General features: G+C 44.0%; 1 protein-coding gene across 4 annotated transcripts; it reads right to left on the bottom strand.

The window, feature by feature from the left end:
* Positions 1-31,277: 31,277 nt before the first annotated feature.
* LOC147622166 (protein ENHANCED DISEASE RESISTANCE 2-like) lies at positions 31,278-121,645 on the bottom strand. 4 transcript variants are annotated; one of them, XR_015269657.1, is made up of 23 exons: positions 120,715-121,645; positions 120,534-120,608; positions 105,320-105,373; positions 105,126-105,191; positions 104,872-104,978; positions 81,578-81,636; positions 81,314-81,412; positions 81,174-81,211; positions 66,971-67,071; positions 66,742-66,837; positions 66,594-66,658; positions 66,436-66,507; positions 65,984-66,145; positions 53,747-53,958; positions 53,614-53,659; positions 47,848-48,011; positions 47,664-47,765; positions 33,149-33,193; positions 32,918-33,061; positions 32,658-32,753; positions 32,433-32,561; positions 31,839-32,041; positions 31,339-31,732 (listed from the first exon to the last, which is right to left on the bottom strand). XR_015269657.1 is itself a non-coding variant. In XM_086823266.1 (22 exons), the coding sequence occupies exons 1-22, from the start codon at positions 120,961-120,963 to the stop codon at positions 31,931-31,933; spliced, it is 2,265 nt and encodes a 754-aa protein (XP_086679392.1). In that variant the 5' UTR covers positions 120,964-121,645; the 3' UTR covers positions 31,278-31,930. The 4 variants fall into 4 exon arrangements, 2 of the variants coding, with proteins under 2 accessions (XP_086679392.1, XP_086679391.1); XR_015269658.1 differs by having other exon boundaries at positions 32,460-32,561; XM_086823266.1 differs by having other exon boundaries at positions 31,278-32,041; positions 32,460-32,561.
* Positions 121,646-144,179: the final 22,534 nt, after the last annotated feature.

Here is a 144,179-nt window from a genome sequence, read left to right as displayed (position 1 = left end):
GCAAACAAATGAAAGACAGTGGCAATGGTTCCAAGTTTAAAAGAATTACGTGAGATTGAATCAATGTGTTCAAGATTTGTTGAGGGGAATCTTGAAATCAATTCATGGGCTAGAAGCAAGGAGATGATTCATTGTTTATAAATGAGAAGCTTTTGATAGAAGACCCGCACCAGAGCATATAGCTACACTTACAAAGGAGCATGAAGGGGCAATGTTAGACTTTGTTGATCAACTTCTTCCTGATGATCTAGACACAATAGGTGTTTAAAAAATATATTTAGTTCTCATTTTATTGGTAGGATAGTTTTTTCCATTGTGATATGTAAGTAAATGCTCTCGGAATATCATCAGTTAGATTTTTATGTATGGTACTTATTGTCTTAACTTAGTAGAAAAACTTCTATTTCGTTCTGTAAAATTCAAAGACACTATTATTGAGCTAATTTGACTACATCATAATTTGTTCATTGTTATAAAGTAAAATAATTCCATGCTCACATTAGATCAATTAGACCATGTGTTTACGATTTTTTTATTAACACCCCAAACAAAGATTTGGACACTTATTCAAATTTAATCCTTACATATGGTTGATCATTTGGTATGTCAATAAGGCTACATAAAGTGTATAGTCATATATAAGATTTGGACAATTGGCCACATCTATAGCATTTACATCCATGACATAGATTTGAACAAGTGACTAAATCTAGAAATTCACATCCACCTATAAGATTTGACCTCTAGCATTACCCACCCTTAACATAGATTTGGACAAGTAATTGAATCTAGCCAATAACACCCATGCACAAGTAAGTGAATCAGTGGCTTTTATAGTTCCATGCCTTTTCCCACTAGGCCGCCCGAGAGTAAGTGACCCGAGACGCCCAAAACATAGTTACAAGGCTTTTCTCTATGGATTGGCCAATTGACCAAGATCCTCTTGTCTGTCCTTTGAAGCTCAATACTTGGGAGCGTCTTTAGGGCATTTCCCTCATCAAATGATGAGATTTACAATATCTGTGCCAGCGCCCATTACATAAGTATGCGGATATAGTTGTCGTAGGAATGTGTTAACCAATATGTGGTTAACATACTTTCCTTCCTAATAAAAGATCCCTGTCCCCTCCGCGTAATGAATTTAGGGGTACTAGCAGCGGAAGTAGCACTTCTTGTGCGGGGCAGGGTCCCTCACTCGGGGCCTCGCCCACGGATATCCGGACAAGAGACTAATCCCTCAGTTCTTCCAAAATGAACCCGGAAAAACTTCCCTCGCCCGGAAAGCACGGGCAATTCCTCTAGGATATTTTTACTCTAACATAGTCAAGAGCCTTAACTAGCTAAACTGATCTGACCGAACTCGTAAGTATCATAGTCAGATCAAGGAAAAGACTTGCACTTGGATCATAGAAACCAACGCTTTTTTCCTCATTAAGCCGTTGATTCTTTTCCATAGAACAATTTTTATCCGAGATTTACTTCATCTATCGTACCATAACAGAATTGAGTCTCATTTTAGGGATCCATCAGTCCAGCCTAACCCCATCTAGTCCCATGGGTTAGCCAACTGCCCAAGTCAACTTCCCAACCACTGTAGTGATGGGATCCATTTAAGAATTTGGTTAGGTTTTGTCCCAGGTACCAGGGAAAAGAGTTCCCAGGCCCCCTAGCCGGATATTCATGCAAACTTAAAACTAGTCACACCACTTACACACCCAATATGAAATTGCCTTTTTCACAGATTCAGCTGTCTTTAAAACAATCATTTAATGAAACTATAGTATCACTGATCATAATCCTCCAAAATTAATCCTAATTTCCAATTTTTCCTTCATCTCGGTGTACTTATGGCATCATTGGCAACCAGAATGCTCACCACCTGTCCACTCAGGGGCCTTTTCAATAGTTCCTAGCTCATAGTACCCGGTAATATATTCACTTATAAAAATCAAAATGGAATCTCCGTCAGCAAGATCAACCAACAGATCCATATAAAAGAGCCATGGACTCATCCGTTGAGAACCAGCAAAGTCAATCAACCAGATCCATGCCCGAATTCAGAAAACAACTCTTACTCCTTGTTCCAATATCTTCCACGGCGTATGTGTGGGTATCTTCAGTGACTCCGAGCCCGAGCACCGTATGGTCAGCACCCTCTAGAATCCTTCGCAGGTCACCTAGCACTTAACTCTCATAGGCCGCTTCCTTAGTCCCTCATCCACCCTACCGGAAGCTCACCATTTAAATCAAACCGAGGTTGCTGAAGATCTCGGCCGACCTTGCTACGCGAGACGTCCTCCGTTGACCCTCCGTCAGCTGTTACAACTTTATTAGATAGGTCTCCCCACGACTTCATTCACAAGACGGTCAAACTGCTTCCCCAGCAAACAGTCATTTAAAAACAGGTCATAAATACAGTTTCTATAATGAACTCTCGTCTTTCCACATTGTTTCACATCAATCCTCATTTATTTCATATGTATTCCCATTCTCATCACATCATTTTCCATCTCATCACATCTTTTCTCATTTATCCCCATCAGATCTCATCCACTCGCATCTACCCATCTTCACATCTCATCACATCATATTCATTCACATCACATATCACATCTATCCCAATTTACATCACATCTCATTCACTCACATCCCGATTCACATGACATCACATCTCATTCATTCACATCTCGATTCACATCACATCACATCTATTCACATCATCACATTCATTTACATCACATCCATTTACATCCATCACATCACATTCATTCATATCCATCACATTCATTCATTCATATCCATGACATTCATTCATTCATATCCACCACATTCATTCTCATAACCATCCCATCACATGCATTCTATCCACATTATATCACATGCATTCTATCCACATTATATCACATCACTTCTATCCACATCATATCTCATTCATACACATCTCATCTCATTCATCCACATCTCATCTCATTCATCCACATCCATCCAATCGTTCACATGTATGACTACTCACATCTATCCATACATTCATATCTATCACTTCACATCCACATATATTCATGTCACATCACATTCTTTCACATACACATCCACATCCATTCTTCACATACACATTCACATGCATTCTTCACATACACATTCACATCCATTCTTCACATACACATTCACATCCATTTTCATCACATACACATCCACATCCATCCACATTCATTCATTCACACTTATCTGATTCACATCACATCTCATCATATCTATTCACATCACATTACATCCATCCATTCATTCACATCTATCTGATTCACATCGCATCTCATCACATCTATTCACATCGCATCTCATCACATCTATTCTCATCACATCTATTCACATCACATCTCATTTCTATGCAAGTTTTCAGTTTGATTTTCTTTTGAATACAAGGAGTATTTCTTGAATCGATATCCCCAAAACTTCTTGATCAGAATTCTGAATTTCATACCAGAATTCCTTGAATTCTATAACCTTGATCCAAAGATCAATTCGAAGGATCTCAAACTTAGTTTCAGATTTGGTGGGAGTTTTGAGTGTATTTTTCTAAACTGGTCACACCTTCTTTCCTCAAAACTGACGAAAGAGTTTGGTCTTGGTCATAGTAGTTTGATTCAAGGTTTGAGTCGGATAAGATTTTTCCTGATCTATCTTTCTCGAAAAGGTTTGATAATTCAGTTACTTTTTTCTGAATTTCTTTCTTTGAATATTCACTTAAATGATTTCTAAATTAGTTTACGAATTCCAATGAGGAATAGATTAATCATTTATCTGAATATTTCGATCTCGATAGATTTCTTGAATTCTCTTTTTACAATTCGTGTGAATATAAAACGATAGAAATTTCTCTCTTAGAGTATTTAAATATTCATTTATCAAATACTCATAGAATTTAAACATAGAATTTAAGGAAATTCTAATTTTGATATAAAAATTCTTTATGCATCTATTTATGCAAAAAATCAACTTCAATGGGAATAACTCTTTTATAAAAAAAAATCCTTTTATGCATCTATTTATGCATAAAATCAAATTTAATAGGAATAACACTTTTAAAATAAAAAGAATTTTTATGCATAAAAATTATTTTTTATAAAAATAAAGCTTTTATAATAAAAAAATTCCTTAATGCATCTTTCTATGCATAGAAATCAAATTTAATGAGAATAACACTTTTGTAATAAAAAATTTCCTTTATGCATCTCTCTATGCATAGAAATCAAATTTAATGAGAATAACACTTTTGTAATAAAAAAATTCCTTTATGCATCTCTCTATGCATAGAAATCAAATTTAATGAGAATAACACTTTTGTAATAAAAAAATTCCTTTATGCATCTCTCTATGCATAGAAATCAAATTTAATGAGAATAACACTTTTGTAATAAAAAAATTTCCTTTATGCATCTTTCTATGCATAGAAATCAAATTTAATGAGAATAACACTTTTGTAATAAAAAAAATTCCTTTATGCATCTTTCTATGCATAAAAATTAATTTTAATAATTAATATCAGTGATATCCATGCATATTCATAGGTGAGTATGTACATGGAGTAATTAGAATATTTCTTTTAGAATGCAAAAATGGTGGGAATTACTCTTTTGGAATAACATAAAAACAAACTTTTTTTTCCACAAAATTCTGGAAAATTTTACCATAACCTCCTTTATATGGCTAACCATTTCTCATTTTTATCATTCTTTATTTAACTTAAATTAACCCAAATTAGATTTATAGAACTCTAATCTACATAATTTTCTAAATTCAAGAGAGTAAACAATAAGAAGAGTTTAATTAATCCTTTAGTTAATCTTTCTAGGATTGAGAAAGGTTAGAATGTAAAGAGGAGAAGGGGGTGGCCTTTTTATCAAAGGCATAGAATTTGAATTTAATTCAACATCTGCAAAACATAAAAATTAAGAAAACCATAGATTCTTCATTCAACAATAAGTAAGAAAATTAGCTTACATGGAGCTTGTAAGCTCTCCTTTGGCTTGAGGGATTGAGGGTTCTACTCTTGTTTGAAGGAAGAGTGGCCACCAATTCACTTTAGAGTGGATTAGGCCAAAAACAATTGAATTATTAAAAAATTCAATGTAGATGGCTCAGGACAGGCAGAGTAATAGTGCATAAACACCATTAAGCTTTTACAAAGGGGGAGGCTTCTTTTTATAGGAAAAAGTGAGCCTCTAACCAAACAAACTGATTCTAGAATTTTCCAGATCAGTTTGGTCATTTTTTGACCTTTTTTGGGTTAGTTCAACTTACTTTTTGGATCTAGTTTTGAAATGGGAGAGAGGAGAGGTAAAAATATCTCATTTTATTGATTAAAAATTGGGTGTAATGATGAGAAAAAGGCGCCTACTTCATGAGGGGAGATCCCCACACTGAGGTGTCAAAATTCAGTTTTTTAACTCTTTTCTTTGGTCCTTAGTCCACTCTTCATCTTATGTGAGCATTTACTCATTCTTGGGAGGTTCTTACACCTGCACACCTCAAAAGGGAGGAATCTTACACCTAAATTCGATCGCGTCTTTGTGATCAGTGAGAGGTTGTCGACGCAGGTGGGGAAGGTCTCACTTGGTTGGTTCTCTTGTCTCTCTGAAAATGAGAGGGGGTAGGGGAGTTAGTAAGATGTAAGGAAGTTAGTGGAGTACTAGCGATTATCCTACTAGCCTGATGGGCTCTTATGAGTTTGCTTTCTTGGATGTGCCTAGTAGTACTCTTTATTTTATTTTTTATGTTTTTTTTATTTTTGTCGCCTTTGCGGTGAGACATCCTCATTAGAGGAGTCATATTACTTGACAGAGTAGACTAGCACGGAATACTTAATAACTAGTATCCAAGTGGTAGGCGGTATTATTAAGGAGGGGTTAGTAATACAATGGTGTTAGTAAGCAATTGGCGAGGGGGGAATTCTAGAGGGACAAGGAGGCAATGCACATGGAGACTGCTTACACTCCGAGATGTTGTATGTGAATGGCAATGTACATGAAGCTCTAGCATCGTTGTTAAGACACCAGAATAGGTATCTTGGCTCTTGTGGAGGTATCGGTTTTTGCAGTGTTTTCTCTTTTTCTTTTTGTGGGTTTTCTTCTCTTATGGAGCTATGGGATCCTATGTTGATAGGAGTGGTAGTTGATGGGGCAAGGATCCATAGGTGTTGATAGGAGTGGTAGTTGATGGGGCAAGGATCCATAGGTGTTGAGCAGCTGAAGATGTTATGGGTAGGAAGGACTAGGCATGAAGCACAATAATTGGGGTGAAACAAGGGGGATTAAGAAGATCCAAGCGATGGGTTGTACCATTGACCGGGTTTGCACCCACCATGGTCCCCCATCCAGAGATATACTTGGATGGCTATTTTGTCAATGATGAGGCTTTGTGCAGTGTGTGTGCATAGGACAAAGCCTAGTGAATAAGAATTGCAAGTGTTGTGCATGGGCGAGGGTAAAAGGTGTGCCTATGGTCCTAATCACCTAGAGACCTTTTTTTTGGAGCCTCACGTGGGTGAAGACTTACATGTGTTTATTAATCAGCACCCCTAAAGAGGGTTTTGTACTAAGAGGCCCATGTGGCTAGATTTGTAAAATTACCTTTGAGTTTATCTTTGAGTGGTTGGATAAACTCTACCATTTTTAGCATTGCCCCTTGGTTTGGTGATGAAGGTGAAGGGCGGGTTGGAGTGTCGTGGACGAGGCTCCGTGGGTTGAAAGGGCTAAGCGAATTGAGATTTTGAGTGCCCATGGGTTAGGAGTGGGCAAGTTCGTAGGTTTTTGTTGAGAAGGAGGGGACTTGCTTGCCCGTTGGTCGCCAAATCATCTTCCTCGATTGGACAAGTACTGGCTTGGTTGGTGTGGTTTGGGTGAACATCTGAGGGTTTTGCCATGGGAGCCAAATGATGGAGTTGTCATCATGGAAGCCTTAGGCTTCTAAGAGATCTGTGGGCACCCATTGTGCCGAGTGATGAAGGTCCATGGTTGTCAAGGCTTCTTGGTTTGTGGGGTCGATGAGGCTTTGAGGTAGGCATAGGTTGTCAACGCTGAGGATAGGATTTTGATGGTGACTTGGGGAGCCACAAGTGTGTATGGAAGCCTTGAGCTTTAAGCACATTGGTGGGCACCCAACGTTGTTGGCTTCGTTGTGCTTGGGGTTTCCAAACCGGTGTCCGTGGGGCCTTTTGTTGCAGCTTCCTAGGGAGTTGGTGTGGGGGATTAGCACAGGCAGTATGCTTGGGTAGCCAGAGGCGAGTGTTGCCTTCATAGTAACCTTATGTATGCAGGTGGTCGGGGACTTAACCAACATCGAAGCTGTGGCTTGGGGTTGGTTTTGTGGTTGGCTTTGTTTGATTTTTGCACTTGGGTGGTGGAGATAGCAATTTGGGGATCCATAGTTTTGTTTAGCCATCGTAGAATCCCCGAGCGGCAGGAAGAGTCTTGGGCACCCACCATTGATTGTCATGTGATAAAGATATGAGGTTGGGGTGCTTGCAGTGTGGGTGGTCGAGGATGTAGAGCTAAGAGGCAATGTCGACGAACGAGGCTTGATTGTCATTGTTAGATAGTGTCGACATTGGCCAATCAACCGACTTTGGTGAGGCATGGGGGGGTGTGGTCACAGGGGAGACTGCCGGTGATTAGGATGGGGTGTGAGGGGGAAGGGCAGTCAGGAGTGAGGGTGTGTGTATGATTTCCTCTTGGGAACACACAAGAGGACTGTGGTCTTTTTGCCATTGATTTCCATGGTGGCTATGTCTTCACGTCACTGATTTGGCAGTGAGTGGCATCAATCCACTCTTTTTCCCAATGGTAATCCGGCCTTGGAGTGCCCCTACATCAATGGCATGAAATCTGCACTCCAACTAGTTATTTTCTATAGAAATTTCAGGAATGAAATAGCCAACACTCATTGGATGCATTTCATGTGATATTTGAATGTAAGTGTTTTCTTTTATTAGTGTGTGTTTTTCTAGAGTTTTCACGCCTCCAAGAATAGGAGATTAGTATGGACCATAGGATATATGTGGGCTTGCCACCATTGTAGACCATGTCGGGAGTCCAATCCATATTCTTGGTGGGTTGAGTTCTAGTGGTAGTTCAGGGGCAGTAGAAGACTTACTAGTTATGGTTGGGGGTGTGAGAGTACCCTATGTGGAAGAAATTGGTGGGGGTAGCAGATTGGATTCGATGCACTCCCCATTCCAGAGGATCATTGTTACCTTGCCCTGGGGAAGCTTGATGGTGGTTGTGTTGTTAGCGGAGTTGATTGTGCTTGTAGCATTTTGGACCCAACTTCTTCCAAGGATGACTGCCTCTTTTGTCTTACTCTTTCCTGTTGGAACCACATAAAACTTACAAGCCAATGGGTTAGATACAGTATATACAATTTGTGTAAAGGACCCAAGGCTTTGTATGTCTTGTCCACTAGGCAAATGAATTTTGGCGTGGGTAGTTTTAAGAGATGGTTTGCTCAAAGAGATGGTTTGCTCAAAGAGACCCATGATTCCCATGGAAAAAGATTGTGGCTAGTTGTGGGAGACACCAAGGCACACTTTCGTTGCATGTTTTTGCCATAGGGAAAATCTATCCAGACCCTAAGGGTGGTTGTTTTAGGTTGTGGAGTGACACTTACACTCAGGGTATTAAGCGAGGCAATGACCTTATAGGGTTTATGAAGGGTCTAGTCATTTGGGAGCACAAATTGCGTGCCAAGTTTGCGATCGGGTAGGGTGTCAAGTGTAGCAAAGATTTTCAATAGCGAGTCATGGTCGACTTTGTCACTATTGACAGAAGCAACCATACATGGCACCTACGCGTCATTAAGGGCTTGATGATAAGCATCACAAACAAAGAGCTCGTTGCTCTTGGCGATGGTTATAGAGTCTTCAACAAAGGGAGTATTGCCCATGGGATGTGAGTGCCAGGTATATAAATTGACTTTGAGCATTTGAGACCCTTTGCGGAGGTAGACATGATGTGTGTCCCAGTCATGGATCAGTTGTGTTTGTCGCATGAAGGGTCCACCCAAGATGTTGTCATATGCGGTATTACAAAAGTCCATGACTACAAATGTGAGGTGGAATGTCATGTCATAGACTTTTACCTTGAGGTCATGCACTATGCCTAGGGGTCGTGCAGATTTCCCGTCCGCGAGCTTGATGACCAATGTGCTATGATCAAGGTGTGGTTGGCCCCAATTTTCCCAGCATGTTTGTGTGAGGATGCTTACGCCAGAGCACCTCTATCCAGGATGCCTTTAACCACATGTCCACCATTATATGAAATGGGCAAGGCTACATTTGTGACATCACCTTTGAAGTAGTGGCCCAATGCATTGACTCAAATTGTTGGCGCACCTTTGGGTTGTGGTTTGTGGATTATGGTGATGAAGTAAGTCTAGATGATGGGGCTCAGATGAATCTGAGTGAGCTCCCTCCTCCATAGAGGCCTGTAGTTTTCTTTCCATCCAATCCCAAAGATCATTCCATAAATTTGGACTACCTTTTAACAAGGTGCGCACTTAGGCACTGGTTCAAAATGGGTGACAGTTCAACTTGAGCATGGTATTACTCTAACAGTGCTTGGGCTGCCTCCTCCTAAAGACGTTGCTTCTCAAGGATGGCATTGGGATATGTGGCTAGCCGTTTTTTTCGTTTTGTGAGTTTTTGGGGGGCTGCATGGGGGAGTGGTAGTTTGGCACGATCATCGCTCTCCCGGAGGGGGATGATGTGGTCTTGGTGGAGCTAGTGCGGATGCTAACCTAATCGTCCCCTAGGCCAATGTGTTTAGAGCATTTTTTCTTTTGGGATGTGGCCTTATTTAGCTTGGTCTGCAACCGTGTGACAAAATGCAATGGGACTGTGGATATCTTCCCATGTTGAACGCTCAACATGTTGAGGGAGGGCATGCCTTCAAATGTGGAGTGAGAAACCAATTACAAAGGGAAATATTTAAAGTAATGGCCGATTCCACAACCATGACATTGTAGTGTCACTGGCAACCATTTATTTTGAGGGCATTCAGTCACTCTATGGGGTCCTTGGCAAAGGAAACACAGAAGAGGTGGTTTCCTTGTTTGCGAGTGCACCTATAGTGTGCATAAGTGGTTTAGGGTCCATGTGAGAGACTAGCAAAGGGAGATGATGTGTTAGGGGTGCCTTAGGGGGATGGCGGAGCACATGGGCTCCACATGTTTACAATGGACCTGGTTGGAATCTTTCCATGAGCAATAGGGTTTGCTTGGAGAGGCAATGGTTGGAATGGAAAGATTGGTACCTGAGAAGGTCGTGGTGGCACTATGTGTGAGTAGTTAGTTTGGGGTGGTACCACCGGTAAGGCTTGGGGCCCAGGAGGAGAGGAAGGTAATGTTACAAATGAGCTTTGAGTTGTCATTGGCGCGGTGGCCAATTGCATGGAATAGCTTTCTCGCATGTTGTCATCGAGAAAGATGGCCCATTTGCAAGCCTGATCAAAGGTTGAGGGGTCCTTGACCAACATGTGGTCGTGTAGCCTTGTGCAAACCCAAGAGGAAACGGTCTATTAAGTACTTGTCACTCAATTTTTCCCTCGCTTTGTAACGTGAATCAAGGTACATAATGTGTGCGATGTAGTCGCATAATGTTTCCTTGGTTTTTGTTCCAATTGGAACAGTTGGATGATAGGGCTCCATTTGGGCTCATAGGGTACAAAGCTAAGTATGAAGGCCTCTCTCGCTGCTTTGAAAACACCTTTGTGCCAAGGGTCTAAGGATTGGAACCATTGCATGGCCTTGCCTTCAAGGCTGAGTCCAAGGAGATGGACTTTGGTTGCATTGTCAAAAATTTCAAATACTTGACAGATTTGGTTAAAGACCTCTATGTAGAATATGGGGTCTTCAACGCTATGGAATTTCGGTAGAAGTTTGAAAATTTTTGCCCACATGGGTTGTGTATGTGATGTTTATGGGTGCAAGTGGTGTGACACTCCACTTCCTAGAGCTTTTTGCTATAAGCTCGGAATGTCAAGTTGTGGCACAAGGGGAGGTGGTGTAAGGGTGGGGGGTGGGAATAGATCCATGGATAGAGAAGAAGTTATGTGAGTGTGCTCAGGGCATCTATCCACGTCAGGGTGCATGTATGGAGGGGCCCAACTAAATGAGGGCTCTTCAAAAATCGTTTCGCCCTCATGGAAAAACATGTGTGGCATGGAGACCACATGTGAATGTTCAATTGGGGCCGGGGTGCCGCCGAATGGAATGGGGGACATTGGGGTCATGAAACCATGGCCGAAAGGCATCCATGGTGTGTGGGGAAGCTTAGAAAAGCTTCAACGGTGCACGCATGGTCCTGAAATAGGAGTTTTGGCTCTCTTTTGCCTCGTACGTGAATGCACCCTTAAGGTTAAAAATGGTCTTTTGCGGTGTTTTATGTGTGTAAAAATGACCCTAGTGAGTCGGGGAGGTAGACCATGAGCACCTCTAAAGATTTGGAAATTTTGATTTTTTTTTCAGGAATGGTACATCCGTACGCTTAGGTTGGTACAAGCGCTTAGGAAGGTATGGCTGTGGAAAATATTTTTTTTATATATGAATGGATGAGATATGATGTGGATAGATGAGATGTGATATGATGTGGACTTGGGTAGATGTGGACTTGGGAAGATGTGAATGGATGTGAAGTAATGTAAATAGATGTGAACGTGATGTGATGATATGTGGATGTGATGTGGATCTGAATGAATGTAGATGGATGTGATGTGATATGAATGGATGAGATGCAATCTGGATATGTTGTGATGTGATGTGATCGGGATAGATGTGGATAGATGTGATGAGATGTAATATGATGTGATTGGATGAGAATGGATGAAGGACGATGGGAATACATATGACTGGATGTGGAATAAGTAATGTGAATTGATGAAAAAAAGTGGAATAACAAGAAATGATGTGGAACAATGTGGAAAGATGAGAGTTCGTTAGAAACTATATTTATGAAACCTGTTTTTAAATGACTGTTTTATGTCAAGAATGCTGGGGAAGCATTTTGACCATCTTGTGAATGAGATTGTGGAGACCTAAGTGATAAAGTTGCAATAGCTGACGAAGAGTCAATGGAGGACGTCTTGCGTAGCAAGGTCGGCCGAGATCTTGACCAGCCTCGATTCGATTTAAATGGTGAGCTTCCAGTACGGTGGATGAGGGACCAAGGAAACGGCCTATGAATGAAGCGCTAGGTAACCCGCGAAGGAGCCTAGAGGGTGCTGACCATACGGTGCTCGGGCTCTGGGTTGCCAAAGATACCCATGCGTGCGTCGGGGAAGAAAATGGAATAAGGAGTTAGAGTTGTTTTCTGAATTCGGGCATGGATCTGGTTGATTGGCCTTGCTGGTCCTCAACAGATGAGTCCATGGCTCTTTTATATGGATTTGTTGGTGGTTGATCTTGCTGATCTTCAACGGAGGGTCCATCTGGGTTTTCTTATGTGATTATATTTCTCGGTACTATGAGCTATGAACTATTGAAAAGGCCCTTGAGTGAACAGGTGATGAGCGTTCTGGTTACCAACGATGCCATACGTACACCGATGAAGGAATGATTTGCAAATTGGAACTCAAGCTAGATATTTTGGAGGATTATGATCAGTGATACTATGGTTTCATTAAAAGATTGTTTTAAAGACAACTGAATCTGTGAAATAGGCAATTTCATATTAGGTGTGTAAGTGATGTGACTATCTTGAAGTTTGCTTGAAGCGCCGGCTAGGGGGCCTGGGAACTCTTTTCCCTGGTACTCCAGGCAAAACATAACCAAACTCCTAAATGGATCCTATCACTACAGTGGTTGGGCACTAACCCATGGGATTGGATGGGATTAGGTTAGACTGATGGATCCCTAAAATGAGACTCAATTCTGTTAAGTTACGATAGTTGAAGTAAATCCTGGATAACCCTTGTTCTATGGAAAAGAATCAACGGTTGTGCCTCTTGATGAGGAAAAAAGCATTGGACTCTATGATCCAAGTGCAAGTCTCTTCCTTGATCTGACCATGTAATTTACGGGTTCGATCAGATCAGTTTGGTTAGTTAAGGCTTTTGACTACGTTAGAATAAAATCATCCTGGAGGAATCGCCCGTGCTTTCTGGGTGAGGGAAGTTTTTCTGGGTTCGGTTTTGGAAGAACCGAGGGATTAGTCTCTTGTCCGGATATCCGTGGGGGCGAGGCCCCGAGTGAGAGGCTCTGCCCTACGCAAGAAGTGTTACTTCCGCTACTAGCACCCCTGAATTTGTTGCGCAGAGGTGGCAGGGATCTTTCAACGATTAGCAACTTGGCAAAATTTTCTCCTACAACAATCAATTGTTGTAGCTACATTGTAAACAACATCTAGTGTTGTCCTCTTTGAATTCCCTGTTATTCCCAACACTTTGGCCTGTCTCTTCACCATGTAGTATCTCCTCTTCTTAGTTGGAGCATCAACACATTCATCAATGAACCGGTCATCCATATCATTGGAATCCTCTTCAATGAGGAGCGCTAAACCATCCTCAAAAGGTCCGTTCCCAAAGCCATTAAGCTTAAGGAACAATTGAGATAGCTCTTAGAATAGAAGTTCATCCAGTCCAATGTATCTCCTTGGGCTATGTATAGGTTATGAGGGATTGAACTAGTTAATAATAAAAAATAAATATTTGATCCCAAGAACAGACAATCTTTTGGTCCGTCTTTATGGTGCTGAAATATTTCAAAGATTGATCTAAAATGTAGGTATTATTAAATCAGAATTAAGGAGCGATATATTCCAAAGATCATCTTCAATATAAGGTATGGACATTACGAATTCACATTACAAATTCACAATAATTCCCTTTGGTCTTACAAATGTTCCTACAAACTTTTAATAAAACTAATGTAAGAGATGTTTAAGGAGTATTTGGATGACTTTGTTCTTGTGTTCTTTGATGACATTCTATTAAGCATGTTTGTCAAGTTTTGGAGAAAGCATAGACTCTTTGCTAAAAAGAGTACATAAACTTTCTTTTTATTGATTGCACATTGAATATTTAGGATTCATTGTTTCAAAGGATGGATTCTCAGCTAGTTTAGCCAAAGTAAAAGCTATCATTGGTTGGACATAGCCTAAGTCTATGAAAGAAGTTTGAGGATTTCTTGGTTTGACAGTAGGTTAGTACCGCACATATTTATTCCAAAGATACATCAAGATTTCCCTAATAGCACTTTTCAATAAAGATATACCTTTTAAATGGACTCCAACATGTCAAAGTTCCTTTGAGATACTCAAAACTACCTTGGTAACTAACCCAATGCTGAAATCGCTAGAATTTGGCAAAACCCTTCAAGGTTATTACCAATGTAAGTGGGTTTGCAATTGGGGGGATTTTTATTCAACATGGTTGACTTGTTATGTATGAGTCTCAAAAGTTGAAGCCTCATGAGAGAAATTACATAGCTCATGACCTTAAGCTTCTAGATGTTACTCATGTATTGAAATTATGGAGGCACTACTTTCTTGGCTAGAGATTGACTCTGGTGATGACAAATTATAAAAGTCTGAAATGGATATTTACTCAAAATTTTCTCAACATGCATCAAAGAAGATAGATGTAGACTTTAGAAGGGATTGGCTTTGAGATAAAATGCAGGCCTAGGAAGGAGAATGTAGTTGCTGACAATCTTAGTCAAAAGGTTTCTTTGTTGACAATAACTATAATCTCCCAACCCTTTTCTTGCTGCGATGAAAGAGGAGATTAGGATAGATGAGTTCTTTGTCCCAATTATAGCTTTGTTAAAGTAGGAGAGCAAGACTCTGCAAGAGTTACAGAGAGTTCAAGAAAACAAGGTTGAAGACGATTGTTTGTATTTTAACCAATCACGTGTGTGTCCCTCAAAGGGGTGATTTCAGAAGGATCCTAGTCAAAGCTCATGATAACCTTATTGTTAGACATCCTGGATATGTAAAGATATTCATGGCAGTCAAGAGGGGCTACTTCTTTTAGCCTGGATTGAAAAGGGATATATTAAATCATGTATGAAAATGTCAAAAGATTAAAGATGAAAGAGTAAAAATGTCTGGAAAGTTGCATCCCCTCGACATTCCATAGATAACATGGGAATGCATAAGTATGGACTTTATTACTAGTCTATCATCAGTAAGTGCAAGCCATGATTCTATATTTGTAGTGGTTGATAGGCTGACTAAAGTTACATCTGATTCCAATGAAGAAGAACTTTATAGCATTGGATATAGCCAAGGTATATTTGCATGAAATATTTTGACTACACGGATTGCCCCACATAATCAATCAAGATGCCAAATTTGCCTCTAGATTTTGGACATCCTTTTCAAAGGCAGTTGGAACTTCCCTTGATTTAAGCATAGCTTATCAAGCCATTGTTGAGGGCACTCTTAGAGTCTTTTGTGGTCATGAGACAAAGAGATGGTTGAACTATATTCATTTGGTGGAATTTTCCTATAATGCTTCTCACCATTGAAGTATTGCTATGAGCCCCTTTAAGGCATTGTAATGGAAGCACAAAGTAAAGCCTCAATCACCACCAAAACTATAGCTTCAAGAATATAATATAATCACCATAGCTATAGCTTTGAGAATATAATAGAACTAGCACAAAATGACACTATGCTATTTTGAGGACATATAGCACCATCACCACTATAATAGCTATTTTGACGATATAAACACAAACCACATTGTAAGGAATCCCAATCCCAAGCCAAATAGGTCCTAAACCATCATCTCTTACACCACCCAATCACCTATATAGTACTCCACTTATAGTGCTGCTACATTAGCCCACTCAATACCAATGTGGTTCACATTCTAGTATTGATGCTAACATTGGTACCCCACACCATAGTACAAATCATTAATTATATTTATATTAGTAGCTTTATTCTCGAGATTGGTTGTACCAAGCATTGGACCAAGTCTTTAGGACATCTATCATCAGTAACCACAATAGGGTTACCTTATTGGCTATGCCACGTCACATAAATAGATTTATATCCCAATCAAACTGATCCAAGCCACAAACATTTGTATGAGTTGCATAGGCCGCCATAGACTATGGTTCAAAGTTCCAAGGGGATCCTAAATATGAAGGAATATGTGGAATGGCTAGCCCATGTGGAGGCCAAAAGTAGGCACCTAGAAGAAGGTGGGAAAGAAGCCAAGTGGGTGCTCACTTTAAAGGAGCTAGTGTTCAAATCTAGAAAATATTAGGGAGAACTTAATCAAGCTTATGGATAATGGAGATATAAAGCCTATAAAAAGGCACTCTATATAATGGATTATTATATGAGATTTTATGCTAAACCTCTTGCCTTATCATTATGGGTATAAGATCATTAACGTGCTATCCTTTTTATGGTTGCTAGCATGTACCAAATAGCAGATGTTGCTACCATATAAAAAAGAATATATGAGGTATGTACATTGTAATGCAAATATATATTCTTTTCTTTGATATTACAAATGGTAATCATGCATTTGACACATATTTAGTACTCATGCAAAGGAGTGCTACAATTTAGGATTTGACTGCTTGTACTCATGCAAAGGTGTGCTAAAATTTAGGATGTGACATGCATTCATTATTCGAATTTGAAATTAGTCTAAAGCAGCTTTTTGGCTGGTATTTGAGAATAGTTGTGGAGTCATAAAGACAGTGGGGGCCACAAGAAAGAAGAGGGGAGTGGTAGAGACAATGGTGGGGGGGGCCAATCCCAAGCCGAAGCAGCGTCAGCATGCAGGTTCTATTAAGGGAAAGAAGGCAGAGTATACTACCTCAAAGTACTCGCCCCAAGGAGTGCACAAGTTTGGAGTCTGCCTCTTTGACAACAACACCAAAGAGAGAAATAGGTGCAAGACCTCAGGCAAAGAAGCTCCCACTCAGACCCCTCCACCATGATGAAAAAGGGTGAAGTTGATCGACAACAAGAGCTCTCCATAGGAATCAAGCTGACACCCACAATCATTCAAGAGGTCTCCTTCAGGGAAGGGAAGGAGATCTTCGAGAGGCTTTGGTAAGATCTCTCTCTCTCTCTCTCTCTCTCTCTCTCTCTCTCTATGTATTCTCTCCTCTTCGTCCCTCTCTCTTCATCTCTTTTGCTAATTTCTTCTGTTGCATGTATGTAGGCAAAGTTCAATAGAGAATATGGCCTTGCCATGGAAGGTTCCAATCCTAAACTATTGAGGTGGGATAAATTGACTGACTCTAAGTGGCTCATCATTTTTAGACATGCCAAGGATTATAATTAGTTTCACATCAAATGTAGCAGTGTCTATAGTGATGCCTACGAGTAGCTAATGTTGTTTCATCACAAAGTCTACTAGAAGTGCCCACCCACAAACATGGAGATCACTGTAACATTTGCAAAGGGATATGTGAAGGAGTTTAGCCTTGCAGGCTATTGTAGAGAGTGGGTCGGCATGTCTTTCAACTGGGAAGAGTTTGCTATGTAGTATTTGCAAGAAAACCAAGAAAAGGGGTACTATGATAGCCATGCCAAGAAATGGAGGATGATGCGTAATGAGGACTTGCCAAAACCAAAAGAGGAGTTGTTTTAGGACTTGGGTGATGAGGAGTCTATACCATTTTGATGGCATGGATACCACCCCAGCAAAAGATTGCGAAAGCCACACCCCTCTCTCATCAAAAACCTCATGAGCTATTCAAGAAGAAGGGAGTAGGCCTTGGTCACTCCACAATGCCCTACCCATCATTTGTAGACCCTAACGACCTAGAGAGAATGAAGGTAATTGTCCTTCATGTGAAGGGGCTCTTGAGCAAGAGGACCTAAGAAGTGTGCAACAGGAGTTCGAGAGTGTAAAGATAGTAAAGGCCAGTAGTAGTGAGGGTAAGCCCAACTCTCTAGTATAGGACATAGAACTAGAGACTCTAAGAAAGAGGCTGAAAGAAGCATAGGAGGAATTACTATCACTACTAAAGAACATCAATGTTGTGTTAAAGAGGCAATTGGAGCTCGAGGTAGTTTTGATAACATGAAATCCACTCTTGAAACACTTGGGACTTTTGAGACAGAAGATCTGCACACCTGGACAAGGACATCAATGTTACCACGCTTCAAGTTACTACTAGTTAGAATAATAACAGCACCTTATCTTTAGTATAGGCACAACTAATGTTGTTTTCTCCTTTTGTTTTGTAGATTGAAGTGGAGGTGAAGGAAAGTGAAGTTCAGGCACATGAATGTAAGTTGTAACTAGTGTTATAGATGCAAAGCAAGATCCAATCATCAAACCCAGGTATTGCCACCTCCTTGTATTATTTGGCTATGGACACAACTGCACCATCTATAGAAGAACACATAGTGTAGAAAGAATTCATGGGCAACATCAGAGCAGAAGGGTTGTGCCTCGGTGAATGTGTTGGTTGTGGCTTGTCACTTGAGGTTGATCAGCTTGTTGCCATGGTCATGTTGCCTTGTAGGCACATGTATCACTTTCTATACTTTGTAACTGCATGCTTGCTAGGGGTTGGATGCATGGCTACAAGATGCAGGCAAACGATGCCCTCTAATTAGTTGTTTAAGGTTCTGGACAAAGGGTTCCAATCTCACCAAACTATGGTAAGTGTTTGCTAATTGTATGTTTCCAGTAGCACTCTGCTAGCTAGTGCTCCCACATGGTATCTAGCACTCTCTAATTTGAATATTAAGACTCTCTAGTATGCTAACTAGACATCTAGTATGTTAACTAGTACTGTAGTATGCTAGCTAGAACTGTTACCACTATAGTATGTTAACTTGCTTTTTTGTTTTTTTCTTCTATGCTTACTAGCTCTCTATTATGCCATCGATTTTGCTAATTAGCACCCCAAAATTCATAGCTGCATTATGCAAACTAGATTTGTGGTTCTTTGCCAACTAGAAGTTGGGTATGCTAACTAGCTTTATGCAAACTAGATTTGTGGTTCTTTGCTGACTAGAAGTTGGGTATGCTAACTAGTACTGTAGTATGCTAGCTAGAACTCTTACCAATATTGTATGCTAACTAGCTTTATTGTTTTATTTCTTCTATGCTAATTACCTACCGAGAATGCTAACTGGCACTCCATTATGTATAGCTACATTATGCTAACTAGTGTTGTAGTTTCTTTTTTTAATGCTAACTAGCATTGTAGTATGCTAGCTAGAACTTTTACCAATATAGTATGCTAAGTAGCTTTATTGTTTTATTTCTTCTAGGCTAACTAGCTCTAGATTATTCTAACTACCTATGAAGTATGCTAATAAGCACCCCATTATGCATACTTGTATTGTGCTAACTAGCATTGTAGTTTCGTTTTTCATGCTAACTAGATGTCTGGTATGCTAACTAGCACTATAGTATGCTAGCTAGAGCTCTTACCAATATAGTATGCTAACTAGCTTTATTGTTTTGGGAACCTACACATCGTGGTATCTTAATTCCCTAAATGTATACAATGAGCATAATAAAGCATTTATTTAGGTTGTAGATAATACGAGAACTCGAGCTCAGTGCTCATATGATTCTATCTACATATCAAACATCATATTAGCTCTCTTCTTGGATAGCACATTACTACCCACAACGTCTCTCTTGCCTCTTAATAGAGTTTTAGCTTTAGCTTTTCTATTATGGCCGCATGCTTAGTTCCTCAATGGTTTACTTGTTTTTCTTATACTCTAGTATGGCCACATGCTTAGTTCCTTGAGCGATGGTTTACTTATTTTTCTTATATTATAGAGTCTTGATCATGGCTAGAGAGTAGAGAGAGAGAGAGTTGCACACTTAAACCAAGTAGCTCTATTGGATATGCATGGTTGTGTTACAATAGCCCTCACCTCTCACTTTACATGTATGCACCCATGTGGCATGATCCTTTCCACTCTTTGAGTCAACTCACACACACTAAGTAATATCTAGTAGTTTAGGAGTGCTTTCTCACACACGTGCAAACCGAGCTTGCATGTCTCAACACCCCCTCTTAAGCGAGGTGTTCTCACTCACCCATCACCCATGCAATTTAGCATTTCCCCATGTGCAATGCATCTCTCAACTCTCCCCCTCAATGATACATTGGAGTTTCATTATGTGGCTAGACGCATCTAGACCTGCTCACATGTGACAACGTGTGTGTGTCATATCTACCCACCATAGACATGAAGTTTGTTCTTCCCCGGATGAATCCACCCTCGTCCTCTTTGAACCACCGTAATGTTCGGGAAAGGCACCAACCCATGCACACCACCACTTGTGAGAGCCGACGACTCTCACAACCATCTCAAAATCCATCGAGAATCACACATGTATCACTTTTGAGCTTCTAGGTGAGCTCATGAAGAGAACCCTCATACCATGATAAGTGAATCAAAACATTCCTTGCTTCGAGCACACATGCTTGGGTATGGTTACTCATCAGTATACGGCTGAATATTTTTTACAACTTCTTTTGGGCCGTAGCCGGGTAGGGACCATATGAACAGTGATTGTTCGAGTTTACATTTTTGTGTGTGAATATGTTTCAAGACTTCACCACAGTTTTCAACTATTCTTTTAAAGCATGTGAAAGAGGGCTTAATATATAAGGAAGGTGTGTGTGAATGCCTTCATAGCAATATTTTTTTTTCTTTGTCTTTTACAGTAGTTGTACTCGTCTTCTCCTCCGTGCTTGCTGCAACCGCGCTTCTACCATAGCCATAGCTTGACTATAATATTGTGCAGCTACAATGCTCCTTGCTCCTTTCATGGTGCCTTGCACCTTTTTTACAATTGCCATAGCTCCTGCTTGCATACTTGACAAGCTCCCCATGATGATGTGCTGCTGCAACTCCCATGGCCACCTCAACCACCACGTTATCTCTATTGCCTTATAGCTTCCATTGGCTGGCTTTGCTTTCTCTATTGCCTAACCTTGCTCAAAGTAAAACTTGATTCTACATTAATTTTCATGCTACATTCATAGTTGATGCTCAACCATCTGCTATGTTAATCTTTCTCTCTCTTGTGTGCTCTACACAAGCATCCATTTTTGGCTGTCTTGGCTACAACAATTTGACTATCATACAACTTTCTATTAATGTTTCTGCAACCATCATTATGGCTCATACTATGATGATGAGCATGTCATCATTGTTGCTTCATCTTCAGTCTTCTGTGCCATATTCTTCTAATGGCTTTGTGAGCTCTCCATTGAGCTTCACATGCAGCTCCTCATTGCTACGCCTCTTCATGAAGGGTTTGGCAGTGCTGGGTCTAAACCTCTAATTGCTTCAATAGTAGCCACCATTTGACTACTTCAAGATCCAGATTGAGCTTAGATGTGCATGCTTCCTCATCATCCATGCATTGTTTTCAAGGGTGCTTCTTTGGAAGGTTTCTCCGAGAAACCCAAGGTGAAATCTCCATTTTCAGCTCCATAAACATCTCTCTCTCAAATGCAAGGCGCTAATCATAATGACTATGCATAAAATTTAACTCTCCTTTTCCACTCTTTGAGTCAACTCACATGCACTAAGTAATATCTAGCACTTTAGGAGTGCTTTCTCACACACGTGCAAACCGAGCTTATATCTCTCAACAATGATGACTCAAGATCTAAGAAGACCCATTAATGGAGATTTTGTATCATCATTTGGCTAGGGTTCCTCTAACATGTTATCTATTCTATGGTCATTTTACAATATATGTCTGGAGAAGTTAGTCTCAATAAGAGTAGATAATAATGCATCTTTGGGTGTCATACTCCTTTACGGAAACACGATAATAATTAATCATCATTAGCTAACCTCTCCCAAAGACACTGAGAGTTTTTATGTTGTTTTAGTCGATAGACACAATCATTGACTCATGCACGTATTGCTTATGTTATGGAGTTGTGACACTAGGCTCCACTTATCAACCACTTTGTGTAAAACTTGGCATGACCGCGTTTTTAAATTGTGTTGGCTTCAAGGCCTATATAATTGGTAAGCCTTCCCATCTAACATTAGGGAAAAAGAATAAATATTTGTTAGATTATCTATGGGCCCACATGTCTCATAGGTAGCATTAAATATTCTTCTTTATTGAATCGACAAGTCTCCATCATCCGTAAATATTTCTCTATGGCCCCACATGTCTCATAGGTGGCCTTAAGTGTTTCTCTATGTTAAATCAGCGAGTCTTCATCACCTGTAAATATTTATATCAGTTTCACAATATGATGTGACTTCATCTGTATTGGCCTTGGTGCAGGAGATGTTCCCAATTCCCTTGCTACCCCCCTTCCTATTCAATAGCCATTCTTCATAGATTAACTAGGGTAGCTATGGCCATTAGTAGTCGAAGACCAATAGCCATTAGTAATCGAAGACCAATAGCCATTCTTCAATAGATCAACTCGGGTAGCTATGGCCATTAGCACGTTGAAGACCAATTATTTTGGGTCATTGACCGAGTCTTATCATATTAAACATCCCCTTCCTTATCCTCTGCCTCTTTCTAGATCAAGCATATATGGAGGTGTAGTCCCTAATTGGGCATAATAGGGGTCTTCTAATTATTCTTATACTTCCTCAATGGGAATTCTCACATGGTTTTGTGATAGCATTGTTTGCATGCATATAAGGGACTATGGGTCTGGTTATTGATGTGTTCCTTTGTGTTGTATAATTAATCTATAAGCCCTTTTATAATGTTAGGATTAGGCTCTACAGTGTCAAGTTTCCATCGCTATCTCCCAACATTGCCTAGAGAATTCTAAAATTAGATCTAAATACGCTCCTCTAAGGCTTGGGTGAGATCTTGGGATTCATCTTCTTGAATGATAATAAAAAACTTAGTTGATTCTAGATTTTATAGTCTCTCATTTGCTTCTCTAAATACGCTCCTCTAAGGCTTGGGTGAGATCTTGGGATTCATCTTCTTGAATGATAATCAAGAAGATGAATTCTAAAATTAGATCTAAATACGCTCCTCTTAAGGCTTGGGTGAGATCTTGGGATTCATCTTCTTGAATGATAATCAAAAACTTAATTGATTCTAGATTTTATAGTCTCTCATTGCTTCTTCACTCAACATTAGATCTCTTCACACATCTAAGACTTGCTTTCTCTGAGTTATCATTTGTATTCACAATTGGGCTACTTTGATTTCTTTGTCAAGTTTCATTTCCTCTACATTAGGAAAGAATATTTTTCTCTAGTCCTAAGAGCACTTGCATTATATCTCTTAACATGGGGAGTGAAATGTGGTTGTTTAGAGGTACTAGAGTAAGAGGTTATCCTTACACAAATACTATTGAGGGTAGTGTTGTTTGAATAACTATCCTTCCCTTAACACTTCTTAATCACATTCTCATTACCAACAATGAGCATATTTAGGAGATTCTTGTTCAGTCTATGGTTGTATGCCAAGTAGTCATTTGGCATAGTCCCTAATTCTATTGGATCTTATGGGAAAAGATATAATCCACTCCAAGAAAACACACTCTATTGGTGCTTAATAATGAGTGACCAGATCCACGATACTTGACTACCGATTCTTAACTAACAAGAGGATCCCCCCTATCTTGCTAATGCAATAATGGTGCAGATTGTTGTTAATCTAGCTATAGGAGTAAAAGTATCCAAAAATTCAAAAGTCTCCACCATAAAGTCAAGACCTTGAACTTGTGTGTAAAAGCATGTGAGGTAGCTTGGATTTAGAAGATACTCACACATATTGCGGATCCCATGGATAAGATAATTGTCTTATTGTGACAAAATGAGCAACACACAATTAGCAAAGTAACCTAGTGTATTATGCTAAGATGAAGCACATAGAGGTGAATTATCACTTTGGGAGAGATAAGGTTCTAGCAAAGTGATGTGGATTTGATGTATGTCAACACAAAGGAGGATTAGCCAGCTAACATCTTCACAAAGGAGGATTAGCCAGCTAACATCTTCACAAAGGCATTGGATATAGATAATCTCTGCAAGTTCAAGAGCTTACCTGGAGTGCAGGGTATGGAGTTAAGCTTGAGGAGGAGTGTTGAGATATCAAGCTCAACTAGTGTAGATATGGGTGACATGCCAAGTTGACATCTCTACACTTATGCCACTTGCATGGTTGCTGAGATTATGGAATATATGCTTTACAGGTTGCGTGATAGACACTTTGGTGTATTAGAGTTATGGCATAGTTATATGTAGTTGGTTTCACACAATAGTAGGAAGTACTTTCCCTTATAGTCTGTACTCTTATCTTTATGTTATGGTCATAGAAAAGACAAGAGAATATAAGAAACTTCATCTATTCATCTCTGTTGTGTGCTTGTTTACTCTTGTATGTCTGTGTTTGCTTGCAAGGAGCTCAAGATCACCCTCTTCCTCACATTCTTCTCAAATAATAATTCCAATATAAGTTTGATCTTGTTGTCATCCATGGAAATGCCTTTTTTGGACATAATGTGTCCAAGATCACCCCATGCTTTACCCAAAATTAAAATTTCAAGGGATTTATGGATATTTAATATAATCAATACCTTAGAAACACCTTTCTTAGTTAAGCCAAATGGTCTTTTCATCTTGAGTGAGCACCTAAGTATCTATGTAGACTTTTAGCCAATTTTGCAAATAATTCTTTAATGTAGTGCACATCAACTATTGCAAGGTGGTAGGTGCATTTGTTAATTCAAAGGGCTGACCCTATAGTCAAATGTTTCACCCACCATTGTTGTTGTAAATGCAATAATCTTATGCTGAACTTCGGGAGAAATAGACACTTGATTATATCATGAGAAACCATCTAAGAAGCTATAGGCTTTTTCTTCTCCGAGACCACTTTCCCTAAAGCATACTCTATATAGGGTAATAGATAATGGTATTTGCCTATTATAGTATTGGCATTCTTTAGGTCCACACATACCCTTAATTTTCCATTCTTTTTGGGCATAATGATGATGGGAGAAACCCAAGTCATAATGATGATGGGAGAAACCCAAGTCAGTATGCTTGATCTCATGGATGAATCTTGCAAGCAATGATTCTTATCAATTTACTCTTTTATAGTTACTAAATATTTTGGGGTTCATTTGGTAAACCCTTTGCTTGGTTGGCCTGGGATGCTTCTATGATCCCCTTCATATATGTGTACTACTTCTTAGCAAAGAGATCCTCATCTAGGGTCAAGTTATAGCTATGAAAACTTGTTTAGGATCATCAACACTTTTTGCTATGTTGATCTCTTTAACTTTAGCAGGCTTATCATACGATATGCATTCTTATCCCTCTTTGGAGCAATGTGCTCTTAGATGACACTTCTCATCAACTGTATATGACTTGAAAATGGTTAGGAACTAGTCTTAGATATGGTTCCTTCTCAAGAACTGGTCTTAGATCTGATTTATTGTCATCTTTCTCTTCTTTTTTAGCTAAGATCCTCTTAGCTTCCCTTAGCTTCAACCAAGGCTTTATTTCTTTTTCTTTTTTCAGACTTAGAATCGAGGCTCTGTCTTTTCCTCAAGTTTAGCTATTGATTGGCTACTATGTTTTTCAATTCTTCACCCTATTTCTCAAAGAATTTCACATGTACTTTTATGGCTTCAATATATCTTAACTACTAATGACCATTAGTTCATAGAGTGCCATCACACCTAGCTTTATGACGCTTTTGTTTCAACCACTTCTTGAGATACAAATCTTTTGGTCGCTCTCCTCATTGTTTGAGGTATTTTTACTAGATGAAACACTTTTAGAAACATAACCAAATGTTCTGACACCTAGCATGAATACCAAAGTCAAAGGGCCTAGGTCTGCTACATCCCTCTCTATGTATGCTTTGCTCCTAGATAACACACTTCAATGTTGGGGCCAACAATGCATCCAGTTCTCACTAAGCTCAGGAGGAGGGAGGGATGTGTACATCATATCCTTTTCCAAATCAATCTCTTATTTTACTATTGGTGCACACTAAGCTTAGGAGGAAGGAGGGATGCATACATCATATCCTTTTCCAAATTAGGAGGAGAAATGTGTACATCATATCCTTTCCCAAATCAGGAGGGATGTGTACATCATATCCTTTTCCAAATCAGTATCTTATTGGTGCACACTTGTATTGTTGAAGTAGTTTTGTTTGATTCATAATGCCAATCCATTGGGTGCTTTTTCCATGTTTTTGAGTTTAGATTTAGAACTTGGGTATCTTTTCTCAACAACGCCCAATCATGCACCAACTTGGCTTCCCTCATGAAAGGTCCGCCCAAAATAACATCATATGAATCTAGTTGGGCAAGAGGTTTATTACAGCAAACGTATGATTGTGATAGAACTTAAAGACTTTAATCCTCAAGTTTTGGAAAAATTCCATGGATCTTATTGATGTTCCTCTATTTGCGATTTTTACTATTAGTCCATATAGTGTATGTTTTCTCTATTTTCTAGCATTTCTTAGTGATAATATTAACTCTCACTCCATCTAGGATTGTAGTTTCTTAATGTCCATATGGTGGATTAGAATGGTGCCATTAGTCTCATTGCTTTTTCAAAGTACAGATCTCTTCGATATGTATAAATCTAGAACATTACCATTAACACTGCCATGCTCTTTCTTGGTTGGTGGAGTGGATATTCAGTATTATGCTAAAGTACATCTCTTTCTTGGTGAACTCTTGATTCAAAAGGAGTACCTTCTACATCTTCACAGCAACGCCCCGATTGGCATGATAAGAATGCCATAAAAGTGGTCATATCCCATAACCTCTTCATGTTCTATGGTGGAGTCTTCTATGTAATCCTCTGCAAAGAAGGATTTTCATCTTCTATGTAATCCTCTGCAAAGAAGGATGTTGGGGAAGGACCATAGTTTTAACCTTGCCTGCTTTCTTAACTCGCACTTAGAACATGTATAGGCCAAACGTTTTTGTTATTTATAGAGGAGCTTATGGTAGAGCTAGTATACTTGCCTTGAGAGTGGGCATTATGCCTCTTTTTTTTTCCTTTTTCTTAAAAAAAAAAGTTGGATGATTTTTATTACATGAGGGTTCCGCATACCCTTTTTTATTACATAAGGGTCCAGCAATCGTAGGTCAGTTGGTTAAAATGGATGGCTTGTAACCCGAGGTAATGGGTTCGATCCTCCACGACTGTCGACATTGCATGGTGCTACCTTGTACCTCATGAACCCATAGGTGTGTGTGTGTTTGGCATTGTGCCTCTTTAAGTTCCTTGACAATGGAAACATAGCATTGGGGCCCTCCTCACAGTTGAGTCACTAACTAATCATTTCCATTGAACAATGATCTAAAACACAGGTATTGGTGTGGCTCCTTACATAACATAAAAGTCTGGCATATATCTAGCATCTCCTCATAATAGTCATTATTTAACTTAAAGTCCAATGGATATTCACTTTCTTCTTCTAACAGTTCTTCGATCATAATCTAATTGATCTTCGATGATGTAAGCTTAGGTGGAGGTGGTTGCAGTGGTAAAACTGGTGTGGTAGTATATACGTATGTTGGGTACGCCTATACATACCCCTTTGATATCTTTGCACATTTGTAGTTGCATTAGCACAAACATGTAGTGCAGGAGGTAAAGCCAAATTTTTCCTTGGTGTAGGCAAAGCCAAAGGTTGCCTTCATGTAGCTCAATTGCCTTGGTATATAGGCAATGTTGGTGCACGTAAAGCCAAAGGTTTCTTTGGTGTGGCTCAATTCCTTGTAGGCAATTGAGCTATTGCTTTATGGATTAAGGGAACCTACACATCATGGTATCATGATTTCCTAAACGTAAAGCCAAAGGTCTTCTTCCTAAATGTATACAATGAGCATAATAAAGCATTTGTCTAGGTTGTAGATACGAGAACTCCATCTCAATGCTCGTATGATTTTATCTATATATCGAGCAACATATTAGCTCTCTTCTTGGGTAGCACATTACTACCCAATGTCTCTCTTACCTCTTAAAAGAGATTTAGCTTTAGCTTTTCTAGTATGGTCGCATGCTTAGTTCCTTGACGATTTACTAGTTTTTCTTGTATCCTAGAGTCATGATCACTCAAGATCTAAGAAGGTGCAACCATTGATGGGAGACTTTGTATCATCATCTAACTAAGGTCATTCCAACATGTTATCTTCAAATTCTATGGTCATTTTGTAAAATATGTCTAGAGAAGTTAGTCTCGAGATAAGAGTGGATAATAATGCATCTTTGGCTTTCATACTTCTTTATGGAAGCACGATAATAATTAATCATCATTAGCTAGCCTCTCCCAATGTTTACACTGAGAGTTCATATGTTTTAGTTAATAGATATAATCATTGACTCATGCTCTTATTGCTTATGATATAGAGATGTGACACTAGGCTCCACTTATCAACACTTTATGTAAAACTTGGTATGAACACATTTTTAAACCAAGTTGTCTTCAAGGTTCTGTATAATTGGTGAGCCTTTCCATCTAACATTAGGGAAAAAGAATAAATCTCTGTTAGATTATCTATGGGCCCACATGTCTCAATAGGTAGCCTCAAATATTTCTCTATGTTGAATTGGCAAGTCTCCATCACCCATAAATATTTCTCTATTGGCATACATGTCTCATTGTTAGCCTGAAATATTTCTCTATATTGAATCAACCGGCGAGTCTTCATCACCATAAATATTAATGTCAGGCTTGCAATATGATGGGACTTTGTTGTGTTAGCCTTGGTGCATATGTTCTCAATTCCCTAGCTACACCCTTCCTATTCATTAGCCATTCTCAATAGATTAACTGGGGTAGTTGTGCCCCATTGACAATGAGACAAAACAATTGTGTTGGGTCTTTGACCAAGTCTTACCGAATTAAAAACCCCCTTCTTTATCATTTACCCCTTTCAAGATCAAGCACATATGGAGGTGTAAGCCCCTAATTGGGCATATTAGGGGTGTGTTTTAATTATTCTTATACTTCCTCAATGGAAGTTCACATGATTTGTGATAGCAATATTCGCATGCATACAAGGGACTCCGGGTCTAGTTATTGATGTCTTCCTTTGTGTATAATTAGTCTATTAGCCACGTGTGTGTGTGTGTGTGTGTGCACATATCTGTGTATATATATGTTTAAGTATATAGATATATATCTGTGCGTGTGTGTTTATATATATATACACGTACGTACATATATATACATGTACATGTGTGTGTGTGTGTACACATGTATATACATATATTTAAGTACATATATATATATGTGTGTGTGTGTATGTGTGTGTGTGTTTATACATATGCATATACATATATACATGTACATGTGTGTGTGTGTGTACACATGTATATACATATATTTAAGTACATATATATATGTGTGTGTGTGTGTGTGTGTGTGTGTTTATACATATACATATACATATACATATATGCATATATGCATGTATGTATATGTATATATATATGAAAATGTATATGTATATGCATATGTATAAACACACACACCACACACACATTTATATATGTATTTGTATATAGATAAATCTCTACATATACATGCAAAATACATCACGATTATCCATAAAAGAATAGACCTAGGGCCATCCTTGTAGGCACAATGTACTTGAAAGTATGGCCATAATGCCATTCTAAAGCACATTGTTAAAATGGTCCTCCTAGGGCCATTCTCTACTTCTTTGTGTCAACTACTGGTGAATTTTACAATGGCACTAGGGACTTTCTACCATCTATGGATAATCTTGTTGTATTTTACATCCATGGTGTGCTTGAAAGAATGGCCCTAAGGCAATTCTACCATGTATATATATACAAATACATATATAAATGTGTGTGTGTGTGTGTGTGTGTGTGTGTGATAGAATGTTAATGAAGAAGTCAATTGGATGTACCACCTTCAAATTTTCAGCTTTTATGAGATTGCTTTTATGATAATTGGATGCACATGTAGTTAACAATTCATGTTATATCCAAGGGTGGAAGGAGATAAACAAGAACCAAGTACTTATGATAACATTGAAATTGATTATAATGGCAATGCCAATGAATCAACAATTGAATCAATTTCTTTGACATTGAGTTGATTGATTCATTATTACATAGTTGATCAAATTAAAATGTAGGCTAAAGCACAAGCGCTATCATGCCAAGAAAAATATTCTTTTGAGTAGCATAGTGACAGATGCACAATGGGTTCAAGAGCTTAATGTCAAGTTGTGGGAGGAGCTCTTTGACCTCCTAGTCCTCCAACAGTCAGTGCATCCAAGAGTCGTATATTTTAGTCAAGTATCATCAACATTTTGTTCGCACAAAGGCTAGAGATTATGTTCAAACTCTAGCCAGATATTATGATCTCAATTCACAAATCGATTGCAAGATAGCCACTTACTCCAATGTCAACTACTGCCTTGTGGAAACCCAGTAGGAATCTACAGCATGGTCCTTACTACTTTATCAAACTTGTTAGTTTGGATTCCCAGATGCATTTGCTTCAACTGTTGCTTTGATATCATCATTCAATATCATTGAAGGATGACAATATTTGAGCACCGGTGCAAACTACAAGTCTACTAAAGTAATCAGTTAGGTCAAACAAGCCGCTCTGCTCTACATGACAAACCTGTGTTCTGGGGTTTTAGCTTGATTCCTTTTTACACTTTTCATTTCGGGCTTGTTTAATGCTGTATAAGCTCGTGCATACATGCCATCGGTGCAAAAAGTAGACGCTTGAGTTGGTTTGTCTTCTGTAATATATTTTTGGTATTCCACCTTTATACACTCATGAACGTGGAATAGCTAGGACTAAATCTCAGATAAACGAACTGGCAATAGGGTGTGCTTTTCATCTAGACACCAACGATTCATCTTTTTGCATCTTGTAGACATTATAAGGTGTTCTTTATTTTCCTTGTAAATTGGTGGCCATGTTGTTTTTTCTTATATTTGTCATGATATTGTTCTCATTGTGAGTTTTTTGCCAACAGGTTTGCTGGCAATCTGCGGTTATGTGGGAATCGGGGCTTTTCTGTTTGTCCACCTTCAACATCACAACCCCCTTCATCAGTTAATGATTTAGTAGCCCCTTTCAATCCGATTACTGCAAAAGGTCGATAAACCATCTCTCTACAGCCCTCTTCTTCTTCAGTCACCATTTGCTCTAGTGTCTCAATCATTACTTTAGCTAGAGATTATATGATTCAAAGGAGCAGAGCATTTTTGTTGCTTTCAGAATCGTTCTCAAACATCCATTGCTCTGATACATGGTAGAGATGAAACCATGGATTCCAGTGATAAAAAGGCTACCAAAATCCCATTATGCGCTCGCTCAAGCAATAGTGGGTGTCTTGCTATGCCACCAAAAGATACAATGAATAAAAGTGACAAGAAAGGGTTTATTTTTTTTTCTTTTTTACAATTGGATAAGATCTCAGATCAGAACTAGACTCTATAATTCAGTAAGTGGTTTCCTCAGGACACTCTGCCCATTTAGCTTCTATACAGCAGGTGTGTACTTTTGCCTAAAGAGTATCCTGGCATCACTCAACCATGCTACAGGTTTGCTCTGGAATAAACTTGACTTTTCTCACCAAAGCACACTTTGATCCTCTCTATGAGTTTAACTTCCCAACCTACTACTCACCTGGATATGAGCCATGCAAATGCCAAGTTCTCTCCAGCATAGCTCATCAGCACCGGATCTCCACATGTACCCATTTGGCCCATAGAAGCACCAGCCCATATCCACTGCAAAGAGGGCATGATGCATGTGCATTATTGTCCAAATGAAGGAAGACAAAAAGGTAGGTAAGTCATTGCCTTGTTGTATGAGATGGTAAGGAAGCCAGCACACCCCTCTTCATGTCGCAGTTGACACATTGTAGTTGACACGTAGGTGGTAGAGAAAGCTTTCCAAAAGGTTGCAGAACCTTCATAGCTTTTTGGTCAGTCAACTGAATCTCTATCAAGGTAGGGAGAAACAGCTTTTGAGAGCTCAAGCCGTGATATGCGTACAGTACCAATCAACCTCTCAGGCAGCTCTTCCAATGAATTTCCCTGCAAAGATAGAAACACAAAATACTTAGAAATTCCCACCAAAGAAACCAGGTCAGTATCTAATAACAAACCGACTACCAGGGACAGTGAATGTAAAAATACTTAGAAATCCCCACCAAAGAAACCAGGTCAGTATCTAATAAGAAACCGACTGCCAGGGACAGTGAATGCAACCACTGTCAGCAGGGGCAGATGACCATCAGAGTTTTTCTCTTACAGAACCTGTACTTATGGGATTCTTTAAAGTACAGGTGCAGCCTAGAGAGCTATGCATGAACCCATCCTTAGAGGAATCCCGTAAATACAGGTGATGTAGCAACTTCCTGTATAAACCCAAGACATTTTACAGGCTACTGAGCTCGAATGTGCAAAAAAAAGGGCAAAGACTGACATTTATCAGTTTCTTATGACTGACCACCTGAACAAGGAAAGCCATGTCAACCACCAAGGATGTTACTACACCAAAAACAAGTCCAAGTACTCCATTTGCCACAGCAGATGAACCAATGTCGACATCCACCTGTCATACATATCAAACAGAAAATAGCACCTCTAGAAAATCTTACAACCCACAGCCCAACACACTCAGGAACAAGAGAGGAAATGCAAACAGGACCTCTAGATATTTCTTCCCCCGATAATAGTTGCAGTCCACAGCCTTTCCAAGTATGCAAGGTGTACTGCCCACACTCTGTCTCACTATCCAGGATCCCTGCAAATTCACCATAAATGAGAAGCTTCTATTGTGAACAAGTAGGTCAGCTCAACTGAACATTGTCATGGCAAGCAATCCTAGGAGAAATTTTGAGCTGGATCAGGGAATCAAAGTGACACTTAAATAATATTTTTCTTCAAAGAATACACTTGGATTCTTGCCTTGGGAACTGATGGAATAAGCTTCAACCTGTTGTTTCTAAAGCCATCATCAGCATCTACAAATCTCTGTAATAGTGATCCAGGAGGAATTGACCTTCTTGCCACGAAGTATAGAACCATGCTGTAATGTGTGGGTCCCGGTACCTATGGCCAAAACAAGGATTAAGGACCAGAAATTCCTGAACACAGCACAAAAAGAAACAGGAGGAGCATCGGAAAGTGTTTATATACCTGCAAATTAAATAGTAAGGTGAAGAAACCTTTTTCAGCAGCTATCTGAATCCGCAACCAGAAAAAAACTATGTAAGTAATGAAAGGCTATGATGATACTGATAGAGGTGAAGTTAAAAACACCTTGGTAGACCACACACTAGTGACGCACAATTACTGTGCTGAAAGATGCATAGGGCACCCCCTAAATCCTAAGCAAAGCATTCTGTGTGAATGAAAAGAGGAAGCTAACAAGTCTGCCTAGTGTTGCATAGCCTTCCCAAGACCTCGTCCCATGATGGAAGTTTGGGAGATCAAACTCATGAATTGCATTGTTTGGAAGGCGATCTTCTTTGCTGATGAGCTGTAGACCTCTAATACATTGTGTGAGTCTCAGAACATCTAGCCAAAACTAGGGAGCACATGGGAACCTGTGGCTGGTGTCTCTCAACGCATGCTCTAATTTGGTTACCTGCATCTCTTCCTTGTTGCCTTGCTCTCTAGCTCAACTTGTTCCATGCTTTGGAAAAATAATTTGAGGAGTATCTGGTGTTGACTCTTATCTATTACACTATTAGTCGGTTTTTCTGTCTCTATATCCCAGACAAAGAGTGCCACACAACTCATTTGGCGAATAGGGCCGGATAGGCAATGAAAACAGCCTCTAATCTCATAGTTTGCAAAAAACGATGTGCTACTTAGTCTCAACCTCATGCATGTCACATACTTCGCATATTTGCAGCTCTCAGTTCTCATATGTGGGATGGCACCTCTCATTAATCTCCCAGGATTATGAATTATGGATTATGGATTATGGATTATGGCTATGAAAGCTTTTCATAGATTTTGGATGGCCGCTACGTTGGGGTTCTCTTTGTAAGGGCTGTGGCATGGGTACTTAGCTTATTTTGAAGAAAACAACAATTTCATGCGTAAAACCTTGAGAAAATCTGAAAATAAGCAAAAGAGAGAGAGTAGAGAGAGAAGACACCACACTAGCGACGGTCCAAATAGCCTTGGGCCGAAACCCATCCCCCCCCCCGCCCCCCCCCCTCCTCCCTCTCCGAGTTATATTAGATAAAACCCCTTGGAGGAGTCTTCAGTACAAGTTCTTAGAGCTAGAGAGCTCTCTTGTCTTTTAAAATCTCTCAAAAATGAGAGAATAGCTGAATTTATAGTTCTTGCCCAAAAGCACTTGAGAAAAGCGCATTAAAACTCACTTATAGTCCAAAAAGCATCTTTTTAATAATAAAATCTCTTCTCTTTTTAGTATTTAAAAAGCTTTTAATCTTGTGCTTTCCAAAAGCTAGTCGCATCACTCCAAGCTTGTAAGGTGACTTTGCACTGCTATCCTGCCATGTGTCAATGCCACGTTACCATCGGCACATCATCAGTGCCACGCCACTTCTCTTTTTTTTCGTAGGTGTATTGCTTTTTTGCATATGAGCAACCTGTATTTTGATAATTCAGTGGAACTGGTGTAAAAACCAAGGAGCTGTTTGTGCATTCATTTGTTTATTTGATTTATGCTTGTAAGCATATTTGTATGTGTGCCAAGGGTCGGGGACGCCCGATTAAATCCAAGGATGAGCATGCGTGCACGTGTTTGTGTCTTCTGACATATAACGGGTGCATGTTAATCTTGACAGGAAGAGAATCATGCTAGGAAACTCTTGCTTGAGGGTGACTCTAGAGGTGCAAGGGGTGGGAGTATCTGCCGGAGAGGTCAAACCCAAGGTCACTCTATGTGAAGGGTGAAAACCGTGGAAAGATGCTCCCCAAAGCCACGCACAAGATAGGAGGAGGACATTCTGCATGAAGAACCATGTCTCAAGAGCCAGAGAGAGAAGAGCTAAGCCCACGAAAAAAAAACAGAGAAAAGCAAGACCTAACAGTTGAGGACAACTGTCTAATAAGTTAAGGGATGTCATCGAAGCATCAAAATGCAAGTTGTTGATACGCAAAAATGCAACGCACCAAAAATAAAAAAATAAAAAAAATTTGGGAAAAAAAAGGTGGCATGGTGTTGATGACATGGCGATGGTGATGTGGCAAGATAGCAACGTAAGGTCACCTTACAGGCTTGAAATGGCGCGACTAGCTTTTGGAAAGGTACTAAAAAGAGAAGAGCTTTTATTATTAAAAAGATGCTTTTTGGACTCTAAGTGAGTTTTAAAACGCTTTCTCAAGTGCTTTTTGGCAAGAATTGTAAATTCAACCATTCTCTCATTGTTGAGACATGTAAAAAGACAAGAGAGCTCTCTTGCTCTAAGAACTTATACTCAAGACTCCTCCAAGGAGTTTTATCTAATATAACTCAAAAAAGGGGAGGGGAGGGTGGGGGGGTGTCAACCCAAGGCTATTTCGACCCCTAGTGTGGTGGCTTCTCTCTCTAATCATCTGCAACCACTATCCAATCCAAGGCATTAGTGACATTATGCTCACAGCTATAGATGGTTCAGATCTATGCATTACAGATATATTGTATGTGCCTTGAATAAAGAAGAATTTGTTGTCAGTCTCCTCTTTTGCTAAAAGAGGATATGTTGTGGACTTTAAGGATGACAAATGCACGGTGCGGGATAGAGAAAAGGACTATGTTATAGTCACTTTTGGCACATTGTACCAGGGCTTGTATCATTTCGACTCATATGAGAAGAGAGGACATGCTTGGCCACTACTACTTTTGCCATGCAAGAGGCAAAATTATGGCATGCCAGGTTTGGACATGTAAATTTTGGAAGCTTGATGCTGCTACAATGGCATCAAATGGTGGAGTATATGCCACATATAGAGTTGCCACCTCCACATGTATGTGAAGGATAAATTTTGGGAAAGATGCATAGAAACGCCTTCCCCAAGGATGGATCAATAAGGGCTGTCCGGAAATTACAGCTCATACACAGTGATGTGTGTGGTCCCATGAGGACACCGTCACTTGGGAAGCATCTATACTTTGTAACATTCATTGATGACTATTGCATGGGTTTACCCTTTAACGGCAAAATCTGAGGTCTTTATGTGTTTTCAACATTTTGTTGCCAAAGCTGAAAATGAGACAGGTTGCAAAGTGCAAACCCTCTGCTTAGATCGAGGGGGGGGAATATATGTCAAATGCATTTAAGGCATATTTGGCAGAAAAGGACATAAAGCAATAGTATACTATGCCATACCACAACAAAATGTTGTGGCAGAGAGGAAAACCATGCCGATGGCCCAGATGACTATTGATGAACTCTCGGGCGGTCCTAGTGACCAGATGGCCTTGAGGATAGTCTGAGCAGTTTTCCTTGGGAGCCAGATAGTTGAGCATCGGTTTCTGATGAGACTAGACAAGACAATCCATGAAGAGGAGGATCATTACTTGTGCATTACATACTGATGTATGTTTGAATTTCTTTGACTTTGTGTGTTGTTTTTGGTGTATGGACAATGCTTGGATTTATGGCATGTGATAGTCCACTAGGCTCCAGGCTACTTGGCCAGTACCTGGAATACCCAATAGATGCGAATGATGTATACATGTTTGTTGACTAGCTTCCATCTAGTTTTTGCAGAAGTTAAGTATGTATTAATTTTATCTAACACAGGTTTCAGGCTCTAAAGAAGTACCATCAAGAACAAAGCCACTGGTCAATACGATAGAGTCGACTGGGTTTTTCTGGAGGGCACTATGCTTTGCCTGGGTTTTGAGACAGACTGGATTCGAGGGGTGGCGGCTCTATATTCCACAGCTCGTAGCCAGGTGTTGATGGTGGCAGGAGGACGGGGGCCGAGTTTTGAGCTGACCAGATCAGTCCGTCAGGGATGCCCTCTCGCTCCGTTCCTTTTTCTTTTCTTTGCAGAGGCTATGAGCATGTATCTGACAGCAGAGGAGGTTGGTTTGAGAGGACTCTAGCTTCTAGTCCGGGGTGAGGACTTGCTTGATTCTGAGTTTGCTGTAACACGGGATTGTTTTTGCATGGCCAGGAGTCCAATCTACAGAGGGCAGAGCAATCTCTACAGGTTTTTGGTGTGGCTTCGGGAGCATTGATCAATTGGTGCAAGACAGTGGCTTTTTGGATCAGTAGCGCCCCTGCTCCGGCATGGAGCCCAGACCCGGGTTTTAGATGGATTCGTCCTGGCACAGCAATGCGGTATCTGGGATGCCAGATTGGACTTGATTTGTCACCTGACAACAGATCGCCCCGCTTCTTCTGAGCATTCGGAAGAAGCTTTTATATTGGAGTACAGCTCGGCTTTCCTTGGCTGGGAGGGTGGTGGTGACAAATCAAGTGCTTTTAGCGACTATGTGGTATATCACGTCTTGTTGGATTTTCTCGAGCTCTTGCATCAGCCAGGTACAGAGGCTGATCAGGAACTTTCTTTGGTCTGGGCGGGATGGTCAGCCGGCCCGGGCTAAGGTTGCTTGGGCAGTTATTACTCTTCTGCTGGCCCAGGGGGGGCTTGGGCATTATAGATCCAGCTGATCAAAGTAGAGCCTTGTTGGGTAAGCTTATTGTTCGAGGGCTGCTTCCAAGCGCTGAGCCTTGGAAGGAGCTTCTTTTTCAGCGACTGCAAGCTAGAGCTCCCCCCGCAGGGGGCACTTGGGCACCAAAGATACGGTGGATCTTCACAGAGATGAGGAGGACAGGCCTCAGTAGAGGATGGGAGGATAGATTTGCCTTGAGTATCCTGCGAGCTTGGGAGTTGCTAAGACCGGGGCTTTCTCAAAGACCTCCCACTTGTGAGGAGGAGCGGGCCAGACAGCCGCTCATCTAGAGCCCCGCGGTACGCACAGAGCAGGGTCATATGCTTGGCTCTCGGCCTCGTCTAGCCTGGGGACCATTGGCGGCAGGCACAGCACGCAGTTTTGGAGATTGGCAGGCGGAGAGGCTGAGTCATTTGAGAGGGGGGCTGATTATGAGGGATGACATTCAGGAGGCTCTCACTGAGGAGTGGTTCACGCCTTTTGAGCCAGCGGCCCCACGGTGGATGGGAGCCTTTACACAGTTGGAGATCCTAATTGCTGTCAGAGCTTGCACTGACGATGGTAGATGCCATACTATGAGATACAGGATGAGAGCAGACTTCAGAGAGTGGAGGCGGGGTCGCCTTTGGTTGCAGAGTGCATCTTTCAGAGGATACGGGTAGTGGCCGCCGCTTCTCGGAAGTGGCATATTGATCCAGACCCTGCAGATGTGGACTCTGATTGGTGCATATGGGCATATGTTGTGCGTCCCTTGACCCGGCTCTAGTGGGACCCTGGCGAGTACGAGTGGCATGATCCTTATGCGTCCCCCGAGGCCACAGAGATCACCTTTTTTCAGTACACTGTTCGATTGGGGAGGCATATTTTGACTGCGAGGAGGACGGTCTCTCCAGCTGCATCGGAGCATTGGCGGCTACAGGGACTCTCACAGGAGTTCCTGGAGGATTTTTGGACCAGGCTCTGGGCTAGCAGACAGGCACGCAGGATCTCGCCTTTCCAGTGGCTGGTTGCCCACAGGGGCTCTGCAGTTGGCACCTGGCTTGTCTACAGTGGCCTTCCGCCGGCCTGCGTCCGATGCGGCCACCCATTGGCGACACAACAACATTGCCTATGGGACTGTCCACAGGCCCAACAGATTTGGCTGAGGATTCTGCGCATTTTGGCCCCCCTCTCTCCAGAGGAAATGTATACATGGGGAGCCGCTACTTGGTCGACTTCGTCAGGGCTAGCTCTGGGATACGAGACGGAGCAGGCCAGCCAGGCCATCAGATTCATTGGGGGCCAGCCTCGCCTTGTTCCTTCACCGGATTTCTCGACAGCCGACTGGACACAGGAGAGGGATTTATGATGGGAGCTCCTCAGCAGCCTCACCATATGGTTCACCTGGAGAGCCCGTTGTTTCAGGGCCTTTGAGGGGAGACTGGAGCCACCAACAGAGACTGTTCGGGCTATCTGGCAGGAGTTGAATCACACCCTGCAAGGCCAGTATGACCGCATCCGGGGCGACTCGGATCGAGCGATCTTGCGATGCCAGGCCTTCCACACCACTTGGCGCAGCGGCCCTTTCTATACTCTGGGTACCCCCCGCTGGCACTACAGGCCACCTGTTTGGATTTTCCCCCCTCCTATTGTATGATATAGCCTCTCAGTTATTTGTACTTTTCTGCACCTAGGGAGAGTCTCCCTAGCTGCCTTGATTGGATCTCTGCTCTGCCTTCTTATGAAAGCATGAGAGGGTTTGTAGCCCATTGGGCTTTTTTCTTTTTATAACTCATGAAAGGATCTTTTCATGGGGAAAAAAAAAAAGCCACTGGTCAAAGATAAGGCATAAAGATGTTGCCAAATGAGCAGATGGTACCACAAATATAGGGAAAGACCAGATACACAAGATAACCATATGGAACTAGTACTTGGAAGAGATGGAACGCTTGTATTCCACAGTTGAGGACAACTGTGGAATACAAGTGTTCCAAAAAGGGCTAGTACTTGGAACAAATGGAACACTTGTATTCCGCAGTTGAGGACAACAGCAATATAAGAGGGAGGGAATGTAACTATTTGGCCCTCCTTGCTCTTTTCACATGATGGAACACATGCTCGAACACTAGATAGGGTGATGAAAGCATGGGAACAAGGACCATGAAGTTGGCACAGGGAAAAGCACCAGTCTTGGTCAAAAAAGCAAGGAAAAGAAAAGAAAAAGTCAAACTGAGTTGACCGCGAGCCAAGGGTACCGTTGGAAAGAGGAGACTGAGCCGGATCAAAAAGCTAAAGGCCACTTTTCCAAAAAGCATCTCTAGGGCCAAAAGGAAGGCCTTGAAGTTAGAAAAGCAAAATTCAAGAACTTTGGCAAAAGATAAGTAATACTTTATTATTATTAAAATACCAAAGCAAAAAGAGAAAGCAAAGCAAAAAGTATTGCTTTTGGAAGAAAGCAAGGCCCTCCCCAAGTATAAAAGAACCTTGAGCCCCTCTTCTTGAGCAAAAAGCGTGTGGAGCAAGAGCAAGAAGGCCCTCGTCTTCATCACCCTCTCTTTCCGCCTAGTGGGGAGCTGCACATCCATCACCGTTGGCCTCTTCTCCTTGCACCGCTGCCAGACAGTCCATTTGTGCCACCCTTTCCGCCAAAGCTGCCATTGATCTGCCATTTGCATCGGCTGCGTCACCCTTCTCCACCGTTTCTCAGCCACCTACACCGGTTGTCTCAGCTCCTCTGTGCCACCTGCTTATACTGCTCCCCCTACTCTACTTGCAGCACTGCAGTAGCGTTGCCTACCACCACCAGCAGTGCCGCCTGTGCCCTCTCTTGATTCCCGACAGAAACCTAGCAAGCAGTCCATATATTTGCCTCCCGATACACAAGTTCGACTACCATCTATGGATTCATCTTGGTGTTTACTTTTTCGAGGAGCTTTTTGAGGTTTTACTACAGCTTGGGCATTGAGCTTGTTTTTACTGGACATCATCTAGACTTGGGATTTGACTCAAATTCTGGATACTGGTACTAGCCCGCTGACAGATTCTTGTGGGTCATCCCCGTGGTGTGCTCAGCATCAAAGATCTTGTGCCTCTACGTTGACTTCGATCCGTATTTCTACCTCGACATATTTGTTTGATTTTGTATTCACTGACTATATTGGTCCAAGCTTGAAAAGCCCGTGGATTGTTTCTGAATAAACTCCTGAAAGGGGTCGAGGCCTGTTCCCCGCTCAATGTGGTGTACTGTGCAAGTTCCCTATTCCCTTCTCTCTCTCCCCTCTCTCTCTATATATCTTTATCCCTTGGACACATGGTTGAATTTGTCACGGCACGCCCCGCTGGGCTTACAACTATGGACAACTGGTAGACCTGGACCATTTGGTAAGTGTTTGTAGGCTTGAACGTCAATGTGACATTGGATAATATTGCATGGAACTAAGTATACTTTGCAAAAACATCTATGCCAAGACTCATGAGTATGCTATGCATAAATCAGCCCCGAGAATGTTTGCCATTACGGAAAGGCCATCATTGAGTGGTGGCAAAGCTCTGAATCAATTCAGCTTATGGGAAAATATGGATTTTGCATACTATGTTTGCAAGTAATCGATGCAAAGCTTATGCATAAAGCTGATTGTACAGCCAGTGGTACAGGAATGTATATTAGGATATGGATATGTATGTTGCAAAGAACATATACTATTCAGGGCGGCAGGAAGGATATGATTAGTATACAGGCACACTTATAGTGTGCTCTAGATTAGTCAGGAGCCAAGACCTTGGCATTGCCTTTGCACAAGTGCAGACAGCCATTGCACATTTGCAAGATAAGTAAATGCGGGCTGCCGACAAGCATAGAAGAGAATTAAAGATCAAGGAGAATGATTAGGTATCGCTGAAATTTGAGAAAGCAAGACTCCGCAAGAGGCAAGGGAAAGAGGGAGCATGTCCTAAGCTCTCTACCAGATACTACGGCCCTTTTGAGGTGATCAAGAAGAACAATGAGGTTGCTTCCAGCTTAGCATTACCTGACCATTGGAGGATTCACAATGCTATTCATGTGAGTCTTATGTTGGGGAAGATCAAGCAGAGCCTGTCATGGGAGATTTGCTAGAAGTTGATGAGCTAGGAGATTCTCTAGCTTGAGCACATTGCCTTTCACAAGGAGAAATGAAATGAAATGAAATGTTATATTAACGTCTTCAAAAGGCCAAAGTGACCTATGAGACCAAAGTTACAACCATATGACATCTGATACACTATCTCGAGAGAGAGCTAGTGCGAGCTTTCCACAAGAGATACTGTCATGGCCCTGTGAAAATGGAACAGCACAAGTGTGGGCATGGTGGTTGCAGAGTCAGAATATTTTATGATTCACATGGGGGGTGCCCGGACAGAGTTTAAGATGTGTGGACATCCCTAGGTGTGAAGGGGGGAACTAGAACATTAAACCTTTAATGTTTATAAAAGTTGCCCCTAGGCCTCAGTGGCCCTAGGGAACTTTTAAAAGTTTGGGGCCCTAGGGATTATTTTGGGGAGTGGTTTCTCTCTCCTCTCTCTCTCTCTCTTCCCTTTTGGGAGTCGTGGAGCAAAAGTGGGTGCTCTAGCATGGAAAAGTGGAGAAGGAGGAGGCGGCTGCTGAATATACTGGTTGTTGCTGTTTTCTGTGAGCTGTGTGCTGTAACAGGCCGTACAGCAGCCGTACAGTGCTGTACGACTGCAGGTACTGCTGTGGACAGAGAGGCGCAGAGCTGTGGGACAGAGACAGGCGGCTGCGACTGCTGAATCCAGGCTGTACAGGCTGTACGACTGCAAATACAGCTCTGTATTTTCTGCAGGTACGCTGTACGGCCAGTTTTGGGGCAAGTACAGGTGCTGGACAATACTGTAGCAGACGGCGCAGGCGACCAGCAGCAAATCAGCAGCGACTACTTCTGGTTTTCTGCAAAAACAGCCCGTACCGTCAAGTACAAGCAAGTACAATCAAGTACAAGCAAGTACAGTCAAGTTCATACAAGTACAGTGCTGTTTTTCAGATCTGTACTTTCAAAGACAGCATAGAAGTGAACACAAGGAGGAGGGTACAGACAAGTACATGCACATATGTGAAGCAGGGTTGTGGATACAAGTGCCTGCGAGTACAGATTGGTACCGTTGCTTCCTCCAGTGCTGTTTCACGAGCTGAATTTGGTAAGCTCCGTTTCTGTTCATCTATCTCTCTTTCTACTGCTTGATGTCTGTTGCAGATATCAGTTATTTGGCCCCTTGTGAGAGGAGGGGTATGGCAGATTGACAAGGGTTGAGACAGAGTTTGGACAACATATGTATGTATGAGCTGAGATGTTATATCATGCACTTGAGTTATGCCAGATGTATGCTCATGGCTGCCCTGCTTAGTGGTCTTGGCTGATCCGAGGGAGGCACAGTGTGTTATTTGGAGACACAGATCTGTGTGCATAGATCCTTTGTGCTAAGAAGGATTTGTGGGCCGTCAGATTGGACATACAGGTGTAATCTCTTGGCTGATTTTTGTTGTACTCAGCCATTCATATTATTTTAATTGAATAAAGAAATACCGCAAGGGGCGCCAAGCTTTGGGGCCAACAGGTGTCGCTCTGTTTTCAGATTTGGGCACTCTAGCTCCAATCTGTTTTGTTTTCACATCTAGACTACAAGTGGACGGGTGACTGCTAGTCTACCGCACTCTGGTTTCTATCAGAGGCCGGTTTCAGATACCTTGTGTGTTGGGATTCAGAACTCAATAGCTATGAACACCCTCTTACACCTATGTAGCCAAAGGTCTTGAGCACCTTGTTGTGCTCATACTCCGGGTCATGTGTGCCCTTTTCTTATCTTTGAGCTCCCGACTTCCAACTCTAGATTGACAATTGTGCCAACCATAGAACTCGGAGCCAAAGAACTAGAGGCATCCTAGGAAATCTGTGTGGGAGTTTGGCTCACCACTGAAACTGTTGAGGCTGAGGTTGAGGTCTCGACAAGGGTTTTCTAAAATGCCCTGGAGGTATGGCCTTTTGTATGACAATAGAATCGTCCCTCCTTTTTATATTGGGTTTGCTAATCTTGGCTCAGCTTACCGCCAGTCTTGCCTACCTGAGCTTTCAGGTACAGAGCAAGTTTAGGCACGTTGGTCAAGTTCTTGGAGCCAAACACTCCTATGCTCTATCTTGGGGTAGAGCCCAATTGGTTTTAGCTGCCTTGGGCAATATGGCCTAGGAAGTCTTGGACTTTCCACTATTGTACTTCATTTTGACACTTTACGCAAGCGCAAGTGTCCATTTGAAGGTTGGCGGTTCAAACATATGCACATTCCATTGGATCTACATGTCTAAACCATAAAGAAACTACCCTCTCTTGTTCTTCTCAAATTTGCTCAATTATAAAGCCAAGTAAGTGATTTTGTTGGCAAACTAGAGAACCAGATGCGTGTTCTCGCACAATCCTCTGAACTCGTCCTCAAGCCGCTCAAGATAATGAGGTGGTAATAAACGCTTCTTATGGTTTGTGATGAACTGGTCCCATACATAGTTGGCAACTCCAAAATGGGAATTAGTCTACGCCCAATAAGTCCACCAAGAAATGGTCTCATCCTCAATGTAGCAACTAACTAACACTACCTTATAATATCCGACTTCCTACCCACAGCAAGATAAGCTTCAAATTGATGAATCCAAGAATACAAAGCGGTCGATCAAGTTTACCATTATCCTTACTCAAGTTCACCTTCTCGTGAACATGAGTTGAGAAAGTTGCTGATACCGCTCTTCGTCTAGAGCTACAAGGTATCGTTCGTGTTCCACGTGTCGTCTTTAGTCTTCTTGCTCGGCGGCGCGCGCTGCTGTTTCACGGTGAACAGTTTTCATCCGAAGCTCCATCTCTTGCATCTACAACTCGAGCAAAGAACGGGCCAGCTACGTTAATCCCTCATTGGAGATGTAGAGGTAGGAATTGGGTAGGGATCTGGGTGAGAACTAGCAAGAGGGGGGAAGTAATGGGGGAAGAAGAGGTCAGAAGAGGTAATCGCTTCTCCATGGCCGCAATCATAGCTTTCTGATCAAGCAATTGATCTCCCTGTTGCTTCATGAGTTGCATGAAATTCTAGAACATCCATGTCATCTAGTCCCCACTGAGAGAGCAACGCTCCCCGATGCCATTGTTGTAGAAGTGACAGTTTCTTCCTCGATCTCTTATTCTCTCTCATCGTCGGAAGTTGCCATAGTGGGAGTGGTCAAGGTTCTTCTTGACCGCAAGCAAACCATCCACTATGTGTGTGGGAGATGTTTTCGGTCATGTTCCGGAGGCTGAAAACCAACCATCCTTCGAGGGGACAGCCACCGGAATGGGGAGTGCTTTTGACGTCTTTAAACCCACCACACAAGTGGGCAATAAAAGATCCTTGGTTGAATCTCTTCCCCAAAAGGCAAAACTTGATACCACTGTAACATGCCGAAGCTTCGAGACAAGGATTATACTTTGATAAATAGCTTTCAGCACCTTTGTTCTTGACAATGTATAGCACAATGTAATGAGAATAAGAGTGGAAACAGAGAAGAGAGACACAGTGTGGGTCCCAAATACCCTTTGAAGTGCCCCCACCACATATGTATTGAATGAGTAAAATGACTGACTGTTGGCTGTGAATAGCCAGGACTGACATGACTCTAGAGACCTTCACTTGGCTGAGGTGACTCTCAGCCTGAAGATGACCCTTGATCTTCACCTTCCACCTTTCCCTTGGCTCTTATTACTCATTGTCTAGGCTCTTCAACCCTTGCCTCTTGCAGGAATATAAGATCATGTGAGGGACTAAAGGTCACTTATATATGAACACCCAGATGCTGGTCGCTTTCCAAATGATGTTGTCGGCCTCTTTTAATATGCTGACGACTTGCAGAAATTAGCATTAAATGCTATCGCTTTTCCTATGTGTGGCTGGTTGCATTTGCTGCTAGAGCTGATAGGCCTTCTGGGACTGGCCGACTGAGCAATGGCTGGCCTATTGCTGGCCGACTGGTGGCTTAGGCTCCCTAGGGCTGGTTGACTGGGCAGTGGGCTGGCCTATGGCTAGCCCCCACGCCCTTTTCAATCTCTTCAAGACCTACGTCTCCTAAACCTAGACCGGTGCCTGTGCATGCCCGTGCATCCGGTTGGAAGCCTAATAAGTGCCTGGTACACCTCTACATCATTCCAAAGGGTTACAAAGACGTGTGGGACATGCATTGACTTCATGTACAGAACATGTACACTTGACCATAACCATGTATGAAACTTCTACACCTGACCATGATGCTCTAAAGGAACATGAGAAAGTGGAAGCATACCATGCCCGCTTTTGGAAGGTGTATCGAAAGGTTTTGCATTCTTATCGGTCTCTCCGAAGTGGAGAAGAGGAGGAAGTTTGAAGCAGGTCTTCAACCTATCATACAAGACGGCTTGGAACTTCACTCCCATTCCACTTTCCAAGAGCTATTCGACGCAGCTTTGGCTGTAGAGAAGGTCTATGTCAAGCATCTCACCAAAAAGATCCAGGCATGCTTGGGAATGGACAAGAACAAAGCAGGTCCGAGCATGCGTAAATCTGGGCAACAGCATAAGAGAATTTCTGGGACGCACGAGAGCCTAAGAAGGCTGAAAGTGCAGGAGTGAAGAACCTGAGATCCAGCAAGAACAAGGACAAACTTGGGCTTACACGGCAAGAGAGGTTAGAGTATGTCAAAGAGGGCAAGTGCTTCACCTCTTGTATCTCACATCTAGATTAATAAAGCTATGAAGAAGGGTGTTTCATCGTACTCGATTTTTGCATGTGATACTATTGAACATGGTAATGTGCATATGGATTCTTTAGATGCTAGTGTTTTCTGCGTGAATTTGGTGATTGTTTTGCTTACCTGCTAATCTACCTCCAGCAAGTTTGGAAGATCATACGATTGATCTAATCCATGGTAGCTTGCCACCTAATTGACCACCTTATCGGGTTAGTGCGAGCTAGTAGGAGGAGATTATGGCACAAGTGAATGAGTTTCTTGAGAGGAGGTCGGAGACACCCAGCTCCTCTCCATTTTGCTCAACCATGCATTCCGCTTGACCAATGGCATACTAAAGGTTGACTTAACAGATCCGTTTTTTTAACAAGTATGGCTAGCTACCTAACTTACAAGTGTATTCATGCTTCAAGCTGTGGTTGCACATGTAAATGTATATCTGGCATCTAAGCTATAGCACCTTGAATTATTTTGCATAATAATCAAGAAGCGAAAAAAGAACAGGAAGGAACTCTAGCAATGACTAGTTGCTTTATGCATTAATGTTTTGATGCATAAATTTGTAAATATGCTTTTATAATTGCATGCCTAATTGTGGTCAAGAGCCATATGTAGAATAAATACTCTTTTGTCACCAATTTTTTTTGTATCATCTCTTTTTTTTTTTGCAAGCCCACGTCACAAGTCTGCATATTATTGTAAATCGGTGGCACTATGAACAGAAGATTACAAAATGGGGCAAGTGATGTTACTGTGCCAGCTCATGATCTCTGATGCTTTTAGCTCTCTAAAAAGTCGCCCCTGACCTGTGCTTAGTGAATTTTGCCAGCATCGGTTTTTAACTCCCTTGAAAAGCACTGGTGGTTAGCACTTTTTGATAATTTGCCCAATATTGATGACCAACACTTGAGGCTAGCATTCTTAAAAAATGCTAGCCACCACGCTCTGTGCACTTTAGAAAAGCACTAGTGTCTTTGCTAGCAATCTGTTGTACGGACTGCAAGGAGGGCTGGAGACAAAAATGCTGGGCTGCAATGCAATAAGCAGAGATTGATGAGGGGCGGAAAGAGGAGGTAGTATTGGAAAGGAGGGCACAGTGCTCCTAGGTGACAAACCAGGAACAAGGGTGAGAAACGAAGGGAGGCCTAAAGCGTAAGGAAAGGGGACTTAACTCCCTTCTGGCTATTCTGTTGCTGGTGCACAAGGCACAATGATGATTCTAGGCCATAAGATGACAAGATAAGAGTGGTTTTCAAAACGACCTTTTAAACACCACTCAAGAAAATCCTATGCCAGAAACTCTTACCTGGGCAGCACAACCTTTCCGTCGAGCAAGATGGTCCATGCGTTCAGCATCCTTAAACCAGTCAACTGACACTAATTGCATCAAAGACTCTCCCGCTGGAACCTGCAATCCAACCAGAACTTGTGGCAGCTGCAAGCATCAAGGAAAATTCTCAAAACCTAATATGTGATGATTTTCCCTTTACCTTTGAACGATCAAAAGGAAACTGCCTGCTGCGGACTCGGAAGCTGTTACCATTTGGAATGCTCCAGGAATTCCGAGCGTTCTCACGATCATCTCGAGCCACAGTGCTAGGAAAAGCTGACCAGTCTAATGGCTCTATCGTTTCCACCTCCGCAGAGCTTGTTGCTGCAACATGAATGAACCATTCACCTATTGCCCAGTCAATTCGCTAACCCATGAAAGCATTCCGAACACAGGCAAACTGCTGCTCAAAGCAACAGATGATACCAAAAACACTCTTACAAGCAACTCCCTGAATGTAGAAAAATGTGCCGTCAATATTTAAGTCAAGGGAAGTAAATGCAACTTGTTCAAAGTGAAATTTATCAAACGCCCTTTTAGGATGGCAACCAACTGTCTGAATAAAGCGTTTTGCAGCAGGCCATAGAATGGATGACATGTTTGAGCAGACTTATCGATACCCAACTGCAACACTTCATGCTCAGGTGTAGGCCACGACTTTGCAGCTGTGCAATTGAAGAAATTGGACTAACCACAAATACTTCAGGTTGTATGAGACCTTCGCCCATATAGAGGACCCTTAAGGTCATTAGAGCTATTAGCTAACAAATTGTGGAGGTTATGAAAGCTACGGACCAGGACAGCATGTTGCTAGTAATTCATAGCTACAACAAAGTTGCTCATTTCAAGAGTCAGGGAGGTCAGACCAATTTGACCAACATTAACAAGGGAAACAGCATATTCCACCACCCCCTCAAAAGTCCCTAGGGTGTCCTCTATTAGGGAATAATGGAAGCAAGCCATATCAAACGGTCTACAGCATACTTGAGTAAGATTCCGGGTAAAGATTCCTTTTGTCCTTTGATTGTTGGCACATGGTGGTCCTTGAGATCTATTCTAATGGCTCACCTTCATATCCATGCTGTCAGACAAAGGCGAACACCATGCAGAATAAACTTGAGAAAGAAAGAAAGAAAGAAAGAAAGAAAGAAAAGATATATTAACGTCTATGGAAGGCCAGATTGGCCTATGAGGCATATCTGTATACAACAAGTCCATGTCTTGAGTATCATGGAAAGAAAAACTGAAATGAAAAGCTAATCCTAGTCATATGCAGCAGTCACTGTCTAGCATGCTATAGATGTACAATCATGATAGGTGGTATACGACTAATTCCACCTGTGGAGTGTAGTACATCATACATGGGGCATGGGGTGAGGAGGACTCTGTACAACCAAGATAAAGAAAGCTCCCTCCTTAAGCACTTGAAGTCCATGAGTTTGTGCCCATAATTGCCCACTTTGTGAAGTACTATGACAATATGACAAGATAAAGGGTACTATGACACTGTAAGAGTTGATTAGTACTGTTCTAAGGGAGTTAATGCAAATTTGCTAGTATTTAGGCTTCCAAGAAGTAGGTGTTGGAAATTGAGGGAGAAATGGGTCTTTTTATAGCCAAGCAGCCCTCTTTCATGCATGGTTAAGGCTTTTCACAAGTGTAAGGCTTGGCCTACCATGCACTTTAGTATTAACCACATCTGTTGTGCCCTGGTGTAGCCTCTGGACTCTCTCCTCCATAGCTTAGTGGTATTGTGCCTGGATCTCGGCAGACTGGGCCTGATGGAGTAGTGGTGGTTTGCGTCTGGGTAGTCGCAGTCTCCTGGAAGCTCCGATCTCCAAGGCTCTCTGTAGTGTGGGCCCTCGTCGGGAGGTAGATGATACAAGGGGAGGGGGATGTGGCTCGCTGATAGGCCTAAAGAAGTTGGTGATCTGTGGCTGGGATCTCTGGCTCTGCACCTGTAGAAGCCTCTCTCTATGTCGGTGTAGCTCAAGGAGGAAAAGGCCTAAGCATCTCTGATCAGGATACTCCATTCACCCGGCTAAGTGGGCCAAAACCCTCTCTGAACAAGCAGTGGTATCTCCCTCTAATCTCATAATATACAGGTGTTTTTAGGCTTGACATCCCTATAACAATTACCATGAGAGAATCCTACCAAGGAGGATGCCTTGAGAGTCAGAGTCATGGCTTGTGGAGCCTTTCTTACGACCATTTCACTGTGGAATGCAAAAAGAACAAAAACTGCATCTCGCAAGCTTTGTGACAGGCAAGAGCTTGAGGTAGAAGAAAGGACTCCTTTGAACCATTTTCAATATGTGTGCATGCTACTTGAAAAGTACATACAATATAATAAAGGGGCTCTCAGAGGAGATACATAGTGGTTTCCCATTCTCCCTGGTTTCTACACACATGAATTAAGTGGATCTTTAGGAGCAGCACACACTCACAGTGACAATGGTAGTCATTTTTGCTTATTAGGTAGCATTCTTTTTGCAATGAGGGCTGCAACACCAGTTAGATTCTCTTCACACCAAAATAAGAGTCAACCTAGATAAACCCAAAATTAAACATTCTCTTCACACCAAAATAAGAGTCAACCTAGATAAACCCAAAATTAAACATTTGCACACGAGCCCCGAATGTAGATATTTCTTTATCATTGCTAAAAATGGTTTGTTTTGGACTAACAATCATCTAGTTATTTTTCAGTTTCTTGTGAGGTTTCTCGAATGAAAAGCAAGAAGTGGTTTTTTCCATTAACAGTTACAAATCTCCCAAAAAAAGGGTCCCGACAACTACCGCCCTCCAAAGCCTCCATCCCTTTATGATGACCACTACATGCTACAGCATTAACCTAGGTCCTGATCTAAAGGCGTACTGTCAAAATGCAACCCTGATGCAAATTGCAATAGTAAAAAAGATGGTCTTAATCCAAATACGGGTAGCATTGCAGCCACCCAGGGACAAAAAGAAAGGTTAGGCGAGTGTAGCTGGCCAAATCCTGCACAATTAGCGTCCAAAACAGCTGCCCCCACAAGATGCAGTCCCATTCACCTCATCATGACAAGCTGGAGCTCCCCTAGCCCCACCCCCACCCCCACCCCCACCCAGCAACCACCCCTCCCTCTCTCATTACACCAGTTCATGCCAGCCCTGCCCCTGGCCTTCACCCCCCCCTCCCCGGGCCCTGGGGGCTCCTATCTGCTCTGTGTGCTTCTTCACCCTGCCCCATCCTCTATTTGGGCATCCTTCCCTAGCCCTGTTTTCTGTTTGTTCTGCTCCGTCGGCCCATGTGGCTCTCGGCCGCCTCTATTGCAGCCCCTCCCCCACCTGCTAGCTCCTCCACAGGTCCCCCTCCTCTCATTAAGCTGTCGGTTTCACCTGTTCTTCCTCCATTTCTTCTTCCTGTTCTGCCTCCCCTCTTCCTTTTTCTTGGTTAGCTTGTGCTTTCAGGAAGTTGCCCCACCTCCCCCCCCCGAGGGAGGACTTCATGGCAGCCATTTCATGTACCCCGTCCGAGGCTGCCATCAACTCTCAACTTTCCAGCACAAAACTCCACCCTTGAAACCGAAACCCTAGTTAGCAAGTTCGTCAACAGAATGCCGACGTCAGGACAGTTGCAAAGCCTCCTGTCACGTGCACACTCTCCTGAGTGTGACATGGGCATGGTTCTATTCATTGGCCAGCTCAGGGGTCGAGTACCTGGCCAGATTCATGTGTTTGTAAGGGCTATTGTGCCAGATCATTGTAATGTTATCCAAGCGCCCAATGAGCAGCCTAGTGTGGACACAATTATTGGGTTATTGTGTGAACACACTTAGTTGGGAATTATTATTAGGGTTGGTAGAGTTGGTAGAGCCAACTTACCAACATTAGACACTATAAATAGGAATCTAGGCCTTAGTCATATTCATTCATTGACCAATCAGTCATCATCGAGTCATTCAGAACTCAAGAGTAGTGCTAACATCGAGTATCTCTATTCAACATTGTATATACTTCATCTTAGTAATACATGGTAGATTAGGGCATCTCTCTCTACTGTGTATTGGGCATGAAGAAGATGAAGTTTGTGCATGGGTTTAAGTCTTTGATTAGGCGTTAATCCCAATCAATCAATTCATAAACATGCTTCCACAAGCACCCATGTTGCACCACCTGCAAGCCATCCTAGTAGGCAAGTAGGGGCGTATCTAAATGTTTAGTTTCATGGCAATGGATCAGCCACCCTTCGACCCCCCAGGGAAGAACAGAAGGGGGGATCAAGGGCTTCAGGCTCTTCACAGTCAAGATGCTCGTCCAATGACCGCACTAGAACCAAGCAAACTTAATAGGCGGTACGCATCCATGCCCACCTTGAGAGCTTGTGGCCTCGTACCAACTAAAATGACTCCCCATCCAAACCCGCACCCAATTGCTCGTGCAATGAGGCGAGACCTGCAAGGGTCCACAACCTTTTCTCCTAGCCAAGCAGATTCAACTTGCCCTCATAGGGATCAACGTACCAAAATACAATTTGACAGGCGCTCCAGGAAGCTTCTCCCGAGACACATCATACTCTCTGGTCTCCCACTTTTGGCTCCTTGGGCAACCAAGGAGAGTAGTGCATCTCCATCGGCAGCCAGCTTCTTCCCCAGGCAGTGGACTCAGGTATCATTGTCCCGAGCGGCGCCATTTTGTGGATGGGTTTTTCAGCATCCTGGATTTGATGGTCTCAGCCCTCTACTCATTGGCCCAGATCCTCATTCAAGGGGCAAGGTGATCACTTCCCTCTGTGCGCTAGGGCTGTCCACTGGCCCCCCTCTTCCTCTTCATTGTAAAGGCCATGAGAAAATTTTTCTGCTCGCAAAATAATCTCCCTATCCTCACCTTAGAGGAACCGCAACTTACCTTTCTACTTCAGAATAAACTCTCTGGAGCTTCACTGTGGCAATCAATGTGTTTTGCCTCCTCTCCAGTGGCGCGCTCATCAACTGGCACAAGTTGATGAGCATGAACGCACTCCAACTTGACAACTAGTTGATGCCTTCCAAAGGATCCCTAGAGGCACCACAGCTCGATATCTTGGATGTCAGCTGGGCATTCACATCACTCCAGAGCAGCAGATTGCCTCCCTCCTGTTCATTCAGACAAATCTTCCTTATTGCAGCTTGGTGGCAAGCGTGTGCTAGTGGCCAACCAATGCTGATGAACTTGCTGTGCCATTGCTTAACCAGCTCAGCCACTATAGGTTCTCTTGGCCACCATGTGGTACATCGCTTCATGCTGGGTATTCTCACAATCATGCATTGGCCAGGTCCACTGCCGAGGAGGCCTAGCAAGTCATTGTCCACCCCTCAAAGTAGAACTAGGCATCATCAATCTCACGATACACGGCAGCACTTTGTTGGGCAAGCTTATTGTCCACAGCCCCTAGCCAAGGGAAGATCCCTGGAAGGATTTTCTTCTTGCCCGCAGTGACTAGCAAACCGGCATCAAATAGATCTTCTCCACGGCCCTATCTGCAAACTCACTACCTCTTTCAAGGATAAGTTTGCAGGCAGGCACCCTCTGACTCCATCTGTCAGTGGATTACATGGGGGAGTGCAAGTCCTTTTTTATTTCTTCCAAGAATAGATCCTTCTATTAGTCAAATGAAGACGAAGAAAATGAATAGATCCTTTTTTTCTTCTTCTAAGAATAGATCCTTGCACTCCCCCATGTTCCACATCCAGCGCTTAAAAGATCCCAAAATGAAGGAAGCCCATCTGAGGTGTTTCAAATTTCTGCTTCTGCCTGCTCATGACCTTGGACATTTGAAATAAGATCTTTATCACACAAAGGCATCCGTTGGGTAATTTAAGGCATACTTTGCAATCAAATAATGCAACATCATATTCACTTGCAAAATAAAACTCCACATAAGTGTGTCATGTCAAAGACCTACACAAAGGTGTGATGATGTTCTCCTTGACAAATGTCTCATCAAAAGCCTGAAAAAAAAAACCCAATCTTAGCACACTCCTGCTACATGATATAATTGCCAAGACATTAGAGCCTTACAAAAAGCATCTGTGCACCTCTTGATTAACCAATGGTCCATCATCCTCATCATCAGACTCGTCGTCCTCTCCTTGACCTTCAGCATCATGTAAAGAAGGGATAAACTGGATGGCTGGTTGTCTTTTTCTTCCTCTCTTGGCAGCTGCAAGCTGTGTATCCATCTTCATGATTCTGTTGAACTGAGGTACAAGATGGGTATCTTCACATTGAGCAAACCATTCACGCAGACCTGAACACCAATTTAGCAGCAGGAAGCAGTGTGTCAGCCATTTAACTAGGCAAATATCCTCTCTTGCACAAGATTGAATCTACACAAAACTTTACCATCAATATGAGCCAAAGTTTGTGTTGTACTAAGCATTTCTTAAAATCTATAGAAGGCTCGTATATAACTTCAATGACAAACTTGTGCCTGTGGATGGGACTCTTTCTAAATGAGCGACCACCATTTTCAGTCTCACAACCACAGACATCTACACTCGCCAAACCAGAGAGGACAGAAGCCTGCAGCTTTGAATCCAGAAAACATGGATCCAGCAGCCAATTTCAAACTAAGTTACTTTCTCATGCAAACAGGAAAGCACTTGATTTGAAAGCCATTACAATTGTCATGTCACTAGTTGGCCATTCTCTATGATTCTAGACCTATGGACGGGCTCCATAGTGTGGACATGACACCTCCTGGCAAGGCACTTCCATCTACGCCTAGGGTCATGTGGACTGGCACCTCATGGTAGGGGATTGATGTCTACACCAGGGGCTAGTAGGCTAGATATGAGAGGCTAGGGATTTTGGTCCACGCCCATGTCCAGATTGTCACCACTTCTCTGGCAGACGTCTGGAATGATGTCATGATTGAATACATGTGGAAGGGCTCCATGGAAGGATTGGTATCCTGGTGTGAGTTCCTGGCATGATTTATGAACTCATGGAAGGGTGGTAACCCTGGTGAGTGACTCTGGACTCATGGAAGGGTGGTTACCCTAGTGAGTACTTTTTGGTCCTGTGTGGACGACGCCTGTGAACGGGCTAGTTGGATGTACAAGATGAGATTTCATCCACTATGTTTATGCACCAGCATATGTATGTGAGTTACACATGCATGGATGACTTGTTTTTGATGCCTGGACATTGCTTGGTATTTTGCCTGTGAATGTCCACGGGCACCGAGGACGCCTGGACAACCCGTGGATACGCGTGTGCACACCTGTTTGGGACTCATGGTTTCCTTATGTGTTTTGCACGTGGTAAGTGTGCACACTTAACCCAATTTATTCATTATTTCATGTTACTAACGTTTATTGGGTGCAGGGTTCACATTCACTTAAAGTGTGGGTGGACACACTTATAATTTTATAGGTGAGTTCACATCAAGCTGGACTATTTTTAATGAACCAAGGCCAATTATGAGGGATGGGCACCCGGGCACTCCCAAATAGCTCCACGAGTTGCTATTCTGGGTGTGGGAGGGCCAAAGTGGGCAAGCCCTGACTTGTAGAGCACTCATCTGAAAAACGTGAGCTGTTAGGAGCTGTTTGGACAGGAAAAACAGCAAGTTTACTCATTTGCATGAGCTACAGGTGGAGTACATGCCAAGAGCAAGAGTCCCAGGGTTGGCTGGCTGCTATTTCTCTCTCTCTCTCTCTCTCTCTCTCTCTCTCTCTCTCTCTACAGGGCTGGCTGACTGCATCTGCAGGGCTGCAGGCTGTTAGATTTGTTTCCAGAAGCTGGCGCATGGCTGTTGGGACTGTTTTTGTGCTACTCTGCTGAGAACAGGGCTTGGACGGAGTGAAAAGAGACTCAACACGAGCTGGCCAACTGTTGTAAGGGCCATTATTGGCTGTTTTTACAGGTTTGCAGGAGGTTTCTTGCGACGAAACTTGAGCAAACATGTCCCTAGACAAGTATCAGGCCTGGGATGTGATCTAGTGGAACCTGTGGGTGGCCAGTGAGCCAAAACCATGGCTGCTTACTGTTTTGCAAGTTTGGGACAGCACTTTGTTACAGGGTTGAAACCGCTCTATCAAAGTATAGGAGTGGTTGGTTATCACTCTACCTTGGTTGGTGACCGAGGGTATTTCTACAGGAGCGGTTGGTGATCGCTTAACCTTGGTTGATGACCGAGGGTGTTGCAACAAGAGTGGTTGGTGACCACTCAACCTTGGTTGGTGACCAAGGAGTTGCAGGTAATGTGTTTACCTATGTTTTCACAGTTGGATAAATCTGGTGTTGGCTGGATGAGTGTGTACTCTCCGGGCACCCGCATTTTGTACATATAAATACTTCTGTTGGTAATAAAGATACCTTACGGGGGGGCCAGTCGGCTGGATGAGTGTGTACTCTCCGGGCACCCGCATTTTGTACATATAAATACTTCTGTTGGTAATAAAGATACCTTACGGGGGGGCCAGTCGGCTGGATGAGTGTGTACTCTCCGGGCACCCGCATTTTGTACATATAAATACTTCTGTTGGTAATAAAGATACCTTACGGGGGGGCTGGCCCAACTTCAGCCCGTAGTGCTGTGTCATGTGCAAGTTGGTTTATGTTTGCAGGATGTATATGCTCATGTAATGTTTCACAATGATGGTAACCATGTATATGCCAGGAATGATTGATGTATGTATGCTGTTTTGGTAGTGAATTGGTTCCGTATACACGTGCCCATTTGTGACAGTGGTATCAAAGCATTGGTTTCTTTCTTTGCTTGAGAAAGACGATTTTTGGGCATACGGAAAGCTTTTTGCTGAGCATACAGATTGTGAAACATGAGCATGCAAGCAAGGTCTGGTGAGCATTCAGATGCACAGCGGTCTGCTAAATCTGCATATTCTGACCAGGCCAATGTACTTTCAAAGCTAGAGGCTCTCAAGCGTCAAGTTAGACGCTATCGTGAGGAGACAGCTGAATTGCGGACTCTCAAGAATGACCCTTATGTGCAAAGGGTTTTGAATGAAAAGAAAAAGAAGGATTCAAGTGACGATGCAGCCCTTGAGGTCATAGCAACAAAGATGGGATATGAAGATCCTGGAGAGCTGGCCATATCTTATTTGAAAGGAAAAAAGGATGTATTGGGTGATGCAGGTACAAAAAGGACTCCCCATGTGGAAGCACATGCAGATTCCAGTACATTAGGAAATGTAGATCCTCGTCACCGTTATGCATCTTCACGCCGAGAGCGTTCTTCAAGTGAAGATTCTCACAACTCCAAGAGTGTCTTGAGTACGTGGGAAGAGATCCAGGCATGAGTCTCCTAAGCCTAGACATGAGGCTAGAGACAGGTCTCGTTCTAAAAAGAAAAGCCGAGAGTTCAAGTCAAGAGACAAAGATGTGAAGTTTGAGAACTTCTATGGCAAGATGGATACTACGAAGGCGCTTGCTTTTGTGAGACAGTTTGAAATTGCTTTTTGCAATGAAGATTTCTTTGAGAAGTCTAAACTCAGGCATGTGGGTATGCATCTCAAAGAGACAGCTAGTGATTGGTGGATGGCCAATCTTTTGGATGCAAGTGCTGCCTGCACATGGGATGACTTTAAAATTCAGTTTTATGCTCAATTATTGCCTCCAAACTATGCCAAGAATGTACGCAAAGAGTGGGATTGGTTGAAGCAGGATGAAGGGGAGATAGTGCAGACACATATAGCTAAGTACTGGAAGGTACTGCTGAAAGTTACTCCCTTTATGTCTCTTTCTAATGGGGAGAAGAAACGGAAGTTTGAATCAGGTTTGCACCCCATCAATCAAGAGAGCTTACAGGTGTACTCAAATCAAACTCTTCAGCAGTTGATAAACTCAGCACTCATAGCTGAAAATTTGCATATGAAGTGGGTTAACAGCCCTATAAAAGTGAGCAGAAAGATGCCTCAGATACAAAAGGAAACTCGTCTACGAAGCCGGGGGGGTAAACGCAATGATTTTGGGCTGTCAAAACAACAGAGGCTTGATTATGTACGTGATGGGAAATGTTTTGGTTGTGGCAAGGATCACATATTTACCAAATGCCCGCAGAATCCCAAGAATGCAGATTCTAATGCAGAAAAGCCTCATGTGAATGTTGTGCCCGATGTGCAGGGAAACACGGGGCAACCCCCAGATCATAGAACAATATGTAAAGCATGGGGACAGTTGAGGGATCAGCCCGCACTCTTTTTGTTTGATGATGCATCCACAGATAATTTCATTTCGGTACAAACGGCTACTGCCATAGGCTTGGATGTATCAGATTTTGGGACTGAAATGAATGCAGATGCCGCTTTTGAGGGTAAAGGAGTTGATGTAACGCCGATCATTGGCAAACTCCGAATTCATATACAGGGATATCTTGATCATGAGAGTTTCTTAGTTGCTCCTCTCACAAGATGTGATGTTTTGTTGGGGATGCCTTGGCATGCTCGTATGGAGCCCAAGAAGGACTATAAGTCCAAGAAAATCAGCTTTGTTCATAGAGGTAGAGAACTTGTTATAGAAGCTGGTACTCTAGATAGTACCATACCTATTGTAAGTCATGTTCAGGTTTCCAAAATAATGAAGAAGTCAGCTTGTTCTTACTTGGTTTTTGTATGAGAACAATCTGAACATGAGAATGTAAATGTAGATCATCTAACCCGAGAGCGCATAGACTTTTGCGTGGTTATGGTGATTGTTTCAGGGATGCACTACCAGGAGAGTTGCCACTTGAGCGTCCCGAGGATCATCATATTGATGTGATACCTGGGAGTACAGCCCCGAATAGACCTCCTTACAGGGTGAGTGCAAGTCAGCAAGAAGAGATTATGGCGCAGGTTAATGACTTACTTGAGAAACGGTTGATACGCCCTAGTTCATTTCCTTATTGCTCACCTGTGTTGCTGGTGCAAAAGAGATGGGAAAACTTCCTATCTATGTTTCATTTTCAAATTTTGCATACTCCTGGTAAGAAGAATGTAGTGGCCGATGCACTATCCCGAAGGCCTCAAGTAAGTGCTATTACAGTAGCCTATCATCAGGACTTATCAGATATGCGAAATTCTTATCATACAAATGATGATTTTCAGCATATATGGGCTGGTTTTCAGCAGGGTATAACAGCCCCGAATTACTCCATATGTGATGGGTATTTGATGTTTCATAATCGCTTATGTGTACATAAGGATTTGAGGCAGAAAGTAATGGATGAATGCCATGCACCACCTTATGCACGCTTTGGAGAGAGACTTTTTCTGGCCAGGAATGCGTAAAGACATAGATGACTATGTGTGCCAATGCATGGTTTGCCATAAAGTTAAGTTTGACAAGCATAAGACTCCGGGGTTGCTTCAACTGTTGCCAATTCCGAATCAGCCTTGGGAGAGTATTGCCATGGATTTTATCACACGTCTTCCTAAGTCGCAGCAAGGGAATGATGCCATCTGGACTATTGTGGATAGATTCAATAAGCAGGCACATTTTATTCCGGTAGGGAAGACCATAAAGCCAGAGTATATGGCAAAGATATTTATGGCACAGGTTCTCAAGCATCATGGTATGCCAAAAACGATTGTGGGGGATCGTGATCCTCGCACCACAAGTCTCTTTTGGCGAGCATTGTTTGATAACATGGGAATGCAGCTGAATTTCTCTTCTGCATATCATCCAGAGACAGATGGGCAGAGTGAGATTGCAAATTCAGCAATGCTTGATCTTTTGAAATGCTATGTGGCTGATCACAAATCAGATTGGGAGAAGTATTTGTCACTGGTAGAGTTTGCTTACAACAATACAGTGCATACTTCTATGGGCAAGGCGCCCTTTGAGATTGTTTATGGCAAGATTATTTTGCCACCTATCCTTCGCACGAAGGATGAGATATTTGCAATAGATGAGTATGTAAGGGATTTGGATATGGCCTTTGCATAGGTCCGGATAGCCATACAGAGATCCCAGGATAAGCATAAGAGAGCTGCAGATAAGCATAGAAAGCAATTGGACTTGAAGGATGAAGATTGGGTTTTATTGAAATTCCAAAAGGCTCGCCTTCGCAAGCAGACTGGGAAAGATGGTAACTATCCGAAGCTACCTTGCAGGTATTATGGACCATTTCAGATCTTAGAAAAGATCAATAAGGCAGCTTACAGGCTGGTGTTGCCAGATCATTGGCGGATTCATAATGCTTTCCATGTCAGTCTCTTGAAGAGATATATTGGTCCTGAGCCGGTGAAGCCGGTTATGGAAGATCAACCCGAGGTTGATGAGCTGGAAGAGGTATTGCAGCCTAAGCAGATTGTTTTTCACAAGGAACGGAAAGCTACTAGAGGCAGGCTTGTTTGTAAGTACCTTGTGAAGTTCAGGAACTATCCAGCACTTGATGCGAAGTGGATGGACGAGGCATATTTTAAAGATTATCTAGATCTTCTTGCGGCCTACTTGGAAGCTTTTCAGTTGCGAGCAACTGGTTAGAAGCCAAGGGGAATGTCTCTCTGGCAGACGTCTGGAATGATGTCATGATTGAATATGGAAGGATTGGTATCCTGGTGTGAGCTCCCGGCATGATTTATGAACTCATGGAAGGGTGGTAACCCTAGTGAGTGACTCTGGACTCATGGAAGGGTGGTTACCCTGGTAGGTACTTTTTGGTCCTATGTGGACGACGCCTGTGAGAACGGCGGGCTAGTTGGATGTACAAGATGAGATTTCATCCACTATGTTTGTGCACCAGCATATGTATGTGAGTTACACATCCATGGATGACTTGTTTTTGATGCCTGGACATTGCTTGGTATTTTTCCTGTGAGTGTCCATGGGCACCGGGGACGACTGGACAACCCGTGGATACGCATGTGCACACCTGTTTGGGACTCATATGGTTTCCTTATGGGTTTTGCAGGTGGTAAGTGTGCACACTTAACCCAATTTATTCATTATTTCATGTTACTAACGTTTATTGGGTGCAGGGTTCACATTCACTTAAAGTGTGGGCGGACACACTTATAATTTTATAAGTGAGTTCACATCAGGCTCGACTATTTTTAATGAACCAAGGCCGATTATGAGGGATGGGCACCCGGGCACTCCCAAATAGCTCCACGAGTTGCTATTCTAGGTGTGGGAGGGCCAAAGTGGGCAAGCCCTGACTTGTAGAGCACTCATCTGAAAAACGTGGGCTGTTAGGAGCTGTTTGGACAGGAAAAACAGCAAGTTTACTCATTTGGAAGATGTTAATAAAATCTTTCTTTCTTTCTTTCTTTCTCTCTCTGAGATGTGCGCCTGCTGAGAAGATTCAATTCCTACTGAGATGTGCGCCTGCTGAGATGACATGCTGACCTGCTGACCTGCGCGTTGCTGACCATTGGCTCTGTGCGCACCCATGATGATCTGCACGCTGCCGAGATGACCTGCTGAGATGTGCGCCTGCTGAGATGACCTGCGCGCCTCTGCCCGCCTCTTTGCTGTGATCCGCGCTTTTGCCACCACTGGCTCGCTCTCCGACTCTGGCTCGCTCCAACGGGCTCGCTCTCCGACGGGACTCGCTCGCTTCCAACTGACAGAGCGAAGCGCTGGACTCTCTCTCGCTCACCGACGGGCTGAAGCGCTGGACTCCCTTTTCTCTCACCGACGGACTGAAGCATTTGATGCTCTCTCTCTTCTGTATACTATCGGGTAGAACTGTAGACGGCTGGAGGACTATTGGCAGGCTGCACAGGTGCAAACGGTAAGGTGCAGGAGGTACAGTCGGGCAGAAGGTACAGTAAGGTGCATTGCCAGTTCTCAGTTGTGCACCGTTTTCCCACCCACCGTTGCTCAGGCCCCCAAGGCAGCAACTAGTAGGGGAAAACATGTCTCAACCCCTAGAGGGGGAACAGGATGGTGAGACAACCTTTCACACCCCCATGAAGGCACCAAATGCCTACCGCAGAAGACTGAGGGAAGGAATCATGTCCCCTGGCTCACGAAGGATTACAAAGATGGCCCGACGAGATGAGGCCCTTTATGAGGAGCTACAGCTAGCCTTGACGCACACGGAAATGAAAAAAGAGATGCAGAAATGGAAGGATGACATGCTCCGAGAGATTGGCACAACAGTTGCATCGTACGAAGGCACTTTGAAGACATGTATGGCTGACCGCAAAAAAGACATCACAGAAATGCAAAACACTTTGGAATCATGTAAGGCAAAAGTGGCTGCAGGTGAGAAGGAAATGCATTCATGGGCTGAAATTGCCAGTGCCACAAAGAAACAAATTGAGGAAGTCAACCCATGGATTGAAGTAGTAAAAAACAGAAAGATACACCAGTCAATAAAGTAGAGGTGATGAATGCTACATTGGAAGAGAAAGCCAAGAGGGGGGCACGTGCCTTACATGTACGTGTAGTTGGATGGGAAGATAAGGGAAATCCCCAAGAGGATGCAAAAGCTCTTGCAACAAAAATTGGAGCCACTGATGTACCCATTACCAGAGCATGGCGAGTAGGCAGAGATGAAACCAGGGCAAAGATATTGATCATCACGTTTGGTGACTTGGAGAAGAAGAAGGCCTTCCTCTCCAAAAGGATGGCCCTCAAGGGGGAAAAGATTTATTTGGATGAGGACCTTACACCGACACAGATAGCACACCGAAAGGAACACATGCCGCGTGTGCTTGAGGCAAGGAAAGAGGGGAAATGGGCAGTATACAGAGATGGCCAAGTCATCATTACAGAGAGGCGACCTGCTTGACGGTGCGCGGCCTATGAGACCTTGCGATTCACAGTGTGGAATTGCAACGGAGCCCTTAGAATAGATGCAGGATACTTTGAGGATACTTTCAGACACAGTGATATTGCTATGTATACGGAGACCCATCAGTGCACAAACAAGAGGCTTCCTGACGTCCGGGGTTATAGATGGGAATCAGTTTTTCGCCCTCAGCCACGCACAGTGGGAGGTACCAGAGGATCTGGAGGAGTGACAACACTTTACAGGGAGGAGCTTCGTGACAAAATACATGTGGTACATAGAGATGCAGATGCGAGGTACATGTGGGTCCGAATATGCAAAGGGGGGCTCCGCGAGCTATATGTGGCGGTATGCTACTTTCCCCCAGCCCACTCCAGGTTTGCACCATCAGGAGAGTCGCCCTATATACCACTATATGATGATATCATGAGCTTTGCCAGCATGGGAGACATATTACTATTGGGAGACTTTAATGCACGTACAGGCACAGAACAGACAGAGTTGTATGATACTCAAGGGTTTATGTAACGGGAGATCACAGCAGAGGATGTAGGGTTGTGGAGATCAGCACAGGATGAGGGGGAGATTACAGATTATGGCAGGCATTTTCTCACACTCGGGATTGCACATGGGTTGGTCATATACAATGGCTTATCGAGATGGCTCTCACACACTGGAACTCTAAAGGGGGAGCGAGCACAGTGGACTACTTGATGGGATCTCCTTCATTGATACCTGATGTGCGGGGTTTCACGATTTCCAGTATGCCCATTGGCATAGCAGCCGATCATGCATACCTGAGTTTCACAATAGCAGGTAGATCCCCGAGAGATGGGCCAACCACTCATCTACCTAGGTACCCGAGATATCAGTTTACACGTGAGACAGTTGGGGTTTATCGGGATGCAGTATCTGATGGCTTGTTCGCTTTAGACCCGCATAGCCCTTTGGACGAGATCACGAGAGGATTGGCAGGTGTTCTACATGCATCCGCCTCATATGCGTTTCCCTGCACTATGATCCCTTCCACCCACCCCCGCAGCACTGCCCCATAGAACAGCCCCACAGAACAGTTGGTATGATGATGAGTGTCGTGAGACACGAGCACAGCTACAGCGTGAGATTGCCCTTTGAGTCTCACACGCATAGACAGGCCAGGATGATCTTTCGACGCCTTGTGCGGAGGAAGAAACGAGCCTATCTGGCTAAGCTAGAGGAGGAGATCTACCAACTCTTCCTAGGGAAGGACAACAAGAGGGCATGGAAGATGTTTCAGGAGAGACAGCCTGGTAATCCGATTACTGCACCTGAGGCATGGCATACGTATGCTAGAGAGGTATATGATGCACCAGGACAGCCCCCCACCCCCCCTCCATTGGGAGCTAGACCGGCTAGCAGCACCTTTTTTACTAAAACCAAAAAATTCAGCAGTAAGAGCCTTCACAAATTCTCTTTACCTGCTCTACATCGCGTGCTTGACCATTAAGGTCTTCTATGGCTCGGCCTGGCACACACATGCTTGTGTAAAATGGAGCATAACTACTTGTGGCAAGACACTGGGGATTGGGGAGTGAGGTTCTTCACAACAAAAGCTACAGAATCAACCTCTACATGTTTGCAAATGTTTTCATTGCATGGATGTCATTGGAAATCTGGCATGTGATGCCCATGAAGCTTGTATCTTGAGAAATCCTTGATAATACAATCATATTACAAGGGGGGTCGGCCCTATTGCAGTGTCATTTCAATTTTAGCATTGCTACCTCATTTGGTTTTGTGCCATTTCATCTTCTTTAATAGTATTAATAGTCTAAGAGTGTGGCAAGATTGTGCCCAGCCCTGCTTGGGGCAATTACAATCAGACCACCCTATCACACAATAACGGCTTACATTGGGTGGCTCCACTCTGTATGAAACACCACCCAAGATGCTAGATCAGTCAAGGAACACCGAGAGCTTCCATGATGCAAAGATTAAAACACACATGCTGGAAACACAAGAAGGTACCATGCTTGTATGCCCAGCATACTAAGAGATCCAAGGAAAAAGGCATTGGACAACTCTAAACAGGCAGCAAGAGGAGAAGATGCTAGTAATCTAGGCCAATATAACACTATACGAACAGGTTTTTGGAAGATTGTGCACAGTCAACATACTTTTACACAAAATACGGTGTAATCGCAGTGACCACTCTGCCCTACTCCCTTTGCACTCTCAAAAAATAATCAGGCCGAATTTGTTGATTATTTTGGAGGGAATGGCTCTACACTGGCAGTTTTTTATGCAGATGATGTAGCAGTTCTATCACATTCCAATAGGGGCCCCACAAAAGTTTTAAGACCTCAGACTTGACCTTGGAAAGACCAAGGTTGTGATCTTCCACACTAGCCTAGGCCACTTGCAGCAAGAATCCTTTACATTTGATGGAGAGCTACTGGAAAGTGAAAGGACCATATGCATAGTTGGGAGATCTTTTCTCATGCGCAGATTTGCAACGACACCAGCTGCCACATAACGGCTGGCCAGAGGTTATGTATCATTATTCATTAGCCCGCCTTGATGGAAAGTGTTTTCAGCCCTTTTCTTACCAAGTCCAGATCGCTACAATTTGAGAAGCTTCTCCCAGTTCCAAATCTGGAGTGGGACTCCAACACTTCACTTCAATCTGCCAAGTTTTGAGTTCAAGCCATAGAGATTCGATCAAAGCAAGGCATTCCTTTTTTAATCCTCTTATAAGCCTAAGGAAATAACAATGCTGGATTTTTTATAAAGATAGGCTCATTATTATTGGGACAATGTAAAGTGACCAAAGGACACTGTGTTTATTTGATGGTGCTTGTACTACTAACTCGAAGGTTATGTAGCTGGTGGTTGTAATAAAGGAACACCTAACAATGATTACGTCCTTTCACACTAATCGATACCAGGACTGACCCATAAGTCACTTATCAAGGGCCATCCCTAGCTATAAGTCTAACCTCAACAATAAATCCAGCCACGTTATGACCTTTGGGGCCATAACATCTATGGTTGGGTAGGCAGCTAGCCAGCAATCCTGTCTATAGTCTTTGTGTACATGATAATGATTGAGGACTTCTCAACAATAAATCCAGCCACGTTATGACCTTTGGGGCCATAACATCTATGGTTGGGCAGGAAGCTAGCCAGCAATCCTGTCTATAGTCTTTGTGTACATGATAATGATTGAGTACTTCTCACAAATGAGGCCCTGGACTCCACACCAGTCTACTCCACAAGAGATGTAAAGGGAGCTGATGTGGACAAGGTTTGTGCCATCCCAGTAAAGCACTTGCAATTTGCTATTACACATTCCTTGAAGAGATTGAAAAATAAATGAAAATTGACATCCATAAATTTTTCTGCCTACTGCCACAGTTGGACAAGTAGAACTGTGAAGCATCAATGTTGCATGGGAATCCTGGTCTGAAGGCATACTCAAAAGTCTGCAATTAATCAAAGAAATTTACAGCAACATTTGAAGGCATGTATAAGTTTGACATTAAATTCTTATTTTTCGATAGATACATGGCATGAGGCATCAGTGGTGAAAACAAAACTTTACCGGCAACACTGTTCAGCATCTGTAACAAGCAATGGTGTTGATAAAAAGGCAAATAGCTAATGCCCCATCCCTGCAGATTGATTTGAATTTGATGCTCAACTCTGGCCCGATGCCCTCCAGAGCCCAGACAAGGTTTTAGGGGCGAAATCGTGAAGCCTCCACCTGTAAATACAACAGCAATGGCATTTTCTGAAGCCCTTTCCAGTACAAATGTCACAAATACACAGCTACAAAATGTAGGACTTTCCATTTGAGTCTTTTTTTTTCTTTTGTTGTGGGTTATATATTATATATTTAGGTATCCAGATTCAAACTCATGCCCCCTTAGAGGCGGTGCAGTGTGTGAGCCACTCAGGCAAGGGCCCACTGACAAAACTTCCGTTTTAGGTCTAACAAGTGATTAGACTGTTATATCTAACCTCAGAAACTTGATGAAATGAAAGTGCACATACTTTCAATGTGTGCACGCACACAGCCTGGCTGAGGAGGGCAATTAGAATGTTCTCTTGAGCAGAAAACAACAACTGCATGATAAAATGAAAGTGCATTAGATAAAGGGTTCGTTCCACTAGCTATGCACGGTTGAATCATGAGACTACTATATCCATACCATAGCTCCCATTCTCAATGTGCCGCCAGTATCGAACATAGCATAAATCACGGGGCCAAACTAACCTACAAGCCATAAAATACACCAGCTTGACAAAACTGAAGCATTATGAGAATAAAAGAGGAACCAGTGCATGTAAAGACATTACCAGCTACACCAACCCAGCTGCAAGCGGTGATACAAAATTGCAGTGTGACCATTCACTTCTTCCACCATCATGCCATTGTGAAATGTGCTGTCCCATCTGCCACTCAAAAATTCCCCCTCAAAAACTTCACATGATTAGATAAGAGAAGTAACTTCTAGGGCTTGGTTCGAATTAGTGGACCCTAAAAAAGAAAATATAGCTTGTCAAGATAAGACTTTACTTGACTTACTCATTTCGGGTCTCATCCATTCCCATGATCAAGGAAAAAATGTCCTCACATTTTGCCTCTACCACCCCAACTGCTTTCATTGCCCGAGTATAACCCTGCAACTGCAAAAATGGACTTGGTGAGCAAGCCTTTTTCCTTCATCTATACAATTGAAATGTTGTCTACATCTTCAAAAGACCCAAAGGGTCTATGAGACCAAACAAAATGTTACAATGGTACCACAATGTAACATCATCATAAAAAGTTAAAAAGAACAAAACATAGACAACTATCCACATGCACAATGATGATAATAGCAATGTCTCTAGATACATCGTAAAAAGATACATCCCCATGCCACTACAATACATAGTACATTCATCTTCATCCATCCAAAATGTCTGGCGTAAGAGTGGATGACTAACGAGAGACTCGCCATGTCTACAGCTAGTGGAAAAGTGTCTCTCTGATGCTGGAGATCTCTCTAATCTGGAGCTTCCGTGTAGAGGGCGGTTGTGGAGCGGAAACCCATGGACACTACATCCATGTGCTCGTACATGTTGGTCTTCTATGTCTTGGCTTGGCACACGGATGACGAGACACTGAGACACCGGGGTATTGGGAAGCGAGGGATCGACACAAAGCTTTGGAATTGGACAAGCACACATCGACACAAATATGTTTGGAATTTGTATTCATTGCATAACTTGTCATTGGAAATTTGGAATTCATTGCCCGTGAAGCGAAAATCCCAACTAATACAAAATATTACCGTTTGTCTGGTTCAAAAGATTAGCGAGCTGGAGCTCCCTCCATCTGTGCACCAGCCCATCCTTTGCCATCGCCCTCCTTTGCTCTCCCTCCATTCTCCCTCGCGCTACCCTCCACCTCCCTCTTCCTCCATGCGACCCCCCTCCCTCTCCACCACCCGCTGCCTCCCTCCTCCTATGCGCACCCCCCGCCCTCGCACTTGATGCTCCTCCTTCAGGCACTTCACCGCCTCCCTCTTCAAACACCCTTGCACCTCCACCCTCTCCCAGCCGAGCCCCGCCCCTCGTGCCCTGCCTTGCGCACCCCTCCGCCCCTCGTGCCCTGCCTGCCCTCCAGACCCGCTCACCCTTCTTCACCCTGCCCCTGCCCTTTGCCGCCCTCGCCCATCCATGAGCTTCCGCTGTCCCTCTCTTCTCCTGCCTCCCTCACAGCAGGTTCTAGCCCTCGGGTGGTTGTCTTTTCAGCAAGAGTCGGTTTCTTTGGTCTTTACCAATCCAGGAGTACTCCATGGTAGCCGCTCCATCATCCCCGACCGAGGCCAGTGACCCTTGCCTATTTTCCGAAGCACACCTCCAGCTCTTGGCTTTTACAGTCCCTCGATGTCACGTGCATCCCGCACTTGGATGCCACGTAGACATTTCTGTACAGAAGGTGCAGGACCTGGGATGGTGAACTGGTCCCATGTGAGCCCAGTCCGGGACGAGTCAGCCAGGGATCCATCTCAGTCGTCCGAGGTCAAGTGTGCATTGTCCTGCACATGAGTCCAAGGTCAGATGTGCACTGTCCTGCACATGAAACAGTGCCAGTCCGCGCTGTGAGTCTCCCTCTAGAATGATGACAGTGGTTCTGTGTATCTGGTATGGTACCGGATGCCAGATCACTGAGTAGATAGTGGTTAGGACAAGGGGCCAGGGGTCTGAGTGGGGGCATGGGAATGGTGTAGAACCACCCCCATGAGGGCCAGGAAGGCCCAGGCTGAACCCACCAGCCATGGAGGGGCTGCAGGACAACCCTAGGGCAAAGACAAGGCTATTTCTAGGAGCTTATAGCCTTTATATGGCTGAAGGGCAAGTATGGGGCAGCCCATACAGGCTGCCCAGCCCTTGGATTATGGGCAAAAGTGGTGTCCAGCAGCCAATCAGAAGCAGGCGCCTGATGACCAGCCAGCCAGGAAGAGATGCGCAGAATTTATGGGAATTTTTCCAGCATTTAATGGGATTTTTCAGCATTAAATGCTGAATTTACAGTCGTGGGAATATTTGATGCTGGCCGACTGCCTTTATGCTGGCCGATTGCTCCTGATGGGGTAGTGTAAATAGAAGTGCCCATAATCCCAATCATCCATCTCATTTTTCACCAAGTGCTCAAGCAATCCAAGGGGCCAAGACAGCCAAGGGCTTGCTAACGCAAAGGGGTGAAGGATTCAGGTCAAGGGCAGGGTATTCCCAGCCAAGAAAAGGTCCAAGATTGTAATATGCGGAAGCTTCGGAGAAGGATCGGTACTTCAAAACTCAGAAAACAGCACTCTTTTCGCGACGGAATTAACGCACAAACTGAAAGACGATGTGCAGAAAAATAGAGAGAGAAGGGGGAGATGGAGAGGACACAGTATTGGGTCCCAATTACCCTATGTAGGGCCCCCACCACGGATGGTGTATTTGCTTTATTAGAATGATGTAAAATCTGAAAACAAATACAAAGTACTTGACCTTTTCTTGGCTGGAAAACCTGCCCTTGACCTTCAGTCCTTCACCCCTTTGCTTTAGCAAGTTCTTGGCTGTCCTCGCCCTTGTTTGCTTGGAGCACTTGGTGAATTATGAGATACTCTCAATGATTTCTTGGCTGGGCTTTTATACCTCCTTTTGCATCCAGTCGGCCAGCTTCAGGAAGCTCCACGACTGGGTCTTATTTAAATAAATGCTTTCACACTTAATTAAATGCTGTCCAGCCTGCGCATGCTTTCTGGGACAGCTCCTGGCTGCTGGGCATGCTGCGCAGAGGTGTGGGACTGCCCCTACACCTGGCCTGACCTGCTGGGTAGGGTTTCAAACCCTGTCGGCTGCCTGTCCAGCAGCCCTAGGGCTGGCCGTCAGCCCTTCCAGCCCATGCCTTGGCTGGTGGGCAAAGCTTGGGCCCTCCTGGCCCCTTGGGGGTGGTTCTACACCTCCCCCATGCCCATACTAAGAGTGCAAGTGCAAATCTTCGCACTGGGGTAGTCCTATGGGCTGGCCCCATCTCTACATGCAAACCTACATGCCTACAGAGGCCTGGCATCCAGTTGCAAACCAGATACACAGAACATCTGACATCATTCCAGAGGGAGACTCACAGCGCGGACTGGCACTACTTCATGTGCAGGACGGTGCACACCTGACCTTGGACTCATGTGCAGGACAATGCACATCTGACCTCGGATGACTAAGATGGATCCCTGGCTGACTCGTCTCGGACTGGGCTCACATGGGACCAGTTCACCATCCCAGGTCCTGCACCTTCTGTACAGAAATGTCTACGTGGCATTCAAGTGCGGGATGCACGTGACATCCCCTTCTGCTTAACTTGACGGAAGCTGCATAGCCTCCAAATAATCCGTCAATAATGCCGGATAGTCTTCGAAAAATTCTTTGTCGAGCCATACCGCTTCATGAGTTCCTCGGTCCTGAAACTTCGTGAGAAACTGTCGTAGTCTTCGGCCTGAGCCATGCTTGAAACGGTGCAGAAGGATCTGTTCTAGAACCATTACTTCTGCTTCATCAATAATGTCCGGTTCCGCTTCGTCTTTGACCTCTGAAGGGGGTGGACCTGCATATGGCGTTAACCAACTGACATGAAATACATCGTGCATAGTCCAACTCGGAGGTAGCTTTAACTGCATAGACACCTCATTAATCTTTTTCCGGATGGGAAATGGTCCGAAGCTCCTGAAAGACAACTTTGGGCATCGCTTGCCCACCTGCTTTAATCTTTGCTTCATAATCCGAAGATACACCCAATCCCCTTCCGAAAACTTCATGTCCCTTCGGTCTTTATTGGCCTGTCGAGTGTAGGCCTCTTGCGCTTTAGCCAATCTGTCTTTAACGGACTCTAGGATCTCCTGGTAAGACTCCGTCACTCTGTTCGCCTCCGGTACGGAAGACGAAGTCCTGGTTAACAACGACTGGAAAGGCCTTCCAAACGCTGCCTCATATGGAGTCCTGCCAATAGCTGAAGAAAAAGAGTCATTCAAAACAGCTTGAACTAAAGGCAAAAACGATTCCCACTTACCTTGCTGATCGTGGACATAACACTTCAGCACATCAAAGGCCAACTAGTTGTATATCTCTGTCTGGCCATCTGTCTGTGGGTGGAATGCACTGGAAAAATTCAACTTAGTACCAAAATTATCAAACAATGCCCTCCAAAAATGACTGGTAAACTTGGCATCTCGGTCTGACACTATGGTCCTAGGAATCCCGCCAATCGGGTACCAATGCCGAATGAATAGCTGGGCAACATCCTCGGCGGTCACATTGGCCCTGCAAGGAATAAGCATAACAAATTTGCTGAACCTATCAACAATAGTTAAACACTGTGTATTACGCTTACTCGGACTGGGAGGCAGATTTGTGACAAAGTCCATCGAAATGTCCTGGAAAGGACCCTCAGGAATTGGCAAAGGCTGTAACAACCCTATCTTCTTTCCACGAGGAGCTTTCACCTTTTGACAAATGTCACAGCGTTGTACATATGTAAACACATCACGCCTCATCTTTGGCCAATAGTATTGCCGTTCTAATTTCTCCAGGGTCGAATTCATGCCCCTATGACCACCTGTAATGGCGTCATGGGCATCATGGAGAAGAGCTGCCCGGAATGATTTCATGACACATAGTCGGCCTTTGTAGAAAAGCCAACCATCGCGTATCAGAAAATGGCATGGTCCTGTGGCATCCAATGCCTGCTCCCACTGCGTACCGAATTCCTCGGAATCCGCGTACGTGTGCTTCATGTCTTCTAGTCCTGTACCAACAAGGTCAAGTCTAGTGGTCTGAATCGCAGATACTTGTCCCTTCCTGCTCAAAGCATCGGCCACTGGATTGGCCTTTCCTGGAAGGTACTCAATCATACCACCGAACTGCTGGAATATCTGACTCCAGCGGTGTTGTCGATCACTCCACTGTGCACTTGGCATCGTCTGAATCCAGCGCAATGCCTCATGGTCAGTGCGAACCTCGAAGTCACGGCCATACAGGAAATGTTTCCAATGTTTCAAGGCCTGTATAACTGCTAGGAGTTCACGATCATAGACTGAGTAGTTCTTTTCGGCGGGCAGTAACTTACGAGACATGTAAGCTACCGGATGACCATTCTGTTGCAATACACCTCCAATTGCGATGTTACTCGCATCCGTAATCACTTGAAATGGTTCGTCCCACGAGGCAAGGGCTAAACAAGGCGCTTCTGACAAAGCCACCTTGAGGTTCTGGAATGCCTCCAACGCTCGTGGAGTCATTCGAATCTTTTGCCTTCTTGTTTTCACTCCCTTTAGCAGATCGGTGAGGTCTGCCGAGAGATCAGAAAACTTGTCAATGTGGGTGGAATATGCCTGGCATATACCCACAAATGATCTAATGTCATAAGCAGTCTGAGTCTGAGGTACTTCCCAGTTAACAATCTCGGCCACTTTAGCCGGATCAAGTCGAATGCCTTCGGCACTAATTATATATCCCAAGTAATGTACCTGGAACAGATAAAATTCAGACTTCTTTTCATTGACATAGAGCTCGTTGCTTTCCAGCAACTTAAGGACTTTCTCCACATCAATGTCATGCTGCTCAACTGTAGCTGAAAATATGAGTATGTCGTCCAGAAATATGAACACACACACTCCAATCAACTCCCGGAAAATACGCATCATCATGCGGTTAAATGTAGCTGGGGCGTTCGTCAAACCAAATGGCATGACCACAAATTCATAGTGGGCCCGTTCTGTACGGAAGGCTGTCTTGGGGATGTCCCCCTCTACAATCCGTACCTGGTGGTACCCACTCTTTAAATCCAATTTAGAGAACACCTTAGCTCCATTCAGCCTCTCGAGAATATAGTCAATTCGAGGCATCGGGAATCTGCTCTTGATAGTCAGCTTGTTGAGTGCACGATAATCGACACACAACCGAGAAGACCCATCTTTCTTCTTGACAAATAAGATCGGTGCTGCAAATGGCGACACGCTGGGGCGGATGAAGCCAGCTTGCAACAATTCTTGGAGTTGGCGGTCCAACTCCGATTCCATTGCCTTAGAAAGGCGATACGGGAACTTGCTCGGGGGTTCCGAGCCTGGGAGGAGGTCAATCTTGTGATCCTCCGGTCTGGACGGGGGGAGCTGGGGAGGGAGACTGTCCCGAAGAAAAATCTTCTGGAACTTTTCATGGAGAACCGAGTAGTTCTCGGAAGCACTGGCCACCGTCTGGGCTGTCTGGATGTAAATCATCGCACACTGTGCGCCTTTCCTGACTGCTCGCTTAGCCTGCAAGTGGCTTATGAGCAGAAAGTTTGGAATACCTGGCTCACACTTAATGGTCACCGGGGTGTTTGACACATTCCGATCAATCTAGAACGTGTGCTTGTCCCACTTGACATCAGGAAGAAACTTGTGAAACAACTGGATACCCAAAATTATGTCTGCTCCTACCAGAGGGGCAACCATAAAGTCACGCACAAACTCTATGCCCTGAATTACTAACTTAGCACCTAGAGCTTCATACTTGACGCTCGTTGTCATACCTGTGCTAAAACCCTCAACCTGTTTGTCCACCGGAGTCAGCTCGAAACGGGCACGCCTAGCGGCCTGTTCCGTGACCACATCCTCTGTGCTGCCGCTGTCAAACAAGACGACGACTCTCTGGCCACCTATGTAGCCAAAGGACTTGAGCAATTCGTTGCGCTCATACTCCTGGTCATGGGCGCCCTTCTGCTTATCTTCGAGCTCCCGGCTAATAATTGCTCCAACGGAAGCACCGGGGGTTGAAGAATTAGGGGTAGCCGCTGGGGTCTGTGTGGGAGCAGTGCTCACCACGGAAGCTGTGGAGGCGGCGGCGGCCTTTGGAGGCTTCTTCGGACAATCCCGAGAAGTATGTCCTTTTGTGTGACAAAAGCAACATCTACCCTCCTTCCTGTACTGAGAAAGCTCCTCAGCACTCAACTTGCCACCTGTCTTGCCTGCCTCCGCTTTCTGGTCTGGAGTAAGCTTAGACGCATTGTTCGAGTTCTTGGAGCCAGAGGCTCCCGGGCTTTGTCCTGGGGAAGACCCCGTCTGGTTCTGGCTTTTGCCCCCCGAGGCGTTAGCCTTGGGAGAAGCCGGCTGGGAAGTCTTGGGCTTGCCACCATTGTGTTTCATTTCTGCACTCTGCGCAAGCGAGAGTGCGTCCTCAAAGGTGGCTGGCCTAAACATACGCACCTCCCATTGGATTTGCGTGTCCAGGCCGTACAAAAACTTCCCTTTCTTGTCCGCATCAGATAAGCCTAATTGTAGACACAAGGTCGAAATTTTATTGGCAAACTGAAGGACTGGTTGCGCGTTCTGACGCGCTCCCCTGAACTCGTCTTCGAGTCGCTCAAGGTAGTGGGGCGGTAGAAACCGCTGCTTAAGGTCGCGGACGAACTCGTCCCACACATAAGCTGCCATACCTGCTCTGGTGTGGGCATGAGCCCACTGAGTCCACCACGGAATGGCCTCACCTTCCAAGTACCAACTAGCTAAGATCACTTTGTCAGTATCTGTTTTCCTAACTGCGGCAAAGTAAGCTTCAAATTGATGTAACCATGAATACAGAGTAGTGGGATCGAGTTTACCATTATACTTACTGAAATTCATTTTCTCGGGAAAATGATTCGAGGACGCCGCCGGTGTCAATCTGGCGTCCAAAGCTCTGAGGTAACGCTCGTGTTCCACTCGTCGCATGACGTCGTCTTCTCGTTGTCGAATCTCCAATGCACGCATCTGCATCTCAAGCAAGGAGCTTGGCTGCGGCTGTTACCCCGCGAGAGGGTCCCTGTGACGAGGATCTGGTATCTGGGATACGGAAGGAGAGGGAGGAGGAGATGGAAAACGCGACGCTGGAGAGCGAGCACGCTCCTCCAGAGCCAAAATCCGCGCCTTCTGCTCATCCAACTTGGTTGTCTGGTCTGCGATTGCTCGCATCATCTGCTGGAACATATCTGTTACACTCAAGCCGGGTGCCCTAGCTGGGCTGCCTGGTGCACTCTGGTCCCATGGTTCTGGTTCTCTCTCGTCGCCGAAACTCGCCATAGCGGGAAAATGCAGTTCCTTTCCGGAACGCAATCTGACCATCCACTATCTGTGTGGGAGACTTCCGGAGGCTTCTGGAGGCTAAAAACCAACCGTCCTTCGAGGGACAAGAATCACTCCGAAAGGGGTAGTCCACCGGCGTCTAAAAACCAACCACACGAGCGAAAAAATTTTCTGGTTTTCTTTGCTGAATCTTTGTCCTTGAAGTGAGCTCTGATACCACTGTAATATGCGGAAGCTTCGGAGAAGGATCGGTACTTCAAAACTCAGAAAACAGCACTCTTTTCGCGACAGAATTAACGCACAAACTGAAAGACGATGTGCAGAAAAATAGAGAGAGAAGGGGGAGATGGAGAGGACACAGTATTGGGTCCCAATTACCCTCTGTAGGGCCCCCACCACGGATGGTGTATTTGCTTTATTAGAATGATGTAAAATCTGAAAACAAATACAAAGTACTTGACCTTTTCTTGGCTGGAAAACCTGCCCTTGACCTTCAGTCCTTCACCCCTTTGCTTTAGCAAGTTCTTGGCTGTCCTCGCCCTTGTTTGCTTGGAGCACTTGGTGAATTATGAGATACTTTCAATGATTTCTTGGCTGGGCTTTTATACCTCCTTTTGCATCCAGTCGGCCAGCTTCAGGAAGCTCCACGACTGGGTCTTATTTAAATAAATGCTTTCACACTTAATTAAATGCTGTCCAGCCTGCGCATGCTTTCTGGGACAGCTCCTGGCTGCTGGGCATGCTGCGCAGAGGTGTGGGACTGCCCCTACACCTGGCCTGACCTGCTGGGTAGGGTTTCAAACCCTGTCGGCTGCCTGTCCAGCAGCCCTAGGGCTGGCCGTCAGCCCTTCCAGCCCATGCCTTGGCTGGTGGGCAAAGCTTGGGCCCTCCTGGCCCCTTGGGGGTGGTTCTACACCTCCCCCATGCCCATACTAAGAGTGCAAGTGCAAATCTTCGCACTGGGGTAGCCCTATGGGCTGGCCCCATCTCTACATGCAAACCTACATGCCTACAAAGGCCTGGCATCCAGTTGCAAACCAGATACACAGAACATCTGACATCATTCCAGAGGGAGACTCACAGCGCGGACTGGCACTGCTTCATGTGCAGGACGGTGCACACCTGACCTTGGACTCATGTGCAGGACAATGCACATCTGACCTCGGACGACTGAGATGGATCGCTGGCTGACTCGTCCCGGACTGGGCTCACATGGGACCAGTTCACCATCCCCGGTCCTGCACCTTCTGTACAGAAATGTCTACATGGCATCCAAGTGCGGGATGCACGTGACAAAGATTGCTGTATTTTCTTTCAGTTTTGCACATCATTCTAATAAAGCAAATACACCATCCGTGGTGGGGGCCCTACAGAGGGTAATTGGGACCCAATACTGTGTCCTCTCCCATCTCTCTCTCTCTCTCTCTATTTTCTGCACTTCTCCTTTCAAGTGTTGTGTGTTAATTTCCGTCGCGAAAAGAGTGAGTTTTGAAGTTACCGATCTTTCTCCGAAGCTTCCGCATATTACAATGGTATCAGAGCCTACTTCAAGTACAATAATTCAGCAAAGAAAACCAGAAAATTTTTCTCGCTCGTGTGGTTGGTTTTTAGACGCCGGTGGACTACCCCTTTCGGAGTGACTCCTGTCCCTCGAAGGACGGTTGGTTTTTAGCCTCCGGAAGTCTCCCACACAGATAGTGGATGGTCAGATTGCGTTCCGGAAAGGAATTGCATTTTCCTACTATGGCGAGCTTCGGCGACGAGAGAGACCTAGAACCATGGGACCAGAGTGCACCAGGCAGCCCAGCTAGGGCACCCAGCTTGAGTGTCATAGACATGTTCCAGCAGATGATGCGAGCACTCGCGCAGAACAGACAGCAAAGTTGGATGAGCAGAAGGCGCGGATCTTGGCTCTGGAGGAGCGTACCCGCTCTCCAGCGTCGCGTTCATATTTCTGGACGACATACTCATATTTTCAGCTACAGTTGAGCAGCATGACATTGATGTGGAGAAAGTCCTTAAGTTGCTGGAAAGCAACGAGCTCTATGTCAATGAAAATAAGTCAGAATTTTATCTATTCCAGGTGCATTACTTGGGATATATAATTAGTGCTGAAGGCATTCGACTTAATCCGGCTAAAGTGGCCGAGATTGTTAACTGGGAAGTACCTCAGACAGCTTATGACATTAGATCATTTGTGGGTATATGCCAGGCATATTCCACCCACATCGACAAGTTTTCGGATCTCTCGGCACATCTCACCGATGAGATCCGATCTGCTAAAGGGAGTGAACCGATCTGCTAAAGGGAGTGAAAACAAGAAGGCAAAAGATTCGAATGACTCCACGAGCACTCATCTTTGGCCAATAGTATTGCCGTTCTAATTTCTCCAGAGTCGAATTCATGCCCCTGTGACCACCTGTAATGGCGTCATGGGCATCATGGAGAAGAGCTGCCCGGAATGACTTCATGACACATAGTCGGCCTTTGTAGAAAAGCCAACCATCGCGTATCAGAAAATTTTATGGTCCTGTGGCATCCAATGCCTGTTCCTACCGAATTCCTCGAAATCTGCGTACGTGTGCTTCATGTCCTCTAGTCCTGTACCAACAAGGTCAAGTCTAGTGGTCAGAATCGTAGACACTTGTCCCTTCCTGCTCAAAGCATCGGCCACTGGATTGGCCTTTCCTGGAAGGTACTCAATCATACCACCGAACTGTTGGAATATCCGACTCCAGCGGTGTTGTCGATCACTCCACTGTGCACTTGGCATCGTTTGAATCCAGCGCAATGCCTGATGTTCAGTGCAAACCTCGAAGTCACGGCCATACAGGAAATGTTTCCAATGTTTCAAGGCCTGTATCACTGCTAGGAGTTCACGATCATAGACTGAATAGTTCAATGCAAACCTCAAAGTCACGGCCATACAGGAAATGTTTCCAATGTTTCCAATGTTTCAAGGCCTGTATCACTGCTAGGAGTTCACGATCATAGACTGAATAGTTCTTCTCGGCGGGCAGTAACTTACGAGACATGTAAGCTACTGGATGACCATTCTGTTGTAAAACACCTCCAATTGCGATGTTACTCGCATCGGTGGTCACTTGAAATGGTTCGTCCCACGAGGCAAGTGCTAAACAAGGTGCTTCTGATAAAGCCACCTTGAGGTTCTGGAATGCCTCCAATTCAGGGAGAAACACGCTCCTGTGAAAGTAACTCCCAAGTAGACATATGACTTGACGTACTCAACCGGCTTCCCTCGGAAAGTGAACTGAGGCTCTGATCTCCTCACCCATGCCTGTGTGGTGTTAACCACCATAACCTTGGTTTTCCCAAGGTTCACTGTCAGATCTCTATCCGCACAGAAAGCCTGTAATGCATCCAGGTGTCTCTGTAATCCCTCCGGAGAGTCTGAGATTAGAACAATATCATCAGCATATAACAAGATGGGTCTCAACACCCCTGCCAAGCATGCCCCTGGGCCTCCCAATCTGTCTACATAATCAGAGACCGCATCAATGTACAGTCCAAAGAGGGTGGGCAATAGCGGGCCTCCCTGCTTCACCCCTATCGTGCTGGTCACCATATCGGATAGTCCGCCTAGAGCTCGGACTCTGCGTGTCACAGACTCATACAAAGCATATTTCCCCCACTGCATATCATCGGGTACCTCAATGTCATGCAATTTGTGCATAAGCCTGGCACGTGGTACGGTATCGAAGGCTTTGCGCAAGTCCACAAAGCAGCAGTATATCCTTCTCTTCTGTGCCCTGCCATCTTCAATAAGTGCCCAAAGTGTCAGTATGTGATCCAAGGTAGTAAATCCTCTCCTGAAGCCAGCCTGTCCATGTGCTCGATGACCATGCCTGTCTACCAAGCGGCTCAGCTCCGACTCCAATATAGAGCCATATAGTTTCGCCAAGTAATGACCAATCATGATCGTCCTGTAGTTGCCAAATTAATGGATCGTCCTTAGAGAGAGAGAGAGAGAGAGAGAGAGAGAGAGAGAGAGAGAAATGAAATGAAATGAAATGAAATGAAATGATATATTAACGTCTCTAAGAGGCCATAATGGCCTATGAGACCAAAACTGAGAGTACATCTGAAGTTGGTGTCTCATCAAAGAGAACAAGACTAAAAAGTACAATAAACTGATTGTCCTACAGTTATAAGAACAGAACTCCAAGACTCCGAGATGATACTGAGAAGAAAATACTGGAAAATACTAGAAAATGTATATCAAGTAGATCCATGTATGCTGATCAGTTGAAGTGTTGCCCTCTCCTTAGATCAAGTATCTCCACCATGGGGCTGTCTAGAATGGAGAGGTCGTAGAAGCGAGGTAGGCGCCTCCGATGCCGAGCAATAATGCCTTTGATCTGGCGATGGTGAGGATGTCGTGGTCAGGATCCTTGTGGGCGTGGCCGACGAGCACGACATAAGATAACTGCTCTATCAGTGGTGACTCCCTGGGAGTGTGGTCGATGCTGTGATGGCCCAATGGAGGAGGTATCAGGAGGTGTGTGGGCTGGGTTGCTAGTGTTGGTGCCGAAGAAATCTATCAGGGTCCTCTGTCTAGGTACATCATGGCTCGGCCTCCTGTCTGCCAAGAGGGTCTCTCTATGTCTCCTGAGCTCAAGTAGAAACAATCCCAGGCATCTCTAATCCTCAAACTCCATGACCCTGCGTAACGGCCCAAAACCCTCTCGGAAGAGGCAGTGATATCTCCCTCGGATCTCATAATAGACTGTACATCGGCAAATGTAGTGTTCCTCTGTCTCTACCTCCTGGTAGCATAGCTAACAAATGCGGTCATCCACGATCTGATGCACATATCGCCCTGTCTCAATCCGCAGCTGGTGTGATGAGGTCCGGATCTGTCCAATGGCACAACGTATCCCATGTGATAGGTGTACATCCATGTACGCCGGGCGGGTGATAAAATCATCCGGTGAGAGGTGTAGAAAATGGCTCTTGTAATGAGTCATTTTTGTGCCCAAGGGCTCAAGGGGGCTAGTCCATGTCCTCTCTGTGTCCACTCTGATGATATCCATCCTGATCACGCGGTTTTGCTCTAAGCGGGTGAGATCCAAAAATGGACAATCCAGACTGTACTGAAAGGGTGGTAGTGCCTCTATCCGCAAACCATGTAGGTCAAACCATGATCTCATCTGAGCGTACCAACAATGAGTATCTCCATGCTGCCAACTGTATGGATGAGGTCAATGCCAAACGGGAGTACCTCTGCTGAGGGAGCTCCCATAGCCGCTGTAAAAAGGTAACTACCTGGAATAGGGCCTCGGTTACTACTGGTGGGGCACCCAGCTCAGCCCGAACAATCTCATGTGGTACTGATGATTTGCTCCGAAAATTTAATGGAGAGAGAGAGAGAGAGAGAGAGAGAGAGAGAGAGAGGGAGAGAGAGGAAGTATTTATTAATGAAAAATTCATGTTATTTCCCAAATTTAACAAAAGATAAAGTGTGATATTGACTCTCCCACGAGAGTCTACTCACAAAACTTGAAATCATCAACTCTATCATGCAGAGCATAGACTAAGTTGTATGACATTCTCACTCACGTCATCGGAGCCCACCAACAGTAGGTGAAGGTTCGTGCATAAAAATAAGTCACCTTGATAGACAAATCTTCGTAGATAAACCATCAATAGAATTTCTCACTTCTTTGGAGGTGACCGGCAGACCCATCCATGATGAAGGCTACAACTAAAAAATGTGTATGCACGCATACACACAAAGTCACACTCGCAATTGGGGTAGGTGGTTGGGCAGATTGGACCGCTTTAGATAAAAAGGATTGAGATAGACCAGCTAACTGCAGCTTGGATGAAGAATCCATATGTCCCCTAATACAGCAAATATATATACATATATATAGGAATAAAGGTTCATGTTATTTCCCAAATATAACAAAAAACCAAAGTGTGATTTTAAGTCATGGAAGTCTACTCACTGAGCTTCAAATCATGAATAGCATAGACTGCATGCTATGACATCCAAGCTCACATCTTCACCACCCAAAGTAGGTGCAAGTTCGTGCATAAAGATACATCACCTTAATAGGCAAACCTTGATAGATAACCATAACATGTCAAAAACCTTAACTTTTCAATGCACAAAATGAAAGAGATTTGGAAGCTTACTGCAAAATCATCTGATATCTCTTCAAAGATTCGCAATCCTGTGACATACATAGAATCCAAACTGTGAAAGCACTCCTTAACTGATGTGACTGTAAACTTCAAAACAACAAGATCATGATGTATAATACTGGAGAAGTCACCATTCTGGCATCGCACCAAGCGCCAATGCTTTCTGTTAGTAGCATTTATTTCTGGTAATGACGGATAGGAAAACTTTGTGTCTGCGTCACTGCTCATGTCTGTAAATAAACCAGGAATAAGTGGCAAACCATACCAAACCAATGCCCCACTGTTCATCACGCCTCCCTAGATAGTGACAATCACAGTTTTCTAAGAATTGAGACTACAACATTCCTGCATAATCCTGTTCTTCATTTACAAAACAATTTTTTTTTCATTCATACCACTGATCTTGGCTTGCCCAAGAGTCAAAAGCTTTTCATCCTCTGCTGTTGTGAGACCCCTTCAAACATACTAGTCACAGATTAACTCTCTCTCTCTCTCTCTCTCTCTCTCTCTCTACATGTATGATATACTACACCCCACCATCTCCACTGGGTGGAATTAGTAGTATACCACCTATCATGATTGTACATCTATAGCATGCTGGACAGTGACTGCATAGTGAGCTGCATATGACTAAGATTAGCTTTTCATTTCAGTTTTCCTTTCCATGATACTCGGGACATGGACTTCTTGTATACAGATTTGTCTCATAGGCCAATCTGGCCTTCCGTAGACGTTAATATATCTTTCCTTTTCTTTTCTTTTCTCTCTCTCTCTCTCTCTCTCTCTCTCTCTCTCTCATGAGATATGCCATGGACATTATTGTATCACTTTGGTCTCATAGGCCCATTGGGTCTTTGGTAGACGCTTAATATCTCTCTCTTCCATACCACCACTCCGAGGGCCAATCCACCCATCATACCTGGACCACAGGCTAGTGCAGGAGCTCGGCCGAGAGGTGTGACACTCGATAGAGCCACTTAGTTATGCAGAGCTCGAGGCCCCAGACCCCATGGCCCTCACCCATGGCCACGCCACCACAGGAGGATCCGGGCCATCATCTCCCATCATCGTAGGACCTTCTCACGCCAGCTCAGTTTTACCACCTTGAGCACCATGTCACAGCGGCCCATGAGGGATGTTCTAGGGTGATATGAGAGCTCTCTGCTCATGTACCTAGATCAGATTTTATAGTTCTAGATTTTTGTTATCTTTCTTTATTACTATTTTGTACCCAAGATGATGTACCTCATGGATATGATGTAACCTTTTGGTCTCATTGACTTCGCTAAATAAGGGATTGGGGCTTCTCTTAACTGTAATGGTTCACTATGGGTGCAGCTTGGATGACTGGAGCATGTTATGGTGGGGAGAGACATCATACTTCTGACAGAGACACATCAGAGCCCAGAGAGAGGGCTACCTCGAGTAGAGGGATTCTAGTGGGAGTCAGCATACAGGAGGACCACACGCCAGGGTACCTCGAGAGGGTCGGGGGGAGTAGCAGTTCTATTCAGACGGGAGCTACAGGGGAGACTGAGAGTGGTAGCACAGGATCTTAGAGTTTCATCACACCGATTGGAGATTGAGACTAGCAGAGCAGCACGGATCCCCCGAGAGGAGAGGATATGTAGATTGTGCAGAGAGGTAGCCCAGAGAGAGGGCTACCTCGAGTAGAGGGATTCCAGTGGGAGTCAGCATACAGGAGGACCACACGCCAGGGTACCTCGAGTGGGTCGGGGGGAGTAGCAGTTCTATTCAGACGAGAGCTACAGGGGAGACTGAGAGTGGTAGCACAGGATCTTAGAGTTTCATCACACCGATTGGAGATTGAGACTAGCAGAGCAGCACGGATCCCCTGAGAGGAGAGGGTATGCAGATTGTGCAGAGAGGAGGTGGAGAGTGAGGAGCATTATGTATGCAGATGCCGAGCATATACAGCCATCAGAGAGAGATATCCCATTTTATTCAGAGAGCCACATTCCCTACGCCAAATCTTTGAGGCAACAGACCAGCGCATACTGGGGAGATTCATTCTAGACATACAGCGCCACAGAGAGACATCATTACACGCTCGGACAGCTCCAAAGGGGGGACGACAGACACAGATTACTACATTTTTTCAGAGATCCATTCCACTCCCAGCCCCTACACAGCAGGGAATTACTCTCCAGAGAGCAAAGACACTCAGAACCCGCACAGGAGATAGAGGACACCTGGCTTTCAGACACCACGCCTATACCAGAGAGAGATGAGAGAGATCAGAGCTCAGTTTCACAGAGAGGGTGCGGAGCGACTGGCTCGCTTCAGAGCACACCCAGGCATGTTCTTCAGGGAGCTGTGGACACCCCCTTCATTGATGTATACCATTTTATACCCCCAGTATGGTACAGGATGAAGCTAGCTAGGTTGCATATCATGATTGTATACTCCATGCATATAGCTTTGCATTCTCCTAGTAGTAGAGCTCCATCCCCTCCACCACTTATTGTACTTATTGCACACCCAGATTCAGCTTTTTAGTTCAGTACTTTTTCATTTTGTTGGGATGATAGAGGATACCCCATACAGGTACACCGATTTGTCTCATAGGCCAAGTTCGGTCTTTTGGAAGACGTTAATAAAATCTTTCTTTCTTTCTTTCTCTCTTTCTCTTCCGAGAGGGTTTTGGGCCGTTACGCAGGGTCATGGAGTTTGAGGATCAAAGATGCCTGGGTGTTCCTACTTGGGCTCAAGAGACACAGAGATGGATAGGTGGAAGGCAGACATGGCAACTCAGCTAAGCAAGATGCAGGAGGAAATGGTCCAAATGTTGGACACAAAAACCAGCCACCACACCTCACTAATCACGGAGCTGGAGGCCCAAGTCGCCACCCTTAAAGTGGAAAATGAGACCTTGAGGGTACGTAGTCAATTCGAAGGAGGAGAAATTCAACTATCCCTCAATGATGAGCTGAATACACTTAGAGAGCAAATGAAGACCCTCCAGGAACAAGAGGAGAAGAAGGCAAATGAGGCAACCACATGGGCCAAGGTGATTAAGAAGACACAGAAACAAGTTGAAGAAGCGGGCAGCTAGATTGAGGTTGCCAAGAAGCAACAGAACCCACCATCATCCCCATGTTGGTCATGTCCACTCCTGGCTAGTTCAGGTGTGAAACCAACTTACTCACGGGCACTTTTTCCCTGTGACTGGACATAGGTTTTTTCCCCGTGTGAACACACTTATGTGTGTTGGGCACTTTGCCCTAGGTCTTTTAGTACTCACTTGTACTTTATTTCATATCATTATTGAGTACATCTTTTCCGGCACTCACGTTTCTCTGTGCTTGAGGTTGTGTGTGTGTGTGTCTGTGTGCAGGCTAGCTTCCCTCCTACCCAACATTGGTATCAGAGCTTGGTTAGGGTTAGCATTAGGCTTTGCCCCCTGCTGCCCGTCAGAGCTTGAGCCTATTGCACACATCTGGGGATTAGGGTTTTGCTGCATTAGGGTTAGGGTTAGGGTTTTGCCTTCAGCCACCCTGCCGCCGCCGCTCTGTCCGTACTGTACTGCCCTACCGCCGCCCTCAGCTGCACCACGCCGCCGCCGTCGACTGTACCTGCGCCGCCACCGCCGATTGTACCTGCGCCGCCACCGCCTTGCCCCAAATCTGGCACCATTTGCCTGTGCGTCGTCACCCCAGATTTGCTGATCTAGTTTGCCCAGCCCCAGATCAGCGCCACCCCGCCCCAGATCTGGCGCCGACTCTGTCCAGCGCCGCCCCAGATCTAACGTCCTAGTGCCCTCTAGGAAACCCCAATCGACTCTATCATATGCCTTCTCAAAATCAAGAAGCATCACGACCAAGTCACCGAGAAATCTAGCTCGGGTCGTTGCCTCCCAGAAGGTGAAAATGTTGTCAAGGATACTGCGCTCCTTGACGAATTTTGTCTGGGTAGCATGAATCATCTCCCCAAGGAAGGGCTGGATCCTCAAACTCAAGGCCTTTGCTAAGACCTTGTAGGCAGTATTGAGGATCGTAATAGGCCTCCAATGCCGAATATCATCTGACACTCCCTCCCCCTTGGGGATAAGAAAGATCAAGCCCTCTGAAAAGCTCTGCGGCATCACCCCAGTGTCCAAAACATACTGAAAGCCCCTGCGGAGGCCGAGCCCCAAAAGGTCCCAATAGCGCATAAAAAAGGCAGGCGTCAATCCGTCCTCCCCAGGGCAACTATGGCGCGGAAGGACCCTCAAAGCCTCAACAAGCTCATCCTCTGAAAGGGGCTCACCCAAAACTGTGCGCATATGGTCTGTGACCCTCCTCTGCACATGGGCCCACACAGTCTGTCTGCAAGCATCACGTGCCTCCGTGGCTGGCTCCGGTGAAAGCAAGTCTCTATAGAACTCAGTGGCAATGGCTCTAATCTCCTCCGGCTCAGTGGCTAAAGATCCGTCCTGCCTCCTGAGCTGGCGTATTCCTACTCGAGCATGGCGGGGTCCGGTAATCTCAAAAAACTTCCCAGTCACTCTATCACCAAGCTGCGTCCACTGAGAGGCCTGGCGATGATAGTAGAACTCATGTCTCTGCTCCTCTGTCTCTCTAACCTCCTGGCGTGCCTGGCTCAACTGGTTTGCCACCCACTCACATGTAGGCAGCTGCTCCTGAAGACACTAGAGCGAAGCAAGGCTACGTCTCAAGCGACGCTCCCGCTCTCATGTCTGTCCCAACCGTGTCAAGGCTGTAGCATGCAAAAAAGAGCTAAGCTCAACGAGTCCCTGGGCGCACTCGCCTGCTGCATCCAGGTTAGAGCTCTGGCTATCATGCCATATCCTCTCAATGTCCTCAGAAAGACTGGGATCTGTAAGTATCCTCTCTGGGATCCTCAACTGCAAGCTGGTCTCCCGTGTCCTCTCCTCAAGTGTCAAAATAACTGGCGCATGGTCTGAAAAAGAGGTGCCAGCGAGAATGCCAACGGAGCCACCACGCTCCCCGAACCTGTCGCCCACATAGAAGCGATCAATCCGTGATAGATTAGTCCCTCCCTGCCGGCGTTTCGACCGAGAAAAACTAAGACTATCCTGAGAGCGGGAGAAAGCCTCATGCTGCCATGCATCAGTGATCCGCAGTGTCATACAAAATCGCTCCCAAGCTGCAAGCTCCGTGCCGTGCACTGTAACATGACTACCTCCCACCCTATCGGCCGGGTCCTCAAGCATGTTGAAGTCTCCCCCGACACACCAATGTGCGGCCTCGGACAATGCATCTGTAACAAGGGTCCAGAAATCTGCTCTAGCACTAGCATGGTTGGGCGCATAGACATTGAGCACACCAAAGTGCTCATTGTGCATCCTCAGAATAACATACTGTGCTCTACCAGGCACAATGACCCCGCGATCCACAATGGCCTGCCCCCATACATCTGCAATGACCATACATACTCCTCCCTGCCCACCCAAAGGGCCAAAACCTGCAGACCAAAATGTGTCCCATCTACCAGGCATCACTGAACCATATCTCCGAATCCTACTCACTCAAATGGTGCTCCTGCATCATCAGAATATCAATACTGCCCCCAACCAGGCATCTCTGAAGCTCCTGCCTCAAGCAACCACGATAACGTACATAGTGTGCGCCGCCAAGGCCCTGTACATTCCATGAGATGATCCTCATGGATGACCTGCTGAGGTGGAGGCTGTCTCAGCCATACGGCGGGCCTTCGCAAGCGGCTTGGATGGAGAGTAGTCCCCATCCGAGCGGCTACGAATCTGCCCACCCGGTGTGCTACAAGAGTCTCAGACCAGACGCCAGTGGCTGTGTCCCATGGCGACTGCCTCCCGCTCAGAGAGAGCAACCTCATGTATGCATACATAGCCAGGGTCGCGTGCTAGGTCTGCCACTATGCGAACCACCAAATGTTGAGTCCCGGAGGCATTCGCACTCCCGGTATCAAAGAAATGTGCCAACTCCCAGAGTCGGCCTATCACGTCTGTCATCTCCAGATCGCTCACATGGTGAGAAAACTCAACTGCCTGAGTCTTCAAAATACTAAGAGCAAGATCCAGAGTCCACTCCCGGTCACTAGTGCCGCAGAGAGGGAAGGAGAAGGCCACCGCTGAATCAAGTGCCTCCTCCCCTCGAGCCGGGAGTATCACCACATGAACTCTGATGGGTGCTGGCTCATGGGGGCCCTCCGCTCCAAAGAGGCGTGTGAAGGAGTAGTCGAAAGCCTCCGAGCGCTGTCTAGTGTCGAGACTACTCAGCCGACTGCAGATAGAGGATATCCGTGAAGCACGAATCGGCATGGTAGGTCTCCTCTGCGGTGCTCGAGCAAGGTCGGTGCTCAGTGCCCGCCGGACTGCAGGTGAGTACCAGGGTACTGCCAATGCCTCCCGGGAAGCTGAAGCGAGCGGAGGGGGAGGAGGGGGGGGAGAAGGGGGTGGGGAAGGAGCCGCTGAGAAAGCGGGAGCGGGAACGAGAGGAGGCGAAGGTGGAAGCGAGGCAAGAGGGGGGGACGGGGGAGGGGAAGGGGAAGGGGAAGGGGAAGGGGAAGGGGAAGGGGAAGGGGGAGGGAGGGGTGGGGGCGAGGGGGGGGTGTTGGCATCTCCTGATCCGCAGTTTGCTCTGGGATCTCCTCTTGGAGGGGAGCAAAGCTGTTCCTCACGGGAACCCAGTGATGCTGAGGTTGTGGCTGCTGCTGCGTCGGTCTCTGGGCATCGGTCTCTGGGCATGCTGCGGTGTCTGTCTCCCTCTACGGCACCCATGTCCAGGCTGCCAATCCGAGGTCTCTGTGGGCTGAGCAGGTGTCCCGGAGGCTGCCTGCCGAGCCACATCTGTGGGCAGGCCATCGATGGTCTGCTGCTGCGGTGAGGGTCGGGGTCTCCTGCGAGGGCAGGCCTTGGCCAGGTGGCCGACCTGCCTACATATGAAACACTGGTTCGGGAGCCCCGAAAACTCCACTCTCTGATTGATCCATCCCCCCCCTATCCTAGGTAACTGAATGACCTTCGGAAGGGAGGAGATGTCAGGAACCAAAACTCTGACCGAAGGCAGGCTAGAAGCTCTAGCCACCACTGAAGCTGCTGTGGGGCCAGTCTCAAGCACCGAGCCCACCAATGATCCTATCCTAGAAAGGAGCGGAAGGTACTCGCGGGCGGAGTCTAGGAAAGCAAACTGTGACATGGAATACGCACTCTCCCTGCTCGGCCGCTGCTGGGTCGAAACCATGCGAGAGGGGGAGGTGCGAGCAGGCGGGGAAGGCAGTCACAAGGGTGGGGAGGGGGGGTGCGAGCAGGCGACTCGAGCAGGGGTGGAGGCGACAGCTTCAGCGAGCAGAGCACGGTCACACCCAATCAGGGGACCTTGTTCAAACAGTTTTGCCCAACTTGCCTGACTCTTATCAGGCATTTGGCACCACTTTGCGGTTGTCGGCTGGCAATGCACCTAATGCGGTCACTTTTGACAACCTTGTGACTCTCTTGCTCAGTGAAGAGCAATCTCGTTCCAACAAGAACAACATGATGTCTGCTGAGTCAGCAATGGCTCCTCCTTTTCGTGGGAATAGATCTCGGCCTAAACCTAGCCCATCGAATCCTCCCAAGACAGAGGACAAGCCTGAAAAGAAAAAGCGTTGTAACTATTGCAGGAAAACAGGGCACACCATAGAGGAATGCAAGAAGCATATTGAGAGTGAAAAAAAGACGAAGTTGGCATCTTCTTCCACAGGTGCAGATCAGGCCAATTTGGCTACACATGTGTCAGCCTTGACACTTACATCTTCATTGCCTGCAGAGATGTCTTCTGATGCCATTGCTTTTGATGACTATGCTTTATAGTCTGTACTCCATGGTATGCATTGTCTGGCGATGCATTTCAGGGGGGGATTCTACTTGCCCACATGCAGTTGGTGATGCCTCATGGTCACTTATGCTTGTTGACCCTTATGCTGGTCTATGCTAGACGCTTTCTCTTGTGTGATGTCTACTGGAGATGCCTTTTATGCTGTTTTCCCTTGCAGCGGGATTGTTTCTACAGTGTTGACATTGCGCAAGTGATCTTTCGACGTCTCACATGGAGAAAGAAGAGAGCCTACCTAGCCAGGCTCGAGCAGGAGCTACACCAGCTATTTCTTGGAAGGGACTATAAGGAGGCCTGGAGGATCTTCTAGGATCATCACCTTTCGACTCCGATTACTTCACCCAGCACCTGGCACACCTATGCCACCTCTCTCTACCATGCCCCCGAGCAGCCACCTCTCCCCCATCCACCCGAACCTCCTCCCCCACACTCTTCCTTCTTTCACCTCAGCATGGTGAGAGATGCTATTGACAGGATGCAGACTGGGAGAGCACAGGATCATGATGGACTCCTTACCGAGCATTTCTCCCATACTAGGGACACACTAACCCCTTTACTGGTTCACATGTTTAACAGGGCTTTATGTGAGGGCTTCCCCGTTAGCTGGTCATCGAATACTATTGTACCTATCTTGAAAGCAGGTGACCCCATGGACCCCAACAACTACAGGACTATCATGATTGGTCACACCTTGACCAAGATTTACGGTTCGATTTTGGAGAATGAGCTTAGTAGATGGTCCGAGGAGCAGAGACTCAGAGCACCAGGGCAAGCAGGCTTCAGGAGAGGGCACTCCAACTAGATCGTATCTTTACACTACGGGGGATCATTGAGGAGGGGAGAGCTCACGGGCATCGGATATACTGCTGCTTTGTGGATTTCCGCAAAGCTTTTGATACCGCCCCATGGGCCAGACTGATGAGAAGGCTGCAAGATATGGGAGTGCCAGCAGAGATGCTGTGGGGGATCATTACACTCTATGAGTCGGTCACAGGCAGAGTACGGGCTCCAGGAGGTGACTCAGAGATCATACAGAGCACTATCGGGGTGAAGCAGGGCTGCCCCTTGTCTCCTACTCTATTTGGTCTATACATTGACAAGATCTCGGATTACATAGACAGACAGGGAGGACCGGAGCACATTTGGCAGAAGTCTTGATACCGATCCTCTTGTATACGGATGATATTGTTCTTATTTCTGATTCACCAAAGGGGCTACAGAGGCATTTGGATGCATTACGGGCCTTTTGCGAGGACCGGGACCTCACTGTGAACCTTGGAAAGACCAAGGTCATGATCTTTAACACCTCCTCATGATGGATAAGTAGATCTGCAGTACAGTGGAGAGCCTGTGGAGTATGTTACCTCATATGTATACCTTGGCATCACTCTTGGTGGACCTCAGTTCTCGATGCGGAAGGCGGCCAAAGCTAGATTGATGAGGGGATATGCAGCCCTTGGCTCGCTAGAGAGGCAATGTTCACAGATACAGTTTCAAGAGCCAAGGACGAAGCTGTGGCTATTTGATACTCTAGTTACACCTGCACTACTGTATGGTGCCACCATCTGGGGTCCCAGCTTATACCACAGGAGGAGAGAGAGGAGAGAGCCGGCCGAGACAAATACAGAGGAGGTATATGATGGGTGGAAGCCGATGCAGAGGCCCCTAGTGGCGATGATCTCGCGCATGATTAGGAGTAAGCCATCAGTGCCACATGAGATTGTGCGGGCAGAGATGGGAGCTGCACCAATAGTGACACATGCTCTATTCCAAACAGTGACATATTGGCACAAGCTATGGGAGCTTCCACTTGATAGATACCCCCGGCTAGCCCTGGAGTCCTCGAGACAATTGACACTTGAGGGAGATACAGAGTGTTGGTATGCACAGGTAGGCACTTGGTTTTGCATGCACGGTATGCAGATGGAGGCACTCCCCCCGGCACAGCATAGAGGCCCAGTCATTTGCTCTCACCCGCACAGAGCGGAACAGGGTTATCGGGAAGGACATTGTCAAAGTGGATACTCAGAGGACATGGAATTCACCTAGTCATCCACTGGGGATGAAGATGGCCTTCTACAGAGATCACCTCCTATGCCTGACAAAGGATGGGTTCATCATCTGCCCACACTACATCCTATCCTTTGGGGTGAGATGTGCGATTGGCCAGATCCGCACCTCGTCCCACCAGCTGAGAGTGGAGACTGCCAGATACGAGCCTAGGGCGACCGCACCAAAGGACAGGATATGCCAGCTCTGTCACACAGAGCCCGAGACAGAGGATCATTACATGTGCCGATGCCCTATATACTATGAGATTGAGGGCAGGTTCCATTGCCTCTTCCGAGCTGGGTTTGGACCACTTTCCAGGATCATGGACTTCCCGGATCAGAGATGCCTGGGACTTTTTCTTCTAGAGATCTGTAGACACACGGAGTCCTTAGTGAGATCCAGATCAGCTGTACTTGCTCAAGGACGAGCACAGAGAGCTCTCACCGACTTCTTCCATACCAGCACTCTGAGGGCCGATCCACCCATCATACCCAAACCACAGGCTAGTGCAGGAGCTTGACCGAGAGGTGTGACACTCGACAGAGCCACTGAGTTATGCTGCAGAGCTCGATGCCCTAGACCCCATGGCCCTCGCCCACGACCATGCCACCACAAGAGGATCCGGGCCATCATCTCCCATCATCGCACGACCTTCTCTCGCCAACTCAGTTTTACCACCTTGAGCACCATGTCACAGCGGCCCATGAGGGATGTATTTGTTAGAAGTCATCTCCTATCTATTTTTATACACCAGGGCTACTCTTGTGGGTGTGCCTGCCCTGTATAGATGTTTTATCATTTTTCCTCACTCCCCGTATTTTTCCACGCGGCTACCAAGTGGCTACGCTTGGTATAGGCGGGCTACCAGGCGGGTGTCCAGGCAGCTGCGCAAGAGCTATAGGCGGCGTGTTGTCACCAATTGGCCGACCATTTGGTCCATCTCCAGTTTTTGTGTCTCGTTCACTTGAGGCCAGGCCAGCGTCTCATGTGACGAGGCCAGTATTTTTGCTTGACATGGACGGGAGCCAGACTGGTGCCACCCGTGTGTTAGCAAGAAGGTGTCATATGGACGGGAACCAGACTGGTGCCACCCGTGTATGACCTGGACTGTGTTCTATCCATGGGATTGTCACGCCATGGAAGAGCCAGTATTCGTGCCCTGTCTTGCCTATGGGACTGTCACTCCATAGGGAGGCTCGTGCCTGCAACTGTGTTTTACCTATGGGACTGTCACTCCATAGGAAGACCGAGATTTATGTTTTATGTCGTGCCATTTTTGTGCCGACAGATATTTTGTACTTGTTCCATGAACGGGAGGTATGTCCATGATACTATTTGCACATGCACTCATGTTTTGCATGTTTGAAACTATTTTCGCATGACTTGTATTTTTGTGTTTGCCTGTTTGACACGTCACTTCCTGAGCGGGGACGCCTGCCAGTGAGTCGTGAAGTTTGCTCTGTCTTCTGACGAGTTTTGTTGCGTGTGAACAGGTGGTAAGTGTATTGCACATGTTGGTTTAATACTTTATTCTCTAACCTTTCATTTTATAAGGTTATATGTTCACATTCACTTATAAGTGGGCACCCACTTAGGGGCCAAGGTGGGGAGCCACACTTGACTTGTGTGTGTGTGGGGGTGGGTGCATGGTCACCTACCCACACCACCATGGAACTGGCCGCCCACATGCAAACATGGGGAGCCAGCCAACTCTAGTCGTGCAACTCCCTCTCCAACCTTTACAAAAAGGAGCCACCACCTCTTAACGTAAAAAGGAGCGAACATCTCCTCCGCTTCAGGCTGTACGCTTCATCCTTCAGTCTGCTCCTCCTCGAGGCACCCAGGCAACTGCTGAACTGGCTGCGCATGTTCTCCCAGGCGGCTGCTGAACTGGCTGCGCATGTACTCCCAGGCGGCTACTGAACAGGTTGCATTTCTGCAACCCCTTAGGCTGCTTCTGTCCTGCAGACGGCTGTACCCTCTGCCGGTAGCTGCACCATCTGCTGGTGGCTGCGCTGGTTATCCAGTGGGCTCCCCACTACACATCAGGCAGCTGCGCAGGCTGCAGCCAGGTATTATATCTCCTACAGGCGCTGCTCCTTCTGTCTACTGCTGCAGGCGCCTCCATCTGTTCTCAACAAGGCGGCTGTGTGCTCATCTTCAGCAGCGGTTCTCCTACAGCTAGGCGGCCAGCGGCTGTGCTCTGCAAACAAGCGGCCACTTCTCCATCTTCTACAGGCTGCTCATCCTCTCCATAGGCGGCTACGCCTTCTCCTCCTCCACTGCAGGCGGCTGTGTCTTGTCCTGCACAGCAGATGGTGGAACTCCTTTGCAGGCGATTGCGCCTCTTTTCCATAGGTGGCATCTCCCATCTTCAAGTGGCTACACCTTCAACACAGGTAGCTCCTTCCCCTTCTCTTCAAGAGGTTGCTGTGTCTTGGTGTCCTCCATTCATGGCTGCACACAGACAGATACATCTGGGTATTGGTTTTCCATCTACAAGTAAGTGAATTTTCAGATTTAAGTAAAGTACTTTGTGATAAATCTGATAAGGAATTCTCCCTACGGCTAACACCCGTTCGGTGCCGGGTAGTCCAAGCTCTTGGAGAACCACGGTCCAAAGGTGCTGAGATCGGGAGAGCCAGGCGTTAGTACGGGAGTGCCTGTTTGTGCATGGTCCTGGAACACCAGTGGGGCGCTCTCCGCGGAGTCCAGTGAAGGCACAGGACCATAGAGACTGGACCACTCAAGTGGTCGCTCTGCTTCGAACATCTACTTCGAGCCTTTTGTTTGGTACTATATTCATTTGTACATGGACATCATCTGGTTCTTGGAACCCATGGAGCATTGTATTTGTTAAATACTCCCAATAATATATTATATATTGAGGGGGGGGTCGGCCCGTCCCGGCCCCAGTGCTGGTGTCCATTTTTCTCATTCCATTTCATTTCAATTTCAAGTTGTTATTAAGTTGTCCATTTTCAAATTGTGATATTAAGTTGTACTATTACGCGTGTGGGTGTCCAACGGAGTCTATTCCCACTTGACGGGATCGATTTCATTGGTATCAGAGCACGGTTGTTTCCCTCTTCCTAGTGGGGAAACGAACCTGTGTATTGGACACCCCGCTTCTAGTACACTTAACACAACGGACAGCCAAGGCAACCCTTTTGGAAGTGCCTAATTCGAGGGGTCCATCTAGTGTCTCTCGTGGTTTTGATGCTCTGCAAGGAAGACACAAGCCCCTTGAAAGGGTAAATGATAGTGAATCAAAGGGTCAACTGTCTCAAGGAAAGACAGTCATGCTAGAAGAAGAGCCTGATGCAATGAGGGCTGAAATGGAACATATGAGAAAGCTTTTGCAGGCACAAGAGCAAGAGTTAAAATTTTTGCATGAAGATCCCCATGTGCAAAGTGCCATTGAAGCTAGGAAAGCTGATGCAATGGTAGATGTAGCTTTTGAGTCCATGGCACGGGAAGTGGACAAGAAGCCAAGGGAGTTGGCACTTGCCTACCTCCTCCACAAAGGTGACATCAAAGAGGGGGACAACGGAGAGCTGAAATTCAGAAATCCACCTCGCTTGAAGCATGGAGATCCCGTATCTCAAAGGTTGAGGTCTTTTATGCAAAAGGAAGAGGTGACAGTCACCTCTCGTCATGCATCTTCCCCACAAGGCACAAAGCCTGACAGGTATATGTATGCTAGTGCTCATGGAGGGCATGAAGGTCACATGCATTCAAGACATGTATCCCATGGTAGGGGTGATAGGTCTGCAACTAGAAGAGCTTTGCCCACTGAATTGTCTCATGGAGAGACATTGCCTTATGCAAGAAAGGCACATGCATCTGATTCTCAAGTTCGTGGAGCACATGCCACCGTGCTTCATGAAACTTCTATGATGGCCCATGGAGCCCATGCAGATAGGGCTGCCCCATTGGATAAGGGGAAAAGAAAAAGAGAATACTATGAGCCTCATGCCAGGAAGCTCAAGGAATTTAAAGCAGGTGACAAATCTGTTAAGTTTGATGTTTTTCATGGAGAGCATGATGCTTCCAAAGTGTTAGCATTTGTGGCACAGTTTGACATTGCTTTTAGCGATGAGGACTTCATTGAGAAGTCAAAAGTACGCCATGCTAGCATGTTTTTGAAAGGGACCGCTGCTCATTGGTGGATCACTAAAAAGATCACCAAGGACCCCATTTGTACCTGGGAGGAATTTAAGGACCGATTCTATGCTCAGTTTTTGCCACCAAATGCGGAGCAAACTCTCACCCAAAAGTGGGACAGACTTGAGCAAAGAGATAATGAAAGCGTGCAACAGTATGTCAACAAGTTCTGGAAAGTGTTGCTGGAGGTAACTCCTTTTATGCAAATCACGGAGGATGAACGAAAGAGAAAGTTTCGCTCAAGACTGCAGCCAGCATATCGTTCGGGCATTGAATTGCACCCGAAACATACTTTGCAACAGCTCACAGCTTCTGCTCTTGCTACGGAGCAATTGGTGCTCAAAATTAAGCAGGATCAAGGCGGTTCAAAGGGGAAAGACAAGGCTGTCCCAAATCTGCAAAAAGGTGGACAGCCACATAAAAAGAACTTCCGGGAGACCCACAAGGGTGGTAAAGCTGAAAATACCACATCTAAAGATCAGGGCCCAAAATTAAGCAGGATCAAGGCGGTTCAAAGGGGAAAGACAAGGCTGTCTCAAATCTGCAAAAAGGTGGACAGTCACATAAAAAGAACTTCCGGGAGACCCACACGGGTGGTAAAGCTGAAAATACCACATCTAAAGATCAGGGCCCAAAGAAAAACAAATTCGGCTTGACCCCAGAGCAAAGAGAGCAATATGCCAAGGAGGGAAAATGCTTTTCTTGTGGTAGCAAAGACCACATGTTTCGACAATGCCCTGACCGCAAACCAAAGCATGAGGACAAGCAGACCAAGGCTAATGTACATGCAGTTCCTGATGTGCAAGGAAATACAAATCATGATGCAAAAGAGCGAATGGTATGCAAGGCTTGGGGACAAATCAAGGATTAGCCCGCCCTATTCATGTTTGATGACTGTGCAACCGATAACTTCATCTCTATGCAAACGAAAGCTGCATTGGGTATTGAGGTTGAGAACATGGGACCTCAGATTGAAGCCGCAGCTGCATTTGTTGGTAAAGAGGTGCAAGTTACCCCATTGATAGGGAAGTTGCGCATACATATCCAGGGCTACCTTGATAATGAACATTTCTTAGTTGCACCACTAAATGGATGTGATGTATTGTTGGGCAAGCCATGGCATCATAGGCTTGAGCCCCGCAAAGAGTACAAGACCAATATGATTTCTTTTATGCATAAAGGCCGCATGCATTTCATTAATGCTGGCAAAGAAGGGGATTCCATCCCACTTGTATCACACATCCAAATTAATAAAGCAATGAAAAAGAGTCTTTCTGCGTACTTGGTTTTTGTTCGTGATAGCATTGTACCAAGTCATCAAAATGTGGATGCTATGACTAATGATAGGCTGAATTTTCTTCATGCATTCAATGACTGTTTTGCTGATTCATTGCCAGGTGAATTACCTCCCCAAACGCCCGAAGATCATCGCATAGATCTTGTGCCAGGTAGTTCTCCTCCTAACAAACCCGCATACCGAGTGAGTGCTGCACAACAAGAAGAGATCATGAAGCAGGTAAATGAGCTTTTAGATAAAGGTTTGGTTCAGCCCAGTTCCTCACCTTATTGCTCTCCTGTATTTCTTGTTCAAAAGAAGGACGGCTCATTCCGCATGTGTGTGGACTATAGAGCTTTAAATAAGCTTACCATCAAGAACAGATTCCCAATTCCGCGTATTGATGACATTTTGGATAAGCTTGATGGTTCGGCTTGCTTCAGCCGACTTGATTTGAAGAGTGGTTATCACCAAATACGAGTGGTACCACAAGATGTCCATAAAACTGCATTCAGGACAGCCTTTGGATTATATGAATTTTTGGTAATGCCTTTTGGTCTCACCAATGCTCCTGCCACACGTTTAATCGTATGATGGATAGGATATTCCGACCCCATCGCAAATTCACAGGAGTATTCTTTGATGATATCTTGGTTTTCTCCATCTCCAGTTTTTGTGTCTCGTTCACTTGAGGCCAGGCCAGTGTCTCATGTAAAGAGGCCAGTATTTTTGCTTGACATGGACGGGAGCCAGACTGGTGCCACCCGTGTATGACCTGGACTGTGTTCTATCCATGGGATTGTCACGCCATGGAAGAGCCAGTATTCGTGCCCCGTCTTGCCTATGGGACTGTCACTCCATAGGGAGGCTCGTGCCTGGAACTGTGTTTTACCTATGGGACTGTCACTCCATAGGAAGACCGCGATTTATGTTTTATGTCGTGCCATTTTTGTGCCGACAGATATTTTGTACTTGTTCCATGAACGGGAGGTATGTCCATGATACTATTTGCACATGCACTCATGTTTTGCATGTTTGAAACTATTTTCGCATGACTTGTATTTTTGTGTTTGCCTGTTTGACGTGTCACTTACTAAGCGGGGACGCCTGCCAGTGAGTCGTGAAGTTTGCTCTGTCTTCTGACGAGTTTTGTTGCGTGTGAACAGGTGGTAAGTATATTGCACATGTTGGTTTAATACTTTATTCTCTAACCTTTCATTTTATAAGGTTATATGTTCACATTCACTTAAAAGTGGGCACCCACTTAGGGGCCAAGGTGGGGAGCCACACTTGACTTGTGTGTGTATGGGGGTGTACCCACACCACCATGGAACTAGCCGCCACCATGCAAACATGGGGAGCCAGCCAACTCTAGTCGTGTAACTCCCTCTCCAACCTTTACAAAAAGGAGCCACCACCTCTAACGTAAAAAGGAGCGAACATCTCCTCCGCTTCAGGCTGTACGCTTCATCCTTCAGTTTGCTCCTCCTCGAGGCACCCAGGCAACTGCTGAACTGGCTGCGCATGTTCTCCCACCAAGCAGCTGCTGAACTGGCTGCGCATGTTCTCCCACCAGGCAGCTGCTGAACTGGCTGCGCATGTACTCCCAGGCGGCTACTGAACAAGTTGCGTTTCTGCAACCCCTTAGGCTGCTTCTGTCCTACAAACGGCTGTACCCTCTGCCGGCAGCTGCACCATCTGCTAGTGGCTGCGCTGGTTATCCAGTGGGCTGCCCACTACACAGCAGGCAGCTGCACAGGCTGCAGCCAGGTATTATATCTCCTACAGGCGCTGCTCCTTCAGTCTACTACAGGCTGTTCTCGACAAGGTGGCTGTGTGCTCATCTCCAGCAGCGGTGCTCCTACAGCTAGGCGGCCAGCGGCTGTGCTCTGCAAACAAGCGGCCACTTCTCCATCTTCTACAGGTTGCTCATCCTCTCCATAGGCGGCTACGCCTTCTCCTCCTCCACTACAGGCGGCTGTGTCTTGTCCTAGACAGCAGATGGTGGAACTCCTTTGCAGGCGATTGCGGCTCTTTTCCATAGGTGGCATCTCCCATCTTCCAGTGGCTACACCTTCAACACAGGCAGCTCCTTCCCCTTCTCTTCAAGAGGTTGCTCCACTCATGGCTGCACACAGACAGATACATCTGGGTATTGGTTTTCCATCTACAAGTAAGTGAATTTTCAGATTTAAGTAAAGTACTTTGTGATAAATCTGATAAGGAATTCTCCCTACGGCTAACACCCGTTCGGTGCCGGGTAGTCCAAGCTCTTGGAGAACCACGGTCCAAAGGTGCTGAGATCGGGAGAGCCAGGCATTAGTACGGGAGCGCCTGTTTGTGCGTGGTGCTGGAACACCAGTGGGGCGCTCTCCGCGGAGTCCAGTGAAGGCACAGGACCGTAGAGACTGGACCACTCAAGTGGTCGCTCTCCTTCGAACATCTACTTCGAGCCTTTTGTTTGGTACTGTATTCATTTGTACATGGACATCATTTGGTTCTTGGAACCCATGGAGCATTGTATTTGTTAAATACTCCCAATAATATATTATATATTGAGGGGGGGGTCGGCCCGTTCCGGCCCCAGTGTTGGTGTCCATTTTTCTCATTCCATTTCATTTCGATTTCAAGTTATTATTAAGTTGTCCATTTTCAAATTGTGATATTAAGTTGTGCTATTACGCGTGTGGGTGTCCAACGGAGTCTATTCCCACTTGATGGGATCGGTTTCACGTGTACTGCTGTGCAAGGGCCACGACAGGTGCTGCTCCACATGGGCCAGAGCAGGTGTTGCTGCGCACATAGGGCTCCAGGCGGCTACGACTGTTGCTGCGCACATAGGGCTCCAGGCGGCTACGGCTGCTGCTGTGCACATAGGGCTCCAGGCGGCGGCTGCTGCTGCAACACAAGGGCTCCAGGCGGTGACTGCTGCACAAGGGCTACAGGCAAGCGACCAGGCGACTACACCTATGGGCTGCTGCCAGTCGGGCAATCAGGCAGGCTTCTGGTGGGAGGCCTCACGTATGGAAGACCAGGCAGCAACGAGAGGCCAAGCGGGAGTCAGACGGGAGACTCACTATAGCCAGCCGGGCAGTCGGGCGGGTGCAGGCGGCTGCATGTGTGGAAGCAGCCCAGCACGGGTCTCTCTCTATCTCTCTTGAAGAAGGCGAGCTGAAGGAGGCACCGAGGGGCTAACAGCCAAGGGGTCTCTCTCTCTCTCTCTCTCTTCGCAACAAGCAGGTTTTGTTTACGAGATTAGGATGCAGAGGATCAAGCTACATATGCACAGGATGATGTTCTTGGAAGAGATCTGTGTTGCTCTTCGTCCTGGAGGGGAAGAGGATTCGACAAGTTGTACTTTGTACTCAAACTTTAATCAAGTAAAGAAATACCGCAAGGGGCCCCACTGCGTTTTGGGGCCAATCGGTGTCCTTGTACTATTTGCAAGAGCACTCTAGCTCCCCTGTTTGTTTCTTTTTCCAGGTTCTCATGGGTGATGAAGTGTTTTATGTGCGAGTGTTTGTTTCACCGCCCGTCAGATTTCTTAAGGCTGGTTTCATGAGGTCCATTGCTAATTGTGCACAATCCTCTCTTTTGTTGATCCCATCCAGAAGGGGACAGTGGAACGCCGAGGATTGCGAGATTGGTCACGTCCTTGGTCCCGTCCACGATCCGAACTGCATGGTTGGAAGGACTGAGGACGTCGGGACTGAAAAGAGGTTGATCCTTCTAATCAACGAGGATGTTGAGAATTCTTCCATTGGGGATTAGGCCGGGAGGTAGAAGGGCCAAAAGATTCTCTTCGACTATCTCGGTTCATATGAGACCCATTGGCTTTCTGAAAGGCATTAGCTCGACCGGAAGAGGCCGAATTTCGAGGATTAATGTCTGTAACGCGCTCTAATGTCTGCAACGTGCTCGGCGTAACGTATGGCATCGGCAAGATCGACAGGATTATATTTCTAAACATCGGCACGCAGTGTGGGGTTAAGACCTTCAACGAAGGCATGGAGTTCATCTGCTGGGGACAAGGAGTCAATCTCCAGTATCAAGTTGGTGAACTGGGAGATATAAGAGACCAAGGAACCATTTTGGTCCAAATGGCGTAAGCGAGTACAGGCTTGGAAATCCGCATTGGCAAGTATGAATTGCTTACAGAGGACTCGCTCGAATTTTTTCCACGTTGTAACCGATTTTCCGCCGTGCTGTCGTCGTTGCCACCACAATAAAGCAGTGTCTTTGAGGAGGGATACCGCAAAAATCACCTTTTTGGAATCGGAAAGAGTCATGGTTTCAAAGTATAACCGCAATTTGTAGAGCCATTGGTCTAAGATGCACTTGTTGCGCTGACCACCATAAGATTCAAGGGTTTAATTTCCAATTTCTTTGTTTTACTGGCTTGTAAAAGACTATACAGTGTTTTAAGGTCGTCACCTTCTACTTCGAAAGGAATGACGTCTTCGTTTGCTGGTACTATTGCTGAAACATCTGCTGCTGGTACAGAACTCGTGTGGGAGTGGCGATCCGTGTGGAGCTGCTGGATCTGTGAAGCCAAGGATGCCATGGACGCCAGGAGTTGCTATTGGAACTGCTGTTGAAGTTGCTGCAAAGCTTGCTGCCATTCTGGAGGAGCCGGTATGTCAACAGGTTTAGCCATGAGAGAAGATGCTAATGTAGAGGCTTCAGGGTGACGAGACTCTTGGGGTTTTTGTTGTTGATGACGCCGTTGGGCTCTAGTAAGAACCATTGGCTGGAGGGTGCGGCATCTGGAAATCCCGTGAGGAGAGGCTACGTGTTGGTGGAGCGGCTATGGACCATCCAGTATAATGAGGGCAATCCTCTAGGACTGGACTTGCACGAGAGTCTGCTACTAGAGAAGAAGGTACAAGGGTAGAGGCAGCTACTGGTGTCAAAGGTGTATAATTTGGTGTAGAAGAAGGTACAGAGGTAGAGGCAGCTACTGGTGTCAAAGGTGTATAATCTGGTGTAGAAGGGCGCACCGTGAACGAAGACGGATAAACGTTCTCAGAATAGGTGCAATATTCATGAAAAATAATGCTGCACTCGGGAAGGATAGCGCCCAAATAAGGATGACGCCTGAGCAGCATAAAACACTAATGATCAAGATATTGTGCAGAAGTACGAACACGGATCACCCACGCATCGAACTCTCGGAGGTGAGAAGTCGGTGTGACTATCTGAACACGGTAATGAGTGGGCTGTAAAGAGGGGGGCGCACTCACTGGAACAGGGGCAGAGACTGGTGGGGAAACACGGGTAGGAGAGGGCACTATGGATTGTGAGGGTGTATCCTGTAAATAATTGAATTCATAGGTTTCCTCTGCCATAAGCCGTCGGAGAAGAGGGTAATGTGTGTCCACGTGATCTGGGAGGTGCTCTTAAACCCGTAAAAAGTGATATTGGTCCCTGAAGAAGATTGCCATAAATAATGTTGTTGTTGTAGGAGAAGCACCAAGGAGATGGTGGCTGGCAATCATACGAAAGTCTTCAACGGGAAGCGGCTGGTCCAAGCGAAGGGAGGGGACAGCAGGAAGCACACGATGAAGGGCCAAGGGCCTGAGGCGGGCTGAAGCCGACAAGGAAGGAGGCAGCTGCAAGCAGGCACACGCTGAAAACCATGTGCAGGGTGGCGCAGGCTAAAAACTGCACGATCAGTTGTTGGCGCCGGTTTGTGAGGGAGCCCATAAAGTTGGTTTTTTTTTTTTAACCTTGTATACATGGCAACTTAGAACCTTAGACCCATAACCTTTGGGTGTGGTTATATTATGTTTGTTTGTTTTTTTTTAAATAAAAAAAATAGCAAATCGCCGTGTGCTTCTCAACGGGCAACCAGCTGGGGAAAATCCACGAAGGGATGCGAGTATTCAATGGAGGGGTGCCTATCCATGAAAGGGTGCCGGCTGAAGAGGTAAGCCTCCGTATTGAGGCCTATGTTCAACAGTTTTCTGCATATGGCTGGGCCGACATTAATCAGCAAAAATTGGGAGTTTGGGGCTGAATTTGATGGGGCATTCTCTCCTGCTCTTCCATTCAATACTTGCTACACCCAATTTTAGGGTTTGGGCTGCCTGATTTTAGGGTTAGGGTTAGGGTTTGGACATATCACAAGGCAGAAAAAGTTTGCCCTGATACCGCTGTAAAGCTCTTATAGCTTAATTAACAAAGACTTGATTAATGAACATAAGAAAAATACTGCAGGAAAAGACTGAGTGATTGCATTGAGACGGGGGCCTTTCTTAAATAGAGGCCGAAAGTACAACTGAAGAGGCACATCCCTGTGAAGGAGTGTGGCTCTTGAATCAATGGTTATGTCCTTAGGACTTAGGGGTGTGTCTTTAATGAATAGACATGTCCTTCAATTCATGCTGATAATCTATGGGAATAAACTCCTTCAAGAACGCCTTGCAGCAGCCATCCCAACAAGTCACGAAGTGGTGCCTAAGGTGGTCTTCCCACCACAAGAGAGCGGCACCCATCAAAGCCGTACACCCAAATTGAGCTGAAAAAAATGTGAACCACCTCATGCTGCCAACGTGGCAACGATCTCGCAAGTGACAACTTCTCCATCTACCTCCCCGTTGCATGGGAGGCTTCATAGCTTCAATAATTGAGCTCGTTCCTTATGAGGCATGGAGGAAGAACTCGACAAACCTTTAGTCCCCCGACATCAAGCCGGTGAAGGCAAAGCAGGAACTATTCGGAGAATCCGGTGGAGAGGGACTCCACGAAGGAGACCGTAAATGACGCGAACAGCGTCTCTCCTGCCAATGACATGGAAGTGTAGAATGATGACTATTGGGCTGGGAGCGAACCTCATCAAGTACATCCTTGCCTGCGTCCAAAGGAATGCAAAATCCTCCTCTAGAAGGTTTTGACACTTCGTCCTTGGAATCGTCCAACACTTTCTCCAAAGCACACACCCTTGTAGATTGCAAATCCGGAATAGTAGGTGTTTTGAGTTACCAACTTCGATCTCTTGAGAGACGGGAAGATATAGAACCTATTTTATTTCGCTTGCATGTCCATGGATGCCTTCATGCTGAGAAGCAAAGCAGTGAGTTGTGAATCCATGACAAATATCAAGGGATCAAGAACCAAGTGAGGGATTTTAGCCTTACGCGATGAGGTAAGGGTTGGTGGGACAAGGAAGCACAATATAACCCAATTAATCCAGGTGCAATGAAGAGATTCCAAATATTCACTTTTCCCAAGCCCGAACTTACGGACTCTTGGAAGTGCTCTACCCTATCCAAACAGTCAATGCACACAAGTACCAAAAAAGAAAAAAAATACCATGTTCCCTAGGCTTCGATACCAACTGTAGAACACTTGTGCCTATATGCTAGGGTTTTCCAAAGATAGAAAGAAGAGTGCGGCAGAATCACACATACAGCACACACAAGAGTCCTAAACTACTACTCTGTATTATGTATAAGAAAGAAGTAATACCATTGAAATTCAAATACAAGATGTGGCTGAGAATGAAGACGTCAAATCACAGCTGTGACCTGCTATACACTCCTAGCTAGCACTTCGCCTATAGAGGAACGCTCTGTGAAGTCCAACACTAAGGAAAGCAAATGAATACAATGATTTGGCTACCCACGTATATATATGCACTAATGCTCCTAGTCGGCCACCACGTGGCAATGCCACATGTCACTTGCAATGTCCGGACTCTGCCTGTCAGCTACTGTTGATGTCCGGTTATGCCTTGCATACTCGTAGGTGTGTCTCATCCTTGGTGATTGGGATCCATCATACCCACACCCCATCTCGTGCTGCAAGAGGTGGTGGCTCAGCTGATTGGCAGCAACCACCATGATGGCCATCTTTGGAGGAAGAAAAAGGAGGAAATCACGAGCATTACATGTACGAGTCACTTGCTGACGCTGAGTCTCCTGCCCCAAAGGAGATAAATACACGTCCTTGGTGAATGAGATCCATCAAGCTCACACCCTATCTAGTGTTGCAAGAGGAGGTGGCTCAGCTGAAGGCAGCAACTAAAAAAGTTGCACGTTGCCAAATTGACTCAACTAAATAGAATAGGGATCTACAACCTCTCAGGGGAAAATGAGTTGATTCCTGCAGTGGTAATATCTGGAGTCATTTTGTCCTTTCCCAAATGGTATCTCTGAAGGAACCCTGCAAACCTTTGATGAATAGAAGGTGTAGGGCATCCCATCAGGCAAACCAATGTTTGTTGTCCATCATCTATCCCTAGTTTAAAAACTTACGAGTTCAGACACAGTAAAAAAGTTCCATGCACAAAAACATAAAATTTGAAACAAACTCTTGAATTATGATCTCACAGATGGTTGTTAACTAGCCAACTTACTTGTTTTCACCATCAGATGAAGATGTTGTCCTCTCATGAAAAGCATTTCCCTTTGTTTCAAGCCGAGAAATCTGATTGCTTCCATTGACTGGTTGTAGGTGCGGATACTGCCAATACCCCGTAAGCAAGTGTTAACTACCCTAAAGTACTTAAGTGAACCACCAAGCTTGCACTCAATTCCCAACATTGCTTTCGACAGAACAATCAAGAATGTGATGAAGTACACAGCATCCACAAGGGGTAGAACTACTCACCTGCTCAATTACTTGTTCAATGGCTTCTTTCCAAGAATTCGCCTCATCCAACTTAAAAGATGCCATCTGCATTCAAGTGCACCCAATGCACCCCATGTGACATGTCATTAGCGAAGTGATTTTGTAAAACTAGATTCCAACTACTCTTAACATTACCATCTAACTTGAAATCTTGATCTCGATATATGACGTACCCTAATATGATTTGATTTATCTTTCTTGTTGTACACGGAAAGAACATAAACAACCTGCAAGAAAAAGAGATTCAGCATGTATACAATCGTACATGTGTGTCTATCTCACGTGCACTCTCTCCCGGGTGTAACGTGGACGTGCTTCTACCCATTGGCCAGATCAAAGGCCAAGTACATTGCCAGATTCATGTTTGTGAGGGCTTTTGTGCTAGTTCATTGTAATATTGTCCAGGTGCTTAATGAGCAGCCAAGTGTGGACAAAGTTACTCGGTTATTGTGTGAAGGTTGGTAGCCAACTCACCAACATTAAGACACTAAAAATAGAAGTCTAGGCCTTAAGTCGTATTCATTCATTGATCAGTCAGTTATCATTGAGTCATATATACTCCATGTTAGTAATACATGGTATATTGGGTCATCTCTCTCTACTATGTATTGAGCATGAAGAAGCAACAGTTTGTTCCATGGGTTTAAGCCTCTAATTGGACACTAAACACAATCGATCAATCATAAACACGCTTCCACAAGCACCCATTCCGTGCGCATGCGTGCGCGTGCGCATGTGGGTGTGTGTGTGTGGGGGGGTGTGTGTGTGTGTGTGCGCGCGCGCGTTGATTGGACCTACAGTTAGATTACACACATAATATAATTTGCACCTATACAACATTGTTCAGGTCTTATTGATTGCTAGCCCTTAACCTCCTAGGTGGGTCCTATCAAACCCCCTTCCCTAAGCCATAAACCTAATTCTGGGTTAGCTTTTTAACCCTATCCCTCAGCTAATTCTAAGCCGCACATCCCGTTGACCCTAGGTCCTCGACCTTTGGTGTGACATTATCTCCTCCTTCAAATGGATTCATGTTCTCATGTATCCTAGTAGGAGACAATCAATCAACTATAAGCATAATTTTGAATTTGGATATTCCACGATAGTGTCCACATAAGTTCTCTAGCCCTTCACTTGACTAGAACTTGATTGGACTAGAACTCTTCTAGTGGATTACTGCTGTGAAATACAAAAGCTATAGATTGTTTGTAAAGTTCTTCCCTAGATCTTGCCCTAATCACAGCTCACATCACGGTTAGTACAAAACCAAATCATGAGGTAGCAAGCTAGGTCACCTCCCAACCATGACCAACATCCATCAATCTCCCCTTAGCCAAGAGTTGCAATATGTATTGAATTATAAATGCATGCACACATGTTCCTTCTCTTGAGATAACACATCTTGGCATGCGATGTCGTTGGTTTTGTTGTGAGTGGGGCAGAGACGGGTGGCAAGTATCGCTAATTTTCTTTGTATTTCAAGCACCTAGATTTTTTTTTTAAGGGAGAGAATGTATGGTAGGGAGTTGGGTTTATTTGTCGTTCTCTTCTAGAACCTGATTTTTTGAGAATGCTTGCATCATGGGGATTCATATTAGGTTTATTTTTTTGTTAAGAGTTTCGACAACTACCTTCTCTTTATGATCTATTTTAGTTCCTTGGTTTGAAAGAAAGAGTTGGTGCATGGTTTTCCCTCTATGCTTGATATACTCCCCAAGGCCTTTTTCTTGCTCTAGAAAGCTAAGAGCAGGGCTGCCCCTTGTCTCCTACTCTATTTGGTCTATATATTGACAAGATTTCGGATTACATAGACAAACAGAGAGGACCAGGAGCACATTTAGCAGGAGTCCTGATACCGATCCTCTTGTATACAGATGATATTGTTCTTATTTCTAATTCACCAGAGGGGCTGCAGAGTCATTTGGATGCATTACCGGCCTTTTGCGAGGACCGGGACCTCACTGTGAACCTTGGAAAGACCAAGGTCATGATCTTTAACACCTCCCCACAGCTAATAGGTAGATCTGCAGTACAGTTCACATACAGTAGAGAGCATGTGGAGTATGTTACCTCATATGTATACCTTGGGATCACTTTTGCTGGACCTCAGTTCTCGATGCGGAAGGCGGCCGAAGCTAGATTGATGAGAAGATATGCAACCCTTGGCTCGCTAGAAAGGCAATGCTCACAGATACAGTTTCTGAAACCGGCCTTTAGAAATCCGACGGGCGGTGGAACAAACACTCGCACACAAAACACTTCATCACCCATGGGAACCTAGAAAAGGAAAACAAACAAGGGAGCTAGAATGCTCCTACAATAGTACAAGGACACCGATTGGCCCCAAAACGCAATGGCGCCCCTTACGGTATTTCTTTACTTAATCAAATATGAGTACAAAGTACAACTTGTCGAATCCTTTACCGATAGGATCCCTTTTAGCTTTTCACCCAAGACTTCCAAATAAGAACTCTCGTTATCACAGCGAAGCATTCCATAGAGAAGGCACACCTGTACAACACATCCCTGTTAGAAAAGGTCTTTCCCATCTCTACCATGGATCCCACAACCCTTTCCCAATCAGCAGTAGTGTTGAACCAAACCACATGTCCTTCCTATAGTCACAGCTTGCATGTAACCTCGAGAAAACTAAAACCTGTTCACATGAATCCAGAGACATGCTTTCCACATGAAACCAAAGACCTGTATCTGATAAACCATAGACCTATATCCATAAACCATAGGCCTGTTTCCTCGATACCAAAGTCCTGTTTCTTCTCGAAAGACCAATGTCCTGTTTCCATGACAGATAAATCCACATATACACCATCCAATCACGGTGCCAAAAACCTACAGAGAGAAAGATAGAGGACGTGTCAAGCAATCCCTGAATACACATAAGTTCAAGATGAAGAGCAACAACACATCTCTTCCAAGAACATCTTCCTGTGCATATGTAGCTTGATCCTTTGTATCCCAATCTCGTAAACCAAACCTGTTTGCGAAAAGAGAGAGAGAGAGACTCCTTGGCCGTTAGCCCCTCGATGCCTCCTTCAGCTCACCTTCTTCAAAAGAGATAGAGAGCCTGCGCTGACTGCTTCCACACATGCAGCCACCTGGCGTAGAGGGCCTCCCATCTGACACCCGTCTAGCTGCCCGACTGGCTACAGAGAAACTCCTGCCTGACGCCTGCCTGGCTGCCCCTTGCTGGTTGCCCGCTTGGCTGCCCCATGCGGCCCATTGCTACCTGGCTGTAGTCCATACGCAGCAGCAACACACGCAGTAAGCATCCAAAAGATTCCCCATATGACCAAAGCAATGCCCCTTCAGTGCATCTGGGTGATGAAACAATCATCTTGAACAATAAGGCCAAACTGTCATGTCAAAGTGACAAACCAGTCTTGCTTGTTCCTTCAAAACCTGCAACAAAAGTCTAAAACCAAGTGGAAACACGTAGCCTGTGTTAGCCAAAAACAAAACCATGCATCATTCTACATATGACAAACATATACATGACACATATATGCATTCGTAAACAATATGCTCCTGAAGATGCTCTACCCACTCCAAAATATCAGCCTCAGGGTTGCTCGCAAGCCTTACACCCATGTATATCCCTGTAGGACCCACGACTGGAGGTACAACATGAGCATATGAAGGCACTCAATGCATCTAAACTATACATCCACTAAGTACTTCCCACATATGTCCCTCTTGATGCTTTACCCACTCTGTACATGGCCATCCCGCAGGAGCCACACTCAGTGATACACCATGAACATGGTAAAGTACCTGATGTATCATACCAACATACATGCATCTCATCCTGACACATCCAGAGTATTACCCAATGTATTCTCAAGGGTACCAGGATCCAATGGCACCAGAATACCATAATACCTCGGAAAGTGTATCAATACATGCACAAATAGAGTTCAATCCATATATGAACCAAACCAACTCTAGGACTGCTCGCAAGACTTAGGCCCTCCATAGAGTCTCAAAGTGTTAGCCCAGGTTGCTGCAGACTTTGAACTAAACCAACTCTAGGCCATTCCAAAGGAGACCAACTCCAGAAATAGCATCATCCCATGTGACTACAACACAATATCATAGAAGTCCCATAAGCAGATGTACTGTCAACCTCAATACCTCGGGTGAATACAACGATGTCACCAAGCGACTCCTAGATGAAAACTAAGCCTGTCTATAACAAGGGAGTGGAGGTGCTACCTCCCTCTTGAGCATCAGGCAATGCTCTAGACTCATGCCCCGCAGAAACCTGAATGAACCGTCGCAAGAGTCAGCTCCAACTCAAAGGCATCAAAATAAAGCTGCAATACCTGAGGTGAATTTGCTAAGTCACCCTCCTCCATCCACTTCGCATCCATCAGTAGTGAATAGTTCTTTTTCACAAGATAGCGACGGGAAACTTTACCCCGTACCTTTCTTTCCTTATGTGCCAGTATCTGCTCGGAAATAAGAACCTCATCAAGTTCCTCTACTTCCGACTGAGCCTCATCTGATACATCCACAGGCACCCAAAACCTCCTTGCACTCCACAAGCACAAGTCCCCAATGAAGCATAGTAGATCACCACTGCTAAACATAGAAAGAAGCTACCTTCCGAACCCCATGAAGCTTCCGTGAAAATACCACTGGTGACAAAGTGTCAAAAAGCCATAACCTTCAATCCATCTTTTGCACCATAACACTTCAGCTGCTGCTTCTTCCTGGCTGACTACTTCCTGTCCTTGGTGTCTTTTCTCCTGAGGTTCATCTTTAGCTTTTCCTCTTCACCTCATATAGACAAAGACTCACAATCCTGCACTGTCTCCTGCACTTCCTTTTCACCTTCCACATGTTGAAGCTTTTGATGTGACAACCACAAGATCGCCTCCTTGAGAAAGTCGACGATATCCCGGTGATGGAACCATGTAACCGGCCTTCAAAAATCTGACGGGCGGTGGAACAAACACTTGCACACAAAACACTTCATCACCCATGGGAACCTGGAAAAGGAAAACAAACAGGGGAGCTAGAATGCTCCTGCAAATAGTACAAGGACACCGATTGGCCCCAAAACGCAGTGGCGCCCCTTGCGGTATTTCTTTACTTGATCAAAGTTTGAGTACAAAGTACAACTTGTCGAATCCTTTACCAATAGGATCCCTTTTAGCTTTTCACCCAGGACTTCCAAATAAGAACTCTCCTTATCACAGCGAAGCATTCCATAGAGAAGGCACACCTGTACAACACATCCCTGCTAGAAAAGGTCTTCACATCTCTACCATGGATCCCACAACCCTTTCCCAATCAGCAATAGTGTTGAACCAAACCACATGTTCTTCCTATAGTCACAGCTTGCATGTAAGCTCGAGAAAACTAGAACCTGTTCACATGAATCCAGAAACATGCTTTCCACATGAAACTAAAGACGTGTATCTGATAAATCGTAGACCTGTATCCATAAACCATAGGCCTGTTTCCTCGATATCAAAGTCCTATTTCTTCTCGAAAGACCAATGTCCTGTTTCCATGCCAGATAAATCCACATATACACCATCCAATCACACTGCCAAAAACCTAGAGAGAGAAAGATAGGACGTGTCAAGCAATCCCTGAATACACATAAGTTCAAGATGAAGAGCAACAACACATCTCTTCCAAGAACATCTTCCTCTGCATATGTAGCTTGATCCTCTGTATCCCAATCTCGTAAACCAAACCTGCTTGCGAAGAGAAAGAGAGAGAGAGACCCCTTGACCGTTAGCCCCTCGATGCCTCCTTCAGCTCACCTTCTTTGAAAGAGAGAGAGACCTGCGCTGACTGCTTCCACACATGCAGCCACCTGGCGTAGAGGGCCTCCCATCTGACACCCGTCTGGCTTCCCGACTGGCTGCAGAGAAACTCCTGCCTGGCTGCCCCTTGCTGGTTGCCCGCTTGGCTGCCCCATGCGGCCCATTGCTACCGGGCTGTAGTCCATACGCAGCAGCAACACCTGGCGGTCAGCAGCAGCAGCAGTATCCAGCGGCAGCAGCAGCAGCAGCAGCAGCCCCATGTGCAGCAGCGCCCAGCAGCAGCAACAGCAGCGCCCAACAACGGCGGCAGCCCCCCTGCGCAGCAGCGCCCATCAGCAGCAGCAGCCTGTGGTACACGCAGCAGCGCCCGTACATACCATGTGCCAGCTTTCGCTCAAGGAGATGCGCGCGTAAACCATCCGGCGACTCCCTTGCTCTCGAATCTGCCACCCTTCGATTTATAAGGAGGCGATGCGCTTTTCATCAAAAACGCCAAAAAGCAACTGCAAAACACATGCTTATAAATATATATTAATATTTTTAGCCATCAAAGGTTTAAAAACCTTATAACCTTATAAATCTCTTTTTGTCTCCTTTCACACTTGGGCTGGCCACACTTATGAGTTTCCTTTTCACATTCAAACTAATGCCTGTCCACACTGTCCATCCCATGCCCGTGCCCGTGCCCGTGCCCGTGCCCACCTGCTTGTTGTCCAGAGGGAAAAACACAAGGTCGTAACAGTTTCAGGAGCCAAGGACGAAGCTGTGGCTATTTACTCAGAGGGCCGATCCACCCACCATACCTGGACCACAAGCTAGTGTAGGAGCTCGGCCGAGAGGTGTGACACTCGACAAAGCTATGAGTTATGCAGAGCTAAACACCCCAGACCCCATGGCCCTTGCCCGAAGCCACGCCACCACACAGGAGGATCCAAGCCATCATCTCCCATCATCACAAGACCTTCTCGCACCGGCTCAGTTTTACCACCTTGAGCACCATGTCACGGCAGCCCATGAGGGATGCATTAGAGTGATATGAGAGTTCTCTGCTCATGTACCTAGATCAGATTTTATAGTTCTAGATTTTTGTTATCTTACTTTATTACTATTTTGTACCCAGGATGATGTACCTCATGGATATGATGTAACCTTTTGGTCTCATAGGTTAGTTAATGCTTTTCATTTTCTACTCGGAACATTTAGTTTCCTTGAGTTTTGGATGTATTGGTACTTTTGTCTTATAAGCCACTTTGGCCTCTTGTAGACGTTAATATATCTTTCTTTCTTTTCTCTCCCTCTTGTACACGTATCCCATGGATGTACACCTATCACATGGGATACGTTGTGCCATTGGACACATCCGGACCTCATCACACCAGCTGCAGATTAAGACAGGGCGATATGTGCATCAGATCTCAGATGACCGCATTTGTCAACTATGCTACCAGGAGGCAAAGACAAAGGAGCACTAAATTCGCCGGTGTACAGTCTATTATGAGATCCGAGGGAGATATCACTGCCTCTTCCGGGAAGGTTTTGGGCTGTTATGCAGGGTCATGGAGTTTGAGGATCAGAGATGCCTGGGATTTTTCCTATTTGAGCTCAGGAGACACAGAGAGACCCTCTTGGCAGATAGGAGACCGAGCCATGATGTACCTAGACAGAGGATCCTGACAGATTTCTTCAACACCAACACCAGCACCAGCACCAGCACCAGCACCCCAGCCCACACACCTCCTGATACCTCCTCCATCGAGCCATCAGGACACCAGCCACGCTCCTAGGGAGTCACCATTGATAGAGCAATCGTCTTATGTCATGCTCAGTGACCACGCCCACCAGGATCCCGACCACGGCATCCTAACCATCGCCAGATCAGAGCCATTATTGCTAGGCATCGGAGGCGCCTGCCTCGCTTTAACAACCTCTCCATTATAGACAGCCCCATGGCGGAAATATCTGATCTGAGGAGAGGGCAGCACTTCAACTGATCAGCATACATGGATCTACTTAATATACATTTTTCAATTTTTCTACTCAGTATCATCTAGGAGTCTTACTTACAGTTCTTATAACTGTAAGATAGTCGGTTTATTGTACTTTTCAGTTTCATTTGGTTGTTCTCTTTGATGAGACACCAACTTCAGATGTACTCTCAGTTTTGATCTTATAGAACATTATGGCCTCTTAGAGACATTAATATATCATTTCATTTCAACTCTCTCTCTCTCCACACATCCACCACCACTTCTTTCCTCTGCACACGGCGGTCTACCGCCAAGACACCTTGCGGTTCCATGCCACAGAACTCTTGGTATGATGAACGAATGTCGTGCCACACGCTCCCGTCTTCAGCATGAGGTACGGATTGGGCAAATCACGAAGTGCCAAGCGCAACGGATTTCTCGACGGCTCACCCAATGCAAGAAATGGGAGTTCTATGCTTGGAAAGAGGATGAGTTATACCGACTTTTCTTAGGGCCGAACTGCAAAGAGGCTTGGAGGAAACTCCAAGAACATCGCCCTCCCACACCTATCACCTGCCCAGACACATGGCACTCCTATGCACGCTCCCTCTATCATATCTCCCATCAGCCACCCCTACCCCCACCATCAGATCCCCGTCCAACCACCTCCACTTCTTCACAAAGGGCATGGTCCTCAAGGCCATTCGTAGACTACGCAATCGGCGAGCCCAAGATCATAAGGGACTCACTGCCGAGTACATCTCGCATGCCGATGATACCCTGACGCCCCTATTAGCCTACATGTTCAATAGAGCCCTTTGTGAACCACCCTCCTGGTCCACCAACATCATCATCCCCATCCTCGAAGCCAGAGATCCACTTGATCTTAATAATTATAGGAGGATCATGATTGGCCACACATTGGCCAAACTCTATAAATCGGAGCTAGAGGCGGAGCTCAGTTCATTTGCAGAGAGCCAGGGATACAGGGCCTCACGACAGGCTGGCTTTCGGAGGAGCTACTCTACCCTTGACCACATCTTCACCCTCCATGCCATCATCAAGGAGGGTAGAGCACGACATCAGAGGATTTACTGCTGCTTTGTGGATTTCCGCAAAGCTTTTGATACTGTACCCTGAGCCCGCCTCCTACACTGTCTACAAGAGATGGGAGTCCCATCTGAGATGGTTTGGAGCATCATCGCCCTCTATGAGTCCATCACCGGACAAGTGAGAGCCCCAGGAGGTACATCAAAGGAGATTTCTAGCACTATTGTGGTGAAACAGGGCTGCCCTCTATCACCCACTCTTTTCGGCCTCTACATTGATGAGATCTCGAGCTTCATTGATGGATTAGGCGGGGCTGGTCCCACATTGGTAGGCATATTGATCCCCATACTACTCTATGGGGATGACATCGTCCTCCTCTCAGACTCAGCCGAGGGGCTTCAGAGATAGTTGGATGCCTTACGGGACTTTTGCACTCAGCGGGACCTCTCGGTTAACCTTGGTAAAACCAAGGTAATGGTCTTCAATACCTCTCGCCCCTTCACATCCAGATTCAGCTTCACATATAGAGGGGATCCTGTGGAGATTGTCTCATCCTATGTCTACCTTGGTGTCACTTTCAGTGGCCCACGCTTCACCATGCTTCCCGCAGCACATGCCAGAGTGACACGGGGATATGCTGCAGCCTTGAGCTTACTTGAGCGGCAGTGCTTCCAGGCACATTTCCAGGAGCCCAGGTGAAGGACTGGCTTTTTGACACCCTCGTCACACCAGCCTTGATGTATGGAGCAGCCTTCTGGGGGCCAGATTTATCCGATGAGGATTGGCAGCAAGTTGAGAGGCCCCAAGTCATGATGTTCTCCCATATGATCCGCAGCAAACCATCAGTCCCACAACAGATTATCCAGGCAGAGTTTGCTACAGCCCCGATGGTAGTTGATGCTCTTCCAGACAGTCACATACCTCCATCGTATCAGTCACATGGATCCCCACAGGTGCCCGAGGCTTACCCTGGAGTCCTCAAGACAGCTAGCACTTGACGGCCACTCTGGAGTATGGTATGCACTAGTTTCCATTTGGTTCTCAGTATATGGGCTCCGCAAGGACCGCATACCCCCCCCTTTAGTACAATTTGGACTCCCCTTTTCTCTGGCTCTCTCATGAGGATACCAACCGGGTTATCCGGTTAGATCTTCTCAGCCTCTACATCCATTGCACATGGATCACACCTTCGGAGCTCCCCACGAAGATGCACTTCTACAGAGAGCACTTCCTCACACTCACTGAGGATGGATTCATCCAGCAATCGGGCTACTTGAGTGTTCACATGTCCCATGCCATGCGGATTGCGATTGGCCAGATAAGGGTTTCATCCCACCGCCTGAGAGTGGAGACAGGTAGAGCTGAGCACATCTTCAAAGCTGGGAAGCTCATACGGAGACCTAGATGAGAGGATCTGCCAATTATGCCACATAGAGGTTGAGACGGAGGAGCATTACATATGCCGCTGCCCAGTATAATATGAGATCCGCGGGAGGTTTCTCCGTCTATTTCGTGAGGGATTTGGTCCACTCTCTAGGATCATTGACGTCCAGGACCAGCATTGCCTAGGCCTCTTCCTGCTTGAGCTCCGCAGACACAGGGACGCCTTCTTGAGAGAGCTTCGGCCCTAGCCAACCCGCCCCCTCCCTCGCCAGCCAACCATCACCAGGTTCTTCCAGATCTGAGAGGTGGAGGACACCAATATAGTGGATCTTGTGGACCCTCCACGAGCTACTTCGGACCTACCTCGTCCGATAGGAGTTACCTCGGACCGAGCCTCCGCACTCCAACGTGCCCGATGCCCCGGCCCCCCCATCGGCCACGATCACCTCATCAACTCGAGATCCACGACATGCTCCACCGCCATTGAGCTACCTTTCCATGTGACATAGCTGAGGGAGACCTCTTGGCCATACTCATTAGCCCCATGCTTGATATTTTGGAGAGTGGTATACCATCTACTCGAAGCTGATGCTGCTCTCATGTTTCTGATGAGTGGCTCCATTGCCACAAGGTGCGTCATGGCCTTAGCGGACGTCTTGCTGCTTGCGGGCATCTTGCCGCATACATGTTCCCAAAAGATTGGCTTGACGGCTTGCGTTCTGCTCTTTGGATCCTAGGCTCCACACCAACACGACGTCCCATTCCACCACATCTAGTTTCTCAGCATAAGCAAACCCGACCCCATAACCGGCATTGTCTCTGCATGCGTGGCCCCTTTGCTTGCATCTTTCTTTGACCTCTGAGTGGCTATCAGCTCGCGGTCCCGATCTAAGGTGTTGCCGGTCCATAAAGTGCCACTTTATCTTCATTGCCTACCTTCGCCGTTTTCTTCAAAGCATCACCTTCCCATGGTGGTAACTCTGTGAGATCCTGAGCCCGTTGTTCTTCTTGCTTGAAGTGATGTCAGCCCCACCAGGATCAAGCTACATGTATCTTTGATTTGCTTGAGTGCGTTTGGTCTGCTCGAGTGCGTTTGGACCACTCAAGCCCGTGCCAACATCTTCAGTTGGACTTGCACCCGGATACCTTACCTTGCATTGAACCCAACTTTCCACTAGCCTCAAAGCGGGCCGGCCAGCTTTGGAATCTCTTTGAACAGATCACGCGGTTGCGATCTACTCGGAAAATTGATCATTTTTCATATATAGCATGTTCCCAGATTCCATCATTTGGGCCCCCGTGGGGGACTGCGTTGTTTCTTGACGCCTCGCATCGGCAACCTAGGGTCCCAACAGGTTCGGCTGGCCACGCCATCCCGTGCCTTGCTTCCCACTGCTTGATAGGTATATGTAACCAAGGGCAAATTCCATCATCCTGAGACTCAAATCTCAGTAGTCAACTTTTCGTGCCGTCGACTCGTGGCCGTCACCTGGCAACAGCTCAACTTGCCGTTTTTTATGTTTCCGCCGTTCTTACTGTACTGGCATCACACGCCCCACACGGGCTTCCAAAATGAACCATGCTCTGATACCAAGTGTCACGAGCTCGGAGGATCAGGACTCGGACATCTAGCCGCGAGGCGGCCTTTCCATCCAACCCATCTCATGACTCGGCTCCACCGGCCCGTCATCGCACATTTAACTTGTGGGGTCTCACCCTTCACTTGCCTTCATGCCTGGCCCAGCTCCACAGCCTAGACTTGGGACTTTCCATCCTGTGATGGTTCCATGTCCCACCGGCCCAGCCGCGTCTTAGCCTGTCGGCACGGCATGGCTCGCCGGCCTGCGGCTTCGCCGTTTCCACCGTTTCGGTCCCATTTCCGCATATCGCTGTCAAGGTGGGGAGGGCATCCCCCAGAGGCACTCGGCATCACAGAACCTCACTTGCAACACAAGAAGCCTAACCTGCCTACCTAGTGCGTGAGTGCTTCTACGTGTGCCTAACATGGGTCCGTGCTACGCCGCTCCCTTGCACCTCATCCCCATATAGATGCATACTTTTCGGCGCAGGCTAGCATTCCCCCAAGGCACCATGGGGCCTTGGATAGTGAGATTGCAAACCTCACTATTTTGGATATGCTAAAGTGTTATACTCTCAAAGCAAAGTATCAATGGGTGAAGTACTTGCCATTGGTTGAGTTTGCTTCCAACACCATTCACTCCTCGACAGGCAAAGCTCCTTTTGAGATTATTTATGGAAAATCATTGTTGTTGCCCATTCTAAAGACCATGGAAGAGATCTTCCATGTGGACGAGTTTGTTCGAGATTTGGATACAGCCTTTGCACAGGTTCGAATGGACTATTGAGACATCTCAAGCCAAGCAAAAGAAAGTTGCAAATAAACACAAAAGGAAGGTCACCTTTAAAGAAGGGGATTGGGTCTTATTGTGATTTGAAAAAGCCAGACTTAGAAAGTCTAAACCTAAGGAGCACAAGGAACCCGAGCTTGCCCCCAGATACTATGGACCTTTTCAGGTTACCAAGAAGATCAATGATGTATGTTCTCAATTGGACCTTTCAAATCGGATTATTGGAGGATACATAATGCCTTCCATATACATAACTACCTCCAAAGGAACCTGTTTTGGAGGATCCACCAAAAGTGGAAGAAGAAGAAGAAATCTTACAACCGGAACAGATTGGATTCCATTCCGTGAGAAAAAGTGAAGTGGAAGAACAAGAAGAAATCTTGCAGCCGGAACAGATTGTATTCCATTCCGTGAGAAAAAGAAAAAAGATTGTATTCCATTCCGTGAGAAAAAGAAAAAAGACAGTGGTCAAGAAATTCCTCTTGAAGTTTAAGAATTATTCGCCTATGGATGCGAAATGGATACCAAAAGAGAACTACCCAGATATTCTTCGAGCTTATGAGGAAGCAGTTGGTCCCAATGTATTTGAAGTACAGGCTTAAACGTCTTGTGATCGAGACAGATTTAAGAGGGAGGGATTGCACCCCTAGCCCTCTTCATTGTATATGTATTTACATTAAAAATGGAATCAATCATTATTTTGCTTATGTAATGGTTAATTAGATATGCTCTAGTTTGGGTGGCAACGATGCCCGAAAGCCCAAAGAGCAAGAATTGTATATGGGAGGCAACAGTGCTAGATGACCCATCGGACGGCAACGATGCCAGATATTTTTAGACTTTGCAATCGAGCAGTCATTGGCGACCAAATGGCCCAAATGACTACATTGGATTTCACAGTCAAACGATCATTGCGACCAGATGGCCCAGATGACTGTATTGGATCTCATGGTCGGGCGGTCATTGCGAACAGATGGCCTAGATGACTGTATTGGATCTCATAGTCGGGCGGTCAATGCGACCAGATGGCCCAAATGACTATGAAAGAATTCTTGGGCGGTCCTAGTGAATGGCCTTGAGCGACAGTCTAAGCAGTTTCCCTCAAGAACCAAATGGCCCAACACGATTTTTGATGAAACTAGACAGGACAATCCATGACAAGAGGATCATTACTTGTGCATTGCATACTGATGTATGTTTGAATTTCTTTGACTTTGTGTGTTGTTTTTTATATGTAGGCAATGCTGGATTTATGGCATGTGATAGTCCACTGGGCTCCAAACTTCCTGGCCAGTTTCCTAGAGTATCCAATAGACACGAATGTTGCATACGTGTTTGTTGACTAGCTTGTGTCTAGTTTTTGCAGAAGGTAAGTATGCATTTATGTGACATGCTATGAAGATGTACCATCATGAACAAGGACATCGGTCAAAGAAAAGGTATACAAATGTTGCAGATGAGCAGAAGGCACCACATATATGAGGAAAGACCAAATGCACAAGAACGCACCACATATATGAGGAAAGACCAGATGCACAAGAACACCAAATGGGGCTAGTACCACGATCATATGGAAAATTTATACCCCACAGGTGAGGACAACTATGATATAAGAGAGAGGGAATGTAACTATTTGGCCCTCCAAGCTCTTTTCACACAATGGAACTCATGCCTGGACACATAGACAGGTTGATGAACACATGGGAACAAGGTTCATAAAGCTGGCACCGGAAAAAGCACCAATCTTGGTCAAAAAAAGCAAAAAGTCAAACTCTGTTGACCGCAAGCTGAGGGCACCATTGGAAAGAGGACACTTAGTTGGATCAAAAAGCTAAAAGCAGCTTTTTCAACTGTAGCCGCCGTTTGCACCACCTATAGCCATGTACAGCTGTGTACCACCTGTGTAATACTGTACAGTATCTGTACCTGTGCAGCCTCTGTGCAGTTCCATGCACATGCATCAAATGTATGGCCATTAGGGTTGTACAGTCAGCACAGCCCATGGGGCACTCTGTACAAGGCCATAGTTGTTTGGGTCAGAATCCAGATTGAGTACAGTGTCGATAGGGACATACGAAGGCTGTACAAGGATCATACAGGTGTTGTACTACCACTTGTGTTGCAGCACCAATTCCAAGACCCCAAAAGCACCTCAGAAGGTTGTTTTTTAACTGCATGCTACCATCCATCCATCCATATCAGAGAGGATCCTGTAATGATGGGCACCTAGAGCACACGACAATGTTAAGACCACATACCTGAGAACCCAATCAGGGTTAGGATAACCTGCAATGAACCTGAGATCAATGACTGCAAAAAAAATTGCTAGCAGCTCTTCTTGCAGCCAATCCCATGCCACCAAGTTCCTTGCCCGCCTAGAGCTATTCCTAGCCATGAGATCCAATACCTTGGTAGACGTCTCTACTGCAAACATACCTCATAATAATCATAAGTGAGCTGTTATAGTCTAGTCTTGGCTATTATTCGCACCAGCCTATAACAGGCTTTTTTCTATAATATGCTTTTAAAAGACCCAAGACATCATCCTTGCTAGCCCTTAGCCTCCTGAGCAGGTCCTATCAGTCCTCAAGCCCAGCTAAGCCCTAATTCTAATTTTGGGTTAGATTTTTAACCTTCAACCTTCGCTGATTTTAGGTTAGCATGTCCCCTTAACTCTAGGTCCTCGACCCCTTGTTAATATTGCCCTCAGCCCAGTTCGGGACATAACACGGCCCCTCCAAGCAACACACCCTTGGCATCGTCTCTAAAGAATCATTGAACACTGACAGGCAAAGGGAAACGCCAGACAATACTCACATGGCCATGGTGATGCTCCATCCCTCTGTCTTCAACTCTGCAATTTGCATCAAGGAAAAGGGATCTGATGGGAATCTGCAGAGGTGAAAGGCAGCCTGATCTCCATTGGGATCAATATCTCCAAAACAAGTTGAAAAACACAAGGCCAATACCATGAAATCTCAAAGAAAAAAAATCTCACTTCATTGTCTGATGGTTGTTTCTTGTAGTATGCAAGAAGCCTGGGTTCCAGCACAAAGTATCGCTTGTGGAAGAACGATCGGCCAATTTTCCGTCTGCCGTACCGCACCATAAAGCCCTCCCGTATGATTTTCGGCATCTCTTTCTGTGCCTGTCCGGCAGCCGCTCTGACGGAGTTAGGAAAATCCGATAGTGCCTCCTGATTCACACTGCTGCTCTTGTTGAGCCACTCCGGCGCTACATCTGCCATCGGAGCTATTATGCCTCCAGCATTGCCATTCAGACGATTCTAACGGGATTTAACTTTCTTCAAGCTGCCACACCTCCGGCATTGCTTGTCCTGCCGTTCCGGCGATTCTGACGTAATCAGGGTTCCCAAGCACTGTTTATGTTGCTATTGTTAATCGGAATTTTCTATACTATTCAGCCTTTCGTGATTGGTAATCGAAGAAATCCATGGATTGCTGGTCGGCCGAATTGAGAAATCTGCAATCGGCCTGTTCAACCTGCTGCTGTTCTTCTGTTAGGGCTACGGTCAGGGTTTTTCGTTAAGGTTGAGGTTATGGTGAGAAGGCAGGGTTAGCAGATATGGAGTACAAGAAGCTCTCAGTTTAGTGAGAGAAAAGGGAAGAAATGCAACTGGATCTCCTGTTTTGGCAACAAGATAATTACGAGAAGCTTATTGTCTCTCTGTATGGGAATGTACAGGATGGACAGAGAGGTGAGAGGTTCAAAAATGCGCCATGGAAGCTGGAAGGTGAAAGGGAACGAGACGAGAGTCCTTCAGAATTCTGACCTGGAAGAAGAAGAAGGCAATCAGGGGAGCTTTGTGTGCGCACACAGAGCGGCGATGGCCGTAACACAATATAATGACGCGAAGAAGAAGACGAAGCAGAAGAGGATGACCGAACAACAGTAGCCCAGGAGTTTCTTCCCACGATGATTTTATTTATAGCCTTCTTTTAGCATGTACCTTCCAGTGTATGTTTCCGTGCGTGCATGCCCCAACAGGGTTAGTTAATTTTTGGTCAAATTTTTTCAAAAATAATTTTTGGCCTAACTACGTATATAATTTTGATGTAATTATATTTTTAAATTATATTTTTGGCCTTCAAAAGGCAACTACGTATATAATTTTGATGTAATTATATTTTTAAATAAAAATTCGCAACATTTAATAAAGGTTTTGCTTCTATAACCTTTCAAAAATATATAAATTTTTACTTAATTACTGCTAAATAAAATTCTCAACATCTACAACCTCTCAATTTGCAGCTTTTCCCTCTCAATATATATATTAATAATAGGTGGAAGTATTATCATAATACAATCATTGTTGTGATGTGCAACAGTTCTCTCTCTCTCTCTCTCTGTGCCATGTCTATGCACCAAGTCCACCATGGCTTGATCTCTATATCTGTCCTTCCACTCACCCTCTCTCTTCGTTGGAACCATGTTCATCTACATGGTATCAAAGCAAGGGTGAACCCTACATCACTGCCACCATGATGCATATTTCTTTTTATTGCTCGCCATTCAACCTATCATTTTTCTAATGCTAATATGAGCTCTTTATTGCGTTAATCTCTACATGGAGCTCACCATTCAGCCTTGTAATTTTTCCTATGCTGCCTTCCATCAAGTCTCCTACTCGTCGCCATCTATGATGTGTTTTTCTCTACAGCCCCGCCATCACCACTCACTTCTCATACTTTGTGTTTTTTATACCCGCCACATGATGCATTTTTATGATGCACACATGATAATTCTTTGCATTTTTTGTTGGCTGTCCATCCACAACGAAGCGCTTCACTTCGATGGCTCTTCATTCATCACCACTCACTTCTCATACTTTGTGTTTTTTATACCCGCCACATGATGCATTTTTATGATGCACACATGATAATTCTTTGCATTTTTTGTTGGCTATCCATCCACAACGAAGCGCTTCACTTCGATGCCTCTTCATTCATCGGGTTGTCACGTGTTATAACTAGCCAGATGTCGACTCTATGCATCATGGGTTGTCCCCTGTTGTCTCTAGCGTGCATTTTTTACATAAAAAATCTGCCCTAACATGATCATCTATTCATTTAAAAAAACCTGACCAATATGTGTGTTTCTTCCTAGATCAACCACATCACCACTTGATAGCTTCATATAGCATGGGGGCACATAGGAGCAACATGTCCGTTGATAAGTTTATTGGGGTAAACTTCCCAACAATGGCAAACTAATATCCGACTTCTCTTAATGCGAGAAGGAGCACAGAACATCATCAAGCAATGGAGGAGAAGCCTCGCAAATGCCTCGAAAACCCTGACATGGAAGGACAAGAATGATAAAGCAATGGCATTGATTGGCTTGGGGCTTGCCAACAAACTCATCCACCATATGGACTTTGACAAAACAGCCCAAGAGGTATGGGAGAAGCTAGAGAACCTATCCGGCAACAAAATCAACAACTCAAAGGTAATCCTTAATTTAAGGATGAATGAGAATCAAACTTTGGGTGAACATTTGAACAACTCAAAGGTAATCCTTAAGCAGAAGTTTTTTAGTTTAAGGATGAATGAGAATCAAACTTTTGGTGAACATTTGAGCAAGTGTAAACTCGTTGTTTGCTCTACCAAATGGTGTGATACTAAGGTACAGCCCACATTAGGTGTGAGTATTTGTGGTGATAGATACTATTTGCTAGAAATCTCAGATACATATGCAGCTGTTATTACCAAAACCGTTTGTGAATCTAGAATAAAGCATGGGCTTGGAAATCTTGAGGAATTGAAAGATTTCTCAAAACTCCTTTAGAGATGCAGGAGTGCCCCTCCATAGACAGTGGATGTAAAGAGACTATATATAGTCGTAGATTTCAAGGGCCCACTTGGATTCCCTCACATTATATCTAGCATAGTGGCACTTATAGGAATGTTGTTCCTTCTATGAACTTTTTTATCATGTTTGTTTTCATGATTTTGTCACTTTATGGACAAATTATAACACTTTTGGTCTCGTACTCTCTCTCTCTCTCTCTCTCTCTCTCTCTCTCACACACACACACACACACACACACACACATGCACACACACACACACACACACATACACACACACACACACAAACACATGTACACACACAAACACATATGCACACATAAACATGCATGCATGTAGACATATTGTATTATTCTCCATTTTAATGTACATAACTATAAATGAAAACAAATTATAATATGTGTACAAGCATACACACTCACGTACATGCATTCATGCACATATACTATATCATTATTAATTTTAATGTACATATCTATCAATTAAAACATATTGCATATTATTTCTATCAAAAACCGATTAGGTTATATATGTTTCATCATACATTTTTCATTACAAATCTACCACATGTTCTTATGGGGAAAATACTTTACTTGAATTGTGGTGTGCTGTTACATGAAGTATAGTCCTCTCACAACCACAGTTAATGATCTTCATTTATAGCTTGTCAACAACCTCTACAATCTTTATACCATCCCTCATCCACAGGCATCTCAATTCTCACAACTGCACATGACCAAAGCTACAACTTGGATGGGCACCCATAATGGTGTGATAGAGTATTTATGGCAATTCCCGCTTCAAGAGCTTATGGTAGCATGTAGGATGAAGTCCCAAGTTTTTGTTTATGCATTCAAAAAAATTATCAAATACAAAGTATATGACTTTTACATCACATCAATTATTTTTAATGTGTACAATGATCTCCAAAAGTCAATAATCTCTAAATATTTTGATAAGCTCAAGGCAGCATGCTTGACCTTAAAATATTGTAACAAGTCTAGAGACTATTCACATTTCAATAATTGTGGCTTTCTAAATAATAAAGTGGGAAAATATAATTAATTTTATCCTCGTAGAATTAATATTTTTTATGAAAGGATGTCAAAAAATATATATCGTACCACGTAGATACCTTTTTTAGGCCACAAGGATCTCACTCACAATAACATGGGCATTTTAATTGAATGGTTTAGTGTGTTTATGTGTGTATGTGCCTTAAAGGTTCTTAACAAGGATGGTTCCTCTAGATATTGAAGCTCCAAACTTCATAATTGAGATAATCCACCATTATCAATAGTTTATGTGATTCAATTAAAATAATATGACTTATATTTACAATGCCCCTCTTTATATCATTGGTGATGCATGAAATGAAATATCCCTTTGCATCATGAAAGAGTGTAAGTGTCAAGTAATATATTAAAATAAAAAGATGAGACTAGTGGGGTTGAGATGCTTCCCAAGGAACTAAAAGTCTTTGAGCATAAATTCTATTGTGCCAATTAAAATATTTAATTATATGGTCCTTTTTTCAAGTCACCATGACAAATTTTATTATTTCAAACTTGCTACATGCAAGTATTATTTCCTCATTTCTTATTACAAAATTTATTGCTACATGCATAAAGTATTGTTTCTTACTAGTTTCACCCTTTTACAAAGAAATAAAAATTAATGTAACCATGAGATTTAATGTAGTATTGAGATGTCATGGCAAATCTTAAATATTATGTTTGTGTGTAGGAATACATAAATTTCATCTTTTTTTGCCTTGTCTTTACATGTTACTTAACAATACAAGGGTTTTTTCCCTTTTTGTACTTTAAAAAGGCATTTAATGTCTTTTGCTAATTTAATATAAAAATATCCTTGATAATGATAGGAATTTTAAATAGAACCTATAATACATTAAATTCTTGTTTATCCTCTAGTCTCCTTAAAATTATGATTTAAAAAGTAAAATAGCACTTTTGACAAGCATCATTTCATATCATGTCAAAGTTTAGTATGCTCTACTTCATAAGTGGGTTACTATTTTATGACTTTGGATTCTTAATTGCAATTGTTTAGCTCCTTATAAAAGTTTAAATTATGTTTCACGTTTCTAAAATAATATCTCAATTCTATTGCATACATTTGATGTAAAACTTTGAAGTAAAAGATAAGCATTATTTCTTAAGATTGCACAAAAAACCTACCAATTTAACATCTTTAACAATTTTCTTTCTCTCATTGTGGATGAATAAAGTGTAAACCACAAACAACAAGCATTATTATCACAGTTAGGCCCATGTCAATTTTTTTCTCATTTGGAGGATGTCAATTTGTTACCTAGCCATTTTCTTAGCAAAAAGTTACCCCTAGATGCCAAACTTTAGCTACCCATGTTCCCAAAGATCATTTGAGGTCATTTTTGAGACATGGCCTTGCCTACCTAAATTAGCCCTCATGTTAAATTTCATCCCATTTAGAGGTCATTTGGATGGGTTTCTATGTGCTTGTTGGATTGGATAGTTTTCTCTTGTTTGGATTTTTTCTTTGGCTCTGAGATGGAGCTCCCAAATGGAGATTGTATATATCTATTAGCCAAAAGGGTTGTGTACTTAGATTAAGTTGAATGTGAGTACTTGTTCAATGTAGAGGTCCACACAATAACATGTTTACATGTTGTGGTCTAAAAAAAGAATAACCTCAACATATTTAAAGTTATAAAAGAACATGATCATGAAAGTGCATGTTTGGATTTGTTTTTAGGATGCATGATATATACAAGTCAACACAACCTCCTACAAGGAATGTTTTAACATGAGCATGTAAGTGGCATAATGGATTGACATTAAGACAAGCATGAAAGTGTCAATTGGATTCTTTGGCTATAGTTGTAATTAGTTTGGAAATGTATGTTCTTTTTTATGAGAAATTAAAAATAGCATAAGCATGAAAGTCTTTGCTGGATTGTTTCAAGCATAAGGAAAGTGGTATGCATGGTAAGAAAATGACTTACAAGGTATTGGGCTGGCTGTTATCATCTTTTTTGAAAATGGTGGACTAGGAACAAAGGAACAAAAGGTGGGAGAGTGACTTAATACTCATAACAAGATGGACTATAACTATGCAAATTTGATGTGTGCTAGTTGCATGGACTAAGGTTAAGCATTATGTGGGGTTCTAATAACACTAGCAAAAGTTGAATATCTCTACAAATGAGTTCACATACATGATTTAGCATAGACAAGACAATGGAGAAATGAAGAAGAAAGAGTGTATTGATAGTAAAAATGCAAAATAATGAGGATAAAACCATAGAGAGGTGAAGAAGAAAGAGTGTATTGATAATAAACATGCAAAATAAGTAGGATAAAATCATATTGGGCATGGTTTCTTTCTACATAAAGCTTTTTTCTTTAGCTTTAGGTACCATTTTAGCACTCTCTCAAGCATTATTATTATTATTATTGTTGGCTTACCCATTAGTTACACATCATAGAAATATGCATTATGTGGGGTTCTAATAACACTATAAAAATTTCAATATCTCTACAAATCAATTTACATACATGATTTAGCATAGAGAAGACAATAGAGAGGTGAAGAAGAAAGAGTGTATTGATAATAAACATGCAAAAGAAGGAGGATAAAACAGTATTGGGCATGGGTTCTTTCTTCATAAAGTTTTTTTCTTTAGCTTTAGGTACCATTTTAGCACTCTCTCAAGCATTATTATTATTGTTAGCTTACCCATTAGTTATACATCATAAAAATATGCACATATAGCTTAGTAAAAATATACTCTAGACCATTGATACCTTATTTGAGGATCTCATGTTCTTGATATATTCAAATAAATATACGTATATGCATACACATACATACATACATACATACATACACATATGTGTGTGTGTGTGTATGTATGTATGTACGTATATATACGTGTGTATGTATGTATATGTGTGCGTGTGTATGTATGTATATGTGTGTGTGACATAGAGAGAGAGAGAGAGAGAGAGAGAGAGAGAGAGAGAGAGAGAGAGACGTACACACACGTAAATGTGTATAACATGCACCCCCCATAAACACATGTACATTTATGTGTAGACATGCACACCCCCCACACACACACACATGGAGGAAATTTGGCAAGACGTGCACATATGCCTAGTTTGCTCATAGAGACATATACATATATTTGTTTGAATATATGTATGTACACACACGCACACGTATATATATGTGTTATATATATGTGTGTGTGTGTGTGTATACAACGCATAAAAGGGAAATTGTACTACTGGAAGCTTTCCACTTGGCCTCTGCATGTGCGCTTGAGAATAGTGCAATCCATACTCATTGCATATATTCAGTTTTTTTTACCTCTTCTATTTTGGCCAAGGGATCTGATTGATGCCTTTATGTCAAAAATATTAGATTTTGGAAATCAAAACACCATAAGAAAGCACTCAGGTTATTGTCAATGGCCAAGATATGTACTCCCCGTATGCATGGTGGATTGAACATCCTCAACATACATGTACGTGTTCTTGGATGGAAAGCTACTTTGTTGTCAAATTTTGCAGCACAGCAACAACCTTGATCACGGATGTTAGTGGCCATGTGTATTAGAATGAGATCCTCGAGCTTTGGTGACTGGACCACTACACACTGGGGAGGTTGTGTTTGGTCATTTTGTTGGAAAGATACCTAGCTGCCCATACAGCACACACCTTATTCAAGATTGGAAGAAAGTTTTAAAACATGTAATATGGAATGGCAGTGACATGGTGCAAGGGAATTCACTAAGGGCTGAAAGCATACATTGGACTATGGCCCTTTCCTACCCATTGGCTTTCACACAGCCAAGGAAACCTTTCTTTTTGGCAAAAAAGGGCATAATTAAGATCCATGATGTGGTGGACTAGGTTGGAAACATTAAGTCCTTCCCTATGGCTTGATGTAGTGTTGGATTGGGTATGCATTACAGACCTTTATGGCGTGAAATATATGAGTTACTGTCCCCCTTTGCACCAATACCACCTCTTTGTATGCATGACCCCCTAGCTGACTGGAAAGTTTTGGGGGTGCCTTTGGATATTATATTGGCTAAGAATTTATATGTGAGGCTGTAGCCACCACCATGGATTATGCATGTATGTAATGATATGTGGGACTTACAAAAACCATTACTATGGTGGAGGAAATGTTTAAGAGGGATTTGGAGGAGCGGTTTGCCATTGAAAGAATGCCTACTCCTTTGGAGATGCATGCTTGGAGTTCTCCCAGTGGGTGTGCTTCTCCACTTATGGCGTATCTGTGCCTCGTCATGCTGCCACTGTGGTGCATAGACTGACATGGTGTTGCACCTTCTTTGGTCCTGTCCACATTCCAGACTGCTCCTGGACAAGGTTTCAGCTTGCTTGCACCTTAGATTTCCCGCACACTTTTTTGGAAAACAATTTTTGATATTTGGAGTGCTAACAGTTGCACTTCGGCCTTATATTGTGTTCTTCTCTTGGGTACGATTCTGGGCTTTGTGGACAATTTGGACCAATCAAAACTGATTCATGTTCGAACATCATATGTCAAAAACCTTCTCCTTCTTCAGGCTCTCCTTGCGACGATAGACACTGCATTGTTGTTATGCGAGCCAAGATATTGATTTGTAGACTTTCTCTCTTTTCTTTGACTGTTTCTGAGGAACTCTCGTATGGGTGATTTTAGGACTCATCATTGTACAATGCATATTTCTTTGTTGGGTTTTACCTCACACTGAGGTTTCCCACGAGTAATATATCCTTGATAATAAAAAAAGTGTATGTATATATATGTATGTATGTGTGTGTGTGTGTGTGTGTATATATATATATATAATGTATGTATGTATATATATATGTATATGTATATGTATATGTATATGTGTGTGTGTGTGTGTGTGTGTGTGTGTGTGTGTGCATATGTATATGTATATGTGTATACACACACACACACACACATACACATATATATATGTGTGTGTGTGTGCATATATATATATATGTGTGTGTGTGTGTGTATTCATATATATGAAACCCTTGCTTCTCTTGATCCTTTCATCTTCCCTTCTATGGATTATAATTTCACATTTGTCTTTATCTTTGTCTTGATTGAGAGAGAGAGAGAGAGAGAGAGAGGAAAATGTGGTGTAATTTCATGAGGATGTGCTTTTAAATTCAAGAAGTGACTAAAGTAAAACCCCCAACATTATGTCACAATGCTCTTGCTAATGCTCTTGCGCAAGGTCTACATATGCATTTGCACAACACTTGTGTGCATGTATACGTGGGCAAATGGTAACTTATACTCTTGCATATGCTTGTGTATACTTGATGCTCATGTATAAATGTGCATATGCTCTCTTTAATTGTTGCATGTTCACATATTCACTCTTCTATAACCCATGCTACATGAGGCTAATCTTTGCAAAATAATTGTCAAAGAGAAGGAGACATACATAGATGAGTATAAGAGGCATGGAAAAGTACAAGGTAGTATTTGAGCACAACATGCTAGTTTTTACAACTTAAAGGAATAAAAAACAAGACAAGGTTGAGAGCATGAGCCATCATCTCGGAACTAAAATCATTGTCGTTGCTTATTAGTATGTATCATAGTAGGTATTATGGAAGACACACCTTTGTGTTTAGTCTCATAGTCCCGAATTGGCCCCTTAGATGCCACCATGACATGTACATACACAAAGCATCATATGAGGATGTGTACATAAATTTTGTATCCATTCACTCACTAAAGGTTTCCTATTTGTTACTTGGGATACTTGAAGGTAGAGCTACCTTAAAGGTAGACATGATAATACTCCATTGTTAAGCCTACACACACAATGATGTTTATTTGCATGACCATACACTTTTATGGTTGTTTCAATTGTGTGCTCAATTGTAGGCTCATTAGGAGTTTATTTGGTCAATCTTGTCACTCCTCCTCATCCTAAGAAGTCCTTTCATGATGAGGACTATCCCATTGATTTTGTCATTCCATTTCCCCTTCTTTTGAGTAAGAGGCATGTGCCATCTATTATGCAATCAATTTCCCCTTCTTTTGAGTAAGAGGCATGTGTCATCTATTAAGCAATCTATTTTCCCTTCTTTTAAGTAAGAGACATGTGTCATCTATTATGCAATCTATTTCCCATTCTTTTAAGTAAGAGGCATGTGTCATCTATTATGCCAATAGTTTTGATATAGGTTGTAAGTTTATGCTTATGAAATTTGTTGTTCATTTTAATGTGATTAATCAAGCTATATAATGTTAACACATGGATGATCAAGATTTCTTATTTGCAATATGCTACCTACCTTCATAATTTATATAGTTGAGATACATCATGTTATATCAAAGTAGAGTTTTGGACTTTCAATGGCAAGACGCCATTTATTCATATATAGTATTTATGGTGGGATTCACTATTTACAAATTATGGAAATTCTACTTTACTAAGATTTATCTCAGTGAGAGCAGATTCACATGTTTCATGTTGGATCTTGTAGAATGGAGAGCCAGACTCACACACACATAATGCTCAATGACAAAAACACAAGGGTGTAGAGTGTGAGAGAGAATAGCAAGCTCAAAGGACAGAGATGAAAGCTCTCTACAAGTACAAAGAGAAAGTACAAAAGAGCAAGCAACCCTAAAATGTGAGTAAGGTTCTTATATACTAGCTAACCATAAGGTGCATGTTCACACCTAGATGGCCATGGGAAAAAAATACACCTAGATGGCCAAGGGAAAACATCCAGTGGGATAAAAGTGCATGACCTCATGGTGGTGAAGTACTACCAGATATCTAACAAGCCACCTATATTATAAATGTGATGTTTACAGAGATTACATATCAACCTTTGAAAGGGAAGAGGCCCAAAGATTTGCAATAGAAATCCTTAAACTTTTCATGTCATTAGTGAAAGATCTGCCACATTATCATGTTTCTTGAGTGCCTTCTTGCAAGTATCTGGAGATACATTTATATGTCTACCAATGCTTAGTGCCTGGGTAATGCATGAATTTTGAAAGTTATGACACACCATATTGGATGTCTAGCCATGAGTTGCACAAATAGATCAGCATGCATCCACTTGACCATAAGTGGTAATGTCAAATGGATCATGGACATCCTGTAGACTAAGTTCTACAACAGGTTATGCTGGTGTAGAAATCAATTTGTAACTTTCCATGTTGAACCTCTTGAGCAATGCCTTGATGTACTCTGACTACCTAATGACTATACCATCATCTTGGTGTATAAATTGCATATCCAAATAGTAGTGTAGAAGACCAAGATCTAACATCTCAAAATTTGAGGCAAGGTTCGGCCTTGAAGGTTGTAATGCAATCCTCATTGGTGCCTATGACTAACATGTCATCTATATCTACATAGAGAATGACAATAAGTAAATAATGCTTGTCCTTTTTCACATACGCAGTTTTGTCATTTCTTTTAGCCCATCATTCATGCATCATTATAGATAATTTAGGGCTCCCTACACCCATTCCATCTCATTTGTGTTCGGAAAGCTTGCTTGAGCTAGCACCATTTGTGCCAACATGGGTGCGAAGAGTTTTGGCCGTGGAGGCTGTGTCCCAAGTTGTAGAGTTTCAGTGGAGGTGGCCCCTCCTACTGCTCTCTAGCCTTTGGGGGGATAACACAAACTTGCCTAGCTCAATCAGGTCCTCCTTCAATTATCGGCCACTTGGCACTTCCATTCCTCTGCTGGCATCCTCCTTATTAGAAGTCCTTCCCTTCTTGTTGTTGATCTTTCTATCCCCAAATGCAAACACTCTCTTTTCCTTGTCCTGAGGTGGCCTGTTCCTGAGACGTTCCGGAGGGCTTTGAGCTTTCCGGCTTCCTTGGTGCACTCTCTTTTGGGCCCTCCTACTTTTCCTTCTCAGCACCTTGTTGAGCCTTTCCTATGAATAGTGTATCTAGATATAGCCTGATCTTTGTATTTGTGTTGGGTTTGGTGAGCTTTCCGATTTGTTCCTTGAGGTTGTAATAGAGTACCTGTGTCCATGCCACTCTTGTGCAAGCTTCATCAGCCTTGACCATTTCGAATGTCTTTCTGGACATGTAGTGAGGATTGTGGGTGAGGTTTATCATCTCCACCACAAATCTCATCTGCTTTTGCTTGTCTTCGTTTGTCGATGTTCCTATTATTTTGTATTCTTTGGCTCTCTCTTCGCAGGCCGAACTCTTAATTAAGTTGTCATCCTTTGCATGCTTAATCTCCACTTCTCCCTTTATCGACAATTGGAATACCTCGGCTATATACAAGGGATTGAATTCCCTCTTCTCTCCTGAGGGCATATTAATGATGTTGGATTTCTAGAGCTATCGCCAACTGTTCCCCGCCTCTAAAGTTGTGTTGAAGCTCCTCCAAGGGAAGCTTTGCAAATTGTTTTAGGCCTATCTTCCCCAGCCACTCTTTGTGTTTATTTGCTTTCGTGTATAGGGTGGATGACAAATATTTGAATTCCACCATCATATCAAGCAAGAGATAGCAAGCTTAGCAAAGAGAGAGTAGGAAGTGTAGCGAAGCAGAGAGATTTTGCACAATAGCAACATGGAAATTAGGTGTGTGATTGAGAAGGTGCAATATTTTCTAGCCATTTGTCATGGCGCACGCTTCCCCTTTTGGTATGGCCGTAACTGCCTAATATTTCCATGATTCTCCCTAATCCTTCTCAAGTTATGTCTATGAGTGCTTATTGCACAGGCCGCGAGGTCATTTATGGCTGAGTTATGGTGGGGCGAATGTGATGTGATGCCTTTCCCTTTCCATCCATGCATTCTTTTTCAGGGCCGCAACATCGATTTTCCCGCCACCTCCATGCAGTTTCGAGCTGGTTCCTTGCTCTATGTGCACATTGAGATTGTATTTACAGAGACATTTTCTATTTTTAGATTTATTCTTTTCCATTTTTGCTCTCTCTAGAATCCTATTCCACTTCTAATTCCTGATCTTGACTGGACTCAAATTCTGCTTCTTGGAGATTCTTTAGATTTGGACGCGCTTCTCCTGCTTGGATCCCTTTCTGTTTTGGCATCCTTCCATGGTAAGGCTTCATTCTATATCTGTTCACCAGTTTCTTTAGACTTTCACCATCCAGGCTTGTGAGTTTGAACGTTCCGTTTTCATTTTCTTGAATGGGCCTGTCCATCTCATCTTCAGGTTTCTTGGGCCTGTCCATCTCATCTTCAGGTTTCTTGGGTGAGGTCCCATTCTTGATGAGAATAGTAGGACTACATCTCCTTCCTCAAAGATTTTGAACTTTGTGTTTCTTCTTCTTCTTCTTTTTTTTTTGGCACGATCTTGGTTGTCCATGCACTATGCAGTCTCTTTTCATCCAGTTGAAGGAGTTGTTCGATTTTGTGCACTTCTAACTCTTCCACCAGAGAAAGTCTTTTTGCCTTGGCTAGTGAAAAACTCCATGGGCACTACTGCTTCCAATCCATACACCATGTTGAAAGGCGTAAGTCTCATTGCATTCTTGTAAGCTATTATGAATTCCCATAATGTCAAATGTAAATTTGTGTCCTAGTCTATCCTGTTTTCATTCACCGTTCTTGACCGAAATTCCTTTCAGGATTCTGTTCGTGGATTTTGCCTGACCATTCACTTGTAGGTAGTAGACTGTTGATTTCTTATGTATAATCATGTGTTGCTCTGTCAGCTTCTTAATCACTTCATAGGAAGTCATTCCCTTTATTTTCGACTATTTCTATTCGGCATCTAAATCTTGTCATAATAGTTTCAAACAGAAACTTTGCCATTGATGATGCCTTACAGTTTTTCAAAGCCTTAGCTTCTACCCACTTCATGTAGTAATATGTAGTATGTATATGTTCCCTATTCTCTAAGTTGCTAGCACAAATGTGCCTACAAAGTCTAGACCCCATTTTTGGAATGGCTCAAGTGGCAGTATTGGGGTGTTGCATCATTTGGATGCCCTAGTCTTTGGCACATGTCACACTCCTTTGAGAAATTGTGGGCATCTTTTAATGTTGTTGACCACCACTGTCCTTTTTGTCCCGTGACCTCTCCGTAGAAGTGTCCTTCACTTATCCCTTGATGTGTCTCTGCGAGCATAGCTTGTTGTTCATGCTCAGGGACACACCTTCTTAGAATCTGGTTAATGCCCATCTTGTACAGTTGTCCTACCACAACCACCATGAACAATTTGCTTTGGAAGAGAGTCAGCTTTTTCCCTTGATCTCTAGACATGTACTTCAGAAAAGATAAGTCGAAGAGGAATTACAGCATCTCATCATACTAGTTGGGTTGTCTCTCCATCTATGATGAAGAGGTGAGCATTTGGGAAGTCATCCTCCACCTCATCTGGAGTTTCTCTCATGACTCCAGTCTGGACAGGAAATATACCTGCATGTTTGTTTCCTAGGGGTGCGTATGATGGTGAACTCAAATCCATTTGGCTAGCTTTCCTACCAGGTTTGGTTTGTTTACCAGGTACAAGAGTGCTTTGTGGTCCACATGAAATTCAAAAACATTACCTAACAAATAATGTCCGAATTTTTTGGTCAAGTAGATCATCCCCAGTGATTCCTTTTCTGCAGTGGAATAATTCCTCTCTGGCTTTGATAGTCTTCCACTTGCATAATAGACCTTTCCTGCAGTGGAATAATTCCTCTCTGGCTTTGATAGTCTTCCACTTGCATAACAGACCGGTCAAAACCATCCTTCATGTGACTCCTGCATCAAAGCACTTCCAATGACAAAATCATGAGCATCCACAAATACATGGAATACCAGCTCAAAATTTAGCTATTGAAGAATTGGTGTCGATGATAGTATATCCACTTCAGATTTTGGAATGCCTCCTGACAGGATCTCGACTAGACATATTCTACATCCTTCCACGATCAAACTATACATAGGTATTGTCACATTTGCTAGGAACCTCATGAATCTGTTGTGTCATTTGATCAGTCTGAGGAATCTAGCTAGCACCTTGGCGTTCTTGGGCGGTGTAGTTTTACAATGATCTCTTGACTTTTGCCAGATCTACTGCTGCCAATCCTTCTAAAAACACTATGTGCCCCAATAGAGATCCGCTCATGACATCAAAGGCACACTTAGCTGGATTGAGGCTCAATCTGGCTATTCTGCACTTCTCCAGACACATCATCCAGGTGCTTATGTGGTCTTCTTTCTTTCCAAACACACTAAAATCGTCCATAAAGACCCTCATGAAAGTGGTTAAATATTGGTAGAATATTTCTTGAACCATTCTCTAGAACGTGGCTGGAGAAATCTTCAGCCCGAAGGTCATCACATTGGAGGGAAAAACCCCCCATTCTGTTACAAAGGCTGTTTTGTCCTTATCCTCCGGAGCCATGCACACCTAGTTGTACCCACTAAACCCATCCAAAATTGACTATTTCTCATGTCCTGCTACAACATCCAATAGAGAATCTATGAATGGTAGAGGAAATGAATCCAATATGGTGAAGGCATTCAATTTTTGGTAGTCTATACAGACTTTGAGCTTCCCATTCTTCTTTTGTTGGGACAATGACTATGGGTGATAGCCATTTTGCTCTATTAATCAGATAGATGAACCCCACTCTCAATAGATTATCTATCTCCTCTTTGACCTACTTGGCATAGTTAGGGTTCATTCTATACCTACTCTACTTGATAGGAATTTTATCCTCCTTTAAATTTATCTTGTGCTGATAAAAGAAGCTTGGATCAATTCCTTTCATGTTAGAGTAGTTCCATGCAAACACATCCTTGTGGGGGGATCTTGTTACATGCACATTATGTGTGCATATACTAGGAGGCTAACCCACATTAGGCTTGTGAGCATGGGAGCATGGGAACAAGCTCTAGTGGAGCATGGGTTAGGACTAACCTTAAGAGTTAAGGTTAGGGTCAAGCATCCAAGGGTCACACATGGGAAATGGAGAGTCAAGAGTCACTTGAGGGCCCTCCTAATATAATAGGGGCATGGGGCACACTCAAGGGATGCTTGGGGGCTTGGTGGAGGCCAAGGCTATGTTATCTTGAGGCCTTGATGTTAGCTTGAGGCTAGGTTATGTTATGCTCTCTTGTGTAGAGGATGATAACTACTCACCTACCATTTCACACTATAGCTACATTCTATTGGATTGGAGTTATACCTCTTGACGGTATGGACATCAAGGTAAAGGTATGATGTATTTCATTATAATTCATGTGTGCATCCCTTGGGCTTAGGGGTGGTCGGGTGGATGAGTTTATGCTTGATTTATGCATGTTTATGCATAACAATTATCTAGAGAGATCTTAGGGTTTTAACACTGGTATCAGAGAAATCTCTAGTTAATTGTTGTTAATTTTTCATTCTTATTGTAATTTTTGGCATTTTTTGAAGTAAATTTTAATATTTACTAATAAAAATATTTTTTTATTGATTTGTATTGATGATTTGTACGTGGATCATCGATATGGCAATTGGAACACGTGTTACTACTATTCAATGGTGGAGGATGAATCGACGTTGCGGGGGGATTCCGTGAGTTTAATGCTATTTTTTCCTATTTTTTATGGTTTAAAATAAGCATTAATGGAAATTTTTACAAAAATACCACATATTTTACTGTGGATATTTTTGGTAGAATGGATTCCCTAAATTTTTAGAATTTTTAGGAAATTTTTAGAAACTTTTTGAGCATTTTTATGGTTAAAAATGTATTTTTAATGCATTTTGCGGGTTTTTCGCGGGTATGTTTTAATTTTCTGCCAATTTTTTTGCTGAAAAGCAGTGTGGGGCACTCAATTGATGCATTGGGTTCTCTCCCGTGCATGTAAAGTTCTTCTCTTCCCCAAAATTCAGAGATTCTTTCTATTTCTCTCTCCCGCGTTGTGAATGCCTCTTGCTAGGCACATTTGATTAAGCTTAATCATAATTAAAATATAATTACGATTATAAAAGTTTAATTAAAGTTAATTAAATGCTAATCTCCCTCTTAGTTAACAGAGAGAAGAGAGAAGGAAGAAGTGGTGTGAGAGTAGGATTGAATGTGAAGAAGGGGAGGGGTGAGGAGAGGAGAGTGACCTCTCCCTCTCCACCATGGAAATTCTACGCGCAGGAGGGGGGGCTGCGCTGCAGCCCCGTCGGGCGAAAATCGCCCCCCCCAATTTTTTTTTTCATAAGCTTTTATTAAAGCTTATTAAGGTTTTTTTTTTAAATTTTTTTAATGAGTTTTTTTAATTTACAAAAAAGCTTTTGAAATTTTTTCAAAAATTAAGCTTGGAGAAAAAGCCTAAAAAAGGGAGAAAATTTGAAATCTGAGAAAAGAAAATTCTCTGAAAATTTTTGGAAATTTTTTCTTGGTGCCTTTTGGCTTTTCATCTTTTGGGAAACCTTTTGGCTTTCCGAATTCCGGAAAATCTTTTGACCTTTCGGATTCCGAAAACTTTTGACCTTTTACATTCTGTTTTTTTTAATCTTTTCATTTTCCTGAAACTGTTGGCTGTCCGTATTTCGGGAAAACCGTTGGGATTCTGAAAATTTTTGACCGTTCGTATTCTAAATGCGTTCGGGGTAAATTAAAAGTTTCAAAAAATTCCTAAAAATTAGTGAAAAATTAGACAAAGATTATTTTAAATTTTTGAAAAATGTGGAGTTGGTGTTTGGCATGTGGTGTGTCCATTCGGGCGCCCGTGACCATTCAAATTCCTTTAAAAATATATTTTTTGACCCAAAAATTTAAAAAATCCATTAAAATTGTAAATTTTCATTAGATTTGAGAATTGTCGAGCGGAATTAGAAATTTTGTGAACGATGGGATTCTTAGGAAAAATTAGAAAATTTCTAGAAATTATTTTTTAGAAATCCTAGAAATTAGTATTTTTTAAAATATCAATGGTATTTTGGTAAATTTAATTGCTAAATATTTTCTAGAAAAATATAGGATTGGAATGCCATAAGATAGGTTTGGTGGAATTCAAAATTATCGTATTTTAAGGCCCTATAAAATTAGGAAAAATTTAGAAAAAATCATGATAATTCTTTTTCTTGAGAATTTAATATTTTCGAGGGTTATTTAATATTGAAGTACGTTTTCACGTGCAGACATAAGATAGATATGTCTAATGATGTACTCGAAAAGAGTTATTCCTTGATGTGGTCTCAGGTATATAGAGACAGATTTTAGTATGTGAAAGTCTGGGATAAGGCCATCTTATTCCTTTTATATAGGATTTTGTTCATATTTTCTAGACGGCATACTAGGGAGTTTCAAATTGGTAAGGTATGTATGGGTGGTATCATGGTGGTATGGGACGCTAGCGATCCCTCACATATATTATCTTATGGGATAATTTGAGCTCAAGATTGTTGCTTTGCTTACGTCACTTAGCATGTTGACCTCAACATTCAAAGACAATCTCATTTTCTGAATTCACTAAAAGTTATAGTGTGGGCATTCTCTAGATAAATTTCTTTTATCTATAGCCTGTATGTATTGATGAGTGTAATCTCATCTGCATTTTCACTTGTTGAAATCTCTTTCTTTAGAGTTCAATGAGTTTATCTGGTTGTGTTCGGATTAAGGAAATTTGGATTTTTCCTTTGTTGGCATTTCTTTCTCTAGTTCATACTTTAGGTCAACCTCATGGTTTACGAATGGACATATGTGACTCATCGAGACGTTGATGACTCTCTATGTTGATATGGGTAACTCGGGACACCAATAATTCCATGTGCAGATGTGGGTACGTCGGGGCGCCGATGAATCCCTGGTTCCTGCTGTTATATTGCCATGTTTTTCTACTTTATTCCGAATGGTTTACAACGAGGAAACTACTTTCAGTATGAATTCCTCTGATAATCCGCAGTCTGATGGGCCAACAGAGCGTATGAATCAGATTGTAAAGGATATGCTTCGTGTAAATGTCTCTGGAAAAGTATTAAATTGGAAAAAATATATTCCAATGATGGAATTTGCCTATAACAGTTTTAAATATACGGCTATTGGTTTTAGTCCGTTCATGCTTATGTATGAGTATCAACCTAGGGCACCTATTGATGTCGGTCTTAAGGACATCGAGCTTGATGTATCGAGGGATTTCTTGTGTGATATGCAAGAAATGCTGACCAAAGCTCGGGATTCTATCAGGAGTGCTTAGGATAGGGCACGGTTCTATGCTGATAGAGGATGCTCAACTTGGTCTTTTGAACCAGGAGCGTTGGTTTATTTTAATGTTCTTAAAGATTCTCAAACTTTGTCAATAGAAAAATGCTTGAATTTATCTCCTAGATATATTTCGATTTATACATCGGATTGGCACGGTTGCATATGAACTTAAACTACCTCCACATGTTAGAGTTCATCCAGTCTTTCATATCAATAGATTGAAAGGGAAACTGGGAGGTGAGGATAACATAGTTACTCCTCAAGAACTCGTTGAAGTCGAAGAATTATCCTATGTTTCACATGAACCTGATAAGGTACTTGAATTCAGGGAAAGGAAACTTTGTAGTTGACTAATTCCTGAGGTTAAAATTAGGTGAAAAGATAGGAAAATAGAGGATTCGACTTGGGAGTTGGTTGAGATTGTTCAGCGCAATTCTCCTTCTTTTCATTGCAAGAGTGCAATGTTTTAAGAGAGGGAAAGTATGTTATATGCACATTATGTGTGCATATACTAGGAGGCTAACCCACATTAGGCTTGTGAACATGGGACATACACAAAATGTTGTAGAGTGTGAGAGAGAATGGCAAGCTTAAAGGAGAGAGATGAAATCTCTCTAAAAGGACAAAGAGAAAGTACAAATGAGAAAGTGATCCTAAAATGTGAGTAAGGTTGCTTATATAATAGCTAACCCTTAGGTTCCCATTCACACCTGGATGGCCATACAAAAAACCCAATGGGATAAACGTGCCTAGGGTATATATGCATGACCTCACAGTGAAGTACTACCACAGATATTTACCATTTTAATGTGCTCACAAAGCCATTATTGATGGGTTTCAAGTTACTAAAAGGATCACTACAAGAGAATAGCCTATTTGCAAGTAAATTCTGGAAGTCACTAATATATCAGTGTTTAGAATGTCACTAGAATTGGTTCCTAGGATAAAATTTGCTTCTAGCACATCACAAATCTTACATTTCAAGGGGTTATACTCCACATAAATTGTACATTCAAAAGAACCTAAACATGGCATGCCTTGAGTCTCAATCCACGAAATCCATTCATGAGCTTGTAAGCTTGGCTCGCCTAGACAACGTCATAGCTCATATGTTATGAGATTGTGTTGCCTTATAAGGATAGATTTGAGATTGGATAGTTTGGACTCCCAAGCTTATTTCAAAGTCAATTTCTATTCTTGGAATCCATTGGAATGGTTCATTCTAGAGTCTTAGGTTCTGAAGCTTCAAATTGTTGAGCTTTCATCTATTTTGACTTTGGCAACAAGAGGTGTTTAGAGTCTGCAGTGTGACTTTTAGGTAAGGATTCCTTGCATAGGAGAAATGTGAAGGATATTTTAGGGGTTTCCAAGAAGATGGTTTGCTCAATTTCATCAAAATGGAGTACTAGGTGTTGACCAACCAATAACCACCTATGACAACCTCTTCTAAATCCTCAGGGGTAACTTGAAATTCACATTCGATACTATCATCCCGAGTGATAATTATGTGTGAGAAATAACCATAGGCCTTCAACATCATCAAAACGAGATTGTGTTTTCTCAGTTTCTCATTTGATTCATTGAAGCGACATTCATCATTTAAAGAAATTAGCCATTGATGATGTCTCTTTGTGTGGTAGGATTCTTGTCAAATGTTGTTAAGTAGGACTTGTTTTTGCATGCTTCTTTCCATGTGCTTTTTATGTTTTTATATATATTTAAGTGCTCTTATGAAGCATATATATATGAAGTACAAGAAGTGAGTCATATAGACTCTTATGAAACTGCTCTGTAGTATTGAACTAGCCACTTATTGGTGGCGAGGATTGAAATAATTACGTTAGCTTGCGAGGCTAATATAGATATCTTAAGGATTGGAGATCATTGATTTGTGATGATTTGTGAAGATGGTAGCATCGTTTGGAGAGGTTTGTAATTTGAAGAAAAAGTCTAGGTGATGGGTTGTACCATTGACCAGGCTTTCGCCCACCATGGCCCTCCCATCTAGAGATGTACCTGGAAAGTTGTTGATGGTAAGGCTTTGGTGCAAATATCTCCCAGTGCATGAGTATAGATATGTACTCATGGAGCAGCTACTACATTAACTTAGCCAAAAGAATAGTAAGCTAGAAGCTTAACAAAAATGGAATGGTTATTTAAGATCCTTCTTGGGAGTTGTTTGTGATATTCTACCACTTATTATAGATAGGCCATATGTGTGACTCCCTTGTGTTTGTGTTTTTTTTAAATTTTATTTATTATTTATTTTTTAGTTACCACCTTGCGAGCAACAGGGGAACTACCTCCAGGCAGGTGTGATCTCCCCCCCTTGCCCCCCGTTGCTCCGGCCAGGAACTACCTCCAGGCAAGTGGGAGGAGTCCCTCAGGGGAGCTGAGAGGGCCGGTGGAGGTGGAGGGCGAGGTGGCGTTATTCTTATTAAATTTGATTCTATGCATAAAAAGATGCATAAAGAAAATTTTTTATTACAAAAGTGTTATTCTTATTAAATTTGATTCTATGCATAGAAAGATGCATAAAGGAAATTTTTTTATTACAAAAGTGTAATTCTTATTAAATTTGATTTTTATGCATAGAAAGATGCATAAAGGAATTTTTTTATTATAAAAGCGTTATTCTTATAAAAATTAATTTTTATGCATAAAGAAATTCTTTTTATTTTAAAAGTGTTATTCCTATTAAATTTGATTTTATGCATAAATAGATGCATAAAAGGATTTTTTTAAATATAAAAGTGTTATTCCCATTGAAGTTGATTTTTATGCATAAATAGATGCATAAAGTATTTTTATATCAAAATTAGAATTCTCTTAAATTCTATGTTTAAAATTCTATGAGTATTTGATAAATGAATAATTAAATACTCTAAGAGAGAAATTTCTATCGTTTTATATTAACACGGATTGTAAAAAGAAAATTGACGAAATCTATTGAGATTGAAATATTTATATAAATGATTAATTTACTCCTCATTGGAATTTGTAACTAATTTAGAAATCAGTTAAGTGGATATTCAAAGAAAGAAATTCAGTAAAATAGTAACTGAATTATCAAACCTTTTCGAGAAAGATAGTTCAGGAAAAATCTTACCTGACTCGAACCTTGAATCAGATTATGACCAAGACCAAACTATTTCGTCAGTTTTCGAGGATAGAAGGAGTGACCAGTTTAGGAAAATACACTCAAAACTCTCGCCAAATCTGAAACTAAGTTTAAGACCCTTCGGATTGATCTGTGGATCAAGGTTATAAAATTCGAGGAATTCTGGTATGAAATTCAGAATTCTAATCAAGAAGTTTTGGGGATACTGATTCAAGAAATACTTCTTGTATTCAAAAGAAAATCAAACTGAAAACTTGCATAGAAACTCTCTTTTCTTAAAGGACTGTCTTATGCCAGAATGCTGGAGGGGGCAGAGGGGTCTCACAGCTCATCTCTGAAGCTCATCTCCGCGAGCCACTAGACTCTCCATCAACAAGAGAATGCCCTAAAGAAATATCAGGCATACCAAGGGGCTTAACCACTTTCTCTTTACCTTTATGTGATGTCATGTGAATCGGGATGTAAATGAATGATATGGGATGTGATGAGAATAGATGTGATGACATGTGAATCAGATAGATGTGATGACATGTGAATCAGATAGATGTGATGTCATGGAAATTCGGATGTAAATGAATGATATGGGATATGAATGGATGATATGTGATGAAAATGGATGTGAATGTGTATGTGAAGAATGGATGTGGATGTGTATGTGAAGAATGGATGTGGATATGTATGTGAAAGAATGGATGTGGATGTGTATGTGAAGAATGGATGTCGATGTATGTGAAAGAATGGATGTGGATATGTATGTGAAAGAATGGATGTGGATGTATGTGAAAGAATGGATGTGGATGTGTATGTAAAAGAATGGATGTGGATGTGTATGTGAAAGAATGGATGTGAATGTGTATAGAATGTGATGTGATGTAAAGAGATGTGATGTGACATGAATATATGTGGATGTGAAGTGATAGATATGAATGTATGGGTAGATGTGGGTAGTCGTACATGTGAACGATTGGATGGATGTGGATGAATGAGCTGAGATGTGTATGAATGAGATATGATGTGGATAGATGTGATGTGATGTTATGTGGATAGAATGTATGTGATGGGATGGTGATGAATGAATGTGATGGATATGAATGAATGTGATCTGATAGATGTGAATGGATGATATGTGATGTGATGTGATGTGATGTGAAAGGATGAGATGTGAATCGGAATAGATGTGAATGAATGAGATGTGAGGTGAAATGGATGTGATGTGGATCGGGGTAGATATGAATGGATGAGATATGAATGAATGTGATGTGATGAGATGTGGATATGGGTAGATGCGAGTGGATGAGATCTGATGAGGATAA

The sequence above is a fragment of the Cibotium barometz genome, chromosome 29, assembly GCF_041138505.1.
Source record: "Cibotium barometz isolate CiBa-2024 chromosome 29, ASM4113850v1, whole genome shotgun sequence".
NCBI lineage: Eukaryota > Viridiplantae > Streptophyta > Polypodiopsida > Cyatheales > Cibotiaceae > Cibotium > Cibotium barometz.
Note: the sequence above shows the minus strand (reverse complement) of the source record. Positions and strands in the feature narration are given on the sequence as shown.

Bases quoted from the DNA above. Each gene is read 5' to 3' on its own strand.
- LOC147622166 (XM_086823265.1), bottom strand. From the start codon at position 120,963: ATGGCAGATGTAGCGCCGGAGTGGCTCAACAAGAGCAGCAGTGTGAAT. The intron at 47,766-47,847 runs GTAAAGGGAAAA...GTTGGATTGCAG, and splicing joins TTCCTTTTGATCGTTCAAAG to GTTCCAGCGGGAGAGTCTTT. The intron at 32,754-32,917 runs GCAAGAATCCAA...GTGAATTTGCAG, and splicing joins TTATTCCATCAGTTCCCAAG to GGATCCTGGATAGTGAGACA.